The 144179-nt window shown below is 37.5% G+C and overlaps 3 protein-coding genes across 3 annotated transcripts in view; 2 read left to right on the top strand and 1 right to left on the bottom strand.

Annotated features, from left to right (window-relative positions):
• The window catches only part of LOC124642267 (odorant receptor 4-like), a 5065-nt gene extending 849 nt beyond the window's left edge, over positions 1-4216 (top strand). Inside the window, exons 2-9 of the mRNA XM_047180622.1 lie at positions 1-48; positions 1258-1440; positions 2205-2403; positions 2523-2619; positions 2690-2791; positions 3059-3147; positions 3582-3648; positions 3961-4216. The exon at positions 1-48 is cut by the window's left edge and continues 105 nt beyond it. Of these exons, the coding sequence (XP_047036578.1) occupies positions 1-48; positions 1258-1440; positions 2205-2403; positions 2523-2619; positions 2690-2791; positions 3059-3147; positions 3582-3648; positions 3961-4020 (845 nt within the window). The 3' untranslated portion in view covers positions 4021-4216. The remainder of the gene's footprint in view (positions 49-1257; positions 1441-2204; positions 2404-2522; positions 2620-2689; positions 2792-3058; positions 3148-3581; positions 3649-3960) is intronic.
• An 853-nt stretch (positions 4217-5069) lies between these two features.
• LOC124636307 lies at positions 5070-7240 on the top strand. The gene is made up of 4 exons (XM_047172349.1): positions 5070-5094; positions 5532-5699; positions 6288-6548; positions 6981-7240. The coding sequence occupies exons 1-4, from the start codon at positions 5070-5072 to the stop codon at positions 7238-7240; spliced, it is 714 nt and encodes a 237-aa protein (XP_047028305.1).
• Positions 7241-82453: 75213 nt separating this feature from the next.
• Positions 82454-139448, bottom strand: LOC124638540 (mucin-5AC). Its single transcript, XM_047175538.1, has 10 exons — positions 139119-139448; positions 104109-104345; positions 85876-88792; positions 85550-85788; positions 85343-85419; positions 84871-85246; positions 84669-84799; positions 84427-84576; positions 84175-84332; positions 82454-83827 (listed from the first exon to the last, which is right to left on the bottom strand). Exons 2-10 carry the CDS (start codon positions 104182-104184, stop codon positions 83704-83706), a joined length of 4248 nt encoding a protein of 1415 aa, XP_047031494.1. The 5' UTR covers positions 104185-104345; positions 139119-139448; the 3' UTR covers positions 82454-83703.
• Positions 139449-144179: the final 4731 nt, after the last annotated feature.

Below are 144179 nucleotides of genomic sequence, written 5' to 3'. Positions count from 1 at the left end.
TGGAGGTAAAACGGAACAGCCTGTCAGCACTGAAGCACAGGCAGTTTAGTGAGTACTATTTGTAGCTTTTATTATTTATAATGTATTAGTCCATAAAAATGTAGGTACCAGGATCAATGTGTAAAAGATCATCGCCTACTTCTTCATTAATTTTGAATTTCCTCAAATCTGCCTGTTGGTTTTTGTGGAATTATAACAACGACTGCACTGAGACGCATACGATCATCGCCTGAAAAATCTTCAGACAAAATGATTCAAAATAACAATTGATGTTGCATGTTGCTAACAGGTATAAAATAACCGTTTTTCGGGATGAATTTATATTCAAATTAACTGGTAAACTTTTGTGGAGAAAATGCAAATCGGCCGGCGCTCAGCGTAATGCTGGGGCAATTCGCTGAAGTACGGCTGAAGCTGGTTTACGGCGACAGTCGTACTCACAATGGCTAACGAACGACCGTGGCGCGGTTGTTACGAATGTACCTGACTATAACTTGCACTGTATGGTCACAATTCCGAATTTTTACTTGTTAAAAATTATATTTTTAAACGTGGGGCCCCTCTGAAATCCTACCTATGGCAAAGCATATCTTTATACTTTGGTAGATAATGATCATCATCTCGGCGTTCGCTGGTGAAGCCGCTATGGCTAATTTATTGATTGTCAAAATCTCCAGTTACGATTTTAGTAAGTCGATGCAATCCACACCTACTATACATCTAGAAGAAAGTATTACAGCAATAGTTAATGGGCCCCACGTTTTTATTTTAGTCTAATATGACCGGGACCGCCTACGTAGGTTGATAGGTAAATAACTATTTTTTTTATTTTCTAGTTTTCAGTGCACATTAGATAAAACCGTTTAAGTTAAAAGTTTTTTTTACCGATTTTGTTCAAATGTTTGTTTTGCTTAACAGTTATCGAAATATAGGTACATTTTTATAGGTAACTGAAATCACCAACCCGCATTGAGCAAGCGTGATGATTAATGCTCACTCCTTCTCCGTGTAAGAGGAGGCCTGTGCCCAGCAGTGGGACGATAAAGAGGCTGTAACTGTAACGCAACGTTATAGGTATCCATTGTCTCAACTTTCGGTTTTTGTGACTCGGAAGCAAAGTATCATATCTACCCCAGAAATCACTGTAAATCTTTTACATTTTTACCTTAACTAAAGCTCGTCTTCACATAACCAGAGGCGCTTCTTTAAAAAGATTTCTTTACAACAGTGAAAGTTAAGTTTTAATGATGTTTTCAGTGTACGCCTTTTGGAATATCTTGGGCGTGTGGTTGTATAACTTGACGCCACTGGCTCTGCTAGCGTACCGTAAGATACGCGGCGTACCAATGGAGCTCGGCTACGTGTGGCAGATGTCGTATCCTTTCGACAAAACGCAGCCCGTCGTCCACATCTTCGTATACATTTTTGAAACGTGCGCTGGTTTGTATTTTGATATATTTTTTTAAAAATTTAGAAGTAGGTACATAGAGTACACTATCTGCTAGGCAGCTACATAGTTATTTCCTTTCGTCTCATTCCATTCCATCCAAAGGTAGTCAGAGATCGATTTTAGTGATGAGACCGCCCATTGTGTTACGTAAACTTATTTTTTTAAATAATTTTGTCTTTTTGGAAATTTAGATTGGTGTACATAATAAAGAATACGCATCTATCTTTGATATGCTCGTCTGTTGTGATATTACTATCAAGTAATTTAACAAGATCTATTCAAAAGTTGTATCGTATACAAAAGTTCTATACAAAGTCTTCAGGTTCTTCTCTCACATGAGCACGAGAAATAGAATGCCGTGGAAAAATATGTACCATTCACCGAGGTAATAGCGAGACTGAATGCTCACTTAGTCAAGCGTAGATGTGCACTTTCGGAGCAAGTGGGCTATTCTTATACACTATAATAAACTCACCTTTTCAAAACACTGGTACACTAAGTAATAATTTTATGAAACTGATGAACTTATTTGGTTAAAAGTCATAGCTAACTTACATGACTTCAATGTTGGATGGCAATTTATCGAGATAAATACATCTGCGGGCGGACAAAACCGTGGAAAATAGACAGTTATTAGGCGAATCTAGCGAAAGCTGACCATTTTCTCATTTAAGTTATTTTCATTAGATAGTTAAGTTTTGTTTTCTCTCTGTCCGTCATTCTGATAATAAACCTTATTGTTTTTTTCATTCAGGTTGCATATCAGTATGCTGTATGCTGGGCTCCGATCTGCTGTTCATGACGATGGCCAGCCATATCAGCATGCTGCTCCGGCTGCTGCAGGATCAGATACGTCACCTGGGACAAGATAATGACAATACTCATGACAATGGATATAACGACTGCTATAAGGATATTGTGGCTGTAATCAAAATACATCAGAGATTGATCAGGTTTGTTTATGTATAAAGTACAGTAGTAAGGTACTATTGAACATGCTTGCTTATACGTAAAGTTAATAGATGAAATCTAGGTTTTTACTATAGGAGATAATATGAGTTTTTTTTTTCAGATACATAAATGATTTGGAGGATGCTTTCTCAGTGGTCAATCTCATCAATGTGCTTTTGAGTTCCGTAAATATATGCTGCGTTATGTTCACCATCGTAGTGAGTAAAGTAAATAATTCTTAAAATATATTTATTCAAAATATGTAGAGTAATTCTAATCGTTCTACAGTTTCTAGATCCATGGATGGAAATGAGCAATAAATTTTATCTAGGGGCAGCTTTAACACAAATGGGTATAGTCTGCTGGTATGCGGATGATATTTACAGAGCGGTAAGAAAAAGAAAATCATTATCAAAGTTCCCACAATTGCATTAAAATAACACCATCCAATAAATATAACGTAACACAGCAAAGCAAACAGTTCCCAACAATAACAAAATTGCACGCGGTCTGATATTTAAATTGAGTTACAAAAACACACCGCGGACATTTTATACACTCTCAAAGCAAAGTTTGAACATTTCAATGTAATAGCTCACATGCAAGCTGCACCAGACGTGAGAATATTTTTAGTGTATTTTCCAATGAATCTCGCAGAGCATAGGTGTGTCAGACGCGGTGTATGAAAGCGGATGGTACAAAAGCAACACAAGATGTCGGCGCGCGATGCTCGTGGTACTCCGACGGTATGCTCTTTGAGTTTATTTTGCAAGTAGCCTTATTTACTTATTAACGTAATGACTCACGTACGTTCTGCACTGTCTCTTGACATTTTCAGCTTTTGTTTCACGTTTTAATGTCGCGCTTTGTGCTACAGTTGAAATAAACTTTAAAAGTGAATGACTATCATATATATATACGCGCAAATGTTCAAATCTTTTCAATTTTGATATTTTAACTATGCCAAGTTTCATCAAAATCCGTTAAGCCGTTAGCATGAATAGGAAACAAACATTCCTCAAACTCACACAAGCCTTTATAATATAAGTGAGATTTTTCGTTCATTTTACGTGTTTTTCCACATGTTATTCTTAACGTAGCGCAAATATCCGCTTACAGGAAACTGTGTGGTTTACTCCGCGTATAAAATTGCGAATGTTAAAGTGAGTTTTATTTGCAGGTCACAGAGGCCTTTGTACTTCACAGCACTCAAATTCCGACCTATCACTATGATTACATATAGTTCGGTGAGCATTTGCTTTGACAGTATTTTTTCGTGTACTTTTTTGAATAACTTTATGTTTTTATGGAAAACTAACAAGAACAATACACATATTTATTTTTGAATTGCGGAGTAAAGCAAGGTGTTGTTCAAAATGTATTGAACTATTCAAGCCTTTTTACTGAAGCATTTTCACGATATTTGTATTTACCTTTACGATTCAATGCGTATGTAGAGAATAACTATGGAAAATATTAATTTTCTTCGGCTATATTAATTGAATGATCATGTAGACCTATGAGATTTAAGAAATTGTGATAAAAAAATATTGTTTCAGATCCTGACGACAGCGTATTCGTACTTCACACTTCTGTATACATCATATCGTCGAGATTAATCAGTACAGCAATAAGAATTCTTTTTAATGTCGGGTTGCACAGTATTCTTAGTTAAGTAGTTTTTAATGTTAATGTCTACACTTGGAAAGTTACGTAAGCAGATTTTTTTGTAAAATAAAATCACGCCTCCTATGTCTAGTCATACATCTCAATTCTATCTGCATCGGGCGACGCCGTAGCTTCTCGCTACGCTGGCATTTTTATTATATTTATGTTTTATAAGTGTATAAAAGTTACATTTTAATATCATAAGGCCTGCCCTGAAGAAAACATGGTTCCAGCTGGATATTTTCATTTTAAGGTACATAAATTATGGGCAGCTTCATTTCCCTTTAATGACAATCCATAAAGTGTTGCCAGAAATTACAAGAACTGCAATAAACCTAAATCTCATCCAAAGTTTTTATGAACTTCTATATTTTGAACCCTGTTAAATGGGACATAACGCAAACTTTCCAAACCTTCACGATACATGTGGGCTGGGAAGTTTCTGTTATGTCACACGTTTATACATTAGTTATTACACAAAGGGACGATCCTATAACATCAACTATGAAAGCAAATAGTTGAATTGTAATGATGCGGCATATCAGTGTCGTCCCAAATCACAGTACGCCTATTAAATAAGCATCGAAAATTAGTGAGCTGGAATGGGTTGGTGGCGAGGGCGACGGGCACGACACGACGCGGCGCGGCCGCGGCTATCACTCGCCGCTAATGTCCCGGCCTCCAAAGTTAACGTCCAGCCATAAATCAGCGCGTCCTTGCCCATTGCGATCTACCCTATACGACAGAATAATTTCCTACTCTCCCAAAATAAATACCAACGCACTAACGACACGAAATCGTGTTCCAAAATTCCCATCCAAAGATAAATGTGTTATCTCCCTGACGAATTGTGAATTTAATTAAATTTTATAACGTAAATCTCTTGTACGAACATTAAAAAGTAATTCCAATAACACGGTAAGTCGAAGCCACGTGCCGACAAGCGTGACAGTACTCAATAGCCGATGTTCAAATGATCAAATACAAATGAATTTGAAAAATGATAATTTTTTGTATTTCGATGAGTGAGTATTCGAAGTCGTCACATTGTAGATACGTTGTATTAAGCTGTAATTAGATTCTGTACTTTTATTTTCCAAAGAAGATAAAAGTACTTCTTTAGTTATAAAAAATAGAATTCAAAGCTCCAGCTCAGCGCACGTTTTAATGAAAATTATATTTCCATATTTTCATGTATTCAGCTTCGCGTAATTATATAATATTATTAGCAGGTTTGTGCTCTGTGTAAATTAAATTACACTCGTTTTGTTTTTGCAAGCCTTTATTTATTTCTATTCCTTGTGAACTGATTTACTAATGTACTTATCTACACAAAAAAGTACCAGAGCACAGAAACCAACTCCCCTTTACATGAATACGACAGTTATGCTGTATTAGAAATTAGTTACGACGAAAAAGAAAATGAGAATGATTAAAGGCCTAATAGCCAAGTTACTTTCAGTGTTGATAATCTCGACATTTGGACAATATTGTGACGACATATTGTGTGCTAATGTCATCGACGAGGTTTGCGGAATGGCGTCGTTGGAGGACGGCACTCAAATTATAAAGAAATATAAAAATTTATGCTTCATGAGAAAAAAGGAGTGCGAACTGGGACCTTTTGTGGGTTTGTTTAACAATTCAGATTTTATATGATAAAGAAGTTAGTATTCAATTCGTTCGTGAATTTTATGGTGAGATTTCCATATTCTCAAATTGAAAGTGATATTCTGCGAGTTTATGGATCTCGTTAACCTTACATAGACGGTTAACTTTTTGCATTTGTAAATCGATAAATAGTGTGCGCTATTGTGTGATAAAATCTGTAGTCGGCCGCGACTACAACCCCATATTGAGAGAGTTGTGAAAATACATGTGATTCTCTAGTTAGGACCGATTTTCCTCCAACACACCTACAATCCCCATTGCAAAGTAACTTCTCTTTCATACTAACAGATTGTCGGCTCAGTTTTTCCGAGCGGATTGGACGTACAACCAGGTGTCTATCGGTTTAAGCGGCACTTGAAACTGCGCACAGGTTTTTCATCGTTGATCCAAAAGCACAGTAATGGAACGAAATCAAAATCGGTTCACCCGTTCAGAAGCGACTTACGATGCTTGAATCAATCTGATGAAAAATTTAATTCTACCGTATCAGGATAAAACCTGAAACAATATTTACGCTTTTTTAACAATAAAACATATGAACTTCTAGAAATTAATCAAGTAGAAGACGAGCTATGCAACATCAAGAAGAGTGGTAATGAAGACCACAGTTTAGGGGAGAGTCGTCGTGCAAGTGATTTTAGCATAGTGGGTTCATACCAAGCGTGCAACCACACTTGTCCGACCTACTGCACTGATATCTACGACCCGGCGTGCGCGCAGATCTGGAGGCCAAACATGCAATCGTTTTCATGCAGAATTATGATAAACCACTGTCATATTGACCTGTACTCTTGTGTTTCTGGCTTAAGTAAGTATAGTTTCTTTTTTTTTAACGACGTCAAAAATCATCAAATGACCCCTCCCGCTGTGGGTTAGCTGCGGTGAGGGAGTGTCAGACTCTTACTGATTAAAAACCGTAGTGTTCCGTCGTAGGCCTTTTATGTACCAGGGCCGCAAGTATAGTGACCACAATTTAACGGTGTACTTTGTAGTAATTAATATACTGTTTCTAGTGTGTTAATATTTTGGACAGTGAATTAATTATTTAAGTTAGGCCTTTATGCAAGCTAAGGCTAAGGCATTCGAAAGAATTACCATGTCCCTGATACTTAAATGGCTCCGAAAGGGATACACTGTGGTTTTATTCAAGCCACACTTAGGGGGCATCTGATAATTTCCCATTTCAAAAGAATAGTTTTCTTTATTTGAGTAATGCAACGCTTATTTGTTTTCGTCGCAGATGTGACTATAATAGCCCTAAGTAAATGCTACAAGAATCCGTCAGCCCTACATTTTATGCAGAACGTAGCGGCTCTGAAATCAATTCACTTAATGGATAATTCGCTAGAAGAGCATGAGCTGCGCCGGTCGGGACGCAGAACAAATTCACCACAACCTAACGAGGACATCAAAACAAAACTTAAAAAACATTTAGAAGAAGTCGTTAGAAGAATTTTTAATAAATATCGTAAAGGATCTGAACCAAAATCCTTGACATAAAAGCTATAATCTTTGAAAAGCTATTTCCTATAGTTTCTGTACCTAACAATGTCATATTTTGAATTGCGCAGACCAAACATACCTCATTTGCTCGGTTAACCAATAAGCATCTACATAATAATGTACGATGATATGAAAGATTTTTTTTCAAACCGAATTAATTGGGGATTTCTTATGTGACCTAAACAAACATAAGTACCTATTATCTATAATTTAATTAACAATAGAAAGATTATCTCTCGTAACAGCGAGTTGAATCGCGGCGATCAAATTCATATTCAAACATGATTGTGATATTTACAAGGCATATTGCAGTGAAATGGTCACAACAGTCAATCACGGTATATCCGCATAGAGCAGCAATAGTTTCTACATTGATATTCGCAATGACCGGGCGTTAAATCGTGGAGCGAGGCTTAAATCCTTGCCTCGTGATTAATGCTACCGTCCGTTTCGATTTACAGCGCGCGGTTTTCAGGGCCAAATTAGCCAACGACCTCATAAATCCCCGAAAGGTAGCCGGGATGTTTGCCCAGTTGTCCATTTAGTGCTGCCCCACAATAGTGCAGTGTTATGCCTCACGAATGTGGGGAACTGAGTACCTAAATATGCATCGATTGTATAGTGTACATAGCTCATTCAGTTACATAAGAATTCTCATGTACCTTTAATGACTTGATTTAATTAGGGATACAATTCTTAAAATTGAAAACAAAATGATTGGAAATACTTTTAAAACTTCTTTAACTTCACTTCTTGATATTAAAAGATCGATTTATCTTTAATTTTAATGGAGACCATTCTGAGAATTCGTCGTTTTCACTTGAATACACAACCCTTTTATACTTGTAATGAGTACCTATTTATATTAAAAAGTGGAAAAGGCGGAGGCTTAAACCAAGTCTGTGAAATGAGAAAAGATTTCAATAATTGCAGGACAAACTGATGACTTTAAAATAAGTTTTTTGAAAGGTCAAATAAATCGAATCTCAGTAAGAATTCCAACACCAACAAATGGTCTCTCAATTAATGTAATTGAAAAAGTCTATAGTGTAATCAATTATCTGATTTTGTTAACTGCGGTTCCCATTTCCAAAATAACCCGTTTCGCTTACCAGTTCTCAACTATGCAACATGACAGATTGCTTTTAATGCTTCCAAGAGGAATTTTTATACTACTTACTAAAAGCTTGGAATTCCAGAGAATTATATAAAACTTTGACATCACAGAGGCAAAGTAATTTAGCGGTTGAATTAATAAATTAGTTTCCAATGTGAACAAGGGATTTATTTACTTCTGTAGACAAAGCTCCGGGAAAGTTTGTCCCGATTGTTAAGAGAATAAACATGCGGGTGAATCGTTCGAAACAGCCCGTATCATACAAGTGGCACAGGTACACTCGTAAGACGCGAAACTTTTGTACAACTATCTGAGAAGCGATCTAACGCACCCTTTGAACTATGCTCTTGAGAATGTAAAGAATCAAAGGCTTGCGCGACATTGGCCTGTCACTCACGCCGTGAGTGTTCGCGCTAAACAAATGGTGTTTTGTGAATAGTACGTTGCGAAAATACTAGTAGGTACCTATATCTCTACATTAAGTATCCATAAAGAGGAAAACATTCTTCTTGAAAAAAGGGTCTCAATGCTTGCGACTAAGTGAACTAGGAGATTAGCAGATACTTTGCGTGACCAGACAGATTGCGATGTTAACGTTGTGAACTTTTTCTGCACATCAACGGACGACAGCAATGTGATTGTATACTAAACAATAAATGCTTGGTATCTTTGATGTTCTACCTTATTGCAGTATTTTTGTATAATATACAACATGTAACGTAATTAACGCACACCCTCAAACACGCCAATTAGAATATTATGTTATAACCATAATACATACACTGAATGTAAATTTAACATGTAAATGCATTGTTATTTACTAAATTAGTTATACCAATTCTTGGAGAACTTTTTGGTCATACTATACACATCAAAAGTGTCTAGGGATCAACATATATTTTTGCAATAACTTTTCTCCTGATTGATATTAATTAAAATTTTCTTTAAGGATTCATCAAATAAAGTGTTTTCGTTTGTCACAGTAACGATAAACCAAGTCACCTTTGCACTAATAAAGAAATTTGCCATTTTCCTAATAAAGGGATTTTTGACATTTGAAACACTAACACAAAAGTTCGAAAAAAAAGACTGAAATAACAGTTTTCTTTAAAAGTTTATTGGGTAACTTAAACAATTAATAATCCGTGTTTCTACCGCGAACACTAACAACACAAGAACATCGGTTTGGCATACTCAAAATGAGTTCATCCAAATCACGATGTGGAATGGCCGCCCATGTTCGTTGCAACAACAAAAAAAGGTCTTCTTGCGACTGGATACCCTCCATATTCGGCAGAGCTCTTCTCTGTAGCATATCCCATGCATGCTCAATCGGGTTCAAGTCTGGCGACTGAGCAGGCCAGGGCAGGACATTGATGTTAGCTGCCGCGAGAGTCTGTCTTACAACTCTTGCGGTGTGCGGTCGTGCATTATCATGCATTAACTGAAATAAGGGACCGATTTGCACTTGTAGAGGAACGATGACGTCTGATACAATCGTCTCAGCATAAATTTGAGCGTTGAGGTTGCTTCTGATCCAAATCAACTCAGTTCTTCCGCCGATCCAAATACCCGCCCATACCATGATGGTTCCACCACTATAAGGATGGACTTCCTGGCAGGATTTTAATCGCTGTTGGCGTCCAGGGGTTCTCCAGTGTCGTATACGTCTTGTATCCGGTCTCATACCAAAACGAGACTCATCAGAAAAGCACACGAAACGCCATTGTTCTTCTGCCCAATTTCTGTGTTCAAGAGCCCATTGATATCGAATCCTACGATTGTGCATTGCTATAGGTGGTACCCGTAGCGGTCTTCGGGAATGAAGGTTCACTTCATGCAAGCGGTTTCTGACTGTTTGGTCGCTAATTAAGTTCCCTGAAGAGTGATGAAGCCTCACGGCTAACATCATGGCGGTTATTGTTGGAGCTCTTCGAGTTAAGATTTGAATGTATCGGTCTTGTCTCCGTGTGGTGCAGCGATACCGTCCTCCATGGCGCTCAGCTACGGTACCAGTGCTTCGGTAACGTGTCCAAAGTCGACTGATAACACTCTGACTTGTATTCAGAGCTAAAGCCACAGTACGTTGCCGGGAACCAGCTTCTATCATTCCCACGGCTCTGAGCATTTCTTCCCTGCTTAAATGACGTCGCCGCTCCATAATAACGTTGGTTTTAATCAGTAGTAGGGAAACAGTAGCACTAATAATGTCTTCAATGCGTTGTATGTGTTTATAGGGAAAATATTGACAGCTGATTTTCATCTTTTACTCGAATTTGATTCACAGTTCCTGATTCAAATTATGAAATGCACCAAAAAGGATCCATATAAATTTATAAAATCATAAATTTATTACAAAGCCACATCTCAATCTCAAGAAATCCGCATAAAAATGCTTGATCCCTTACTTACTACGCACGCACATATCGCGCCGCGCGCCGCTCGACTCGACACAACATAACGAAACTACGGAAAAAGCCGACAATACACGAAGTCTTATTACTTTGAGTTACGGTCTATTTGAATTTGTTTTGACTGTACAGGGTTAATATGACAATAATTTCCGTAGTTTTAATTATTTTTGGGATAAAAAAATACTTATATTAAAAATGATATAAATCGATTCAGTAAACGATTCTGAACAAACTAATTTCCGGATGTGCGTTAATTAAGTTACATGTTGTATATTAAGTCTGTAATACTGTTACTGTTACAGCCTTTTTATAGTCCCATTGCTGGGCACAGGCCTCCTCTCACACGGAGAAGGTTTGAGCGTTAATCACCACGCTTGCTCAATGCGGGTTGGTGATTTCAGACTTTATAGTCCAGGTTTCCTCAAGATGTTTTCCTTCAAATTTTTATCAGCCATTGGCGTCAAAGATATAATTAGAAATCTGTAATCTTAGTCTGTAATAACGTAGTATAATTTCAGTCCTACCTCTATATATTAGGTAATAACCGTGGGCTAGAACATCAATTTGTAGAACAATGGTTTCTTTGAATATGGAAGTTATGCACATAAAAGCGTCCTAATACAATTTAGTGGTGGGAGGGAACAATAATTCTCTGCTCGACAGTAACTTGGGCACCCAGCGTTCACCTATATGGTTGGGAAATAGCTATTCCGCTCTTTTCCCAGTGTTAGCTTTAAAATTTTGAATTATGATATCTGTACCATAACTCAGATTTTTGTTAGGACTTTCAAATGTGATATTTTTATAGGTATGTCACGGTTTGAAAATATGCAAAGTGAAGAGAAAAAATAATACTATAATACTATAAAATAATAATAATATACAGCTTTGGCAAATAATGTAAGGTAATATAAATTATAGTTATTATGTCTTAGGTTAGGTTAAGGTTGCTGCAGTTCTTAGGTCAGGTGCAGGTCTTAGGTCTTAGGTCAGGTTAAGGTTGCTGCAGTTCTTTGGCCCTACTCCCCTGTGCAATAAACTAGATCATTATAGTTCGGCCATTCAGAGAATGCGTTCCTGACACGTCGCGATTGAACTGACGACGTAACTACATTCATTGATTATTGATATAATAATGTTGTTTTAATGCTCCTCAATTGTTAAAACGGTAAACAACCAGCAAAAATATTTTTATCGTAACTGCAACGCCATTGCAAAGTTACGTCGTCAGTTCAATCGCGACGTGTCAGGAACGCATTCTCTGAATGGCCGAACTATAGCGCTGTGCTGGCGTCATAACATTCGTAATTAACCAGTATGTTATGTTATTACGCATGCCAGACATGTCTATTAAATACCTTTGGGAATAATTTGGTGTTACTAGATATAAATACGGACGCTTGCCCGTTACCGCGGTTTTGTTCGTATTTCTCTTTATACTTTGTCCTGCTTTTCCAAATTGGTATTCAGTTTTTCAGTTTTACTATAAAAGCGCAACAAGGCTCACATTTGTTACGTACTTCTAATTTTAAATGTTTCCCCCTATACACGTGTTATGTTCTACGCGAGTAGTAGGTACAACATAATAGCAACGTAGGTACCTAAATATAATTTTGGTAACAAAATAAAACTCCCCAAGTTACCTACATCAATATACATAGAGATTTTTACGCTAATATGAGCATTTGGAGGCAATTTGCGATGTAATAATGAAATATTATTTGTTATGACGTGTTTATAAGAACATTCGCCCTCTTTCCCGCTACAGAAATTTAATTTGGTCGGAGACACCTGGTTGATATCACGGCGCGCAAACATCCTTTATATTAATCAAAGTCGGTTTGATATATCTCTTCGTTTGTACGAAAAAAAACGCTTTGAAAATTTCGACCGAGTGGTTTATTCGTGAGCACGTAATTTGTTCAAAGAACACTAATATTGAAGGCGAAGGAAAACATCGTGACGAAGTCAATGTAATCATCGTAAAAAGCCGACGTGTGGGGTGTCATAAAAACCTTAGGTAGCAACCTGTCACGACGGGAATGAATCATACGAGTGACGTGAAACATGAAGTGTCAAGGTTTCCATCCCTGAGTGATAAATCGATAAGTCAATAAAGTGTAAAGATAAATAGCAAAAACATCATGATCTTAAAATAAGACAGGTTGGTAAATAAATAAGTACAAAATCTAAACACCTATCTAATGCTATAAATAATTTACAAAATAAAAGTGATTCAAAATATTATTAAAGAGAAACCCTCTTTAATAATATTCCATTTAAAGTGTAAATTCTTAATAGCTTACGCGTACCGCTTTTATAGCTGACTACAAATCTTCTTAATCACAAGAATAATGAATAAACTATCCAAACAGATTAAGCGAGAGGCACCTAGGTGCCCGGTATTTGATGTGCAACTTAGGTACAATAAGCCTGCAAATTGTGCTCATAGTTCAGTTTTAGTTTCAAAGGATAGTCGGCTGCAGCAAAATACATAGTTGGGTGTCCACCTGGCTTGCCACGCCGGACTTGCAATATTGTTAATATTCCTCGGTAATATTGTTACAGTTTGCAGCGAGGGAGCACGGAATGACCTCCTCAGTTGGTGGGTTTGTTACTAACTAAAACATATCTGTGTTCTACATAAACACAATGAAAATACACCTACATTGTTCCAACATATTTTTTATTTCATGTTAGCCGGCTTGTAACAGTTTTTGTGTACGCTGCGTATGCATATCTCTTGATTGCAGAAGTGATTGTTTGTAGCCAATATCATATTACATTTTAATACTACGCATATGTAATAATATAACAGCTGCAAAAATAAATAGCCAAAAATAGCTTACAGCGAGATTAGCTAGTAAAAGCATAAGACCGACCAAGTTGAACTTCGTCAGTTACGACGGAACCACTTCTTATAGTCGAGGCTCTTAGGGACTTCTGAATGGAGTTTGTTCAAGATTTTTACGTCGATTAATGTTAGTTGATGAGCTAGTTCGTGCCTTGTTTTAATTATCTACACCGAAGGATCCTAGGAAGTTCTGCAACATTGCTCGTAATATAAATTTACATTTTAACGGGCAGTTACTGTGCAGTCGGGCGGAGCGGCCGCTTGAGATATAACCTTATAGTGCCCGACATGCATTTAAACTGCCTTATGAACACTTTTAAATTATTATCATATCCACATATTGAATACGTGAACATTTTTAGTTTTCTATGCGGGCAGGTACCTACTTTCGGAGAATAAGTGGCGTGCTTCACGATGAAATAAGGATAACGACTTCAAAGAATTTAGTTTCCTAGCCCGACATATCTATTGCAATTTAAATTGCATCTCTTTGATATAAGTAATATAACTTTTCTTAAAGGACAGATCAGAAGGGGTAGACAAACATTAAAAACACATAATTCAAAGACATACAACCGTGCAAGTTTTATTGCTTACAAACATTACTTTTATAAATGATTTAACGATATCAAAACGAAGTTATTAAAAATACAGCATTGAAGATAATTTGGAAATCATGTCAATTCTGAAGGTCTGTCATCGCAGTCGACGTCTTAACTTCTTCTTCTTGCCAGCCTGCTCGGTGCAGGATGGGCGCAAGGAGGATTGACATCTAAAACGGCCGTTCCTGACGGCGTGGCGTCCTCGACCGCATCTTCATCCCCGTCGTTGACTGCACCTTCATCCACGCTTTCGGATGCATCATCATTCGCGTCATTAGCCTCAGGTCTATCTTCCCCAAGGGAACCAGCATGAGGTTGCTCGTATTCTGAAACATATGTGGGAAACATATCAATATTCTGCCCGGCGTCGTGAATAAGACTGAAGCATACATCTTGAAGAAAATAAAATAAAACTTCTTTTTTACTTTTATTTGTTACTCGTACGTACCATGGGCGCATGTGTGCACTTCAAGCGCCCACAGGCAAAAATGTATAAAAAATAGCTTCAGACTTATCACGAATGGAAAAATATGATTCAGTGCATAGTGAATGACAGAATCCGGATTTCCATCACTCCCCATACACCGCCGGGTGACAGAGGCTCCCAGTTTGCATGTCATTTTACGCCTTCATAGCATAGGCGCGCAATTAAGCCATTTAGGTTGCATACTATGACGACGTGAAACAGAGACAGAGGCTCCCAGTTTGCATGTCATTACACACGCTCATAGCATAGGCGCGCAATTAAGCCATTTAGGTTGCATACTATGACGACGTGAAAGAGAGACCCATGCCGTCGCATGTTCTCTCAGCGGCCTCCAGAATAACACCGCCACGGTAACAGAGACCCATACCGTCGTATGTTCTCTCAGCGGCCTCCAAAATAACACCGCCACGGTAACAGAGACCCATACCGTCGTATGTTCTCTCAGCGGCCTCCAAAATAACACCGCCACGGTAACAGAGACCCATACCGTCGTATGTTCTCAAAGTGGTCTAGACAACTGGCACCACCAGTGTGTCAAAGTCAAAATCAAAGAAAAGACCATTTCCAAGCTAAAATTACAGTCAAGGTCAAAATCAGTCATTGAAAGTAGGTCCAATTAGATCAACACATCAATATTCATGCAACCTTTCATGGCACGCACACAGAGACTGATGTACATTCGAACGTCGTCAAAGTCCTTGTCCTTGTCAAATTGCCTTGCAGCTCTCAAAGAAAGCCAAGGAGGTCACATTTCGCTCGGCCACTGCTGACCGTTCATTTGAAGGATCTAAGTTTCCAAAGAAATAAATCCATGACTTAATTATAACTTTGACATCATCATCATCATCATTGGCCACAGAGCATCTTGGTCAGACGATTGTGGCAATGCGGTTATTAGTGCCGCAATCACTTTCTTTTATGGCTAAATAAGCCAATAGCTGCACGACACACATAACTTTGACACATAAAATCAAAATAGTAATCCAAAATATCATCATTACTCATATCAAGTGCCAACAAACATAAGTGATCAACGGTTAGAATTGACACGTATGCAGTTTTAATCATCTTTTATAAAATAATGGTAAAAGGTCATGATGGGATACATAAGAACTGGATTGATCTCACCAGGCATTATCACTCCATGCTTCTTGTAATATCTCTGCAAACAGCGCTAGGCCTTTGCGCTTTATGATAACAGCAGGGAATCACATTATGTGACACCACAGCGAGACAGGAGTAGAGGTTCCTCTCACACGAAACGCACGAGCGACCTCGCGATATGTTGATGAGCTGCTCCACTCGACAGACAGGATACATGTTCCCAGCTCACGTATTAGATACTATTCTCGCCATAAGACAAATGTACCACATGAAACATAAAAACACAATAACTGGATAACAACTTTGATATGTCACCATGGAAACCGGTGATATTTTTTGTAGCTACAAGCGGCCTTGTTATATAAGTAGAAATTATTTCCCATTATTTCTTAAAATGTATCCAAGAATAATGAAAACAACACCGATACTCTTCTTTCAACACAATTTTTAGTACAGCAAATCATGCATCGCACAGAATATTCAATTAGTTTTAACAGTTGGCAGTTTTAGGCCTTTATGTTGAAATCATTTTCTAAAAGCGTGATAAAAGGTAGCGACACGATACAGCGCTTCTTCCTTCCTTCTCAACGCTAGACATACTTGTACCTCGTACTATGATAAGTTGAAAAGTTTCAGCCCTATCTGCAAAATTCATAATCCAAAACTGTCCAAATCATAAAATATTGATCATAAATTTATTATGTGCAACTTGTAAAACTTCAACATGGCTTTTCAGGGCCACTGTCTTCGAGCTTCAGTGCTTTACACATCCTGAAAAAGAAATCCAAGAGGTTCACTCTAAAACACAAATCTGCTGCTGTAAGGAATCTTCGTAAGATCGAACTGAGGCAGTTCCAGCTGGTGGGCTATCTTCAGTATCTCCAGCATTCGATCGCTTTTTGTTTTACAAACAAGACACAGCAGCTGTCACTTTTCCTCTCGCAATTTCTAGTCAAGACTTCGACCAGTTCTTTGCCATAATGTTGATGTTGTGGCTTCCAATTTGCTGTCGGTTATATCGTGGTTGTTTCACAGCACATGAGGATCATTCATAGAATCGCAACGGTATCGGAACTATAACTAGTTCATACTTTTTCTTCAGAATACTCTCGAGTGTAAGAAATAAAACTTATTTACGGTTGAGATGTAGTTTCAATAACATAACAAATAATTACTGAATTTAGACGGCAAACGAAACGGTAAAGAACGCGTGGCTATCCCACTTCTGATCTTAAAGGACAGATCAGAAGGGGTAGACAAACATTAAAAACACATAATTCAAAGACATACAACCGTGCAAGTTTTATTGCTTACAAACATTACTTTTATAAATGATTTAACGATATCAAAACGAAGTTATTAAAAATACAGCATTGAAGATAATTTGGAAATCATGTCAATTCTGAAGGTCTGTCATCGCAGTCGACGTCTTAACTTCTTCTTCTTGCCAGCCTGCTCGGTGCAGGATGGGCGCAAGGAGGATTGACATCTAAAACTTTATATAACTTAATTTGAGATAGTGTCGAGTTTCCGGAACTTATTTCAGTAGTAGTTGAAGTTTCACAGACAACTTTCATGCTTCAGGGCATTTTACAGATTCAACGCAGAAATGAAACTATGACGACATTAGTCTAGTGCTGGCATTCTTCTGTTTACACTTTCAATATCTCTACAATCATGGTGTCAACTTCAACTCTTAAAAATGGCGAAGGGAAATAGTCAGAAATACTTTGAAACTTTTTTAATCTGTGACGAAACTTTGTTTGTCAGTGAGCAGCGAGGCGCAAGGTTTTTCTGAATTGCTTTTAGGAAGTTCAATTTTTAACTTTCCGAAATGAAAAGGAACTTTTGTAGTTGGAGAACGGGTCATCTAGTTATCGCTTTAAGTATCTCACTGCAACTTGGCCAACAAAGTGTGGCACAAGTTTTGAGTGCATTTAACCTTACTTATCTAACAAAATAAAAGTGCTACCTACGTGGAAGAGCTACCCTTTACCACTTATAGTTTTCAAATAAACGAAGTTATGGCTTTTGTTGAACGTCTGTTAAGGTTAGTTCTTTTTACAACTTTATTTTGTTAGAGAAAAATGGCCAAGTTCGAGAGTTTCGAAGGGTTTTTATAAAACTTGAAAAGTCGGTTGTTTTTAAAGTGAAAATGGGATTTATTTTGTGTTAGGAGCAGTTAACAATAGAGGCGACCATGTCGGAGGCTAATTAAAACGTCCTCGGGGTGAAGCGTGTCGCGGGTAGCCGCATGCCTGTCACTGTACTGCAGCTTCCGCTCCGATAATACCGGCCTCGGAAATGCACCAGCTCTCCGACAGCGACATAACATTTTCAGAGGATTAGGCGACTGTCCGGCGCAAATGCATGTACCAAATAATAAGCGGTGACTATGAATATTACAAGTCCAATTTGTAGGATAACATCCGGCAGTGTTCAGGTTTTTTTGTGACTTTCGAATACTTAAAATTGTACTATCTGCACTTATATAAGGGTAATATTTTCGGGAAACAAGCACGACATTATCGTATTTTATCGGAAGCTGTTAAGATTAATCACACGTTACTCGAATACGCGTTATGAGCAATTGAATAGGTGCTACGTAGCTTAAAAGTGAGTTAATGTTGTCATATATCTGTAGCGGTTTTACAGCGTTCGCAATAAAACGTCATGTTACGATATGTGCTCAAGGAATTATGAGCCGAAATTAAATTTTTAATATCCTCGTAGTAATAACATCCTAAAATTGTTACGATCGTCGTACCATAGTACGTTTTTACATTACTGGAGAGCATTAATCACGAGGGCCGGGCGAGATCGACGGACGGTAAATAATTTACTGTTGATATCGAGCCTTCGCTCCATAAATCCTCGTCATGAAATAGCAACCGGATTGACAGTCACTCGATTATAATCAGCGGTGGCGCCCCTCAGCTGATATTCTATATTAGTCACGAACTATAGTCGTTGTGGCTGTCAGGATTCCTGTTAACAGCTTAGATCGCTGCGAACTGAGCAGGGATGGGTGGGCTTAACTCCATGGTCAGTTCTGAAGCATTTTGGCGGCCATTATCGTATATGTTGGTAATGGCCTGCACAAAGGATCCACTATACAAGGTCTTGTCTATGTGTGCGTGTTGTGCCTTGCAATAAGCTTGCGTCTAAAGGCTGTTAACGCGAGGCCTGCATGAAGCTCATGAATTTTGCTCATAGTAATAACACATCGTGTATTCTGCCACAATTGCAATACCAAGTTGGTAGATTGAGGCTGTTGTGTTCCTGCGATGGTCGTGTGATGCAGGTATTGTAATAATTATAGCTGAGTATCTGGAATTAGATTTTCACTTAGACGAGTTTTCAAATAAAATTCTAATTCAAATAGACTTCTTTTTTAAGTGCTTTGAAACAGGTTTATATACTTAACTTACCATGAAGGTAGCTTATATTGACGCCATTAGAAGATAATAATTCGTCCGCCAATCTAACAGGATATTGTGCTGTATATTCGAGCGCCACAGAATTACTTATATCGGATTATCCAGAATTTTATACACGTAGGAAAATCATAAATAGGAGGACCCTTTCTTCCCTGAATCATTTATCGTCCGATACGATAAATTCTTATATGTATTAGTTTTATATTCAGGCAGCAGATCAGTGATATTTCAGTGTTTCGAGATAACAAAGTACGTTTCACTGTGCCCGTCATCGCATTTTATTAAGAGCAATCTCGACTGCTATCTTGCCGCTTATATTGTTAGCTAGAAATTATAGAAGTACTTCACTTTGTTGATGAAATGCGACAAGATTGTTCTAAGAGTACGATGGTAATCGCTGCCTACAATGGACGTTGTGCGACCGTCTTCAACGTCAATTGGTATATTTTGTCCGTCAAGAGTCTTTCAAGGTACAGAATATCTGTGGATGGTCCCTGCAGCTACCTCAGCAACAAAAATATAGCGAGATTACTTCCGTTAAAATAAAGATTTATGTATTTATTTTTGGTTTTAATACTTGGATATTTCTACAATTTTATGATATCAATCCAATCATATATTGACGGTGAATATTGAGGCTAAAATAGGGAATTATTAAAATAAGGATTACAGTAATCAACAATGCCTCTAATGATATTATCTACGTCCCGTAACTAACAAAGCATGACAATATTATCGCAACGATATATGGCTATATACCTCTCGTAAGTTCTATTCATGTACGCGCGTACCCTTATGTACCTATTTATAAAGGTATTATGCTGCGGAAGGCTAAATTTACGTCAGAATTAACTGCCTCCCGGCAACTGGTTTGTAGGTCAGGCTCGTTCAAGCTTCAATTTTGCATCCCCTTTAGATATTAAGGTGTTAGGGTGTAAGTTAGCCAAGTAGACCACCTGAGCGCCATATCTTAGCCGAGTAAATAATAGCTGAGATTAAATAGTGATAGAACTGCCCTGGAGTGCGGCTTCGTACTAGGAATATTAATTCTTTGGACAATAGGCTGATGGGAAATTATGCATCGCTTGTGTATTGAGGTATGCCTCTTTTCGAGTTGGATCTATTCGTTGTGTGGCTTTGGTTTCTAACATGGAGAAAATAATATCATATGCAGAGTTTATTGCGTTGCATAAACGATCTAGAGCAGCTTTAAAGTAAGCTTCAAAGAGTACCTGTAACGTTAGATGGATAGCACGTCTGCTAAATAGTTTAGCATGCCATTTACATAGTTTAGTATATTAATGTTATTTTAATATAGGCAGTATCTAAAACCCAAAAGGCTAACCGCAACGTTTTACATGATAGCCAATGAAATTGAAAACTGCATTGTTTATTGTAAAAATATACAGCAGAATAAACGTTACAACGTAAAGAGTACAGCAGGCGAATACACGTGAATATTATTTCAATCGGAAATGCAACAAAACTGTCCAAAACAACGGAAGGCCGTTTTTCAATACGTAACAAGTTCAAATATGTTATATTCAGTAGGATTTATAGGCGAAACGCGAGGTACATGCAAATGTGAAACAAAGACTGGCGTATCGAAACAAAAAGAGCATAGCTGTGGCATAACTTGTTGGGTGAATCGTTTTAGTGATGCGTGTTGTTCCCGGAATTCGCGACGCGGGATTTTCCTGCTTACTATGGTAAAAGGGTTTAAGGATCCAAATACTTGTTTGGTGACAAATCCAAATTTATCGTTTGTATTTTTTCTGTTTCTTTTTGATCTATTCAATTTAGCTTAATTTATTTCACGAGAGTTCATTTGAATATTTTTGTCTTGATTTACAAGTTATATTAAAATATTTTTCTTTAGTTAACTTCTTAGCTCCACATTAGCTACAAATGCAGAAAACGTAGGCTAAAATACATATGCTACGACGTAGCAACTGGTACAAAAATGTGTAATAGCACTGCTATTTTCGAGAAGCAATAATCGTCAAAGTTTTCGGCTTACATGTTTGTCGAAGAAGAGGTTTATATAACATAGCTATGTATATGTATAAACCGAAATATAAATAAAACGTTGAAATAACGAACCTGAAATAACTCTAAAATTGCAATAATTCTACCAGAAAACAACGTGAAATTTGTGTGAAGCCCCGTGTCCGGATATAGTGCTAATCGCAAAAACACTAGGTGTATCGGCGTGGCGCGCTATCGGTGGCGTTTTCGCGCTCCGCTGGATATAGTGAAAAGCGTCCGTTGCAATCTCTGGCCACGCTTGAACACTTCGCTCCCACTGCGTATATATTGTTCCTCGCTATCACTTAGATGTATTATATTTTATAAACGCTACGCCGCAGTACCGTGTCCCATTTCCCCCACGAGGAAAAAACTCCGACCCATTTTAAAATGCAGCAATAATTTATTTCGGAATTTATATGGAAGTGAAAGGAAATCGAATAATGAAAAGACTGGCCGTTTGTTTTTTCTGCTCCATAAATGTCCAGCGAAGGAAACGAATTACGAGTTATGTAAGCGAGTAGGTTCAGTTTTATTTTTTATGTTTCTTCGAATGTTTGTGATTAATTTTACGAATTTGGAATCAAATATTAAGGGCGTCGTTAGTTTTTTGTGCCTATTATTGACGTGTTCTGTAGATTCCTGTTCATCATTAGTGAATATGGTTCAGATCAGCCGTAAAGTTTTAACGAGCGGTCCCGGCGGCGCTCGCACGGGTACCGTATCTTGTACGCATGTCATAGGTATGGTATTCATAGCTTTCAATAAACTAACGTTATTATCGAATTCCTCACAGTATTCCGGGGATCCTTATCTTAGGAGGATACACGGGAACTTTTATTGCGCATTCTGTTCATGTTTGCATACACGATAGTTTTAAAAGTTTTATGAAATATGAGTTATCTACAAGACCAAACGCACAAGATTTATCTACAATTATTATTTTCTGAGATCTATTCGGATTATCGTTCAATCTAGTCAAAATTAAAACTTTCAATTTCTTCTAAGCTTAAAACAATGAAATGAAATGCTTCAAGATCTAATAAGTTTGACGGAATGAGTTCTACTTATGTATTTTCTCGGACATAAAATTAAAGATACGTTTCAATACTAAATACCCAAATTACCACTTCTATTTACCTAGCAACAACCCAACTCGTATTTCTGTAATAAATTCACTACAAATGTTAATTAGTTCTGTAGCTAATTCGGAAACGCATCACTAACCAAGTGTTTGCTAATCAACAGAGAGATATCCGTTAATTCTAATTGAATCGGAGTAGAAACGTGTTCCGCTAACTAACACATAAATATGGATAACATTAACCGTTTCCCAGGTGAGCTGGATTGCCTTTCGATACATACTAATTAATCATTTATTACCCACGCGCTTTGTAGTGGTAATTTACCCTGATTATGAAAATACTAGCTTCATTATCGCTTATTTATCTTTTATAGACTGATTGCCCTTAATCTTTGTACCTCTAGATATTTAAGAAAATAGTCACAATCCCTGGATTAATTTGGGCTCTCGAATATATCGATTCTCGCGGCTATTTCTTCGCCACTAATCCCTCACACAATTCCAATAATACCTAGTCTATATCGGCCTAATTAATGATTCGAAACATTTTCGCCGAAGTCACAAGAGAGCTCATATCATAATCCCACAGCATTTGTGTTATTTATCGATTATTTGTGAAGAAATATCGGTGCAATTAAGGGCAAGACTAATTGTGGCGAGGCCGAGGGCGGGTAGGACGCCCTTCCCTCGCGGCGCATCAATCGTTCTAAATTAGATTCGGGCATCGCGACCGTATCGCAACTTATTTCCAAGAACAGAATATATTTGAAGTTTATACGTACGAGAGATAGGGACAAAATATGGGGACATTCCTGAACAGATCAAATATCCAGCAAATATGAAGCGAACATGTTCGTAACTTTATATGTATCTAACTATAGGTGTCTGTTAGGATGTAGTTGTGAGTCTTCCGCGTATAGTGGGTTACTTTGATCTGCGAGCACTGGCCGCATGCTAGTTAATTAATGTTCAACCAACTCTTTCTCATTATGAGATAGTGCCAGATATTTTTCTTTGCAGATAGACTGACATCAAAAGCTACTAGAAAAACTTCTATTTACAATATTATGATAGTGATTTTAAAATGAAAAAGAATTCAAATGAAATTACTGATCTATTCGTTCTTGTCCTTTGCGACAACTACATTGTAGAAGTCATTGTCGTTTCAAAATTCAACACAAGTAGATAAAGAACATCATCTATAAATATCTTATTTAAAAGAAATTTAACATAATTTTCTAAACAATTCACTATTGAAACCACAAACAACTATGCAAGTAAGTACTGTATTTATTCCTATAAAGCGATGTAATGTGTCAAAATAGAATTTATTATGTAGTCAATTTGTAAGAGAGTTCCAGATATATTAGAATATATCTAGGGCACACATCTTTATTCAATATTTGACGATCATATGGAGCCCTTCCCGGCTCCGTCAAGAGGTTTGGTGAAGCGAACAATAATGCCCGTTTCCAGTTGCCGCTCCAATGAATTGGGTAACGTTACGCGCCACGAATTTGTGGAACATTCTGGATTCAAATGTTACAAATATCTTAAGGAATTAGGTATGCATACTTCACTAGACATTTATAACTTATTTATTTAGGGCCTTTTATTATTTTTATGCCAAACCACTTTTAACCTTTTCATAATTTAATAAGTCTTCTGCTAAAATTAGCATCTTATTTAGCTAGGCTTCATCTGGACATCCTAATTTCAATTAAAATTCCTCTTTTGATTGAAAGGTTCAAAGGTCAACGTCTAGATTGGTTTTGAGTCCATAATTACTAAGACAAGCGAGCCGAACACTAAATTGATAATATCTTTGAATAGACGGAGGCCTTTCAAGTTGCTTGAGAGGGCAATACAACGCCAAACAATCTGAGTTAAAACTGGAACACTTCTACGATAAAATTGCTTATTTATTTGGACAATAAGTGATTAAAATCGCTTCTGGCGGTGGTGAAAGATAAACAATGGAAATAGAATGGCTAGATAAGTACCGTTGTTTACCGATACTAAAATGATGCTGTCAATTCGTTTGGGCACCGGCGCGGCAGTGCGTCGGCTCGACGCGGCGCGGCGGCGCGTCGTGTCACACAAAAGCCCGACGTGCTAGGTAATTGTTTATCAGTCGCTAACAGTTCAGTCGGAAACAATTACGGGGGGATTGCTAGGTGTCAGGCTACCGCACGCCCTGTCACACGTCAACTAGCAAAAATCTGTTAAAATTACTCCAAAGGTGATTTTGGGCACGTCAAAACGATTAGAAGTTAAAGTAGAAAGGAAGTCTTCACAAGAAGATTTACTTGTGCTTTATAGCAGCGGTTCCCGAATTCTTTTGGCTTCGGAACCCTTTTCGTTTCACCATTTTTCGGCGGAACCTTAGCTTAAGTAAGAAGTAAACTAAAGACGTAAATACACTTAGGTACGGCTCGTGGCGCGTGGTAGCGCACCAAATGATTATATGGTTAGAGACATATTCATTATACTCAGGCGTAGCATAGCTGTCTGCCACACGGGCCAGAAAACAATTTAGCCGCCCTTGACTTTGTGTATTATGTGAAGAGTTTTCAGTTTGAAGACTGACAAAGTAAACACAAAAAGAAATAGATTGGGTTTGTACAGGTTCGAGACGAGCGAGCGCGATTTTTTTAAATAAAAGAAGAAGTTCCAAGCACCCGCTAGCATTGAAAGACATGCACTGGTAGCCTGTACCGCGAGCGAAGCGAGCGCGATTTTTTTTTTTGAGTTTAAGTACCTACACAAAATAAACAAATCTATTGTAAATTAATAAGGTCTCAAAAAGTACAATATCCACACAAAAAAGCAAATGCAAATGAATAAGCAGCTGGCGAAGAAAGCGCTATTGCTTTTTCTGAACCAGAGGAATAAAAATAAACATCAAAGGAAACCTCGACGAAAAAGTGCGAAATATTTTCGGTGTTGGATACTTGAACAATTAAACGAACATAGAAGCGTCACACGTAACATGGAGTCGCGAGCGAAGCGAGCGCGAAATTTTCGGATTCGCGGAGGTGCAAAAATTGGAAATAATGTCACACTTTGATTCATGGTAAAAATAGCCACTGGAAATACTCGTGTGCCAAAAAATGCGGTGATTTTTGTCCGACTCGCTACCTACTTTTGCCGATTGCCGAAGACCTGGAGGTATCAAGTTAATCTACAATTTGTAAAAAACGGAATTCAATTATCTGCTGCCGTGGCCTTCCCCCGCCACTTGTCGCGAAAAAGTACGAGACTTACACTCCCGAGTGGTACCCACCTACATGGTGCTTACCTAATTGTAATTTTGAAATGCAATATTTAAAACAATTTAATAGAAAATGAATAATAATCTAATATTGTCAAAAGTGAAACGATTTACCATATGGAAATCTTGAATTTTGGGCCTGTCACGGAACCTCATGGTTCCGCGGAACCCCATTTGGGAACCGCTGCTTTATAGCATAATTAGTACATAAGCTACTTATCATTACTGTCAAACCGTTTTAGAAACGCTAACGCTCTATCTCTCAATATTCTAGAATAGTGCCAGTACCTACACCGATTGGTCGGGAACATCATTAAGTAAGTAGGCAGATATTAAATCTTGGACGAATAAAAGGTATGCAAGTAAACTCCTTCAATCATAATTAGGCCAAGAAAAACCTTTTATGTAAGAAGGTAATTACTTAAAAGTTTTACGTCGTAACCATTCCTTTTCGTTATAAAACCTTGTATAAAACTGAGTTTTTATTTTACGAAGCGAGAGCGAAAAGTCACTTTTCACACTTCTAAATCCTTTCTGATATTACGTTCGTGGACGAAGAGATGAAAAACATGATGTATGAAGTGTATAGTATGATAAATGCGAGGTGAATCCAACCTCGACCTCTCGGGACGCTACTCTCCCAAATTCAGGTAGCTATGCAAGTACTGAACTCATTGTAAAAATGGTTTTGTTATTTAGTCCCTCGGTCCGTGAAAACGCATTTTATCCCTTTTGCCTCACTTATGGTTGAACTTGTGATCATTCGTTGTGTGCGGTCGCGCCTTGCGTTGTAAAAGGAATGTGTTCGGCTAGGGTGGTTCAAAGCCGCATCTTCGGTATGGTCTGTTAATGTCAGATACACGGAATACTTGTTAGCTAATGATGGTGCACTTCGGTCATGCTGTAGAATAGTGTATCTGATACGCGTTGAGTTTTATTACTACGTACGTATTAGGTACTAGCTTCTGCCCGCGACTTCGTACGCGGATCCTGTCCCTTATGCCAGCGACTATGGGGTCAGCAAAATCAAAGATCTGAATAGTCGCAATAGACGTGACCATAGGGATAAAAGTAGTGATTCTAATTAGTCCGCATTTAAGTTGTGTGTGGCAAAAATATTACACGTATTATAACGTAAAAAAACATTGAATAGATGACAAAGTCGTGGAGACTTAGTGGAATTCGTGGTTTAGTGGGTAGAGAACCTCTCAAGTATGAGCGTGCGTCTTTGATTCCAGGTCTGGCAAGTGCCTGCCAATGCAACTTTTCTAAGTTCGTATGTACTTTCTACGTATATTTTGGATACCTCGTTTGGAACTGCCTCGTTGGTCTAGCTGTCGCAAGTGCGGCTGCTGAGCACGAGGTCTCGGGTTCGATTCCCGAGTCGGGCCGAAATCGCTTTGTGGGTTTTAGAAGACTTTCACATAGCAGCCCGGAGCCTGGAAGGTGGTGATTGATACACCCGTGCATCGGAGAGCACGTAAATGTCGGTCCTGCGCCTGATCTCTTTCCGGTCGTGTCGGATTGCCGTCCCATCGGGCTATGAGAGTTAAGGAATAGTGAGTGCACCTGTGTCTGCGCAAATGCTCGTGCACTATAATATGTCCTGCGCAGTTGGCTAATCTCCTTACATGAGAACAGCCGCCGTAGCCGATAATCGGCTAGGAGAACATCATCATCATTTTGGATACCAATGACCGTTATTTGGAGGGGATGTTAAACTGTAGGTTCCGACTGTCATTGAACATTCTTGGCAGTCGTTATGGGTAGTCAGAAGCCAGTAAGTCTTACCAAGGGGTGTTAGGTTGAGCGGGTAACCGGGTTGTGGAGGTCAGATAGGCAGTCGCTCCTTGTAAAAAACTGGTACTCAGTTGCATCGTGACTGGAAGTCGATCCTAACATAATTGGGACAAAGGCTCTTGAGATAATAACGACAATAATAATGAGATATAGGCACCGCAGGACATCTGAGGCTGATGACGGGGAGTAGCGACCCCGCGGGGCTATATATACTGAGTTCTCCAGGGAGTGTATACTGTCCCCCATCTCCGGCCGGTCGGAGTGACCCATGACGGGGGAAGGTCTCACGCCTCTGGCTTGGCTTGGTCGTCCAGAGTGGAGTCGCTAGAGCAGGATTAGTAGCCTTGCTGAGGGTAGGTGCCTCATGGTAAGCACAGGGAGCGCGTAATCTGCGTTTAAAGTCCGCCGAGGTATCCTCACCCTTCAGCCGCTCATGTCCCTGTTGCCCTCTTGTTGCTATTCAGTGACTGGTTCCCGGGGGCCCAGTAAGTGAGGCGGCGAGTCTCCACCTGCCGTTTTTACATGTACCTAATACATTGTCATCCACTAACATCCCATCACAATAGCCCAAGTAGTTTTCCTCCATAGTTAGCAATAGATTAGCACAGAACCGGGGATTGTCTTTTTTTTAACGACGTCCACCGGGGATTGTCCTTGGGTTCATTTCTATAGTATATAAAGGGATAATCGTCGGTTTTGTGTCACCATTTCATTTAAGTTCTCTCAAAAGGGCTTCAGCGTGTTGGCTTCGGCCCCACGTTTGCCTCCCAAAAATTCGGAACTCTGTAGTCCGGAGGTCTGGAAGAGACATACAAAATAATAATGAGATATAACACAACAAAGTCGGAGAGTGGGGGTTCGTGACGCCACGTCTAGGTATGTAAAATTTGTACTAAGCAGTGACTTAACACGAAATTCAAGCGTTGTTGTATCTTCGTTATTATTTGTTTGTGAGAGAGAGAAAAGAAAAATACGTGTCCATTATTTTAGGGTTATCTAAAAGACGGACTAATTACTTTTTTTGATTCACCATACCTATTTCATAACATTCATTTCTGTACATTTCAAGTGTAGTATTGCTCTTGAAGTTCCACATCAGGTGTTCCAGATCTTCGATGATTATACGTCAATAGAGAGTGCTTATCAGATTGAACCACTTTTGCTAAAACGTCATATCTTCATATGCTTCATATAGTCTAGCAGGGCTCCTGGAGTTCCACATCAGGTGTTTTACATCTTCAATTTTTATAAGTCAACAGAGAGTGCTTATCAGATTGAACAACTTTTGTTAAAACGTTATACCTCTATATGCTATAGTCTAGCTGGGCCCCTGGAGTTCCACATCAGGTGTTTTAGATCTTCAATTTGTATAAGTCAATAGAAAGTGCTTATCAAATTGAACAACTTTTGCTAAAACGGCATACCTGTATATGGTACAGAGAAGCTGGGCTCTTGGGGTTCCACATCAGGTATTCCAGATCTTAAAATTTATTATCTCAGCTGAAAATGCTCATCAAATGAAACAATTTTTGCCACGGCACCATATTTGTATCTCTTATAGTTTTATTGGTCTGTTGGAGTTCTGCATCAGGTCTTCAAGTTTCGAAGATAAATTATAGCCTATATGTTGACCAGGCCTAATACTGATACAACAAAGCAAAAATCATTGAAATCCGTTCAGTAGTTCGGAAGATTAGCGTGTACAAACAAACAGACATACAGACATACAGACATACAGACAGAATTTTTTTTTTGGATTTGTGCTCCATTACTGTTCCTAAACCCCACCCAATTATTATTTTTTTTATATATTCAATGTACAGACACAGTTTTTTTTACAGATTTATTATTATGTATAGATGACTGAAAAAATCTATTGCACGTTGATTAAATAACATTTTTGAAAAGAATAATAGGTACGATCTATGAACAAGTACCTAATAGATTTAGAAATAAACGGAGCAAAGATATCACATAACTAACATTAATATATTTAAGCAGTACCGATCGGGATAGGTTTCCAATTCCTATTGAACGGTCCCGCGGGGTAGTTCTGTCATCATGAATCATAATTATCCGCTAGAACCACGGCCACGTTCCCACAGATTGCTAAATATAGACGTTCTTATGTGACTGATGAATTGTTTAGTCAACCGAGTCTGTGGCCAGCCTCTGATACTTATTTATTTAGGCAGCTATGTCCGTCTCACTTGGTATTGGATTTCATGAGCTATGTGGGCGTTAATATGTCAAAAACTTTATGTAGGTAATTTAATTTCATTAGGTGCCTAAAGATTTTTTATGTAAATTACCTAGCATCGAAAACGGGAACTATAATACTTCAGTATTTAGTGATATAGTTTCCAGCCTTCTAAATGAGTGACAGATCAATAGAAAGGGTACTGTAACTAGATCATTGTGTGTACTACACCTACTGTAATTTGTTGGTATTTACCGAGTAAAACTTAATTAAGTATTCAAAACTTTTAAGTTACAAAGATAATATCTCCAAATCCAATTAAAGTTGGCGCTGTTGTTTAAAGACCAGCGTTTACAATAGTCCACAATTAACGTTCCAAATTGGTATTGTATCTTTAAATTGGATTACATTTAACATTTTCAATGCGCAGGTTCTACGTAGGATATAAACAGCAATAACGAACGAACTAACAGTATACGGAACTGAAAATTATAGAAATAGAATTTGGCGTTCTGCCAGAAACAACAGGCGCTCAGCGCATTGGTGATTGCACGCCAATATATGGACCATTCTATACGTATATTGGCGTGGCTCGATACTGTTCCCGTAAAATGTCATGAGTTTAAATGGGTAAATTGCGGATGCTTTCGTTTCTACTATTGCAGTAATGAAAATAGATTTAGCATAGCGCCTGATGCTTACGCTATATTAATATGTGAGGTAGATTAGGTTTGTTTATTGAAGAATATAAAAGTACTTAGCAGATTCGCATGTAATCAGAAATGGATCAGGAAGGAAATAATTCGAACTTGGATTTAATCATAGAATTCCGAATTTAATATACGTTTTAAAAAGCCATTGTTCAGTAAATTAGTTGCAGTTGCGGTTTCGGTGACAAACGTCGTTCTAGGCTACGTGAATTCATCTGCTATAATGACTACTTAGAGGAAGCACCCACGCCGCGGAGACGCAGTTTTCGTTTACGGTTAACAATGGAATTCTTGTACAAAGTGAAACGGACGAAACTTGAGCAATGGCGGTGCGCCGCAATGAGTTGCGCTCATGCCGCAATGCACTGTAACATAGTTGGCGAGATTTATTCCTTCAATCTCCGCTACTTTGTCGGCGCGTGGCGCGGCGCGGCAAGCTGTGGCAAGCGGTGGCGCAGTCACTCACTCTAATGGGGTAATAACTACACTTGAACGTGGCAATTTGTACTACATTTTTTCGCTAAAAACTTTTTCCTGTTAGTGAGCTTTGAGCCCGCAATATTGTGTTACTGCGACATAATCCAGGAAAAATATTATACACAAGCTTTTCCTCTCCCACTTTACCTTGCTCTGATTATAAAATATGTTAAAATGTTCCTTCAGGAGGCTCTGCTCTTCAGTAATTAAGGTTTGTTTTCTTAATGCTGCCTAATGAACATCTTTTTCGCCGAGTAGAATTACCGTCATTAGAGTAATGAAGTACTATTTTAAATTACTAATTGATAAAATTATACCTACGTCAATCGAGTTATTCTAATCTATTTACAAGATCTACAATCACAAAGCTATGTTCACCACTATCCATAATTAATGTATTCAAAACCATGTTGGTTAAACCACAAAACTGTTCATTTATTTAGTGTGGTGACCTGGTGACCAATTAAATCATATATCCGCGTGCAATATACCGGGGAATTAAAAATTTCCTTGTACATTAGCGCTGAAGGGTGCTAAGAGATATATTCTAATGAGAATGCAAATACTAAGCGCAGTACAGCGCTCTCTGTTTTGCTGAAACAGAGCTGCAGTTTAGGCAAATTGAAACTATAATCGGACTTAAAAATAAATCCGGCTTGTAAGCCCCTATTATGTACAGCGCGCGAGTACGTGTTAGTTTCTACAGTTTACCTGGCTGATCTGCGTAGTTATATGATTGGCTTTTTCGTTGATAGCTAGATAGGTGCATGGTCAGCAAACGTTGTTGTTCTTACATTCTTAACTTATTTCTGAAAGATTGCATGAAGGGAGTGAATGTCAATATCACGAGGGACAAAGAGGAATGGAACCGGAAAATAAATTGCGCGGACCTAAAATTAAATTGGAAAATTAGCAGGAAAAAGAAGAAGAAAACATTGTTTAACTAACTAACAACTTTAAACGTAATAAAAATGAAAACTTTAAATATACTTCTGCAAAGAGTTTCAAGTAAAAAATTATAAGTAAGTACATACGTAATTTATGCCACTATCAAATAAAGCACGAACAACAATGAACAAATTATAACTATGTGGATTACACATATTCTATCTATACCCACATATGTTATCGCTTATAACTGATAGCAATATTTCAATTGCATGAAATATGCATGCTGATGAATAGCATACAAAACAAAGTCATGAATAATTTAAAACAATTCCGGCGGACAGATCGTGCATGTTTAAATAAAATTTAATCCTAAACTGATTATTGTAGTGAAGCGTTAAAATATACGCTGATTAAAATTGAAATATTGAAAATTTTAGGTAATAATTTAGGCTCGCTTGTTTTGCGTATTAGAATAGGGCATAAATGACTAATTATATGAAACGGTTAAGCTATCTTATACTATATACACAGACACAGGTATACACAGATACACCGATCCATGTATTCAATGAAAAGATGATACTGTATTTCCAGCTTGAACAAATGCTCAGATGAAGCTTTCAGATAGATCATAATTGCTGTTCATCCACTTCAAATAACCGCTTAGTATTCATCGGTTAAAAGGATCCATTCATCCATTTGAAATATAAGCTAGCAACGGTAAACGATACGCGTTATCTAAGTATAAAGGAAAATTAAAATGGCGGGCGATAGATTTTTTAATCAATATGCTTAATTTAATAACACAATGTGGTGTAGCTAATATAAGATAGATATACCTACTGTATTAGGCATATGAAATTATTTCGTTTTTAACCTTAGAACTAAATTAAAGTAGGTGATAAAATGGGCGTTCTTATAGAGCCATCTCTTGACAACCTATAGATATTAGATCATTGAATCGTTGAATTCAAGTGTTAGTTTTTAAAAACCGAACTTTTTCCAACTCATGGCAATAGAACAAATGACATACGAGCTATTTCTCGTCGCTCGTCTCGTAAACTTACTGTAGTGACTTTACTAAAGTATTATTGCCATCGTCGGTCGAGTTTTTCATAGCTCGAACAAAACGCTCCACATAGTGCTGTTATGACAATACGCGAATAAATAAAACAAGTTATGACTACAACTTGCCAGTAATATTTCATCTAGTAAATACTTTATAGAGTTGGCCTAGTAATAAGACCTTACTTGTAGACACCTAAGTTGTAGATTCGTATCTAAAGTCATGTTCAAGCAATTAACGTCGAAGGAAGTAATTACAAGAAATCTGGCATGTCCAAGAGTAAAAAGTTCGAAGACTTACATACACCAATTAGTGCCGTCCCCACGTGTAAGATTACAACCCAATTACGGCCAAACTTATATTGGTGGATTAAATAGGTAGTACTTAATTTAGGAGTTCTAAATATTTAAAGCTCTTTAGTTTTAGTGTAAACGAACTGAGCTGTACTTAAGTTGTATTTCAAGTTATAAATACTTTAAGCCCTTGTCAAAATACGTATTATAATAAATGAGCTACGTGAAATAGTGCTAAAAGCTCTTGCCTCGGGATGGCAACTTAAGCTTTCACAGGTAAGATAAACGAGGTAAAAAAATAAACGTCATAAAAATGTATTTATTCTCTTCCGTAATCAAAAGGTATTAGAAACCGGCAGATACGATTGGAAAAAAACACAAAAGGAAAATTAATTCCTCATAAAAATGCAAAAAGCGAAAAATCCTTTGCTAACCAATTTACCATCTACAGGGAAAATGGAATAGAAAATTCGTCAAAACCCGAAACATCGTAATTGAAACTGCGGATAAAGGCTAGCAATGTACATGCAATAACTGGGATCGAATGAACGCAATAACAATGGGCCTTTTCCCGAAATACTTTGATCTATTATTTTTCAATTCGAGTGTTCGACTCTTTACCCATCAGGATAATATACTCATATTACATCATAGATCAGATGCAGAGTACAGACTTTTTAGTCGGCCGATATGTTGATTGGCTCATAAAACATTATAAAAAAAATGGTAGTAGGTACGCACATTGCAACGAGCAGGTACCTGGCCGGTATCAGATTGTCTAAAAACTTTGGATTTAATTCACGATTCTTAAAAAAAAATACTGGACCAACTGACAGCCCACTTTTAAGTCTGCAGGGTGCAAGTACTCTAATTGCGTTCAATCAATTACCATATCAGAGGATGTCCGACGTGGAAATTGTTCCTTGTCCAGTATATTAAGGCCGGTGTCAAAACATATCAGCGTAGAGAACGGTACAGGTGTTCTATATTATGTATGGGACACGCTTTGAAATAAAACAAACATTTTTATGGCTCACGTTGATGACAAATTGGACGGATAGTCTTTTGTTTTTGGGTAAAAGACGCGTTTTATTATGGATTTTATGTTGCCGTTGAGAAGTATTATAACCTTTTTTTACTGTGCAATTAATACATTTAATTCTATATACTATTATACTATATATCACTACATATATGTATATTTTACCCAGTAGCTAGTCAGTTGAATTGAATTTCCATGACTGAAAATAAAATAAATCTTCACTTGCTATTCTGAAAATTCTTCGGTAACGGCCTATATATTTTCCAAAATCGAAGTTACCGAAATTGAGGCCGTTAGGAATTTTAAAGGTTATCGATAGCGGAAATGATTACTGCGCCAACGCCTACCGGAAGGAAACGATTGCCTCTGAATATTTTTGAAGGTTATGGAATGGAGATTTAATATCAATGTGTACGTACCTGTATGCGTGAATAAAATGAAAGTCATTCTGGGAAATGTTGACTAAAAACTTTTTTGTATTGAAATCTATTCGATTAAAAATAAGGGGAACAATGCACGCAACCATTTTGGGTTTTTATCTAATTATTACAAATGCAGCTGAATTATAATTGAAGTACTTTCTGAGATATTTATCCCTAAATAATCACCTACCCACAAAAGCGTAATATCTTAAATTTTCGACTGAAAGAGATCATTTAATTATATTAAATTTAATTACTTTCGTAATATCTCAAGAGCAGCGCTGAGACGCCATTATTCGTCGAAGACAATATTTCACCATTAAAAGTATTGAATGGTCGGATTCGAGTCGATTCTTCGCTTGAACATTAACAACCGTTCCCAATATTCAATTTATCTTTAATTTTGCTTACCAGAAATACGAATTGACCATTAGGTACTTGTATGGGGCTTATGTCAAAGTTCCATATCCGAGCCTTTTCCCAACTATGTTAGGGTCGGTCCCAGTCTAACTGGATGCAGCTGAGTACCAGTATTTTACAAGGAGCGACTATCTGACTTCCTCAACCCAGACCGGTGCTACCCGATACCCCTTGGTAAGACTGGTCGTCAGACTTACAAGCTTCTGTCTACCCGTAACGACTGTCGAAGATGTTCACTGACAGCCAGTCAAAGTTCCATCTCTAGTAAGAAAAACAAGAGATGGATTCAATATTGGGAACAGCCTTAAGCAGAGCCCAATCGATATCGGGGAAAAACTACGGCTCGGAGTATAAAACATTAATTCCGATATTAAAAACATTGTGCGGATACATTAGCGTTTATTACGTCTGTTTACGAGTTGAGCAAAGCCGGCCGAGTTCCAATGGCCTGGATAAATGGCGCCAGCGAATTATTGTTCCATCACTATATTATCCATTGGTAACTTGCTTGTCCTTTATGTGCCTTCCAATGGATCCATTCGAAGGATTTCATTAGCGTTTAGCGCTATTAGACGCGTTTTTGGTGTACGGTGAAAATGGGAGTAGTTGGCTTAGTTGGCCCACATTATTGGTTAATGTTATAGGGCACCGATTAACTGTGAGTTATAGCGTGTTTTAACGACTTGAGCGTAATTTACCTAGAAAGAATATTTTAGAATTGTTAGTATCACAAATTGTGACTGATTTAGTATTTTAGCTTATAGGAGACTACATTGAATACAATGAATACAATGTCATCGTTTACCTATAAAAAAGTGTACTTACAATGAGTATTTTCCTATTGTCACTGGAGGTCCAGCTCCAATTTTTTTTTATTATTTCAATTTTAATTTTTTTTAGTTGTTACATAAATGAAACTCTCTATCTACACAGTGGTCAATTCAATCTCTTCTTTATATTTTTTCATCCATTTCAATAAATTCAACGAAAAAGTAATCTTTTACGACAATCAAGATTTGCCATTTCTAGACAACCTTCAAAGCTTTGATATATTTTTTCAAAACAAAAATTATGTGAAGACACGATTTGGTGTGGAATAATTTATTTATTTTCGTAAGGATAAGCCACGCGCGCAGTTTACATTATGGTGACGTATAGCCGGGCCGGAGTGACTTACTGCGCGCCTATGAGCGCATAGATCGGAGAGGTATCTGACAAGGGTCCCATTACGCAGCTTCCTCTAACTTATTATATGACATTACGCTTGTTAACCCAAGACGCAAAAAGAGGGGTGTTATAATTTTCACAACATGAATAACGTTGCGTATATTAATATAGGTATCTAGTGTTAATGTGATACAAATATATCCATGTTTTTCCACTAGGTGACTAAGATCGGAGAGCCAAATAGAAACATACTCCCAGAGTGCTTTCAAGAAAATTGTGATTAAAACTTAATATGTTTCCCAATGACGATCTCGACTTCGATTTTCGGACGTCAGAATCTATTGTATATCATAAATTATTAATTCAGTCAAATACATTTTCAGGCTCTTGATGATCGAGTTAATTTTCATTCACTGTTTAATTATTGAAATGAAGTATGTTTAGCACAGTTCAAAGGTAAAATGTTACAGCATTTTCAAAATAGGGAATTTAAAACAATATGCTTCACGGGTATACAATAGCTTTGTTTACGTTACAAATTACAATTTTGACGCGCTGTTTTAGGACACAATGGTCAAGGTTAGGTTCTGACAAATATTACGTATGAATATGAAGAGGGTCAGTGTCACATGTCGTCTTTTACGAGTAATAACAGAATTGCGAAATTATATGGAATGAAAACAGTGGTTGTCCTAGAAGTAAAGACAAATAGGAATAGCAAAGCTTTTCCTTCCGATATTCAAAATATGTTTATAGCAATAAAAGCAAGCAGTACCATTATAAAGTAACATCGTATTATAATCACAATACAGATACAAGCACAATAACTGGCCACCATATTCAGTGGTACAGGTGTTAAAACCACATAATTCTTTCAGAAAAGCGAAGGAAATTTAATTAAACCTGGCTATTTAGATAATGGAAAGTGCCATCAACGCGTCCGGCCGCGCTCAGATTATAAAATTATCATTTACCCCTTTCAGCGGTGACAATTGTTTTAAGCCAGCCCTATCAATGTAATTTATTTTTATTTCTCAGTATTGTCAGCGAATGGCACCGAAGGACCCCGGCCAACCCCACCGAGGGGGTCCCCACGTTGTCGTCGTGGTGGGGCTTGCGTGCCTCAATGATCCTGAAGCTCTGCCGGTAGAGATACTCATGCCGGAAAGGTTCAGGGGAGAGGCCAGACAAAGAGGGACCCAGGGAGGGGCCGCTCCTGACCAGTCGACGCTTGTGGACATGGCAAGGATGCGGCCATACCCGCGGAGGTGCAGGCGCACCAAAGCGGTGCTCGTTTGCTCTTCGTACAACGAAGAGCAAACCTTTCGGCGGGTTTGCTGAGCCGGGTTGGCCGGACAGCAGACGGAGGCATGAATAATGCCGCCGCCGAGGGCTTGGCTTAATCGCCCGGCCCAGAGGAAGGACACCTTATAAAAAAACCACCCAATCCCAAGTTTCGGGAGCGCGGCGAGGGGATGAATGGCCGTGGGGGACACGGTCGTTAGCGCTCCCCCCTGTTGGGGCCAGCCGCCCCCAACAGTATGTAGGCTTGCCCCGGTATGAGGCCACTGCCCGGGTGGACGTATATTTGCTCTCTACTCGTGGGAACTATATGGAAACCGTAAATGAAAAAAACCAAAACAAAGATGAAAGGGAGTGGGATGAGGACTCGGGCTCCGAGTCTGCATCCAGTGATGGAGCAGCGGGAGACCTCAGGGTCCCCCAAAGCAAGAAGGACCACCGAGTCGACGCCTTCCTAAAGAGGAAGAAGGACGACTTGGGGTCTTCCTCCTGTGGCCGCGGGGCCCCGGCCAAAAAGGCCGACCGGAGGCCGGAGAAGGGGAGGGTCGCTGAGGCGCCCAAGGACAAGGGAGGAGCAGCTCAACAGAGCTCCTCCGAGGAGGACTCGGCGGCCGTCGGCTCTGACCAGGAGCGGAGGGCCAATTTCGCCAAGACGGTGGCGGCCGCGTTCAAGGGTGTGTCCCAAAAGCGCGTCAAGGCTAATAAACAGAGGGCGATTGACTCGGCCTCCGCCACAATCATTGCGGCAGCTGAAGCAAGCTTCGGCCAGGCTCCAAAGAGTGATCTGGCCAAGCTGCAAGAGGAAGTGGCTCGTCTCACGGCCGCCCTGAACTCGCTCCTGGAGGAGAACAGGAGTCTCCGGGCGGACCTTAGAAAGATGAGAGAGCAGGAGGCCGAACGCAGCGGGACCACTTCACAGCGGCCGCAGTCCTCCCCGGTGGAGAGCCAGGTCCTAGCCCTGGTTCGGCAGGAGATGGCGGCCTTCCAGGCCCGTTTCTCCGTCCTGGAGGGCAGGGTCCTACGGCCTCCCCTCGCGGCGCCGAAGCCCCCAGCGGCCCAAAGGGCCTCTTATGCGGCTGCGGCTGCAGCGGCACCCCCGCCCAGAAGGGGACCGCCGAACAAGCCACCTGTGGCGGCGCCGAGCGGGCCGCCCAGGAAGGCGGCTGCCCAGCCAAAGCCCAAGGCCGCAACAGCGGTCCAGGCGCAAAGGACCCCGGTGCCAACACCAGCACCGGTTCCGTCGTCGGCACCAGTGGCGAAACGCCCTCCGAAGCCGACTCCATCTGCGGCCCCTACCTCTCCTGCCACTCAGTCCGAGTGGCAGGTGGTGGGGGAAAAGAAAGAGAGACGGAGGGCGGCCAAGGCGGCCAGAAAGAAGGCCCAAAGGCAGCGTCGCAAGGAGCGAGCCGCCGCGGCGCAGCTCCGCGCCCCCAAGACCGCGGCTGTAGTAGTTACACTACAGCCGGACGCGGTCAAGAGGGGCGTGTCGTACCGCGACGTACTCGCCCAAGCTAAAGTGGCGGTGAACCTGCAGGAGCTAGGTATCACCTCCGGCCTCCGGCTCAGGGTGACCGCAACGGGCGCCCGAATGCTGGAGGTCCCAGGAGCGGCCAGTGGGCCCGCCGCAGACGCTCTAGCCGAGAGGCTCAGGGCGTCCATAAGTGCGGACGATGCCCGAGTCTCCAGGCCCCACAAGTGCGCGGATCTGCGCATCATGGGCCTGGACGACTCAGTTACTGCAGAGGAGGTGGTGGCCGCCGTCGCTAGGACGGGTGGGTGCTCCGCCGACGAAGTGAAGGCGGGCACCATACGTCCCGACTTCAGGGGCACGTGCACCATCACGGTGAGCTGCCCCGTGACGGCGGCCAAGAACATCGTCGACGGCCGAAGATTGCTGGTTGGCTGGGTGTCGGCGCAGGTCAAGCTGCTAGACCCCAGACCGCTGAGGTGCTTCCGATGCCACGTCGGGCATCATGTGGGTGTTCGTTGCACCTCGGAGGTCGACCGCAGCGCCCTCTGCTTCCGCTGCGGTCAGCCCGGACACAAGGCCGTGGCTTGTAGCGCCGCGCCGCACTGCACTGTGTGCGCGGCAGCTGGCAAGCCGGCCGAACACCGGGCAGGGAGCAAGTCCTGTGCCCCACCCGCCAAGACCAAGAGTAAGGGCAAGGGCCGGCCGTCCGTCGCCGCCACCGCCGTCTGCAGTGGCCACCACCGCAGCTCCTGCGGCCGCCGCCGCCTCCAACGCTGCCGCCGCCTCCAACGCTGCCGCCGCTGTCAACGCCGTCGCCACTGTTGCTGTCGCAGCGCCCGTGTCGGCGTCTCAAGAGGAGGAAGACGTGATGGAGTGCTAGTCTGGCTCCATTACGCTTCCTCCAGGCGAACATCAACCACTGCGCCCGTGCCCAGGATCTGTTGCTCCAAAGCATGGCGCAGTGGTCGATCAACATCGCCGTGGTCGCTGAGCCGTACTTTGTCCTTCCCAGGGATGACTGGGTTAAGGACCTTAGCGGCTCAGTGACCATCATATCGTCGGCCGCCGCTGGTACCCCTTCCCTCGAAGGGGTGAAGAGTGGAAGGGGTTGCGTCGCAGCACGGTTCGGGGAGATAGTCGTCGTGGGGGTGTACTTCTCCCCGAGCCGAACTCTCGCCGAGTTCCACAACTCCCTCCTGGAGTTGTCCGTCGTCGTCGGAAGTTATTCCCTCCCCGTGATAGTGTTAGGGGACTTCAACGCCAAGAACTTGGCCTGGGGTTCCCGACGCACAGATGCACGGGGTAGGATGGTGGAGGACTGGGCGCTGGAAGCAGGCCTGGTCGTCCTCAATCGGGGTTCTGTCCCCACGTGTGTACGGATGCGGGGCGAGTCAGTAGTGGACATCTCGTTCGCCAGCCCCGCTCTGCTGCCGCGTGTCTTTGACTGGCGCGTGGAGGAGAGGGTGGAGACCTACTCCGATCACCGGTACATCCGGTTTGACGTCTCCGCCCAGAACCCTAGCGCGCCGGTCCTGCAGACCCCGAGTGGTCCACGTTGGGCGCTGAGTCACCTTGACCGGGAGCTTCTCCTGGAAGCCTCAGTCGTGCAGGCCTGGGTGTCATCACCGGACAGGCCCGCCGACATCAACGACGAGGCGGAGTGGTTCCGGGAGACCATGTCCGATATTTGTGACGTGGCCATGCCCCGAGCCCCGCCAGGACGCGCCCGACGCCAGGTGTACTGGTGGTCTTGCGAGATCGCCGCCCTTCGAGAGGCGTGCGTCGCTGCGAGGCACCTGTACACCAGACACCGCAGGCTGCGCATCCGCCCTCCGGATGCAGAAGCCAGGGAAGCAGAGCTGTACGAGGGATACAGAGCTGCGAAGACCGCCCTCCAATTGGCCATCATCCAGGCCAAGGAGGTGGCCAATGCCGAGTTGCTGGGGTCTCTGGACAGGGACCCGTGGGGGCGCCCGTACAAAATGGTGCGGGGCAAGCTCCGCCCATGGGCCCCCCCGCTGACACAGAGCCTTCGGCCTCAGCTGGTGGAGGAGGTGGTGAGCGCTCTGTTCCCTTCGCGCGGGGAACACTCTCCCCCGCCCATGTCTCTGCAACCCGCGGTGTCAAGCACGGACCACACTTCCGACGACGACGATGTCCCCGAGGTGACTGGGGTGGACCTGAGAGTGGCGGTGGCTAGGCTGAAAGCCAAAAACACCGCCCCAGGGCCTGATGGCCTGCCTGGCAAGGCCTGGGTCCTGGCCCTTGAGGCTCTCGGGCCTCGACTTAGGGGGCTTCTCAGCGCATGTTTGGAGAGGGGCCAGTTCCCACTTCGTTGGAAGACAGGGAAACTGGTCCTCATACGGAAGCCGGGGCGCCCTGCGGACTCTCCGTCCGCATACCGGCCTATCGTGTTGCTCGACGAGGTGGGCAAGCTCTTTGAGCGAGTTGTCGCACACCGCCTCGTCGCGCACCTTGGGGGGATAGGGCCGGACCTTGCGGACCACCAGTTCGGATTCCGCAAGGGGCGCTCAACGGTGGACGCCATCATGCGCGTGAGAGCTCTCACGACGGGGGATGCTGTGTCCCGGGGGGGGGTCGTCTTGGCGGTGTCTCTTGACATCGCCAACGCCTTCAACACCCTTCCCTGGAGTTGCATTAGGGAGGCACTCCGGTATCACCGGGTGCCGACCTACCTTCGTCGCGTGGTCGAGGCCTATCTGTCGGATAGGTCCATCATTTACCCTGATCACAACGGGGAATGGAACCGGCGAGAAATGTCGTGCGGTGTTCCTCAGGGGTCGGTACTGGGGCCGCTCTTGTGGAACATCGGCTACGACTGGGTGCTGCGCGCCGACCTCCCTAGCGGCGTCAGCGTGGTCTGCTACGCTGACGACACGCTGGTTCTGGCACAAGGGAGGTCGCACCAGGAGGCGGCCGACATAATGACGCGCGGGGTTGCGACAGTCATCGAGAGGATCCAGCTGCTGGGCCTGGAGGTGGCCTTGCACAAATCCGAGGCCATGTGCTTTCATGGGCTTCGGAACGCGCCACCTTCAGGCTCCCAAGTCACGGTGGGGGGGGTTACCATCGGCGTCGGGAGGGCGATGAGGTACCTGGGACTCGTCCTCGACGGCCGGTGGAACTTCGTCGAGCATTTCCGACGTTTGGGCCCCAAACTGGAGAAGGCAGGTGCTGCATTCAAGCGGCTCCTGCCCAACCTGGGCGGCCCAAACGCCCCCTGCCGCAGACTCTACGCGGGGGTCATGCGGTCCATGGCCCTTTACGGGGCCCCGGTATGGGCACGTTCGGTACGGCCGCGGGCTTTACACTACCTGAACGTGCCCCAAAGGGTGATAGCCATTAGGCTAATCCGGGGGTACCGCACGATTTCCCGCGAAGCAGCTGGCCTACTTGCTGGACTGCCACCGTGGGATCTGGAGGCGAGGGTCTTCTTGCGCCTGTACGACTGGCGCGAGGAGGCTCAGCGCCGGGGAGAAACCCCGTTGCCGCGGCAAGTTGTCGCGCAGCGGGCGGAGCTCCGGCGCGATCTCATGGTGGCCTGGAGGGAGCGACTGTCGCAACCCAGTGCAGGGCACGCCACCATCGTGGCGGTAAGTCCCCTCTTTGAGGAGTGGCTCGGGAGGAGTCACGGCGCCCTCACGTACCGCATGACGCAGGTCCTCACCGGACACGGTTGTTTCGGGAGGTACCTGCACCGCATCGGTCGTGAGGAGGCGCCCGGGTGTCACCATTGTGCGGACAGCCCCGAGGACACGGTGGACCACACAGTCCAGGTGTGCCCCGCATGGGAAGGGCACCGCCGGGTCCTCGTCGAGGCTTTGGGCGGCGGCGACCTCTCGCGTCCGGCCCTGGTTCAGGCCATGGTCCGGGGCGAGAGGGAATGGGATGCCGTCGCCTCCTTCTGCGAAGCGGTCATGCTCGAGAAGGAGGAGGCGGAACGCCAGAGAGTTCGCACCTCTCATCCCGGCCGCCGCGCTGGACCAGGTAGACACCATGGGCGCCGGGTGTCGCGAGATGACTCCCGGCCACCGTAGGCGTGGGTCTGTGGGCGGTGAGTTCGGGTGGCTCATCGTCCCTCTGTCTTTCTAGACGACAGACCCGTGTCGACGGCGCGCGTTGTTCCACGCGCTCCTCAAAGAGATGTCAGCAACCCCAGCGGGGCCCAGCAGGGCCAAGGCCTGCCGGGGCTGCGGGTTGTTCGAAAGAGATACCGCGGCCCTGGTACATAAAAGGCCTATGACGGAACACGACGATTTTAGTCAGTAAGAGTCTGACACTCCCTCACCGCTGCTAACCCACAGCGGGAGGGGTCATTTGATGATTTTACGTCGATAAAAAAAAAAAAAAAAAAAGGACCCCGGCCAAACCGTTCAGCGATTTCACAACGACCTGGTAACAAAACGGATAAAACTCAAATTAATTTTATTTATAGGTAGACGTGAATGAAAAACATTTTTCAATTATTATCGTAATTGTAATATATAGAATAGAATAATAAAATTGTTGGAATATTCATTTGAAATCCGTTACTAAATATGTACCTAGTTTGTAAATTGATGTATGGTGATTAATTTCCAATGGATAATTAAGCTTTACATTATGTTATTCTCTAAAATAGTTTGAATTAAATGAACCACATTAAATCGGGAACAATGTTATTGTTATTACTGAAATTCAAAACTGACCGATTTCAAAATAATAGCCTCATAAAAAATGATAAGCGGACATATTTCCTATTTGAATGATTGCTTCATTTCGAACAATAGAGTAATTATAGAGCTTTTAATACACTGTTATTATTTCTCAAAACCACTCAGCCTGAATTGATGTTCAGATCTATTACCAAATAAATCGTATCAAAGGATATTTCATTTAAGGATAATTTGATTTTGTATGTAATTAAGATCTTAGCGCTCGAATGTAGTTCAATTTCTTACAAAAATACCTAGAACTTATTAAGAAAATCCAGAGATGTACCTGATAAGAAATAAACATTGTATTCCTTGTTTTTGCTCTGTAGTGGGAAAATGGCTTGTCAGGGACACCTGGACTTTAATTAAATATGTAATATGAATGCTTTTGCACGCCGTTAGAAACTTTAGCTTTGAATTATGACTACTGTGAACGATTCTGCCCATTAAACATGTATCAAAGGACTTTAGACTGTTTTGAATAAATGCTTGTAATAACGTTACCTAGTCAGTGACGAAGTAGGTTAGTAAAAGGCAAGCGATTATAACGTACTTTAGTGTATTCAGGACAAAGCAATCTCTATGAATATTTTTTTTTATGCATTCCATTGATTATGTATAGACAAGTTATAAGTGGAGCACGGCATATATTTTATACCTCTATGTAACTTTTTTTCCTTTGAGAAATTATAATGGTCTCACAGCGAAGCAACATCAACCTAACCACTAAGTAATATCACCGTCAGATAAAACGTAGTCGACAATTACATCAAAATCAAACCGTCGTGAAGTGCTTTGATTACACAAAAGTGAACAATCTCGGTTGTCACATTTGTCAGGCCGTCGCAGCAGCGGTGGTGTCTTAATAAGAGAGCGAGGCAAGTCAGAAGCTAATGTATGTAGATGAGGCCGGTTAGCCTCGCATCGGCTGGCGGCGTGACAGGTGTCATGCGGTTTCACCGGGTGGCGGCCGCGATACGGCTCCGGCGCGCCGCTCGTCGCCGCCGACAATTTGTCAGTGTCGCTTCACGAGATGTTACTAGCCGAAAATCTACACGTCACGCCCAACAGACACAGGACACGATTATAACAGATTTGTGGACAAACACTTCCGTTGGTAGGTATAGGAGATGCTACGACGCGACGTATCGGAAAGCACGGGTTGTGAAAAAAAAAAAATGGAATATAGAGTAGAAATAATTAAATTTAATCATCCACAGTCATCATCCAGTAATTGTGAGCACATTGTGAAGTTACTTTTAGTAATAAACTTTATATTTACCTGGTTACATACTTAATTTATTAAGTGGACTTATTGCAAAACAATGCTCAAATTGAAAAGAATTGTTATTGTTCAATTTATTATTTGTGTTGATCTTCGACGGGAGTGAAAAATTACCCCAGGACGTGACTGGTAAGTATTTATTTATCTTTTCGTGCTTGCAAAAATATAGAGCAAGGTGGAAGCAATTTATCCAAAATAAAATCCTCGCTGAGAAAAGCCATATAGCTGCCGTTTTCCAATGTGACCTCGATCTCATAAATAAGAATGAGGAACGGCGAACGAACAAAACGCCGGCGAGCGGTGCTCAAAGACGATTTTAAAATCTTATCTTAGTCTGAGGCGTGATTGACAAAAGTCGGGCGGAATTCGATACGACTGTAGATGTTTGTCGAAGGCTTTTTTGTGGGCGCGGCTTCCGACGCTTTCCGCGACGGAAGCGCACAAAGAGATGCGGCTTTTGGGCCGATCGTAAAATTCGTCGTAACCATGCGTAAAAGTAGCTGGGCTTCTGCGCCGAAACATTCAAACTGAAAGTTGTTTTCAAAATTAAATTAGGATTATATGTTTGTTTTCAACTTTGATGCATGAACTTTCGTCGTGATAAGCCATTTTAATATACAGGCTCAGATATCGTGATGAGAAAGTTTGTTATTTAATAACGGTGATATAGCTACTTGAAGATGCTCGAATTATATAAAAAAATAATGATAACCGAAGAAAAACGGAAACGATTTTTCTGAAATCAATAGATAGTCTAAAATCAAAACGATTAAATCGACACCAGAGTAATGGAAAAAATATATTCGCAGCATTAAACTTATTTCACGATTTCATCGAGAAGATAATGTCATCGAAAAAAGTCGGTAGCGCAGTCATCAATCAGACGGACGCTCGAGAGCTCGAGCCGAGTGTGTTTTTGTTTGTCCAATAGTCGCGGCTCTCGCTACGGTAAAGCTACAGGCTACTAAAATATATTGTATTCACTCACTAAACAAATTGTTTTAAAGCGGAAGGACGCTTCAGTGCCAGTAGCTCGTTTAAGTGTAGCACTTACAATTAATCTTAAATGAATTGGGAAAAAGATTAATAAGATGGGGACCCTTAGCGTAGTGAATAAAGTGATAGTTTAATTTTGCCTTTTTAAAAATCTTCCGTTTAAACGCTTTTAGAGAAAATGCAAGTTTAGGATGTCAAGAAAAGTATGTTAGCATTGTTAGCAACAAAATTGTTAGCTAGGCAAGCGAGATTAGTTGGAAGCGTACAGGTTAATGACAATATTTCCCTATTTATAGGTATTCGCCGAAATAATAGCAGTCTGTTTTGATATAACCTGTCAAAAACACTTCTCAAGCTTCAATCATACACGTTAATGAGTTACGAATTTGAACACAGACCCGAAGCAATTATCATAACATTACATACACATCAAGAATGTTTCTTCCGAAAATACATATTAGGTACTCCCATTATTTGTGACGCCCACACTCCACCCATGTAACATTTTCGGCGATGTACTCCACCAATGTAGCATCTAAGCGAGATGCTCATAAGCGTACTACGCAGGCCTGAATAGGACTGTATTTAATAAAAATGCTTCAGCAAGATTGTAAAAATATTGTAATCTGTCAGACTATTTTGACGGAGAAAAATTAATAAAATATAAAATAAAACACGCACACAAAAAGTTCCGACTATAAAGGTTTTAGTCCGCCACACATATTATAATAGGAGATGAGTCTATTCAGTACTGGGGAAGCAATTACCATTTTATAGAGTGATTCTATTTATAGTATCAGTACAATAACCTCCAGAAATTATCTGCTTAGCCTTTTTCCCAATGTTGGGGTCGGCTTCCAGGCTAACTGGTTGCAGCTGAGTACCAGTGTTATACAATTAGCGACTGCCTATCTTCCTAAACCCAGCTACACGGGCAATACAATAGGTACCTACTCTCGGTAAGATTGGTTGTCAGACTTAGTTACTGGCTTAATTACAGTAACCTGCATCCAAACTACAAAAAAAAAAAAACTATTGTTTCGAATATTCTTCATGTCTGAAAGTCTTGTAAAGTCCTTGGCGAGTGAAATGTAAAGACAATAAGTGAGCATATGCTTAAACTTGTCTTCAGAGATTCAGTTCTGAAGTGCACGTGATTTGAATATGCACGTTACATACAGTTTTATTTGCATTCTTTACTTAATTTGCTGCTCTCTACAAATTTCATAAATATAAGGACAATATACTTACTTAATATTTTAAGTCACGTTAGTAAATAAGTACTAGTATTACAAGTTCAGATGTAGAAATAAAGACATTATGGCGGTAAATTTTATAAGTTCCGTTTATTAGCGTCCAAAGCACAATTATAAAGTAGCGTCAATAGTATTATAATATGGATTGGACTTATATAATAGAAATGTGGTTAAAATACAAAATAAGTGTTGTGGTAGTATATAAATAATAAGTATATGTAATTATCTTCGGAATCAGTTCGGTTCGGTTTACAACTTTTAAAATTTTCTTTTTCCACAATATGAAATATCTATTTCCAGTCCAGCAAAATGTGCTGTAAGAACTAGTATTGTGGTGTCAAACGCATCCAGCGCGCGTGCAAATATCTTGTTCGCCAAGTGAATACTCCGCTCTGGTAGTGTCGTGTCACGTGCAGTCTACTTCGCCAGGGTTTGTTGTCTAACCAACCGGCTCACTTCCACCACTTTACTGAAATACTTTAAAAGTAATTTTGTAACGAAATGTATAGATGTATTAAATAGATATAAAAATATTTCGACAGATTTATATAGACTCTGTTTTATCAGAAATTCTTATTCTGCTTTCACGAGAAATAGAATACTTACATATCAAAAATAAGTTCGTCATCATTTCTTTTCTTACGAATGAAATATACAGAAACATCTTCAAAAGAAATTGTAAATACTTGTCCCAACATAGAAGGCCGGATATCGTTATTTTGAAAGCTTAAAGCTTTCTGAGAACTGCGGCAGGTGGCGCCACCTGTCACAAGATATCAAAGAAACAAGAGCTTGCTTCAACGAGAAAGGAATCTTTACATCAAATACCATTCATAGTGTCGCTCAGCTGACACCCCATTATACCAAAAGAGTTACGTGATGATATCTTTTTTATCACCAATAAAGCGAATTTACTGTTTACTATCCCATGTTTATTTAGTTGCAATCCCATTCCAAATATTACCATGAGGGATAAAACCGGAAGACATGTCCCACTCTATTGTTTCTCGTTTATGCGAGCATGTATACATAAGAGCAACATTTTACCGGTACTTATGAATACTGAGCGAGGCATGGAACTTTCAAAGAGTGAGATGTCATAGCTATCAGTAGGGAAGGCACAGCGCGATATTCATGGGTCGGCAATTGTCGTAAATCTCTCTCTAAGTGAGCTCATGTTGCGCACACGAACAGGATTAGACTAAGCTCTGAGAACTGTTTTTCTCTCCGCGATTCATTCGAGAGAAAGTGTGCCGGAAATAAATAAAGCGGAGCGGGAATGCGAGACAAGAATACTGCCTCAGTATCAACGAATTTTCCCAAAATGCCCTTAAGCTCAATAATAATACGAAAAGTATCGGACCGCCTTCAAAAGTAACACACGAGTTTTCAATCATCTTAATATAAGTTAGAGGGTACTTCACAGAAAATGTTGAATTACACATCGACAAAGGAACGTGCTTAGACAAGCGAAGTTTTGACGAAAAATTACTTTTCGAATGTAAAGGAATATTTTCTCCTTTCTTTTATCAACGTTGAGTTGTTTCGCTCTTGAAGCTGAGATAAGTCATCAAATTATGCGAACGCTATGTTGTTTACAAATTGTTTCTGAAACGAGTCACGTTTCCATTTGGAGGTAGGCGCAAAAATTGGCCCAATTTAAATAATGTTCTGTTCGTTTCGCCTCCCGTCTCCTCCAGATACTCTGTTTGTTAGGATTAGGTGACAAGATGACACTCACGCAATTATCCTAATACACTTACATAAATTGACTCTGATTTGTATTTTTCCCGCGAACGTGGAAATATTCTGTGACATTTTCATGGATTTATTTCAGTGTGTCGAACAAATGGAATTTGGAATTGTAATACGTCGATAATTCTTGTTTAAGGTCGGTCCTCAGTGACGTACACTGTGTTCATAAATCATTCAGGTTCCGACGTGCTTTCAGGCCTCCACGTAAAATCTGAATCTATCAGCATTTAATTTCGCGCGCTGCACACTGTTCAATAATAAACACGTATTTGCATAATGACAGATTTATTATATCATTCATTGGCAAGAAACTCGATGGTGGCGAATGAATTTCATTCATAAATAAATCAAATTTGGTCGTTCAAAAGGTTATTCATCACAGCATGCGCGCTCTGCGTAATTGTATTTATTATTGATAATATTTGTATGGGCTAGGACAATCGGCCATATTATCGGAATATTTACACAAAAATTTAATTTTATAACATTTATGTTTCATTAAATATAAGAAAGTAGATATAATTTCTAATTTAGAAGCCAATGTAGGTATAAATATAATTTCAATATATAAAGAGCGATCAGCCATTGCATTAAATATTTTCAGTTATTAACTACTCAAAGATCAATAAAATTAAAAATTCTAGCTACACCATCTCAGCTCATAAAGACAACATCTAATCAAAATCTTGAATGACAAAGCTTTCACAAATTGTGATCAGTTATGCGTGCTTTAAATCAACCTCCACTTTAATTAACGACTTTCTTTTGATTCTTTTTCCTCAACTTCCATCTTAACCCTCCCCTTCCTTTACTTTCCTAGTCATTTACTTGCACCAATGACTAATGAAATGGACTCGCAAACAAAGACTTGTCTTTTAAAGGCTTCTGTCTTTCATCAAAGCATGAATTAAAGCGACCGCAATGTACTTCGCAAAGAATAAACACCAAAATATTATATTCATCAGTAAAGATGAACGAAAATAATCTTAAAAGTCGGATGAAAAATGTCTTAAAATTTAATTACAAGCGAACACTTAAGTTTACACGACCGACTTCATATCCTTTGTTTTATAGACAAAGAGGGGTGTCTCACGACTGCTTTTACATTAAACTCCCCGCTTAAGTTCCGTCGCAAACGGCCACGGCTAATGTATGGGAACGTACGAACTACGAACTGATATTGACTTGGCTCCCGCATTGTGATTCATTTCTCTGATTGTATTCATTGAAATATGGGACTCAGTTTCAGATAATAAGGAATGTATGACTAGCAAAGTCATTGTGAATTCATCGATTTTTTAAGTAGTTCGCTTCTTCAGAACTGTGTGGATAATAATTGGATAAGATATGCATGACTATCCATCCATGGAGGCGATGTATTTCTAGAGGTACAAGACAGCTGCTTTATTTTGATTTTTCACATTAGGTGGTAATGTCAACTCTGTATTTAATAGACACTGGCCATAATAAAGGCAAATAAACCGAATTTATAAAAAAAAAAAACATCGTCTACAAATAGAATTTTTCCATTATACCATTTCCTAGCGGACGATAAAATGAAATTTAGTTAAAATTAAAAAAAAACTAAAAAACACGCTTTTTATAGAAAACCGAACTAAAAAATAGCAAATAAATTTTAATGAATTTAAATTAAGAAAATAGTGTTCAAAATTTCAATGAATATAAATTAATAATAGTGTGAATACAAAAAAAAAATATTTAAAAAAGCGTGGGGTGCTTTTTAAGGTCATATCGAAATGAAAATCACTCTACTCATATCTGTCAATAAAATATTTATAACTATTGACACCATGCACCCCACGCTTTTTTAAATATTTTTTTTTGTATTCACACTATTATTAATTTATATTCATTGAAATTTTGAACACTATTTTCTTAATTTAAATTCATTAAAATTTATTTGCTATTTTTTAGTTCGGTTTTCTATAAAAAGCGTGTTTTTTAGTTTTTTTTAAACTATTATTTATTTTCTACTTTTTAATTTGGATTATTTATAATAGCTTTTTAATTTTAAACTATTGCGCGACTGCGAGTGCTTTACGATCGAAAAAAATTTTTCGCCTTATTTTGGCAACTATTTTTAGTATTATAGCCTTGTTAGTTAAAGGAATCAAGATATTTTGCATTTTCTGTTTTTTAGTTTGTTTTTTTTTAAAAGTAGATTTAGTTTTTTTTTAAACTATTATTTGTTTTGTAGAATTAAAATTCTCTTTAGTATACAAAAATTTGTCAATATTAGAGAAAACGGCTAAAGATAATTATTGGAAATAAAAATTAACAACGAGTCCTGCCTTATCGACTGTTGTTTCCTAGCTAAGCTACTAGGTGATCTGCTGACCTACTAGTACACAAGATGGGGTGATGATAAATAAAACCTCCTCTGTGCACTGTTCTAAGCTGGTATATTAAAGTCTTACAAAAAAAACATTTTGTCTTAGAGTATCGCTTGTAACGAAACCATAGCGCGCATTTAAACGCGACAACGCCATCTATCGAGCGAGTAGGAAGCATTCAAATGTTAGTCGCAAACATACCGCCCACCAAGGACGTTATCGTCCTTGGTGGGCGAAAATGAACTAAGGATGAACTATACTTAAAAACATCTAGCTAATCCATTTGGGAAAACCTCCACGAACAGAAATCTGACTATATGAGAGAGTGTATTTCATAAACGTAATATAATGTGGTTACATTATTATCTTTGTGTTATTTGTTTATGGTTATAAAGAGAAGCTACTGTAACTTATATGTGGGATAATATTTCTGTTATGATTTCGTGGAAAAAGTAAGGGCCTGTCTGACACGGTGCCAGTCATCGCCAGCCATATTACAATACATGACAGGAGGAAAATGTAAACATTATTTAAAGTACGGAGATATCATGTTCTCCGCGTATATATGGCGTTTACTTTACATTTCAGTTGCACATGTAAATACTATTTGTATTCATTTTAAGGTATCGGAAGATTTTTTAACTTTAGTTGTAGCTACTAGATAAATAATTTTGTCAAATCTGCGCTTGCTGAAGGTACAGGCAGCATTGGCTTAGATGACCCAAACTAATACCTACTGCCTTTAAGAGGGTGTTTAAGAAATAATACAACCTTATGCATTTTGCAATTAGATTTACTTTCATCAAAAGAAACTGGACTTTGTCTTTCCTGAAAAGTGCTTTGAATATCTCTGTTTTATTTATAAAAATCTATCTTTCATTTCTTAGGGTGCGTCCACATCTGGCGAATGCGCCGCGAATGCGCAGCACGCGAGCCGATCGCGAGCTGTCCGCGAGCTGCGCGCGTGCAGTCACTGCAATAGTTCGGTGCGCCTCTTTAGCGCAACTCACGCAAGGCTCGTATAGAGCGCGCGAGCGGCGCGCGATCTGCGCGCAATCAGTTCTCGCCCTTACAGTTCCGTATATTGGCTCAGTACTATCGAAGATGGCAGACGTCGCGCGCCGCCTGCGCGCCGCTCGCGTGCGGCGCTTAGGTCGCGCGCGAGCTGCGCGCGGGCGGCGCAGAAGCGGCGCACGAACAAAAATGCACGCGCGCAGCTCGCGGACAGCTCGCGATCGGCTCGCGTGCTGCGCATTCGCGGCGCATTCGCCAGATGTGGACGCACCCTTACGTGACTTCACTAATGTGTCTTTTGTTTCATTAAACTTTTGTTTATTCTTTCTAAATATCAATCTATCTCTTTCATTTCGTGCGTGACGTCACTGACGTGCCTTTTGTTTTATGAAACATTTGTTTACTCTTTCTAAATATCTGTCTATCTCTTTCATTTCGTGCATGACGTCACTGACGTGTCTTTTGTTTTATGAAACATTTGTTTACTCTTTCTAAATATCAGTCTATCTCTTTCATATCTTACGTGACGTCATTGACGTGTCTTTTGTTTTATAAAAATTTGTTTACTCTTTCTAAATATCAATCTATCTCTTTCATTTCGTGCGTGACGTCAATGGCGTGTGTTTTGTTTTGATTTTTTATTTGAATAAATTTTAAAAATCGAAGATTGGTCGTATGTTTTAGTATTCTAAATGTTCAATATGGGGTCAATAACATGTCTTGTGTTTAAAAAGAGTTCGATTTTTTTTTTTTTTGGTATGGCATCTCGCAGTTCAGCCTAGGAGGCCATGTACTGCTTAACCGGACTTTTCCCTGTGGATGCCTAGAATTTAGAATTTAAGGCCTCCAGCCAGGGGCGTAAACAACTTATAAACTAAGCGACTGCGCTAAGGGTACCCCCTTTGGGGTAGTTCGAATATTATAGGTTTACCGTTTATATCGGGTGTGTCGTTCATAATCACATTAAATGAAATGCGTTAATATACTGGTTGATATATGTCGATTAAAACAAAGAAAAAAGAAAAATACGTGAAAATAAAAAAATGCATTTTTCAAACAAAGTAAATAGAATAAAAATGTGCGAAAATTAGAACACCATATAGAAGTCAGTCATTACAAACAGCTGAAATTCTCCCTTGAAAACTGACAGCTGTCAACTGATCAAAACATTCGATACTCCTAACTTTATCTCTGCTTTACAAATGATGTTGTAAATTATGAAAACGAAAAATGAGTCCTGTGGCTAAACCACTGAATGGATTATGTTATTTTTTTTACAATTCGCTATAGAATATCATGAAGTACATGTGATAGAATTTAATGTGATTATGAACGACACACCCGATATATGTTTACATTGTTATATCTAAGTATAATGACAATTGTAAACGTACCTAGGTTATTTTACTTGAAAGAGATTAACCTTTTGACTTGTAGTTCTTCTTATTCTTTGTAGAGTTCTTCGCTTTGTTTCTTGTAAAGCTTTTATTTTTTATGTCAAAATATAAAGAAGACGTCAGTCAAATCTCTGCCCCATTGCGTTGTAACCTATTATTCTTGTATGATGACTCTCGAGGGAGTCAAGACTTTCAAACCGAATATTTTTCAACGGAAACGTATCTCTAGTCATTTATCCTTGCATTTATCATGCCAGGCTCGCCTTTTAACTTTTAGGGTTGCCATCGCTTATTTTATAGACAGGACTTACAAAAATAAATTCGGCTGATAAAATATTTTGTACATTTTTATATGTTTACAATATGATTAATTTACATAAAAAATTAAAACATTAAAGTATGATTTTATTCAAATATTTACATAATATTTACATTAATTTTAAAAATTAAAAATAAACTTATATATACAACTTAAAACTAATACATAGCATCAAAAAATTGCTCCTCATCGCTGTCACCGGGTAATGTACCCAGAAGGCTGGCAGCATTGCCACGTTGGATGGCAATGCTCAACCTCTGTGCGAAATAAAAGCCAGCCCTTGGGTCACGAGAAGTGTCAACAAGGCGCTTAGAAATTTCCTTTGCAAGCGCGTGAGCACTCGGACCCCACGGCCCGAGAGTTTCAACCCCAAACGGCTCAAACATGTAATTCCCGATAAGGCTACTATATTTGCGCCGTTTGAGGTCTTCTGCTTGTGAAGCGGCGGAGCCGACACAACACGCAGTTCTAGGAAGATGGGATGGCGCAAGAGTGTCGACGCAGGTCGCGTCCCACACTAAAGTCCTACCCATCTTCCACGGAAATAGCGACATGCCGTCTGGTCTCTTGCCATCGTCGCGTGCCAAACCATTTGGTTCAAGTACGGCTGGCACGCCGACGGCAACAAGAGCCCGACGGATCACGTCGTTGATATTCGCATGTCGTGGTATGCGGCCCGCACTCCGGCTGCACGACAGGCCGTGGTGACCGAGGCTGTTGACAGCTTCCCCGCAGTGGCAGCGGTGAGGAGTGCAGCATGAAGCACCCAGACGCAGGCAGACAGCGAGTCTGAAAGTGGTGTCGTCAAACATGGTGCCTATGTTTGCCGACGGAAATGCGTGAAGCCAAAGACCTGACTCCCATTCACCCACAGCCAGTAGGCGTGCTCGCTCCGCAGAAGTAATTGACGTATCAATGAGATTTTTCCGTATTACTCTACCAACTAATTTACGATATAAACAAAAAGGTTTGACTTTGAATATTTGTATGCGGTCAAGATGAGCGCGATGTTCAAATGTTCTGTAGTGGCTGTTATGCGGGTGGAATGACTGTTTGAAGTGTACAAAACAATTTTATACTTAGCATTTCGATTGGTTGCTTTTAGAATTTATTACTCAAACTGATTGTTTTTTTTTTTTCAGTAATCAAAAGTATTTATAGATAAGTGGCAGCGCGTCAAGTCAGAATATACCTATTACAAAAAAGTTATTTTTTATTATATTTGGGTATTTTCTAATCTGCGATAGGATATAAAATAAACTGACCTAAATAATATAAAAAATATATATTGGCTTTATTCAAAAAAGCTTTTAAAGTAAACAAAATTAATAACCTTCGTGAGCTGTTTAACATCAGTATTCAATACATTTTCATTAGGTAGGCTAATTTTATTTAGAAAAAAAAATATCTATCAATGTCGTCGAACGCAGGTTACATCTTTTGCGAATATTAAATAAAATCTTAGGCGAATATTTAAATTCTTTTCGCGTTTGGATGACGTATGGTTGATGTATTTTTAGGCTCTGATCTGAGAAAAATACAACTGTAACAGGTGTTATTTTCGAACTGTGAAGAATCATAACAGAACGTGGACTGATATCACCAGTTCGAACCATTGAATTCTTGATTTGAAATGAAAAGAAAATATTTTGAGGTATTTGTCCATAATAATGGTTTCTTAGAATTTACACCTGGTGCTTCTTTGTAAATGTCAAAGCTATTTTCAAAGCTACGATTGACTGTTACAAACATTATTTTATTATTACAAGTATTGGACGCCGACACCTTGTCATAAACTTTCTTTTTGTTATCTCATGAATACTGAAAGTTATTAAAGTTCAGGGCTGACAGGTTCCAACTTTTACAATAATCTTCCCTCTTCATTAAGAAGCAGAACAAAAACGCGAGGCTCATTGGCGCCCAACAGGGCCACTCAAACTGCCCTATAGAGATTAACCAACTTCGACAAAACAACGTAATTAAGTTTAGTGTTGGGCCGCACTGATGTTTATTGGATCGCCACCTTACTTATTGATTTTCCAGCCCTGAGCAACCCAATATTGGAACTAAAAATAACTTGAGTCACATTTTTCCGTCGTTAACAACGTACAATTAAGTCTATTGTTGTTTATTATTATCTACATTTCGCCACAAACAGGTTCTCAGAAAATTATTTCAGCGGCGATACTTGTTAATGAGTTTAACTGGAGCAGTAAACTTCTTTGTCGAGCAATTATTTCAGTTAAAAGCAATATTTAGAGTTATTTTGAATAGGTGCTACTACCACCTTGAGGAAGTTGGGCGTTGTTTTCAGCTAGTTAACTTGAAGCCTTTGTGCTTAAGCAAAAGAGCACGTTTCTTGTTACTAATTTCTTTGTAACTGGATTAGCTTTCCCAGTTGATGTTCCATTGAAACTATTTGTCGTTGGGAGGTAAAACGTGTCTTTGTGTGACGTCAGTGTCCTTTGTACAAACTTTCCTTGTCGTCCGGTGAAACGTGATTGAATAACAAACAAACGAATACAACTATAGGTGAGGATCTCGAGCCCAAATACGTTGAGGGAATGTCCATTCTTTGTTAGATCTGCAAATTATATAGTATATAATAGGTTTACGAAACAAAGACTTTAAAATGACTACATCGTTTAACAACAACCAGAGATATTCTGTTGTTCCCTTACGCTGGGGTCACGGAAAAATAAGCCTCACATATCTTGCATTTATAGGTATTTACCTGCCAAGATATGTAATATCATAGCGAAACATATTACACCTTTATATCTAAAAGAGCCGCGATTCAATTGTTTACGGTACATAAAGCAGGATTTATACCTTTAGATATGAACCTTTGCATATAAAAACACAATTACGCCTATGGCTCTCTGTAAACCTCTTGGAGAGCCCAGGATTTGTTTATGTAATAGTTTTTGTGTTTTTGCGAAACGGTAATGTTTGTACCGAATATTGTTTACGAGATAATTTCTAGAAAAAAAAAAACCAGTTTGTCCAGATGCCAGCATAACATTATATAATAGTTACCCCGTGTTTTGATGGGAACTTAACACGTTCACTATGCGAAGTCGGTTCGAGGTTTCTGCCACGAATTTCTAGAGAACCTTTTCTGTGATTTTGGAAGTTGGTTTGTTTTTTATTAAAAGTGTTTTTATTGTACATTTATTTTGACCTCAATATAGGTAACATACGTTCGCCACATTTTATAGAACTATAAAGTAAAATAAACCTGAATGCAGTACCTAACTACCGTTGATGAACGCTTAACGAGTTACACGTACATTGTCTGTGTTAGGCAAAATGCAAATTGGCCGATTTACATTTTGCCTAAATCAGACCGTTTTAGCCCCAAATCATACAGAACGGACATGAGTGCTGTCTTTTCATACCTAACTAATAATAAAATTATGATTTTGGTTGCTGGCAATATTTGGTAGGTATTATGGCTATTTACACTTCGTAAGAGTTGTGGTGGTTGCAGTCTCATGAATGCACTGAAAAATAACATACATATTGAGCACAAAAGCTGATCACGTGTTGGTCAGTCGGACTCCAATCATGACCCAGTAGATAGTGCCCCCTAAGGAAATGCTTTGCCTCGACAAGAATTCGTAATTTTTTCAACGCCCGGAATGATTTCCCCACTGCATTCATGGATGAGAGGCCAACCAGAAAACACAAGGAATCCTGGGTAAATCTCCTGTAGATTTAAATAATTTACATTCAACTTTAAATATTTATTTACCGGTGGAGCCGCATTGTGGCTGTTTCTTCATAAAATATGTATGCGTGGCTCATTGGAATGTAAGGTGTGCAAATAACCTGACTTGTAAAGTAAGCAAATGTAGGCTTCTCTGTACCTAGAAAAGAAAATCACATCAACGTCTAGATGAAAAGTAAAGTAGGTAGTAAAGCAAGTACTCCCGAGTCTAACCAAGGAGAACGTACGTGTAAACACAATTAACTTTGAACTAACGACTTCCCGACGTACGTAGGTAAGTACATAAACACATTGTTTGCCAACTTTGATACATTATGTTAGTCCTGTTTCCCCTGAAGGCTTAGGTGGGGTTAACGTACCTATGGTACACTGACATTTTGCCAGTCCCACTTAATAAGGTGAGCTCAATACTATATTTGGCAACAAGTTAATGTTCGGTCTACCACAGATCTTTTACACGGAAAGTTGTACTCCAAAATTAGAACCAGTTAACATTAAGGTACGATTAATTATACGAATTGATTAGTTTAACAGATCATTGCGTACTTTATTACTTTCTAAAGTGTATGTATTAATCTTGTTCAGCACTTTCATTTGCCACCAATCTTTTCAGCGGCCGCAAAGAAACGAAAGCGGTGTGTATGACATTTGTCAATTCATATAAAAGATACGTTGCTATCTCGTAAATAAAAGACCTTTCGGGGATACGAATTATATTTCGATATGGGTCGTTATTCACGGATATCTTTTATCTTTATATGCTATATGAAATCTGTCAAATGTGGAGATTCTATCGCCGTTATATTTCCAATAGATGTTACCGATGTCGGTTCGTAAGTATATTGCAACATTTTATCGAAATAGTTATTTCTATATTGCAAAGGTAGACATTCATTTTTTCGTTCGTTATGTCAGCATCAAATGCTGGTTTATTTGCACACAAAAAATATGTATATTTCATAAATTGGGATGAGCAAGCATCCAATTTGTGTCATTGGAATCCTGTATAGAAATAATGATATACAGAAATATAAAATGCTTTGGTAAAATGAAATGCATAGTGTGCCTTAGCGCTTTAAGTTATTTCATATAGATCTACCTATGTATTTCTTAGAAACAGAGGCAAGCACTTGTTTGTACGCTTAATTTAATATCACGTGCGGTCTACCTTTATCAATTCATGGAATTTGTTCTTGTACATGAAGAATATCCGTTTCCGTTCCGTAATCCGTTTTGTTTGACTTTGATTACGCTTTAATTGAACATATTCGTTCCAAACTACTTACTTACTTAGTCATCTACACAAAGAACTGGGATGTATCAATGTAACTTTCCGATTTATTGGCCATAAATTGTCTACTTTGTATCCTCGGGGAACTAATCGATGCAAGCGAGAGTAGGGTCTTAATGAAATTGCTAGCTCTAATGTCAAATTTTACCTAGTATACATATCTTTTCTTTGAATTGTATAAATTATTTTTCTAGTAAAAATTGCACTAAAATTATTTTGTATAATTTATTAGTAAATTTTTAGCTCAATTTGTATTGTATAACATTCTCAGGACTAGATAGAAAACTGTATGTTTGTAATTATTTTTATTTCTTTTAAAAAGAGTGTCCATGGAGTTTCTTGCCGGTTCTTCTCCATGAGACCAACTCTTTGGAACCGTGCACCTAACTTTGACGTTTCGAAAGAGCTTTAATAGGCCTTTTTGAAATAAAAAAAATTGAGTTTGAGTTTGAGTTTGAGTTTGAGTTTGAGTTCATACCTATTCTCTCTAAAAGCTGGTCCAGGTAAGTAGACACATAAATATTTGGTGATGAAGATGTATCCATGTCGGTTATCTATCGAATCCCTTATCATTTTGAGACTGAAATGTTATTCGATTGCTAACATAAATTTATTATTGATTCATGACAATTGATTCTTGAGACGGTCCGATGTAATGGAGGCATGGTTCCCAGGCTTCCATTATCTTCAAGCACACTCAAAGCGTGTCACTTATAGCATCCACTAAAACCGCAGCTGTTGTTATTATTTCTGCAGCAGTCGATTCGAATAATGGCTATGCTTATACCAAGGATTTATATATATCTATACAAGGGCAAACGAATTTCGGGTCCCGGCAAAACAATCTCGACTTGACAAATCCCGGCTAATAATCGACGCTCGTTATCCGCACACGTCCGGCCCGTCCGGATAGATTCCGACGTATTTGTTACCGGAATTTAATATCGCTAATGTTTTATTGACAATCTTTAAGGCTATACATCCATTTTCTTTTACTAGCAATCTCGCAAAGTGTTAAGGAAAATATTTCGCTTAAAGTGACAGGCGATTTTAGTACATTATCCGAACACAACACTTACCAAATTCATGAAACTTATAACAGTAAGTATACGTAGAAACCACAGAACGTGAGTCCAATGTCTACTTGCCCAAGTTTATTTACGTAAGTGAAGCTAAAGCTTTTGTTTGTGCCAATTAAGTTTATTGTGGACGCAGTAAAAGATACGTAGAACAAGTGAGACAAGTTCTGCGGGTCACGACCTACATGATAACTACTTGCGTGCTGTTTTTCTCTTGCCTAGTGCCTTTCTTAATCTTTATTTGATTGGGTTACTGGAATTTGATTAGTATGGGTGATCTAATTTAGAAATATTCTGTGACTTAGTCGATTTTTTTGTAGGTCCATTAGGTGTCTTCTCGTAATTACTTATTGAGTTGGTAGTAGATTTTACCTATCGTTCCTATACTTGCCTACATTGCAAACAAAAAAAAAACCTCTCCCTTCGCAAAGGCTTTTATTACATCAACTTCTTACGTATATTTTTGTACATCGGGATGTCCCGAATACAATGCGTGTCGACAATTGAAAGATTCGCTATCAGGTCAAAGTGACACATTTCTCTTTGGCGACTATCTTTTCAGGCGGTTTACGTAAGTTCAGAGAACGCCTCATTCAATACGGGAACATGTGTGTTGACATCTGATTAATGGTCGTTTCGAGCTTTCCCCCGTTTGGCTTCCAAGATTAAAAAGAAAAACACGAGGGAATGTTTTTCGCGCGTCCCGTTTGTTGGGGCAATTGTTGTTTGATGTCCATCACGAGATATCTTTTGTTGGGCTGCATATCTATTTAGTAGCTGTTCTTTGTACGGAGATATGTATTCTATATACTACGGAATAAGGGTAATATATTTTCTAACAATGAGACAGTTCTGCAAAGTTCCGGGTACTGACAATCGGATATTACACGTGCAGCGAGAGTGGAATTTAATATTCTTTTATACAATCGGGATAACTGCGTTCATTTGTCCGTGTCGAAAATGTTAAACGTTGACGAGTATCATTGATATTACGACACCAACGTGAATAGTGTTGTGTCGCTATGACGTTACTCAGATTTATGTTGTCAATTTATCGATGAACAAAACAAGCTGTATTTCAACTTGTGTTATTTTGGTTAAATATTGAAATGTTGGCGTATTTTCTTTGTTATATTGCTCACTTGACTGGTATTGTCCAACCGCACTATCCGCATTGTTTTAATTCATTCGAATTGTGTCAAGAAATAAAAAAAACATATTCACTATTGTTGATTGTATCATAAAAATAAAGAAGTTATAATGTTATGACCTTTATGTAGAAGTCTTATAAAGAAAAATATTATATTTTTCATTTATTCTAATAGGTATCAGCTCTAAAAGCAATTACTGACAGCAGTGAGTTTACCTGTCAAAATAAAATAAGATGAAAAGTAATTATTCAAAAATTTCAATGAAAAACAAAACATTTTGATTAATTATCTTTAAAGTAAGTTAAAAAGAGAATAATTACGACGATGGCTTTATTGTTACCAAAATGTGTTTTTAAAAAGCTTTATATACTTGGAAATTAAAAACGAATTTGGCTTTATTGCCTACAACAATAATTACAATTTAATAGTAGCCAGTTTTATTTTCTTTTGAAAATACATCGTGTATAAGTCCGATGAAATATTTTGGTTTATTTATGTTGTTTTCAGTAGAAGGTTCTTTAGTCTGTTATTTATGACATGGCACTCGCCAGTGTTGCAAACACAAGCAGAATAGCTAAATTTGTATTTGAATATTCTGGTTTATGTAACTGGCTGTCCACTTCACCATCGAAGTGAAATTCCATTTAATTTCCACTCAATATTAATGCGTAATAGCGACTAAGGAATGAAGTCTATTAAAGGGTGATTTAGTATTTTTTACTAATAGTTAATGATAAACTCAGATAATATTATAATGTTTAAAAATTAATAAAAATAATTGCAAAACAAAGTTGTATTTGCAACCAATAGACTCAAAAATTAACTTTGTTTATCATTTTCTCGGTATATTACAGAGGCAATTAGCATTGTAATGTTAATAAAGACGTTTTTCATATTTTCAACATCTTCTCATAACATTTTCGCAACTTCTGAATATTTGAGATCAAAACAAAATTGACTGAAAAGTTAATAAACAAAAAAGTCAAAATGATGAGCGCGACATGAGTTTGAGTAACTTTAGACGACTGACTTATTGTGATCGTCTTCAATATCAAGAATCAGAGAACTCAGATTTCTTATAAAAGAATTCTTGTTTGTATGAGCTATTTGATATCTTTGTAACTTTTTGTTATCCAAAAATTTGTTGACTCAGCTCATTTTTAACTTTTTTAAAAATTATCATTTCATGTTGTGCCTACATTTATTTGTATTGATGACCCGAATATTGAAGTAGAGATGGGATTTTTAACGGAAAGCTCTCGAAATTGGAACGATATCGAAACATTTTTCAGATACCAAATTGGGTATCTCCGCTTCATAGCCATTGGTATGTAAATACAAAAATTTATATCGTTCAGAAATGTCCGTCGCGACATAAAAAAACTTTTCTTTTCTTACAATTGATGTTGATCTCTTTCATATTTCTCCAATACAAATTGAGTTCTTTTTTAAGAATAAAAGTGAGGGGTTCTTTTGAGAGTATAGATAGGCACTTGAGCCTTATGTAACTAGATAAAATATTCATTGCTTTCGTGAAAGGTTAATTACGTACGTTTGAAATGTGAAGCTTTGAAGCGAACACAGAGGTATAGTAATATTGTTTAGCGTTGTTTATGGTTATTTCGATCTCTTTTTTTATTAAGAAATAATTATGTTTACCTAAGTAATTGTTTACCTAAGTAAGCATAATGTTACTAACCGTTCATATAAAGTAAATCTAATATTACTGAGACGATCAACATGATATTTTTATGAAGCTTTTACAAACATTAATAAATATTTATTAGTTCGTAGATATTATACTTTTCTTGGAATAACTAATATTGGATCTTGAGACGCTGGCCCGGTCTAGTATGTAAATAATAAACCGGCCAAGTGCGAGTCGGACTCGCGCACCGAGGGTTCCGTACAAATGCTGTATAGATAAAAAGTGAGTTTCGCGCCAACCGTTCAGTTTAGAACAATCATAGTTATGGTAATTTCGTGAGAGTCAAAATAGTTAATATTTTTTATTTTATAATATAACTAAAATAGTAGGCCAGTACCTTGTAAAAGTTATTTTATTGAAGTTATTTATATACAACATTTTATAGTCATCATTCAGAAATCTGATTGAAAATAACTAATTATGTCTTAAAGGTCATGAGGCATATCTGACCCGCTTTGTAAAAAGTGGCGGACATGAATCAAAGTAGTTTTAAATCGTGGAGAATGGTATGACGTTTCTTTGAATATAAATATTTTATTAAAATTCCATGGAGACGAATGTCCAGGATCGTTTGAAAAATATAAAAGACAAGCAGTTTCAGAGGATTGTACAGGTTGCAATGCTAGTTTTTATTATTAAAGACATTTCATAAAGAAGGAAGGTGCCAATCCGGATGACCAGGATCTGATGAGGATCTGGAAACCCTGAGAAATCGAGGGCAACTCTTGAATATTGTAGGCACGCATCGAGTCATAACCAGACATGTGAGTGTATTTTTGAGGGTACTGGTAAACAGTGAAGGTTTGGAGCTGATTTGATTATGGAGACTACAGAGAGTCAAGGGAATTCCCGAACGGTATGTTGCAACTACCACGTGTTTGGGCTTATTTTATTCGTATTGGCGAAGACTTTCCACAAAGATAGGTTTGACTGCCATTGTGGGATCGACAGCTAAGATCAGATATAGTTATGGGAACTCCTTTACAATTTATAACGTAACCTTGTGTTGGAGCTTATTTTATTTTAGGTGATGAGAATTCACTACTAACTTGGGTTAAAGCAGCCATTGCAGGAATGGGATCTTTTATTTTTGAGGGATTAATCACCTAAAGAGCCCCAGTTTCAGGTTTTTTTCGAAACCGCCTGACGACTTGTAGCTGTCGAATTGTAACAACGACTTCTAGAGAGTAGGATTCGGGGCTGCTGGCTTTACGTTTCTAGAGCCTTGACAAAAGTGTAATTCTGTCCCTTTCTTTGTTTTATAAAGTCGGCATTATTTTATTTTGTAGCATTTTACAAACAAATCCAACTTCAAACATATAAAAAAGCAACAAGAAAACAAAAGCAAGAAAGAAATTAAAAAGATGTTAGGTGCATCGGTCTAGAAGTCGGTGTCTAGAGGATGCATCTATATTTATTTAACCACCGAGATCTAGACCGATGCATATAAACAGTTTTCTTGTTTTTTTAGAAGTTGTTTTTTTTTTGTAAAAAGTTTTTATTTTTAACTTTTGTGAAAAGTTCTCGTCAATACGAATAATATAAGCCCAAACACGACGTAACTAAAACATACCGAGTTCTCTCGACTTTCTCACGTCTCCATCATCAGATAAGCTCTAAACCTTCACTGTTTGATAGTATCACCAGACATACATCTGAGAATCAAGTTTTAATCCTATGCATGCCTACAATTTCTGATAGTTGCCCTCGATTTCTCAGGATTTCCATCATCAGATCCTGACCTAATGACAATGGAAATAAACGGCGAGTATACTCTTTCACTACAAAGAAATGATTTCTCAAGTCCGTCAAACTTGGTCGTTTAAATTCCCCATTGAAATGAGGAAAATATTTGATGTTTACACCTGTTTTTCTCTAGATTCCCATGGTTCACATTGATGCGACTAATGCCATAGTAAATCAGAGCCTTTATCATTATACTGTGCTATATTTCGTTCGTATCCGCCGTGGGTATGGTTTTCATACTAAGGTGGTATGTAAGAGGCTATTTAAGAAGTGTTTGATATGAATTTCACTTTTTATTCAAAACTTTAATATCTTTACGCGTTCATGTGAAAAAGGGTAGGTAGTAAGTTTATAATTACCTATTAAAAAAATATTTTATGTCATGTACCTAAGCAAAAATAATATTTTAATATTTTATGTAACTTCAAATTTATCATTTTCGCAATTTTTCCTTTATCTGTACTATATAACGTTGCTTCGTGCCGAATTTTAAGATTCTGAGTTCACTGGAAGTACCTTGTAGGTTTTGATTCCCTAGCGTGTGACGGAAATTCGTCTAAGGTGTCGGTAAAACTGCTGTATCTTTTGATCGCCTTAACTTAGAAGTTTGATTTTTTCATTGCTTAAAGGGACAATAGACCTAGGTATTTGGTATAAATTTCAATTTGGTACCTTTATTCGTTCGTGAGAAATAAGGTAGTAAGTTTCATTTTATTAAAATATTTTTTTTATATTATATAACAAAAAAAATGAGATTTTCGCAATTTTTCCTATATTTGCATTATATAACAATGCTTCATGCCAAATTTCAAGATTCTGAGTTTACGGGAAGTACCCTGTAGGTTTTGATTCCTTTGCGAGTGTCGAGAATTCGTTGAAAATATCGACATAATCGGTTGTATCTTTTGATTGGCTTGGCTTAGAAGCTTGATATTTTCACAGCCTAAAGGGGCAATAGACCCGAGTATTTCATGTGAATTTCAGCTTGATACGTCCACGCGTTCTTAAGATAAAGGGTCTTGACAGACAGACAGACAGACAGACAGACAGACAGACAGACAGACAGACGGACAACAAAGTGATCCTATAAGGGTTCCGTTTTTTCCTTTCGAGGTACGGAACCCTAAAAATAACATATTTATAAGCTAAATATTTCATCATAATTAGTTTTTCGAATCAAGTAAATGACTGAGTTGATATTGAGAATTTATTTTATTACTTAACTTCAAATTAACGATTTAATAAATGTAGGCAATCGAGTTCTTACTTCACACAAATTAAGAGACCGCAAGCGAGGTACTTAATGCCTGTTTCGCAGTACTACATTGTTGAACAGTGACTAGATACGAATAGACAGACCTCGAATTCAAAAACATGTGTGGTATGAACAAAATATCCTCACTAGTTGAGGACCAGACTTATTTTTTTTCACCTGCGAATCCTATTTCATAAAAGGTATATTTTTAGTTCGTAGAGCACATGAGCTCTTTTTCGAAATCAATCTTTTATCCTTTTTTTACCTTTAACATGGCAGCCTTTATTCGGTTTTATCCTAGTTCAATTTTACAGCTCGCCGCTACGATTTTTCAACTCTAACCTGTGTCAGTAACTTTTACATTCAATTAATAAAAGTTTTAACCATAGTACTCTGTCGCTTAACTTTGTTATTTTTCCTTTAGTGCTCTGGAAAACTGAACTAAGTATCATTAAAACGTCAAAAGGGTTTCAATTACCAATAAAGTGTGCTGCATTTTTAAATAAAAATATAGTTGGAAACATCATTTGCTTATTATATCTATCTTCAAATTTTTTTTTATTAATTCTCAAAAAATGATTTTGATGATAAAAATTATCTTAAAGCAAAAATCAATATTACAAGTTTGTAACGATGACACGTACAAGTTAATAGCAGTCGTTTCGTTTATCGGTTACATAGAACAGTTTCTAATTTTATTGCTCCCTGGAATGTAATTTTGACAACAGACACAAATCCTAACAACCTTAATATTAATTTACAAATATACGGTGTCATTATAGTGAGACACTTTGGTAAAACCGCAATAACTCACGACTAACTTCTTAAGCTTGTTCTAAATACTCATTGTTGAATGTCTTCATTAAACATGCTACATAGTTGAACACAGACATTCATTTACTTCTTCTTACGTATGTATGTGTGGGGGAGCCAGTGTATGTGTGTGTTCATGAAACCGCCAGACTTGAGATAGTTGTTTTCCAGTATTATATCACACCGCCCACTCATTGACAATTTTCGTTGTCAAACAAGATAAAAGATTTAATAGCGTCCTTAGCAACCGTATCACCACCATTGTTGCGAAACAATTTCCACGCTTTAATCGCTCCCCTGAACAATTTACCGCTCGACTGTCGCCTGCACGCGGTTACTTATTGTTTTGTACTGAAAACAGCCTTTTTGTTCCCTTTGTAGCACTACCAAGCTTTATGAATAATAACAGTTCTACTACAATCATGTTTGTCGTCATAATTGGCCAAATAACTTGTTTGAGAAACAAGTGAAGCCTTTTATGTTGAGCTGAGCATAGTTTTGTATTCGCAACAAAGAGTGAAGTATGTTTTGACAAATCTGCGGTGTGTTTGGTTTACCATGTCACGGTTGTAACAATTTTCTCAGAAGTGACTGCAATGTTTGCCTATTTCAGTTTTTTCAGAGATTTTGTTTACCTCAACCAGCTATTTAAAACGTTCGACTGAATATATTTTTTATTTTCTATCTAGTAAGAGGTTTCTTGATCTGGTAGATAAATAATTATGAGTGGCTAATGCGGCTGAAGATCGAGGAAAATTATAGGGAAAAAGCCAAAATATAGTTTTTTTTTTCAACCTAGTTAACCTATCTTACCTACCACCTAATTGGTGGAAAGACATACTTTTCGAGCTATCTTCAATTCCCGTAAACTACTTTTGAATATAGTCGCGTCACTTTGAGTTGGTGGTATTTAAGCCTGCTGCGCTTGTCTTGTGAAGTTTCGTATTAATTAAGCGTCATAATAGTTATCGTTTGTCAACGCTGTGGTTAATTAGGGCCCCAGTGAGGGCAAATAGCTGTTTTGAAGTGAAATATTGTAACACATATATGTTTAAATTACATAATTGTGTTTGTCACTAATGGTAATCTTAAATTAGTGTTTAATTATAAAAAAACGATTATTTCTCTATAGTTACTAATTTATTTCAACACACGAAAGTATTCAATTTTAAAGGTTTTATTGATTACAAGTAGTTACCGTACGTCATACACACAAAATGGTAATAACAAATGCTTTCTTACGACACATATTAATAGAGTTTGTAGTTGGATACTCGAAAACTTCTATAGAAAATAAAGTGAGAGTAAATAAATAATTTTATGTATTGTTGAATACTGTCTTATAATTTCCCCTGGGATTTTTCTTGGTTTAACTAAACTGAAATCTGAAATTAGTGAATACTTCGACTTCTTTCATATGATTTCATATAATTTTTACTTAATTATTATAAATACCCAGACTTGCAAAAATACATTGTATTGTAACGACAAGTACTGACTAGGGCATGCAATTTCGGTAAAATAAAAATTACCGGTAAAAAATCGGTAATTAAAATATTTTTACCGGTAAACCGGTAAAACGGTAATTTTTGTATTTTTTAAAAATGTGATATTATATCAATAAGATTGGGTAGTAAAACAGCAAAAAATAATTAAAAATACAAGGTATAAGGTGGTAAACATTTTTTGTGACGTGGGCCGTAACAAACAGACATGTCAGTACCATCCGTACGCGATGTCGTCGACAAAATGCAAGAGAAACGGCTGCGTTGGTTCGGCCATGTGAAAAGGAGACCACCTGAATACATCGCCAATGTTGTGTACTCAATCTCAATATACCCGGTCAAAGGCGCAGAGGCAGGCCGAAACGGTGGTGGTCGAGTGTCGTAATGAATGACTTGAAAATCTACGAACTCGAAGAGGAAGATGTCCTGGATAGATTGAAGTGGAAGAAGAAGATACGGAAAGCGGACTCCGTCACAAGACGGGATAAACGCTAAGAATTACCGTGAAGTAAAAGCCCTCTTTTATGGTAAATCGTAGGCATTTTATGGACCAGGGTCGCGGTAACTCTTTCGAACAATCCCGCAGCCCCGGCAGGCCTTGGCCCTGCGCGTGGAACAACTCGGGCCGCCGTCACGGGTCTGTTGTCTATGCAGACGGAGGAACGACGAGCCACCCGAACTCGCCGTCCACAGACCGACGCCTGCAGTGGCCGGGAGTCGTCTCTCGACACTCGGTGCCCGTGGTGTCTTCCTGGTCCACTACAGCGGCTGGGATGAGAGGTGCGAACTCGCAGGCGCTCCACCGACTCCTTCTCGAGCATGACTGCTTCGCAGAAGGAGGCGACGGCTTCCCATTCCCTCTCGCTCCGGACCATGGCTTGAACCAGGGTCGGACGCGAGAGGTCGCCGCTGCCTATTGGCTCGACGACGATACGGCGATACCCTTCTCAGGCAGTGCACACCTAGCTCCACCGTGTCCTCAGTGCTATCCGCATGGTAGTGAAGTAAAAGCACTTGCTCAATAAGGTCATAGAGTAAGTAAAATAAGCATAATCTATATTTTAACTTATATGAGCTGACAGCTATGAGGAAAATCAGAATAACCGAGTGAATAAAATTTGTTTAGATATTATAAATTAAGACGAGAAAGAAGATTTGTATCTAACCTATAGTTAAGGAGCCACATAAGTTTACTTTCCTAAAAAACAGCAACTTTAACACTCTTACAATAATGTAATGTATTCAAAATTACATTATGTTCAGGCTACATAATGAAGATTTGACGTTAAATGAACAATTGCTATATATTATCACAAAAATGTAAAAACCGGTAATTTACCGGTTACACATTATTTTTACCGGTAAATTAAAGATCGCGAAAATGGGCGGTTTTACCGGTAAAACCGAAACCGGTAAACCGGTATTGCATGCCCTAGTACTGACGATATAACCTACTCACAAATTACTCCGGCAATGTTCAACCATGAGCCACATTTTCTGTAGCTAATATAACAACAGTTGGAAAACAAAACTTTTTTTCATTAAATACACATCTATGAAGGAACACGTGTGTTGAGAGGCAAAACAATCGCACACAAAGAGTTTAGAGCGCGTTCAATTGTTCATTTAGACCCGGTCCCGGGGGCGTTCTCCGGGCAAATCCCTCTGATGGAAAATGTATGTTGCGGCTGGATGCCCGTTACTCTACAATTAATTTCACCTAAATCTGACGCCTCGGTGATATATTCACACAGTCTTGGTAAAAGTGTAGATATAGCGCTATGAATATTGTGATAAACGATGTATGAAAGCAGTATCCACAAATAAGAAGCGATATTATATACGAGTATTGTAAATAACATCAGATACGATAATTTTTATGAAGATATTTTATTTTTATTTCTGCCATAAAATGTACGTAACCACCGTAAGTCTGCATGAAGTATGAGTTTACCGCTTATCCTGGTAAAACCTTTCTCGGAGTTCAGTAGTTACATAAATAAATAGATTGGTATGCATATTATGTGTGAAAAATAACTTTTCGGAAAAGGTGTACCTGCGTTGAACGATTCAATTAATATTTTATTCCCGTAATTAAAATTTACGTGTCCCGTAATAATTGAAAAACACGTCCGCATTTTATTTGTGTTAATTAAGATCGATTGATAATATATGAGGTTCCAATGTAATGTAATAATTTTGTTGGAGTCACTCACTATGTTTTATTAAGCGTTTAATGAAAGCAAAATTCTTTTAATCTTAATTCTGCCTTCAAGCTAGAAAAGGGTTTCTTGTATTGTTGTTGTGCTTGTATTTCTTATACTTTGAAGTTAAAGAACTAATATTAAACCGGGTTGTACTAAAAACATCTGTTTTTATGACGACGTTATATTATTGGGTAAAATAAGGGTACGATATTAAAGGAGAAATGGCGATAGCATTTAATCCACTGTAGATTTTTGTCGACCTCATAATCTTTTCCCACGGGTGACAAGACTACTTAGGGACCATAATAAGGAGAGAGGCTGTAGATTACGATTTACGACCCTCGCTGACTCCAAAAATGAGCCCGCATTTTGGAAAATATCATTAAGATTTGAATACGCAACTCAACCCCAACTCAAAATTTTCAATTCATTAAAGTTTAATTTAAGTTTTGCGACATTCGTTAACAACTAATAAGTAACTTTATATGAACTTTATGAGTTACTCAAGTTAATTAATGTTACTTAAAATATTTCAATTCCACATACCAAGAGGACTAATGAACTCCCTTATAAGTTGGTACGGTACCTACGGCTAATACTAAGTAAGTAAGAACGATGTCGCACGGACAAGGTATGGGTAGAAATGATTTAGGAGACAATCATTCCTAATGAAGATTCATTTGCGAGTATTCAAGAGCTTCGGAATTAAACTGTATTCAGGGAAAATGAGCGAATACACACGTGTAACACAAATCTTTGTGATTCTAGATGGCATGCGAAAATGTATTTTAAACTGGATTATGAATTAAATGACGAATCTGAAGATATTCAGATATAAATTGCGTCTTATTTAGTTACGTAACTTATTTGACATTACGACTTAACATTTTGAGTTAATGGAGGAGAAAATACCACTACATAATCTTTCATTCTTTAAGATGTGTTCCAGTCCCTATGGTACACATGGCGAGTGAGTGTAATTACCATCCTGGAGTGCCTACCTGCTGACCTTGGAGTTCGAGGTAAGTCTGCATTAAACTGATGGTTGGTTATAACAATAGGTATATCGCAATTTGCAAACCTGAAAGAAAAGTCCGATTGTCACCCACATTGTTCAACATTTCTCAATGTAGGTACATATTTGTTGAATGGCTATGCACTTGTGATATGCCGTCTCCACCGTACACAACAGTGCGCGAGTATTAGAACACAAGTCACGCTCCGGAACGAGTATTATTATTCCATTATAGGATCCCGGGTAGTGTGGATAGCTTAACAGTAATTATGGCGACGTACGTGCCGCCAGGAATTTCTCATATAAGTTTGAATTGGCACACTCTAATTAGGCACGAGAGGAACTCGCAACTTTATTAGTAGGTACTCGGTTGTCAGTTAGCAAAAATATACCAAATGTACCTTTTTTTAAGGTTTCTGAAACTTACTTGACTTACCTCCCCACTCAGAGACATTTAATGGTTACTTAAGCCATGCCTTAGTGAAGGATTTGTATGACATTCCGTCACTAAGGAGTGACTTAAGTAATCATTAACCGTCTTACCACAAAAACTTTTTAACGTCAGTTTAAGACTTGTCTAAAAAAATGTCAAATTATGACGTTGACATATGGTTCATTTTGGAGCCACATTTTTTTTAGACAAGTGTAAAACAGTGGTTAAAGTTTTGTAGTAAGGCCATAAATGTCTCTGAGTGGGAAGGTTATACTTTTATCGAGAATTCCTATATCTCAGTACCTATAACGAAGAAAAAGTTATCTATGTTAACATGTGTACCATCATAAAAACGTGTATGTAAAACGAAGGCGACCAAGTCTGGAAAATACTGGATTCGTTAATTCTCTACTACCTGCGAGAAATAAATTCATTACACCGCTGCATTATTACTTCGCCGCTAAGTTATTATTAGAAGTTATTGGTTCTAAAGATTTTGAGTAGGGGTTAAAATTGATTTTGCTAAATATATTGAAATTTCTATATTCCACGTAATAATGTTTACCACAGTGTTCAATCTCCTTTTATACAGGGCTTACTTATTCAATTATTATAAATCATTTATCCATTTAGAATTTTGGAAATATTGAACCCTGGAAAATCCTTCACCCATAAACATTTACGGGGCAAATAATCGCTATTTCACTATAAGTAGAAACGGCCGGGATTCTCTCAAAGGGTTTAAAATTAATTATAACGAAACTCATTGGATGGCCACCTTTGGACACAAAGGCTACAAAATCCAGTGACGCTAACAAAATGGCTACAGTTTCAATATAACTGGGGTCTACCGACGCCCACGGTAGGGCTTGCTAAAGGCTTCTTTAATCCGAGGGAAGTTTTAAAATGATAAACTTTTTCATGTTTACCTACGTTCCTATATTTTGGAGATTGAAATAACAACCACATGAGTCAGATCGGCTACATCTATCACATTAGGTATCACATAGATTTCCCACCGTATGGACAGCTGACCATTCGAACTGGATCAAACGTTTTTACGAAAGATGGTGTGGTTTAAAGAACAGTGAAAGCATATCAAACTAAAATACTTAATATGTATATGTTACGGGTAATGCTAGAAGATGGAGTAAACCTAGGTTTACCCGCGTTGACTTAGTATTACCTTCTTGGGTAAAGTCCGAATAATGAGTAAAATAAATTTGAATTCGGGGTTTACCCATGCTCACCTAGGTCTACCCAACTCTGACTGGGTAATGTTAAACATTTTATAGATGTACAATAACTATAGTTAGGTGCGTACATCTATAAAATGTTTGCCTACAACTCCGAACAACATAATTGAGAACATATTTACCTAATAGGGAAAGTTGTAACGTTTATAATAAGTACCTAGTTATTATAGCTTTGTTGTACACAAAGGGCCTTTATGGGTATTTTTAATAGGTTTCACATGTATTGTGTATCCTTTTGTAGACGTAGTCATAAAGGACAATTCAAAGTCAAAGTACATAGGTACGTTACAGCAATAGTTGTTGTTACTAAAGCTAGTACACAATTGAGCTGGCTTCAGTACGTATATAAGTATCTATAGAGGTAAATAGTTGACAGGTAACTATGTATATCAGAAAAATAACCCTTTGTGTGTCTTCCAAAACTCTATCAATATAAAATTAATAGCATCTAATATAATTCTTTACGTTGAAATGTTCAATTTATTGGCGTTTGCTTTGTTCCGATGTATCAAAGCCAACATGCGAGTTATTATTTTTCTTTGTTGTTCAGGGAATTGGAGGAAAATACTGGATTTTTCGTTTAATCTTTATTACCCGTTCGTACGCTCAAGTAACAAGCTGAGGTACAATAAATGGCAATCTAAGCATAATATACTTTTCATCACTAAAAAGTAACTTCATAGATGTTGCTGGTACGAGTGTGAAGAGATTGGGTTTCAAGGCGAATATTGTTACTACATTAGAGGGAAGAATACGGAATAGAGAGTGCACCTATATTGCCGCAAATCCTTGTGGATATGTAAGATCTCCTTAGAGGGAACAGCCACCGTGGCCAACAATCGATCCACTATTATTACTAAGTTATCATTTTCCTTAATGAACTAATTAACCCGTTTATCATCCTGAAGCCTTTATTTGAGGTCAGATTACAAGTTTCTTAAAACAAATAAAAGAATTAACAATTTTTTCTCCTGAAACCCTCTTGCTCTACGTTTAATACCTACCTACAGCTACTAATGTACCTACCTCTGTAAGTTCTACAAAAGTTTATTTTTCTCAGTTCCACAGTGTAAAACAGCGTTTTTTTATAAGAGAAATAGTAAACGTTAATAGCCTTAAGCTGACTGGAGACAGCGCTTAAGGTTTATTTTTTATTCGTTGCTTGTTTGGACTTCGAAGCGCCTGTCTAGTTAATCTTGCTTTTTGCTCTGAAGCACCGGCAGGCGTTCCAACTAACTACTGCTGAACTTAGGCACAACATGATTACTCTTTGAATTTAGAACTTTCATTTATGCTTCGGATCATCGTAGAATAAAAATCTTAATTGATTCACTAATAGTATTTTAGTAATCGAAGTAGTAAAACTGTGTCTTGAATTATTATATGAGTGTCAAATTATGGCCTGCCAGATCGGTTGAGCTTGATTGGGAAATTACTTTGATATAAAATATGTATATGAGTACAATGGCAAATACAGAGTAACAAGCGTAACAAATGATGTTTAATTAAACCAAATACAGACTGGGTTAATTTAGGGCCGTCTCGATAGTTCCAAAGTTTCTCTACAATAATATATCTGAGTACATGAGGACGCGCCTAACAGTTACAAAACATGATTAAGTGATACAAAACTGCAATGTTCCGGCTGTGTAAACTTCGCATTCACTAGAATGGTAACTTCAGTTACTTTGCGATGCCATTTATTCATGGGAGAAGGAAAGAGGAGCGGAGATGCCATAAGGCAAGTAGTAGGCATGATCAAAATGACCGAACAAACTTATGAACTAACGAGGCCTCCGTATTTCTTGAGACATCTGTCAAAGATTATAACTTTGAATTTAAAAAAAACGGTGTACTTACCTTTCTCCTTAAAATCCAATCATCTTCCCCCACAAGATACGATGGTTCTTAGAGCTCATTCTTGCTCACTCGTACAATCCTCCTCACGATGTGACTGTCCCCAACTCAAAAGATGTGAGTCTGTCAAGTATCTCGGAGTATATGTTGATAGTTCTTTGAGTTGGAAACCCCACCTGACTAATTTAATATCCCGAGTTCGCAAGTGTATATTTATATTTAAAAACCTTAGACACTCTGCCGACAGTGTTACGATCAAAACTGTTTCTTATGCCTTGTGTCAAAGCATAATAAACTATTGCATCACAGTTTGGGGCGGGGCACCCAAGACAACACTTCTACCCTTGGAACGAGCACAAAGAGCTGTTCTCAAGGTTATGACCTCGAAACCTTTTAGATTTCCCACGGCGGATCTCTACTCTGAATGTCAGGTTCTGACTGTGAGACAACTCTTTATCCTGGGAACTATACTGCGCAAACATCCTTCTGTGGTATACGATCCAAATCTACCCTCTAAAAAGCGCAGACATTTCCAAGTATGCTCTACTCGAGGATGTAAAACGGCCCTGGCTCAGCGTCATTTTGCTATACTCTCAAACCATTTATATAATAAAATAAATAAAATCTGCTGTATTGTCCCTATGTGTTCATATAGATGCAAATCCTGGGTTACGAAGTGGCTCCGGACATTATCATATAATGATACTGAAGACTTAATTAAAATATCCAACGCTAATTACCTAATAATAGTAATAATTACCTAATAAATTACCTAATAATAGTAATAAGTCTATAATCTGCTTTGATTTAAATGTACATAACCACTAGTTTTTATGTAATATACATACAAAGATACACACTTACCCCACTCACACACACACACACACACACACACACACACACACACACACACACACACACACACACACACACACACACACACACACACACACACACACACACACACACACACACACACCCTCACACACACACTCACACACGCACACGCATTCATAAGTACAAGTAAATGGGCCACACCATTGATGCATCAGCTGACATGAAATCTTTAATTATTGTTATTTTGTACGTCTTACAACTACTGTCACATGTTCAAACTGAACGGAGATCGCTGGCACCCTAAACACAAGTTAAATCTTACATGGGGTGCCAGAGCTCATCGATAATACGTAACACTAATAGTTGTAATCTGTATCTTGTGTTATCTGTGTACAATTAATTGTGTGAATAAAACAGTTTTTTTTTTTTTTTTTAGATTGGTCTTGATTTATTGATTAGTGATTTGGTTTCAAAAAAAAAATTGGGCGGGCTCCCAAGGGCCCGCAGCCAGCAACGTTCCTCATCACCCGAACATCCGTATTTTGTCAAGGCTACTTTCTTAGCAGATTTTGACATTAGGTATGACACCTCCGCTCGTCATTTTATTCTCCATGCATTCACCCTTATTGTGCTCGGATACGCCGCGGGCTCCAGAATATTCCACATGCGAGAAGCACATTAGACTAGAGTGGCCGACGAAAGTAAGATCTTAAGCAACATTCGTTTACGTAGTTCTAGCTCATGATTGACCGTTGAGGGTCATAAAAGCGCTGCACTGTTTTCTTGATGCAAGCACAAATAATCCTTTTTTTCTTTGCTCTTTGTTGGTAAGGGCTTTGAGCGTGCATAGCATAAAAAGTTATAGACTGAATGGGCTTAGGTTTATACTAACCTTTTATGCCAATCGCCAATAATAGTTGCTCAAAACATTGAGCTAATAGGTGGGCGAGGAATATGTATGCAATGGATCGCATATACCTCTCGCTCTCAGAAATTATTATCTTTTATTTAGAGGTATTGCTATGTAGGTATTGGTGCATGTACATCAGTATATTTTCTTGTATTTTGTTGGATAAATTGTATCATTATTTATTGCGACGTCTTTGATTAATACTTTTCATTGCTTATCGTAGCAACCACTTTGCCTTCAGGGAACATATGTTAGGTATACCTACTCATATAGGTATTCGCCTTTCGTTCCGAAAACATTTTCAGAAGAAAAGTTGTATCTTTAAAGGATTTCCAGCCGTATACTAAAGTTTTATCTTTGGGGCAGACTTTCCTTACCTTACAATATTTTATCGGCTAACAATAAATCTTAGCCCGCATGATCTCGGAATGAACTGAAATGGAATGTGTCAGCAGGCTCGTGATTTAAGAGAATTGCTGTTTATACAATCGTTGACAGTATATTTTACCCATTGTATGGTGTGGGGGTTCCCAGGTTATCAGTTCGTTACAGTTCACCCCATGATTACGAACCCTCCGGCTACGGGTCCCACTATAGTTTTGTCACCCTTTATCGGCTTAACGGTTTGTTATCAACTGAGGTTTATTTGGACAGCTAAAGGGGAAGTTTTATGTTATTGCTATGGCTAATGCGATCACGGTAAAATGGGTATAGATTGGTAGTAATTTTACCCATAGAAGTAAAATTAAACAACTTTCATCCCTTAATCCGACTTCGGCAGTAAATAAGTCAGCTTTCAGATTGCGAGGAAATGGCATTATGAGTGTGTGTTTTATTCAGGTTGCTAATTGGCCTGCCCACTAGTGCCCACTGCTCTTTCGAAGCGCTGTAAAAGCGTCACAAATTGGACTTTAATCCTTCGTTGGGTGTTCGTTATACGGAACACCGTTACGGATATGTCAGCAGCTATTTGCGTTCGCTCTGAACCTACCTTTAATCCAATATGTATCCACTAGTGGTCGCAACCTCTGCTAGGATTGCGAGGACACGAGGCCGAAACGAGAATAGTAAACTTCGTTATTTTTGTGAGCATTGCGTTTTAGACGATTCACACACGTCACTGTAAGCGGATTCCGTAGCGGTAAAAGTTGGGAGATTTACGCAGACGTTAGGTTTTACGTTTCATTCTTTATCTGTGTACCTAAGTGCCTACGGTAAAATGACAAAATAAAATGCGGATAAAATCTGGTTAATTTAAAGTACACTTGCAAAGTCAAAAGCGTGTGAGTCAGTGAAAAACAGCAACACTTATCTTGATTAAGTTAATTCCTAGCGCATGCGGTGTAGGCATTTCAATTTTCAATGGGCACTTGACTCCAACTTCTAAACCTCTACGTAGCCATGACTAATGAGCACTTTAGTCACTTTTACTGCACTTTCCGAAGTAATAATGGCACTTGATGAAGTTTTCCGTGTAAAAACAGCTAGGGATGGCTACATCGACGGAGCGCTGACTGGCGGCTCACTGTTGCTCATTCCGAATAGGCCATTACGTTGACACTAGCTTTTTCATTCGAGTTCAACTGTTTCAGTGAGGATAACTTTTCTCGTCCAAATATTGTCCTGTGGATGTTAATCGAAGTAAGAAGATTTGTATGCGTTCTCTCTGGTAAGGTTTTCTGGTTGATATGTAAGTTAAGTTAGTATTATTTTACTGATTTTAAAATTACGAATATTTTATGTAACAGACATTAAACATTTCCGTTCTTGTTTATCGAATAATTAACAACTTCAACACGTCATAAAAACCTAAGTATTGTTCTCAAATTATCCAATATTAAGCGAACATTAATATATTATTCAATAGTGGACAACCTTAACGATGCACTGGAATGTTATTCATTGGCAAAAACAAGCGAATGATTTTAATATTACATATTTTATGTCTGGCCGTCGTCGGTAAAATATGTACATATCCGAACGTGGTGCCTTTTAAAGTGTACATAAATAATTTGGAATGTATTCGCTTTGTTGTTTCGGAACCGTCACGCCTACATGCACAGAAAGGGTAGATATAAGTGTCACACAAAAATAATTCGCCTTTGTTAGGCACTAGGCGATCAAGCTATTAATTTTACCTGACTGGGTACTACTATGCAGCTAAGTAATGATAATTTATTTGTTAGAGATGTGGTTAAATAGAGTTAAAAGCACACCAATACCTACCTCAAACTTCACCAACGAAGAACAAATAAGAATAAAATTAACGTTGTCAAAAAAAAATATATATAAATAAAAAAAAAAATTATGTTCTTACGGTGAATTGAACTATTTAACTATTATAACCAAACAATAACTGACGCCTTTCAGTCAAATCGGCGATTTGAAAACTGAATATGTTTCGGTTTTCCTTACCGTTAAATATTGCAACAAACCCTTACATTTATTGAGAGAATCATTCAATATGTTTTACAGATATGCCTAAGATTGACCCAAGAGTACCTATTACAAAGGACAAAATATCTTATAATATAAGGCCTATAATTTTGTTAGGCCAAAAGCAAACAAAGAACTTTATGAAACATATGGCGCACGTGTTACTGCATACCAATTTGTTTGCCGTAGCTTATGGCAACGCTTATGTTGTATTAAATTTATATTACCAAGATTAATAATTGCTATATTATTGGTTGAATGGTCTTATTAAATGAACATTTAATTATAATTATTTGCTGATATGATTTCGTGAGCGTGAAGTAATCACATTGTAATCAAAGCAGTACCTAAAATTAATGAAGAAGAGATTCAATTTACATCGATATAAGCTAGAGCATTCTTTTGACTGTAATAAAAAAGTTATGAACAATAGACTGAAATATAAAAAAATAATCTTTTATACATTTTTATGCGTTCATAGGATTCTATTCCAAAAAATGTAAAATATGATCAGCCTTTTCTTACTAAAACGTAAAAAACGTAGTACAGATATAGGTAAGCAAAAGATAAGCCCTCTAGTTACGTCGTTGGTAAGAATAAATGTGATATTGATACAGTCCCTTTTCCTAAACAAACAGTTCGACTAGTTTTTTATTTCCATGGTAATGCGCATAATTCCGGGTCGTCGGTACATGTCTCCATAACACGAGGCTTACCGTATACAAATCGAAACGGAGGAATTAATATTAATGCGGGTTGGGGAGCCAACGAGCTAAGGTTTTATAAGAGATGAGTTCTAAGTTCGAGTGTTCCAAAATTTCAAGTTTTTGCTCCAGTCTTTGTTCAGTGTGCCATTCGAAGAATTCTTAATGTCAAAGTTTGATTGTTCGTGTAGGCGTTCGAGAGTTTATTACTTACAGTCTTTTTGTGATATGATAAGTATAAAAGAGTAGACATGGCCTTTTCGTATTTAGAAAAAAATCCAGCAGTTTTATAAAGAATTTATCTCCATAGCACGAAATAACGTAAAGAGAATAAACAAAACTGATTTACTGTTAATTGATATGATGGACATCCATAAATAAAAAAATACCAGTGGATTACTTTTTCACATTGCATAAAAATCAAACCTAACAAAAATAAAATTTTGTGGAATATTCTTCAACAGAAAATATATCAGAATTCATTCGGATTTTTCCGAGGTCTGGTCGCGAGGAAATAGTGTTTTTGAACGGGAAATAGTGTTGGAATTTTTAAAAAACTGTTTGAAGTATTCGATTAAATTGGTACCCTTAAAAAAGGCAATTCCAAATGTAGAGGGGTATTTCATATTACTCTGTACCTACGTTTACTATTTTGGTTTATTTGGTATGTATGATGATGCTCCGTCAAAAAGTGGAATAAGAACGGAATCAGTTGTTTTGCAGTAATGGTTAAATAGTTGGTTTTCATAGTTTTTTTCAGGTTTAATGGATACTTGTACTTGATCAGGTTCATAGTCACTAGTCGTGTAGGTACATGTAGGCTTAACCTTTTGTCCACTCTCAAGAACGATAAAGGTTACCAATTATCTTCAAGAAACGATTCAAATTAGCCTACCCCATCTGTATTACTAAACGCATTAATTAATATGCAATACGTTTGTTATTTCGCAAGGGTTGTTCTGAACCCTCGTAATAATATAATACGCACCCGCTTAATATCCACAGAAGACGGGTGCGTGAGATTTACACACCCTTCTCCCTTGGTTAATAAAGATTATGCGGAGTTCGGACTTAGGAAGCGAACACGATTGCAGCTTTCATACAACGTTTTAATATTCATGGAATTTTAAATATATAATCCGTGTACATACGCCTACCTAACGGTCTATCTACAGATTTCAATCGTTCAATGCGCGTACGTACATATTCAAGAGAAACTCAGAGATTATATCGAATAGGTATGTTAACGAAAAAACTGACCATATGTTTTGAAGTAATCTCAGCTTAAATACCTTTCTTAATTCTGCTTCGATTTTGAGTCTTGAAGAAATAAGTGTGTTTTCAGTAAGGAAAATGCTCTACGATTTCTGAGTAATACTGAAATCACAGTAGCTTACTCGAGGTTTTCATATGAATAAATAGCTATATACGCATACTCGTATGTATTCTGGCTTAACCACTTCACTGTCCACGATGCAGATGTACAATAGTTTAACAATCGGTGTGTATCACATATGACTCATGGGACAGGGCAGTTATTAATATTGTCAGTTTGTCTTTTAAGATGTTACTAAAAGTCCCTTTAAAGTAAACGTCCTCTGGGAATTAAAAAGTGGATCTCTTTGTCATTGGACCTAAATGTTATCGAGTAGTTCATAAAGTCTTGGCTCTGGGGAAAAACCTTACGAAGCTGTGACATTAAACCATTGTCAACATTTTTCTTACGAAGAGCCAGAAGTGTAAAGTTGACTTTGCACGAAGTGCTTATGTTGGTATTTCAATTATCCTACATCTTGCCCTGTTCCCAAGTTTATTTGGGGTCTTCGCAGCATATCTTCTGCTTCCATTCTTCCCTATCACTCGTCATACTGACACTTACTCCCTTTATGAATGAATCTATCAGGTAATCTGTCCATCTTTTCTTAGGTCTTCCTCTCCCTCTCCATCCATCTACATTCATATTTAGCACACACTTTGTTGCGTGCGTATCATCCCTCCTCACTACATGTCCATACCATACCATGTCAACCTCTTACCACTTTTACACTACTTCAGTTATCCAAAACAAAATAAGATCGGACACTGAATCGATCTCATTTAAAATTTTATTAATATCGAGTTTATATTCAACTTGATTAATTATTCACCACGTATTTACCAATAACTCAATTTGATAACATAATGGATTGATTGCCTTTTGATATCAATATCCACGGCATTATTTTAAAATTAATAATTTAATGAACACATTACAATACATTAATCAAATCAGTGTAGTTATACACTTGATTATTATTTCCCGGAAAGGGTTATTCGTAATAATTGACTTTATACTTCCATTTAATGCCGTTAAAGTTTACATGTTAGCAAAATTTACAATGTGCCCTACACAGAGAATGAAATATATTTTTTTTAATATGAATGTCGTGATTTTGTAAGTAATATACAATGCTTAAAAATTGGTGTAGGAGTGGTTCGATTATATTCTTGCTTATAAATAGTAAATGAAACAACAGTGTACATTATATATTTATCTATATTCAGGATCTTAATGGTTTACTTTGTCACTAACTAATCAATAATTAAATTAAAATCTACATGTACAAAAATTGTTTTATATACACGAATTCATGCAATTACTATACTTAGTCTAGTTGGTAGGTACATAATGACCGTGACGCTCGTTACTCGAGGAATTTACAAATACAATTAATATAATATATCTGACGAAATTCATCATTTTGACACATTAATGTAAATCCAAGTTTTTAAAACTTCCACACTAATTAGGGCTGTTATTTATTTTAAATAGCTAATCGCTAATTATATTTAAATTACAATTTAACGTCTTTGTGAACCTGTTTGACGATTTTGCGAATAATTAAAAATTGACGATCATCAATTACATTCTTAAGATAATAATTTCATACATGAAGATCGTTATCCTAATGCTTTTCCAATGACTCTGAGTATGAGTATAAATTATCGAATAAATATGATTTATTCAGAAAATGGGAACACTCAACATTCCACGTAAATAGTTGGCAACCAAGCACTCGCGGCGCGGTAATGGAGGGCCTGTGCAATGGTGGTCCGATATCTATCTATACCCACTAAACGTTAATGTCTCTATACGAAAGGAATATTATGTTATATTTACACGCACACACAGACGCACGAACATTTGGCACAAAGAGGCGTTTCACGCTCACACACGGGCCACGGCACGGTCCACTACAGGTTCTGAGCAAATATAGGTATGCGGAGAGATATCTACACAAGTACTTCGTAGCCTCACCTATTAGTCTCCACTTATAATATTGGTGAGTTCTTAATCTACTTATTTACATCTCACAATCAGTCGTAAATAGTTAATATTTTGGCAGATAATTTCCATTTAATAACTATTTTTAATTACAGAAATATTGTTGTTACAAAATAAATATCAAACGCGACATAACCATCTGGGTTGGCACTGTTAAGTCCTAAATAGGCCGGACTAAAAGCTGCTAAAAATATCATGCAAAATGTAAAGTCGTATCGTATAAATTCAGAAATACGAGTCTAATTTCGATCTAATAATGTTCGGTTTCATAATGATAAAATTATTTCACAACCTGTTACAGTATGTTTGGAAGTTAATGACTAATCTACACAGAATGGATGAAACGTTCTATTCGAGTATTATAAATTAGTGTTCGAGATTAAAAAGGAGATATTGTCAAGATTGTGTCAAGTCTCAGTAGGCGAGTATTTATCTAGAGGGGTCTAGAAGTTGCTGTCGTAGTCGGAGCGGCGTCGCGAGTAGTGCGAGCGCGGGTACTCCCCAGTGTAGCCGTACACCTGCGAGCCGCCGCCAGTCTGCCCATACAGCTGCGACCCGCCGCCGTATCTGTCGACACAACATATATTCATTAATATACATCATTACGTCCCTACATTCACAACTTGTCCAGCAGTCAAAGATTTTGCAAAAGAACAGCAGTAAAGATTTCCATGAAATGTGCATATGTATAATACTTTTACGGAAAAACTTTGTAGCAAGAGTAAGCCGTCGTCTCTAGCGTATTTTATGGAAACTTGAAGGAACGATACAAAATTTTACAGTTCAGGACGTTATACGTTAAACTCGGCTCGCACCTGCCAAGTGTTTGATGCGAGTTTCGAAAATTACTTAGTTTCACCGCTTTCCGTGAAACATGTAAGACGAGCTTCTTAGTTGTAAATAAAAGTTCGTACCCATATGCATTTCCGACGGGCCCGTAAATCTGAGAGCCTCGTCCGGAGTCGGGCGTGTAATGCTGCATGTATTTCTGGAGCTGCGGTGTCCACTCAGACCGCCACGAGTCACCAGGGTTAGGGTAAGCCAATTGCTCGATGAAGGCAGTTGACATACGCTACACAAAAAACAAGTTAATAGAGAAATAAACAGAAATAAATTAAGGAAGGGAAAAAAATAAAGAAAAATATAAAACATTTGAGACAACGTACCTTTCCCGAAGGAAGATATGGTAATTCGCGTTCCTTCAGTTGATGCACGTCATCGAAGCCTCCCATGTGACTTTTATCCAAATCCCGAAGCATCTCCTCGCTAAGAGGTATTGGCTGTTTCGCTTTAGCACTCTTCTGTCGATTGACCAACTGAAAAATAGAAATGATTTTGTTACTGCCTGTTGAATCCCAAGAACAGATAATGTAGTTATTACACAATAGTTATTTGTTGAAGTACTTACTACTGTAACTCCAAATATAACAACGAACAGAAGAGAAGCCAACGCGATTACAATGACAGCGATGCCCCACTGAGGCAGGAACGATTCTTCGTCGGGAACCACAACGGTTGGTGCCTCACGCTTGGGTAGAACTATGAAAAAAACATCATTAAGTAAATGTTCAAACTAATACATACAGAATAATATGAAAGTGATAAATTACCTATGAATTCGGTGTAAGCAGGATCCATTACAAACTTTCCGATTTCCAACTTCCCAGCTGACTTGTCAATTGTCTTCGTCATTTTCTCGTTACTCTTTTTCATCCTTTCCTCATCAGGTTGATCACCCAGCATAACATCAGGATCAAAATCTTGATCTTTGGGTTCCTCTGTAATAGTTTCAACTACGGAACCAGGCTTTGCATCGTGTAGAGATTTATGGAACATTTTCTTTAGATCCAGTGTGTCGACTCTTTCTTCTACCTCTTTAAGTTCAATAAAGTAGTCAACGAGAACGGAGCCTTCGCTAAAACCATCGATTCTAATACCTTTGTACCATTTTTGTAGATAGTCCGATTTAGAATAGACGGAATTCAACTGTAAAATAAAACATATATCAAAATAAAATATACAGTTCAACAAAAAATCATTGAGAGTAGGTAGACTATGAATAGGTTGAGAATCTTAACAAACCTCTTCTTTCACATCTTTGGCTAGTCGTTTCCATTCTTCTGTATTGTGATCTAATAATTCGGGTATCCACTTAACTCCTGAAAAAAAAAATAGGATCAGTTAAAATCAAATTATCGCGCAGACCATTATTTTGAAATGCAACACACTAACACTACACAACTCGTAGTTTTGAAAGTAATTTTGAATACTTTTGTTATTTGCACTTACCTGAAACAATCTTTATAGTAGCAGCAATATCACACTCTTTCCTACATAAGCCAGGAGTGGTCGACGGTGGCGGTACTGGCGTGGTCGTTGTCGTGGTCGTGCTTCGTCGAGTCGTTGCTTCAGTACTAAAGTCTGGCATCGGGCTGGTAGCGGTAGCGTTCCTCTGAGCTTCTAGAAGTTTCTCTATCGAAAATGGTGTTGTGGATGGTGACGGCCAACCAGTGAATTCAGTTGAAGCCCTAGAAACAGTAAACAGTTAGTTACAACTTAAATCGCGAGATGATAAGGTTCAGGTTAAAAGAATAGCAATTGGCAACAGGACATACCTTGTAGGCCAACCCTTTTGTATTTTTGGTGTAACTGGAACAGGACCCAATGGCTTAGGAGTTGTTGTCTTCCTATTGACCTTACCACCTGGTCTTGATGGGAATACAAGTTTTATAGGACCTTTAGTGGTACTACTTGGTGGTGGCGGCTCTTCAACGGTTTCGTTCAAATTAAATCCAGGTGGCAATAAACTTGAAATGTCAGCCACTTTGATGTTCAGTAGAGGGCTTTCCCCAGATTCCTTTTCTGTTTCATTTAATTTAAATCCTGGTGGTAATAACGCTGAGACATCTACTGGTATAGCGTTGGCTGGTAACTTCACATCTACTTTTGGTTTTTCTGTCGCTGTTGTGTTCAATTTGAAATCTTTTGGCAATAACGCTGAAATATCAAGTTCATGCACTTTATCTAATACGCCAGTTTTTGACGTTGTTTTTACCTCAGTGGACTCTGTACTCGGGGGTTTATAGTTCGCAGGCAACAGTTTACTTAGATCGTCTTTTTGTAGTTTTTTAACCAGATCTTCTTGGGGTTTATTTTCTCTAGGCTTATATTCTTTTGGCAGTAATGATTTAAAATCTAAAACAATAACTTTATTCTTGGTGCTAATACCAGATGATCGTCCTTGTGTTCCATTAATGATAGGAATCTCACTAGACGGTTCCGGAGCACTAGTAGTTGTGGTGGTAGTGGTCGTAGTGCTAGTTCGTTTGTCTTTGAATGAAAGTCTTGGTTTATAACCAGAAGGCAATAGTCCGGCTACGTCATCCATTACAGTTACCAAAGAAGGCTTCTTCCTCGGCTTGGGTGTCGTAGATGTAGTGACACGATGAGCGAACTTTTTAATATTTACTGGTAATGGATCTGGAGATGACCGTTCTGTGACTGAAGCAGCCGTTGTGCTCTTCAATGTAAATACTTTAATCGGACCCGGAGTTGTCGTCGTAGTTGTTGTAGTAGTCGTAGTTGTTGTTGATGTGGTCGTACTCTCAGTAGTAGATTCCGTTATTAGTTCTATATTTTTGTTTTCATTATTTAACGATCCAGATAACACAGCACTCGATAACTCAGATTGAATGCTATCTAGTTTATCGTTAATGTTTTCTGTCGATGATGATGGTGTACTAATTAGGCCATTCGTTTCTTGTCTTGGGTCTTTCGTCACCGTCTCCTCGTCTTGTTCTTCAGTGTCATCCGCTAAAACTTGTTTCTTTTCTTCTTGTTCTACTGTTGGGAAGGGTAAAAATCGAGCGCCTGATACACTTCTACTGGTTTGAACGGAAGCAACCACAATCCAATTCTCAGTTGTGACTGGCACAGATGCATCGCTAATTGGGCTGCTAGTCGATGAAGCACTTTGAGGAGGTGAACTGAGTTTGGTAGTACTTGGTGCAAAAGTTACGTCAGGAATTGATATTGTACCATTAACTACGCTCTTCGTGGTAACCACAGAAACAACTTCTTGTCCCAAAATTGACGGTGTTTCTATTGACGTTACATCATCTTCATCTGATTCAGGAGCACTATTGTCTGAAGCAGATGATTCTGTCTCCTGTTGATGATGTTCTTTGTCTTCATTATTTTTATGTTCAGTTTGATCTATAATAGTGGTGTCCACAAAATGTTTGAAATTGTCATCTTTAACCATCGTCTTTTCTGGTGTCATTACTAGTACATCGAAAGATTCAGTACTATTCGTTTTAGCAAGTTCCGTGTGTCTTTCAGGTTCTTCTGTTGAATCGTATTCCTCATCGTAAATATCCGTAACATGTTCCGTAGAGTGAGGTTCTTGAGTAGTATGTTTCACTTCAGAGCTTTCAGCGTCATCATAATATTCCACATATTCTCCTTCATCCTCGCTTTCATCTTTTTCATGGTCTTCATCGGAGTGAATACTACGTTCGGTAGTCGTTGTGGAAGTTGTAGTACTACTACTAGTTGTTACTGCTGATTGACGTTTTGGATAATTATCAGCATTCATGGAACTTGCATCAGGTTTGCTATCATCAGCTGATTCCGTTTGATTAGATTTTATGACTTGCACATCATACGAACCCTGAGTATTTTTCATCAGCTCTCTGAATGAACTAATGTCGCTTATGTCATCTTCAAGTAGAGGTTCTATATCTAGGAGACCCTTATATTCAGTGGAAGAACTGTGGTATAAGTTAGCTTTTGATTTGGGAGTATTGAATTGATTGGTTCTACTAAATGCAGGGTTATTTGGTGTATTTTGTGAATTTGTATTTTCATCCAATGAGGGTGAGTCTAACTGTGTGAATCTTGGAGTATTAGGCTTAACATTCAGTCTTTGTTTGATTGCGAGCTTATGAGGATTGTAAGTGGTCACCTTGTGATGATCAAATAAGTCTTGATTATCATTTTCAATATCTTCATCATGTGGTATGTGACCGCTTTGTCCGTTGCTCTTTAAGCTGTTACCATCGAATGGAATATTTTTAAATCTGTTATTTTGCAAGTAGTCAATATCAGGGTTATTTAAAGTTATTTGGCCTAAGAATGTTTCTGGTTTTGAAGGATCGTTTTGGTAAGCTACAGAATGTATTTGTGACACGTCAGGCCTTTTAGTAGACGCTGGATGAACCAATTGGAAATTGTAAGGCAGTGCTGGCCTAAACCTTTGTCGTTGTGGCATAAATTCGGGTTGGTTTACATAATATTGTGCTCCAGCTTGACTTCTTCCAGTCGGTAATTGAAAAGGTGATGGATTTTGATTGTAGTTAGGGCTAGGAAACCTGGCTTGACCGTCGTTATAGAGTGGTTGCTGAGCAGTCGGCGCTACTCTGTAGTTGTCCCCATGTTCAAAAAATGAAGATGGGCGAGTGTTCGGAAATAAAGGCGGTTGAACTTGAGCAAAACTTTTTTCTACCGGAGAAAAGTAAAAGTGGTTTTCATCTGAAACAAAGAAAAAAGATAAATTAATAAAATATAGTTGTCAGTTTCACAGTAGATATGTAACTATTTGGTACTTCGTGCACTCTTTATGTTGATTGGTCATGTTAGCAAGTTCTGTCATGATCAACTGTGCGAGGCAGAATGAATATAAAAATATCTCGTGAAGCGAAATTTTGCATTTCCAGTAATCGTTAAACAATGTGAAGAATGTATCGGGTATTTCCGCGGAATGCAGATGTGGTGATGGGTGGTAGAGAGAATGCAAATCACCGGCATAATATTTTATATTGCTTTGTTTGGTATTTCAAATGCAGCATACATTTAGGACCATGTACCTGATAAAATACGGATACTTTTACTATCCTCAAGCATGACTAAAGTCGGACTATCTGGATATTATTCTCAAGAGCTTAAACTACTTCAAAAATATTCCCACATTTTTTACAAAAATCACATTCAGGCCTTGATATATGGTGTATTTTTTAGACATCAAAAACACTAACTCATTGTAACATAATGCAACACTTTAAATGAAGAGTTAGTTGTGACGCAAAATATATGCGCGAATATTTCACACGTTACGCGAATCGTGAACGTTACATGCGTACGTAATTTACGAACGGTACTGGCTTTGATGTACGGCTCAATTTTATGGAAATTAACAGCATTTTGTTAAAAGCCACTCCATTCTGCTTTGTATGCATTATGTGGTGGGTCATATTACAATTAAAAAAAGAGTTTCCTATTTAGCGTCTTTTTCTATTTGAAAACTAGGTCTAAGAACTTCATCATCATCATCTTCCGAGCCTTTTTCCCAACTATGTTGGGGTCGGCTTCCAGTATGACCTTATGTAACTGAGTACCAGCGCTTTACAAGGAGCGACCATAATATGTTTAAAAATACGTCTTAGTTAATTACTGACAAAGTCTGTCTAGGTTACCTTGACTCATGTTCTATCAGATTGTATTGAATGATACATCCCAAACCACAGGGGAAGATAATAAACAACATTATTAATAAAAGTGAGTGAAAAGTAATCCTATTATTCGTCCAGAAAGCAAGTTAGTGTGCAAAACAACTCTTCACTTGTGGGGAACTGGGAAAAACAATATCGTAATGGCTTCGGGAATTTGTTTTGCATGAATTTTTATTCTAGTCCGGTTTAATACAATTTTGTTACCGAATACTATTCCTTTACAGCTAGGTAATGCAGATTGAAACGTATTTGGTGCATCAACCACAATTTTCCAAGGTTAGTTATTCATTTCTTTACATTTATCTAAGTAGGTTTCGTAGGACCACATTCCACAAAAAATATATTGAACATAATGCAAAAGAAGAACTAAGATGATACAGAGGGTGAGGGTGAAACGACTATCATTCATCATCATCTCCTTTGGGTTATTACTAAGCTTCTAATGAACGGTCTTATCGTAATGGTACCCCTGCATCAGCTGTATGTAGGAGCTTGTGTATTTTTATACCCATGCCAATTCAACGTTTTGAAATACATCTTTATTATACTATACTTAGATTCAAATATGAATTTGATTCGCAATTAAGTATACAGAAATTGGGATTTATTTACTTAATTTTGATTCTGTGTATTAGATTGAATAAGGCAAAAATTTTAATATCTGATAATGTGCATAGAAGTTATAACTATGTAGACTTCCAGGTGAGGTAATAAATCTCTCAACCAAATCTAATATATTCCACAAACATGGTGACAGCGGTCACATTGTTTTGCGGTCCTATGTGTCGCCATGTGTGCCAACTATAAAGTAATATTTAACATAGTTTACAACCAGCTATAATAAGGACGAAGGTACGATCGCGATTTATAGCTAAAACGTGCGAGACTACCAAGCGATTAATATAGTGATAAATGGGCATTCTCTATCGTAGAATAATGTTACCTTCGGTTTGGTATACGAGCATGTAGGACGCGCATATTTCAGGACTTTCCTGCCAGTTTCGTTTGACCTTGTGATAAATAATTCAACTTTTGCTACGTTAGAACATCTGATTTTCGTACCGGGCATCAATTACTTGGTCAAAGTACTTTACTACAGTTGTATTTTTAATATTTTTAATTTGTGTGTTTTTAATTTTGAAGGTTAATTTATAAATTACATATTTCAAAAGCAAAATGTAAGGGAGTTATTACATTAAAATATAAATAGCTGATATAGCAGAATGTACCAAAAGTAACCAAGAGCAGGAAAAAAATATTTATTTATTAAATACGGGACGTATTTATGTAACCACAGGCCAAAAGGGTCTTCGATATGCGTGCGGTAGAAAGAACCCATGTCGATACAGAGGGCGCACAGTCTAATCACATTTTATGAGTCTTCCAGTTTATTATTACATTCTTGGTTCTTGGTTTCGGCCTGTATATCGTTCGGAAAGATAATCTCCAGGAAATTACTTTCTTGCGGATCATATCCCTAATTAAGAATGGCGTCCGTGTTCATCAGGTCCCAAGTGGCAGTATCGTCGGGTAATAGGAAATCGATCAGCCGAATAACTCATAAACTACAAGGAGCCTTCTCCTATGGAAACTTTCAGGCCTGCTTACGTAATAGATCCACTTACAACAGTATAGAACCACGACTTTCCAAAGCAATTACTGCTACAAAAGTAACTTTATTTTTCTCCCCAAAATGTATTTTGAATAACGAAAATGTATGCCGAGAGAAGTTCAAGGTTGCCTAATTAACTTTTTTCATATTATGTTAAGTAATTTGGTCTACTTGCTTACACCGCGACTGTGAAATGCATAACATAAATAAATTACGAACCACTTTAAAACATGCATAATGTCCACCGCAATTAATCTGCATTTTTTATTTTAAAGATCCATCGTTTTCAAGCCGGAGGAAAATTCAAAGCAAATTAAGAAGATTTATGTTTCGATTACAGTTTGGGGGACGCCTCTAAGCTCAGCGTTTTTAAATTTAATATTATAGGAGGCAAGAGTGCCATTGAAGCGAGGTAATTATATGAGTAAAAGAGCATTTTCATGTCCGATTTAAAGTGGTGATGTTATAATACTCAAAGTTGAAATCGTACAAAACATTTCAATTTTAAACATTGGAGTCTGTTGTTTCGTGTGTATGAAAACACATGCTTGCTTTAACATACGTTGAATGTACAATGTTCATACCATAAGTATATTTGACGACGGTTTGCAAAGATTGCTGAATTAATTGTTCCACAAAAAAGAATTCCTATTGTGTTCGAAATGTATTATGCTTTGAAGTCAACGGAGTGTTATTACTGCATTCCCTTTATACGAAAATTTGGCAATGGGGCGGATTATAATAACTGATTGCCGCCTGACCTCGCGGAACCCGGAAAATTTCCTTATTTTTATCAGAACAAATTACCAACCCTAAATATACTCCGAGGCGAACCGATGGATTAGAATAAATTTTGATTAATTGTATTCACGCTTTTCTTTTGTACAGCTACGGCTGTCAGAACTTTGAGTAAATACTTATAAGGCTCAATATTATAACAACTTTGTTTGGATTCGCATGATAAATTGTATTTTCCAAGTAATTTCTTAGTTTTTTTATCTAACTTATCTGACAAGTTCCATCGGCTTCAGACCGAAAAATAACTTTAAAAACTCGAAAGTGAAAAGACCGCTAACATAAATCATACACTTATCTGAAGTTCGATCTCTAAACCAATTTCAACTTAATTTCATCCTTTTCAAACATCAGCCCTTGCTCAAAAGGTACAAAAGTTTTACCTGATGAAAGAAATACCGTTACATTCACAGTGCCTTCAATATATTTTCTGATTAACTCTAAGGTCTCAAGAAAACTGGAATTTCCCCCGAGACTGGCCGAGTTTCGTGGCTTTATCGCTCTTGTCAATGTTTGTACTTCGCGGTTGATTATGAGAGGTGAATTGCAATACCTACCGAGTAGGCGTGTGTGGTCTCTTCAAACTTCCCTTTATGAATACAGGATGAAACGAATCGCTTATTGGAGTTGTACGGGAGAGGTTCGCGTTAATAAATTACTTTGTCTTCCCTGAATGTTTCAGGTAAAACGAAATCTCTATGTAGTTCAGGTTCGTTTATGGCCAACCTTTTCTGATTTATTTCTATTCCGTTTTCTTTTTATGTATTTTACTGTTTTAAGTGATTGGTAGCGTCTAGTGATAGGGGTAGGAAAAAGTCGATAATTCGTTCTCCGACCCTAAAATCAATATAATCCATGATACCCTTAGAAAAAAAGGATCACGTCGAGTATTGGAAGAGGGTTAAACGAATTTTTGCTTTTAAGATTTTGAAATGAGCTGGCACAATACATTGTAGCCGTTTGTAACTCAAAATCGTTTTTATTTTAAAATGTAAAAAAATAAATAAATGGCCTCCGCTGGTAACAAAGTTGCTGTTTCACGGCGGGGCTTTCTGTAAAACAAACACACGTCAAGCACACGCGTCGTCATGGCTACGCAACCCCTTCCCCCTCCTCCCACGCTCGCCGCGGTTCACTCGCGTCTCAAATTTTGATCAAGTGATTGATACCTATGTGTATTAGATAACAAATGATCGTGACAGATTAGACTACCACGGGAGTTTGGCTTCAAAAGCTACTATTAAGATTTAAGATTTTTCAGGGTTAAATTCCCGAGTTGGGAAAAGTGTTGTAGATGTAACGTGGTTCTTATAAAAGTAACATTCCTAAATACAATTATCACAAACAATGAATGATTTCATAATTATCATTTCGTGTTTTTTACATTAGTCTTAATATATTAGTAATTGCTAATACAATACCTACCTATATGGAGCTCGCTACCTTCTCACTAATGAGACTAAATTGTCTAACCAAAACTGATTAGCTCATGTTCTGTCTAAGACCAAAATGTGGATCAAAAGAAGTCTATATTTAGATTTAGTGTATGGCAACTCAATCTGCCTTTTAATGGTGATCCACGTTGGTTATGTTTCTAAAGCAAAAATGTTTGGCAGACACATAGCCATGAAAAATTAACTCGTCTGTATGAAAACGGTCAGGATTTACGAGCCTTTTGGGACTGAATGTGTTATGTTATGGTCCCACTAATCTCACTTATCCTTTTACTCAAAATCTATGTTGGTATAGGATCTTTTTGTTTATGTTTCACACAAAATTGGCCTATTATTTTGAGTTAATTTTGCACTGAACTCATCATCAGCCTATCGCAGTCCACTGCTGGACATAGGCCTCTCCAAGTGCACGCCACTGAGATCGATTTTCGGCTTCTCGCATCCCAGCACTGAACTCAAAGTAACAATAACGTAAATGCAAACGTGTAAGGAACATTTATCTACTATTGTAGATACATATTTACTCTACAGAACAAAGGGGCTATATAGAATAACATACTACCGAAAATAGGTTGCGGCTTTTTGTGATCATTTTGAACTTTCATTAGAAAATCTTTGGCTCAAAAACAACATCCATTAGAACAATAAGTTGTAATTAATATTAGGGGCGGAGTACACGCAGTAAATCGCAGGTAATTAGGCAGGCACACGCGCCGGGTAAGGCAAGGTCTGCACGTGACGTGTGCGGAAAAGGCTTAAAAGCTCTTTGTAATGCCGGCGCGGTGGCCCGATGTGTACCTCGCTTAAAGGTAAACATTTCACTTTTTTATTTCCACCGTAAAATGTTTGCATGGAATTTTTTACGACATCAAATAAAAACAGGTATTCTATATTTTGTATTTTAACAAAACACAATCGAATCTTCTAGTTTATGTCAAGAGTATCTATGTAGGTATAGGTGATAATGTTAAATGAACGCAATAAAAATGTTAATATTCCCGTAAAGGTTACTAATTTTATAAGGGTTCATGTTTACTTAAATGATTCTGTAGGGCCAACAACATAATATAAAATTTGTAATGATAATATTACCGTAATATTACCGAAACCCCAACGTTGTAGACGATTATCCTTAACATTAGTTTCAAAAAGTGCGCTCGGAATGAAGTCGTAACGTGGAAACAGGATTAGTCCCTCCTCGGAGCTGGTGCCCGAGGCTTAGGAACTGGATCACAGTCTGACGAACTGTAATCCTTGGAGCACACAGCCCGCGCTACACGATCACAAATTTATCACTAGCGATGTTTAATATCATTTAACATTACAAGACTTCCAAGAAAATCTTCGAGCAATTTGTAAAAGTCTGCAGCCACCTATTTGTACCTTTTAGAGCTTCATTATGGGGAAATTTATCCAATTTGCTTACGTCACTGAGGCTTAAACATACTTCCCTATCAAATTCGCAGAGGACGCTCGTCTAAATAAATTGTTAAAAAATGTGCGTGTCTTAGAGTGAATTTTGCTTAATTAAATGACCAATTCAAGACATTGTGTTTAGTAAGAGACAAATACATTAAGGTATTTAAATTATCCTTCCAAACTAATTAGCATTTCAATGATGGCTAGATTAAATCTGCACGGAATTGTATGACCTCAACCTAAAATAACTTAAGCGGATATGCACCTATTCTTCTTAGGCTGTAATTATGAATGTTTCACACTAACAGATATTCACTATGCGGTCCCAGACGAGGCAATTACTATGCAAACTGAGCAATCTGCGCGGAACACAACGTACCGTTATTAGTTCTTGCAAATAGACCGTATGCATCTCGCGTTTTTATTATAAACTAGCGGCTCCAAGTACCACGTCCTACTTTAAAACCATAAAAATTCTGCAGATGATTTCAGTTTCTTGAACCGACAAGTTTAATGGAAATCTCGTAATTATTTTAATTTTATTCTAGAAGTTATGTGTAAGTGACGTGTGAATACTTCCTACGTGTCGAAGATCAAAATTACTATTCCGAGTTTGCTCAGCCTGAAGTAATTTGGCTGAGATAAGATCCCAAGCATAACGCCGACTCTGCCTAATATTTGCTCAAAACATCTTTTTACGACGCAACCTTGTTAAAAACTCGCCTATCCTCATTGTATTAAAGATAATGTAAGTAAGAAACAAAAAGGAAGCGCATCAAGTTTTATAGGATAGATAAAAGTTTCTCGTGAGCGAGGCAGCGGCGAAAACTTAGTGCAATATTTAGAAGGTACACCTGCGTTGCAGCGCGTTGCGTAGTTTTAATGTTCCGTTATATTAATGTAAGTTATCCGCCTGAATTACCGGGCATGGGTTTAATGGCGCTCTAATGAAGGAAAAAGAGTATCTTATACGGAAAGGTTTAATTGCTCGGGGCCGTTCGTCTATGGAATCTTCAAAAAGTAACTATCATTAGCAAGAACTCGAGATGGGAGGGCAGTATAATTAGTGACATTAAATGCGAGCGCTCCGCTTTTCTATTTCCCGTTGCTTTCTTTTATGTGGAAAGATTTGTTTATGTCTAGAGTAAATTATATGGCGTGCGAAGGGGGAATGGTTATGGCCAATTCCTTCGTAAATTACATATAAAAGAACAAAGGGAATAAGTTTCAGAAGTGCACTAAAAACCTAAAAACATATCGAGTTAACTTTGAAACTTCGATAAAGGCACCTACTGCACAAAATAACTTTACAATTGATAAGAAAGAGTACTATTACAGTCTAGACTGAGCAATACCTAGAACTGTGTTCTACCAATAAAGTTCGACTTCAACTATTTACTATACGAGTGTAGGTATAACTAGGGAAAGTTTATGAGTTTGTTTGTTCGTTACAATGTTGGGAAATATTGAACTGATTTGAATTTGCTTCAACTTTGAATGAAACTATCCAAACTTCATTTATTGAGAAAATGAAAAACACTGTTTTGGGATCATTTTATTTTTAACACAAAGGTTTTAGGATGTGTTCTAATGAAATCCTTAACTCTGTGGCTTGATTTTCATTTAAAGTTTTATTTAAAGTTATAATAAGTAATTAGAAGTCGGTGAAGTTATTTAGATTACCATACAAGCCTCCATTTATATGTGCCTACTTCAGAACTTACGTAAAGCAAAGAATAAATCAAAAACAATTTAGAAATAATGCGAGAATAAACAAACTTGTAACAAAGTTTCCCAAATGACTGTTTCATTACATTCACACTAGCGATCACCCCCGACCGGGCTCGAACAAATATTTCGCTTTATATTTTCCGAGCCCTTTCGGAACATGACAGGTAACAGAGTGCAAAGCACAAGTAATAAGCTTGTCAAAAAATTGATATAGGTTCAATCGAGTGAAATTAGCTCGGACAGGTACACAGAACAGCGCAAATATGAATCAGAATATTTTACGAGAGTACATCGATCTTCGTAAAGACGCTATTTGCCCAAGCCTTTGATATAAAATATGCTTTCATTTTATACGAGCACACAGACATCAATATTAGATGTATTGCGCCAAAGTAAATACCATCAAATTAATATTCCGTGCGCGAGGCAATTTTAGATATATGAGCAACATACGCAAAATATTTTGTTGAACATAGTATGTGTAGTATATGGCGAGGCTCCGCATTGAGCCACTTGATCCCTAATTAAGTAGGGCCCTCACGTACGCACCTCTCCAAACCTTTGAATAAGAGATGCTGGAAGCCACCATCATAGTTTTATACACCGGTGTCACATAAATAGCTATAGAAACATCAATTGCTTATTGATTAAATATAATATAGAAAACAGGTATGTCATTAGGAAATTGAAAAGAAAATTAATGTCTAGCATAATTGGGGACCTTAATACATTCGATCAAGGATTGAATAGGCTTTTATTAAAATATGTGCTTACATTTTGTGACGTTCCTAATTTTAGACGAAAAGCCAACATACCTTTTCAGGTTCAAAATTAATTTTAACTGTTTGACAGTGAAAAAGGAGATTCGAAGTTTTTGTTTATTTATTAAGTCGTACTTGATGATGAAGTACCAAACTTAAATAGTTTCCATCACCAGATGTTACAATTTAAAAAAAATACGAGTTTGAATTAAATTAATAATAAGTTTAGCATTATAAACCAACATATTGAAAAATATTCAATTATGTCAGTTTCTCAAAATGGATGTAAGAAGGGGTCCCGTGCTACTAAGGAGCTGCTCCTCACTGATATGGTCATCAGCCAACAGGTTCGACGATCCCGAAAGAATTTGTCGACATGTTGGATAGACTATAAGAAGGCCTACGACTCGGTCCCCCATGCATGGCTTAGGAGGGTACTGGAGTTGTATAAAATAAATACAACTCTACGCGCCTTTCTTGCGTCATGTATGGAGCAATGGAGAACGGTTCTTCACTATCCAGGATGTAGACAAATTGAAGGGACCGGCGATCCTATTAAGATCGAGCGGGGAATATTCCAGGGTGACAGTTTGAGTCCACTTTGGTTTTGCCTGGCCTTGAACCCTTTGAGCACATTGCTAGAGGGTTCGGGGCTGGGCTATCCTTTGCGGAGAGGGGGTCAGGTTATATCCCATTTGCTTTATATGGATGATCTGAAACTGTTTGCCACTACAGAAGTGCAGCTGATGAAGCTACTGAAGATCACTGAAAATTTCAGTAGTTGCATCAGGATGGAGTTCGGTGTGGACAAATGTGCAGTCATGCATGTAAAGCGAGGGGGAATTGTGGAATCTGAGGGAGAACAACTCTCAGATTCCATAAACCTGAGATCACTCTCCGCAAACGATACATATAAATACTTGGGTATGGCGGAGGGGTTAGGCATCAATGTGGCTGTCATGAAACAGTCATTACGGGAGCGTTTCTTTGGCCGCCTGAATAAGGTCCTAAAAAGTTCCTTATCAGGCGGCAACAAGGTTCGCGCCTATAATGGTTGGGTCATGCCAGTCCTGATGTACTCCTTCGGCATACTCAAATGGACTCAAACTGAATTGGATGCCTTGGATAGGAGAGTCCGCACACTGCTGACCGCAGAACGAATGCATCACCCACGATCGTCGGTGATGAGACTGTACATCCCACGGAAATGTGGAGGCCGAGGCTTTTTAAATGCAAAGACGCTCCACAACCGTGAGGTGTGCAGTCTCAGAGAATATCTTCTCAAAAGCGACGTGGGTATGCATCGTGATATGGTAGCAGTGGACAAAGGACTCACCCCGCTATCGTTGGCAAATGAGAACTGGCGCAGACCTGTGGTACTAACTACCCATGATCGCAAGGAGGTATGGCAGAGCAAACAGCTACACGGACGCTTCTTCGGGGCTCTTCATGGCCCCGATGTAGACTTCAATGCGTCCGTATCTTGGCTACGCTTCGGTGACTTGTTTGGAGAAACCGAAGGGTTTGTATGTGCAATTATGGACGAAGTTATCCTTACGAATAACTACCGGAGATATATCGTGAAAGACGGGACGGTTGACATATGTCGGGCATGTCACCATCCGGGTGAGTCTATCAGACATATTATATCTGGTTGTTCTCGTTTGGCTAATGGTGAATATTTGCACAGACATAACCAAGTGGCCAAGATTATCCACCAGCAGCTTGCTCTGCAATACAACCTTGTAGACCTTGAGGTACCGTACTACAGGTATGCGCCCGACCCAGTTCTCGAAAAGGACCATATCACGTTGTACTGGGATCGATCTATCATCACTGACAGGACTATTGTAGCCAATAAGCCTGATATTGTGGTGATAGATCGATCAGCGCGCCGCGCGATGATAGTCGATGTCGCCGTTCCGCATGACGAGAACCTTGTGAAAGCTGATAAAGAGAAACAAATAAAGTATCTCGACTTAGCGCACGAGGTTGTCGCCATGTGGAGTGTCGACACGGCTGTTGTTGTGCCGATTGTCGTTACGGCCAATGGTTTAATAGCCAAGAGCCTCGACGAACACCTCAGGAGGCTCTCGTTGGGCGGCTGGATCAAGGGACTGATTCAGAAGGCAGTACTCCTTGATACGGCACGTATTGTGAGGAGGTTTCTGTCTCTGGGACCCTAACCACCGGTACCTTGGACCCTGTGCCCGATATCGGTGGCAACCTATTTTTTTTATATTTTTAAATGTTTTTTATTTTTATATTTAATATTTAAAAATGTAAATTATATGCTTGAAAATAAATAAATACTGTCAGTTTACAATAGTAAAAAACATTCCATTTAATCGAAAACGTGTCTGCTTCCAATATAATTTATATCTACAAATAGCAGTCCTCTAAGAAAAGGTAGATTATAATAATAGTGAGCTCATTTAAAAATTTAATCAAAAGCTCGAACGAGTCTGGTTTCTATGTAATATAACAATATAACGAATTACAACAAAGTAGGTGGTTGTAAAGCCTCGTCCATGTTTTATGGTACATTTAAGCGCGCTGACTGAAGACTGAAAAGTCGGCAGACTGTCGGGCCGGAAGGAAAAAAAATTTTTTTTAGAAAATCGTGATTTTGAAATGATCGACACAAAGTTTTTAGTCGGTCTGATACCGAAAAAATACGTAGAGGAACTGCAGCATATTTGGAATACTGCAGGTAACTTGGAATACTTCGATATCTAAATATATATAAACGCCAACTGAGTTTTTATGCCGTAAACATAACGTCAAACGATACACAAACCCATACAGCATTAAAAACAGGACGCTATCTTGACATTTCGGCTACCAGCCCCCAGCGAACGAGAAGCCTGATTTGAAAACTTTTTCGGTAAGAATGCAATCAGTGGTAATCATTTGCTGTAATACTCTAAATCTTTATTGTAATTATTTTAATTGCGGAGTGACCTTGTTAGTTTAAGACATTACTATGATTTTGTGAATATTTCTAGAATTAAAAATTTGACATGCAACTTTAAGTTAAGTTGGCGTGTTGTTAATTTGGAATACCGTGTTTTTTTTGCTTTTCAGTTTTTTGGGAGTCGGTTTTATTTTTTTGTAAAAGTTTCTTTTTTTGTAAAGAGCCAATGACTATAAAACATTTAGAATTCTATTAGTTTCTAAGAAAAAGTGTTAGCAATTTTCAAAGAAAAAAAAATGAATATAATTTGGAATACTATATTCCAAATTATCTGCACCCTAAGTCAAATCACGTTTTTGGAGTATTTTTAGTTTGATAGGCATTTTGATAATATATCTGGTATTTTTTATATTTGATTGTTCTCATTATTAAAGTTTAATATTTTGACAATAATTTAATGTATTTTTTATTGAGCTATCCCGTTTCTCCTTCAATTTATTTTCAAAAAACAAACTGGTATTCCAAATATGCTTCACTTCCTCTAATCGTTGTTACGAGTGTATCTTCATTCTGATCTATGAGCTCAAATCGACTATCGGCTGACTAAAAGTTTGCAGTCTGCGCGCTCTGACAAAGGTACATTTTTCCCTCAGGGTATTTAATTTACGTTATGGCTAGTAACTTCAAATGAACTAGGAAATTCGTTTCATTGTCTCTGTCGTATTTTTGTATGGTCGACTCCATCACGTTTTATTGTGAATTGTTATTAGTATTACGGAGAGTATTATTTTTTCTACGTTCTGTTTCAATTTAGTAACATTACCGTTTAAATTATATAATATTTCATACGAAATGTAGGTGTACAGTATATATATATATATCCTCCGAGCCTTTTTCCCAATCATGTTGGGGTCGGCTTCCAGTCTAACCGGATTCAGCTGAGTACCAGTGCTTTACAAGAAGCGACTGCCTATCTGACCGGGTGTACAGTATGCCAGAATAATAGATAAAGTGTTAATTGTTTCCAGCATTGAATAGAAAAACAAATCAGTGAAGAAAATCAATAGATTTCTCCACTTTGATATTTAATATTTTCTCAAATAAGAAAAGTCAATCACGTCATCAATTTGTTTAGAAATATTTCTGAAACAAAACAGAATCATAGTTTTTCACTAAGCAAGAGCAATCGTGTATTTGTATCAAATATAGCCGATAACAGTAATAGCCCTCATACGGTACGGGCTGTCGCAATTTATCGCAAACTATTCCAATACACGGCGATCAATCGAAATTGTTTAATAGAAAAATCCAATTACACTAGGAAATCCGATATAGAATCTATTACTAGGAACCGAGTTATTATTTCCTATTATTACCTAAATCCGCTAGCAGTAATGTGTAAGGGTTATAGAAATAGACCTTGGTACATTTTTGTGTGTTTACTTGGAACCTGATTGCTATAGTTGTAATATTTAAAGGTACCTTTACTTGTGTATGTTCATTGCTATTTATGCTGCACGTAACCCGATAAAATATAGCTTAAAATATCGGGAATGGTGTGTTACTTAAGAGTGATATAATTTTTCAAATCTGTTCAATAGTTTTGGAGACTCTAGGGTACAAAATAACATTAATATGATACCTTTTTATATTTTTTACAAAATCTAGCAGAGTTAAGTATGTACTTGAGTAAATCGTAATAAGCCGCAAAAGATAAATAAACTATGTGGTATATAACCAAGTTTTCGTAGCAAAAGAGACAGTTTTGTAGTAGAATAATAACGAAGCTAGTATAATTAGAGTAATTATATAGTAGTAATTAGAGGATATAATTTAGTAGATAAATGGATTAAGTAGGTTTAACAAACAGTCTTATCTCAAACAAGCATTTCTTCCAGTCCGGTTAACCGACAAAAAACATTAAAAACAGACAATGGTGTACTAAGTTGGCGATAGTAAGTTTAGATCTAAAGCAAGAATTATATAAACGTTGAGACACAAGGTAATTGTATTAAGAAATTAGGGTCTTTATAATGGAGTTACGAAAAAAAATACTTTACATTCTAAGTAAGAAAGTTAAATAAGTAACCCCTTAAGTTTATACATTATATTTTAAACTACTTAGGATTTTGATTGATTGATTGAAAAAATATAAGATATTGTTTAACTTTATAACATTTTCTCTATCTTTCTTTTTTCGTCACAGCGCTTTATCTGACCACAATAATCTGCAGTACAAAGGGAATTCACGGCAAAAGCACAAACTAATTAATATTCAATCAAACGTATTATTCGTAATTCTGCCATCAGACTGTCAGAAGTGTCCAACTTTGGTCGCTTGTCCGGAGCCGGTCTTATCGCGAGATCTCCGGCTTAAACATCAATTTCGAGAGGTTTTAACAAAACTGGGGAAACAATGGTACACGGTACCCCTTTTGTCTTAATACTCTCGTTCTAAGTGCATACATTTCTGTACACTTCCGAAAACATCCTTGAATATTCTTGCCAAGGTTTCTCAGACCTTACCTATTTTCATTCAACGGAAACATTAAAATAATTAACCTACATTTTAATATTTATCGAGTTCCGATTAAATTTTGCTATCGAATGATTCCGTTTCATGCAAATACATGTCAATTTTAAAACGTAATTGTGTACATGCACAATTTGTTTAATTAATTGAACACGCATGCAATTAATTTCCACATTGTTAATTAAAATAGCCTAAATGTCAATAGAATCGTGGTAGGCTATTGCTAAATTATTTGTGTTTTAATACAAACTCTGGGTAAAACTAATTATTTCAATCAACTGGCAGCTGGTAACAACAATACCTACATATAGTTTAACAAACTATTTTGCTATTGATGATACAACTCAAAAGTACCCAACATGGGAACATCACACACATCTCACTGCACACTGTTCAGTATACTATTCATGGACGGTTTAAATTTAATGTTTTTCTGGGCAGTATTCTGTGACAAATCTATTTGAACTTGAAATTAACTTGAAGTGGATCGGCGACTGGTATTCGCGTCTCGACTATTGAATAATAAATATATAGAGCAGTTACTAGGCGCACGTGGGCGCGCGACATGCATTGTCCGCCTACGCGCTGCACAGCTTGCAAACCCACTTTTATATCATTTTGCGCCAGTTCTGACTTTATTGTCTCCTTGTTTATCTAGGTTATAAAGCCAGTATTGAGTCCGTACCTTTTCTGTGCACATACCGTGCAGCAAATGACCTTATTCTGCTCATGTTTCTTATAGATATATTTTTCTTTGCTATATCTGCGCGGAGGTTTTGATATCTGATTTTATCTTAGGAAATATACCTACTTGATTGAAAATTGAGTGTTGAGGCTGATATTATATTCACATTTTATACATAGGATCAACTTCAAATTAATTTCTTGAATGAGATTAATGCCGGAAAATGTATTTTGTGATAACCCCGGGGTATAAAATGTATTATGTATTACCCGACATGTGTGAAGGATTACCCTACATACAACATTATTGACAATGAATAGGGAATGAGCCAACTTTAATCATGCTACGTGTGTATGAGATGAGAGCTGCGTCTACCGATGTTACTTAATCTCGAACACGAGAGTTGTTTGCGCCGAAGCGATTAGTTCTTACCTTGACACTGCGTGTCTTTTATAACTAACAGCAAGAACGCCGTGATTGTAACAAATCTCCAACGTCGCCTCCCCATTGTTGTGATTAATTTTCACCGAGTCATTGATACAAACACACACACCACTAGAATGTCCACTTTAGAGTTCATCGGGAGTCTCTCGAAGTTTGGAGAAAGCCATGTTCGGCAGTGGAGAAATTGCAAGTCTTCGCTACGCCATGCCGGTAGCTCTGTCACATCTGAAACAAAGAAATTGAGTGTGACGTTATTGTTCTAACAACCTTAATGTACTTTTATTGTATCTTAATTGCAAATTTCTATTTGGAAAATAGGATGTTTTATCAGCCGATCGTTAAAGAAAGTTAACATAATCAGTCATGGCACACAGTGCTCAAGTAGGTTAACAGCTTTATAAAAAGACTGTTACGCCGTACATCGTTTCAAATTCAATAGAGTTGCTGGATGTGCCTTTCATAACTTGTTTATAAACTATTTATAAACTACAAGCACATTATTTCGTCGAAATAACAACAATTATCCATTTAACTAAAATATTCGTAAATAGATAATGGGTATAAGTTATCCTACCTAAAACTAAGCCCGTGTAATGGACAAACCCTGAAATTATTGAGTGGTATCCAATCAGTGAACCCGAGACGAGGTGTCAGGTAGCGAGCAAACTTCACAAAGAGGTCCATCGAGCGCCATTGAACTGCGATACTGTTAAAGATTATTAGAACATTGTCCAAGCCCAGCGCTGTCACGCTACTACAAAGTTTATGTGACAGCCTTCGAAACTTGAGCGGGACCGAACGTGACCACAAAGATGGTGGATATCAGCTGTCATTGCGCCGCCTTTGATGTTTTGATTTGCTTCACTTTGGTATGTTGATTCAATAGACCCTTCGAGGGGACTTGTTTGAGATGGCTTTGAACAGCGCCGCTTCTAAGACCCGCCTAAATGTTTGGATTTACGTCATAATCAAGAAGAGGCAGTGAGTTAGTAAATTTAACGTCATTTACTGGTACCTACTGAGTAAGAAATTGTATCGACATTTCTACTAAATAAGGCGGCCTGTTTAAGCCTCATTAATGCGTTGTTTTCGTGTTGCCTTGAGTGAAACTGGTTGAAGTATAAAGGTGACAAATCGAATAAGGAGTGACAGGACGGAAAACATTCCAGCCGAGTACTCGCCTTAACGATCTGCTACCAACATTAAGAACCGGAAAATATCTATTTCCGTGTCACAGGAGAGCGAGTGACATTGTAAATATTGTTTTTAATAAATTTTATTTATAGACCACCTCTATTCTAGATGCGTCTTTGTGGAAACTTCCTCTGGGGAAGTATTTACTATTGTTATATTTCCAGGTTTTCCGAACCCAATGGAAAGATGTAAACTTAAAAGGTTCTGTTACTATCCAATATTTCATATCATTTATGCATTTACAGCCTGCTTTATGCAAATAGATATTGAATACAAGTTTTAAGCTTTATCATCCAATTATAACTAGATAGTTATCATGATATAATTTCCTAACTGTCGAACCAATGGCCGAACCGAACTATCTGCATCTGACAATGATTGTACGAGTATTATCTGGCTCACAATCTTAATGAACTATTTTAGCTATTCAATTTTAATGGCTTGGGTATTGGTGCCTTTGTTAAGAGATATTTTGTAAGTGTTCGTGTAAAACTACTATTCGGATTTTTTATGGAGACCTTACAAGACAAACTTACAACATCAGGTGCTCAATACTCAATCAGTTCAATTAACCTACGTGACTTAAAGCTTAACTTAACTTGTCGGACATGTAATGGCGGGGTGATTAGCATCACTTCTGGTGGTTCAACATCTAGGCCCCTATTATCGGAGGTAGTGAAACGTGTAGTGACGTCACCGCGCGTCACGTATACACGCCGTACGCGGACCGACTCGTGAAAGCGGCGCGTTCCGGCTCGACGGACAGTTTCTCGCGAACACATAGACGCGCCGATGCACGGTGATGCGTTAATGTCTCGAATACTTCACGTAATAAAAATAGAAAAATAACAATAGAAAGTCGATAGCTGAGTTATTCCGCGGATTTGTGTCAAAGCATGTAATTAGAGAAGTTTTAAGTTTGAATGATTTTTGGTTTGAAGTTGAGCGTCTGAGACTTCATAGCCTTTGATTCATAAGTATTTGTATGACTAATTTCGTATATTAAAGAATATTTATGAATGAAAACAACTTAAATCTCTTGAAGCGAATAGCAAATAAATATTGCCTAATAGAGTCTATAAGACTCAGAAATTCGAAGGCCTTTAATGCTAGAACGGTTTAAGCCTTTTGAAATTTCGACAAGTCTTCAAGTCTCAACAGTCAAGGTAAAGTTGAAATGTTATAAACCTAATGGATTTGTAGATTGTAGGCACACCTAACTTGAAGAGGCAACTTCAATACAATGAAGTTCTAATTGCGTTTTAGGAACCTCGTTAGATCAAATTTTAATATAGGTGTTAAAAATTAGAACAGGAATTATAATATCGAACTTCTTTGAAAACAATTTGAAATTAATTAAAATTTTATATTCTCTCTCACACATTGCACCTATACTCAGACATATTTATTGATCACTAAGGTATTTTTTAGATTAAAAATCTTGTCACAGTTACAGTACCACATTTTAATATTCGTCAAATTGTTACAATAACATTCGTCATTTTCTACAAGTTCAATTAGTCGTATAACAAACTAAATACACTTCAACAGCTCATTGCCAAATGCCAAAACAAATCTATGTCAGGGTCAAATTAATTACGCATCTATCAGCTCCCTTTAAACAACGTTACTCAAACTTCTAATTCTCTGGATAATTCGGTTCCCAAATAAATTATACAAATAACAAATTCATATTTTGTTACTCGCTCAATATTCATGAATATCTTTCTGTTTCATGAATTACGAAATAATGCCGATCTGTTATGCTAATGGCTATAATAAGAAAATGATAACTTTCGTCTATGCCTACCGTGCTACAGAATCGGCCTAAGAGATCACTTTAATTGGGAAGTTAGAAATTCTGTTAGCATTAAGTTTTCTTTAGCGCTAAGTTTTTAATGAAATTATTAAGCTCGATCGACAATGACCTGACTTTTTCGTTTTTTTTTTTAATATTACATTGGTGACAGTACTAACTAATTCCTGTTTTTAACCTACGTGAAGTTGAAATAGGACCATCTTCATCATCGACGATTTTCTTTTTATAAAAAACTGTTTATATATCTATTCGTAATTTGAATTAATTTAAATGTAAATGAGAATGTCGTCACAAGCGTAACGCTGGTTTCAATAAACGAACTTCGTGACGTCACTGTATCAATTTTATTGTTTGACATCATCTCCAAATTCCGTGGGCGTTATATTTAGCCATTTGTAATTATTATGCCGGATCTGTCTGCTTCGACGGAACATTTCGATGAGCCATCAGACTTTATCAAGGTCGCTCAGGAATTAAATTCTTTGTTTGGTCGCTCGAATTTGCATTTGCATAAAACCTTTTTAGCGTCAAACTTGGCGAGGTAAATTACTTTGTAACCATAAGATCTTATTTAAAAAAAAAAGTTTTTTAAATATAAACTTTTTACATTCCACCTTAATTATTTAAAATGAAAAGTGCTTACACCAAGAAGTTGTTGGAACTGGTTCGTTATAGCAATTTAACCTACGTAATTGCCTTCCTCAAAAGGTAAAAGAAAATTTTTAAATTGCACTCGCGACCTTTTAGCGTACGATATTAAATGTTGTTGTATAAATCCACGTTGATATATTTTTAGCTTGTTCCCATCAGCTCCACAAAATCGTTCCCAACGGGCCCAAAGTGAAAATTGGTTCATATGCGTTCTATATTGCTGACGATACATAAAAAAATTTCGAGCCATGTGGAAGGAATTTGAAGCTATATTTTTATTTTTTTACATAGTTTTGGACCCAAGTGGTCTTCCACTTGTGTGAAAACTTTGCTAACAGAAAACAATGGGGTTTGGAGTAAGTGAGAACAAGCCGGTGTTTCATTGACAGTTTGCTTAACTCTCGATAAAGTAACAAAATATTGGGACGTGTTATACGTAAGTTAATTGCAGGCGTTGTTGTAAAGCGCTCTCGCATGCAAATGGTGAGTCCGAGCGTGTCTGAGGCAGGCTTAAATTGCCCCTATTGTGTAGTACTGTGCGTTTGCATTACGACACATTCTCACGGCCGCGCGACCCGCGACGCGACGCATTGCTGGCGCGTATGTTAAGCGCTTAGAACATACATATTTGGCTCTTAGCTAATGGGTGAATAAAATGTCGTGTTGCTAAATAGCAACACGACATTTTGACAAACATGACAAAAATTTATTTTTTAATAAAATCTGATGTTAAATGCATGCTGAGGTCATTTGTAACGATAAATATGATTTTAATTTTGTTTTAAATGAAAAAAAAAGTTGTTTCAAAATATAGCGACTTAAGTATGAAAACAACATTTTAGTAAACCTCCTTGGAAAAAAAATGATAACTTGGTTAAAATTAAACTAGTCTAGACATAGCTTCATAATTATATTTGCACCGAGAACGTTTATAGTTCACAAAGTTCCAAGTAAACATTTCATACCATGCACGTTTTCATCAACATAATTCTTACAGCGAGAACCCCACATACTTCTCAATGGAACCGTTACATAATACATAACCATATCGAACTAACTCCGCGGTCACAAAGGACGCTTGAGGTCAACCCAGCACAGCTACAAGGTGCAATTCGGTGCTAACAGCTCCCTGAAGGTCTATTTGACACTTAATACACATATACTCGTAAATAAATCACGATTGTCCCATAAAATTGGTATATATTATACACCCGAAGTGATAAATGTTTAACGCCAGTAGCCTCTGTACTTTATTGGTGATAAAAACAGTATATTTCAATTATATTTTTTAAGGTTCTGTTATTTTTGTACGTCAAGGCGTACAAAAATCGTTATTTGCTAAGTATCATTCAGGTTTCATTTAACGCTTTATCTTAAGTAAGAACTCATGACTCTTAATTTTATATAATAACCTTTACCTTAACACTTTCAATTTTACATTGGGTTTTACATTGAGTGGCCTATTTCGTGAAACTTGTCTGAATCTTCAAATGTCAATAGCCCGCCTTTGCTTGTATTCGGACAAAACTTTTTCGTAACAAACATCAAAAGATTTGACCCCGATGATTACTTAATCAGAATGTTTGTTATAGGTATATAAGTTCTTATTTAAGTTTCTTTAATATTTACTATCTACTCGAAATTATGAAGACACCTTTTTGGTCGATAAAAACGACTGTTTTAATACTTTTAAAATCTAAATATGTAATGTATCTATTTTCATTATTATATAAGGCATATGCTAAATCGCAGTCTAATCACGGATGCTGCATAATTAATAAACTGCGAAAAATTATAAAAGCAGTGTCTATTATTGATTATGCGCTAATTTCTATGCTAATGAAAGATATACTAACGCTTCAGTAGTTTGTATTCTCATTTAAATTACAAGTAAATTGGGAGCGTTCAGCTCAAGGAAATAGACTCTTAAATGGTTTTCAAAGTAAACTGGCCTCAAAGACAGTTTTGAGCGTCAAGCGAGCGAAAAGCTTACGTGCATTAGGCAAATTCTCTGAAAGGAATTTGAGTACTTAAATGCTCTCTCGGCTCTATTACATTGTATAAACGAGAGCTCATAACAGTCTCTTATAAAAACAGCAGTAATGTGCTGAGACGAGAATGTTGTGACGAATGTGAATTAAGTATGAATCAGATTAATCCCGGCGAGTTCGTTACATCGCGGACGACCCCCCCTCCTAGTAAATTAGTATTCTTTCATCGTAGCGCAGAACACCACTAATTCAAGCCCCTATCCACACAGCCATGGAAATTCAATAATCCTTACTAATATCACAAATAGGGAAAATAGATCTCTCTGCATCTGTTTGTTTCACGCCAAAATTACGAAATGGAGTTGAAGTTAAATTTGCAATGATGTAGAGTGGCTAGACCCTAAAAAAGGACATCTCTACTTACTACAACTAGGGAGGTACTTTTTATACGCGGCTAGAACCCGGGGGAACAGCTAGTATAACTATAAACTAATATTTTCGTAATATTATTCTCTCGTCTAGACATCTCCTAGTTTTAATAGCCCGCGCATATGCTACCAGTCTGTTTAAGAAAAGGATCAAATTCAACCTTTGCCAGGTCATCGCAACTGGCTGTAATGAAAACTGTGATTAATGGCTTGAAAAAATACACTTATCTCTGGACGTCAGGCTGAAGCCCGGGCTCGCGTCGGCTTCAGATAAACCCTTGTTGATAGCATGAACTGTTAGCTTTTACTCTTTATTTAATTATCAAGTTTCTACGAGAAGTTTCCGAGGTGTCTGCAGCCGTTTACTTGATATTTCTCTCACAGATCAACTTTATTACTGTTTTATCGTTCATCATTTTTACATCTGACTGCACTTGTTTCTTCGTAGCATAATATTTCAATAATCTCCCGTATCGCAGCGCCGCGGAATATTTTACACATGACTGGTTTTATCCGTCGAAGAATGAAATGCTGCCCCAATTTTATAATTTTTCTCAATATTAAATTACAATATTTCATAACTGTGGCAAAGTATCGCAACGTGGCACGTTTCAAAGCACACGGACACACATAACTGGAGCGTAATAAATTCTCGCTTTTGAAGTAACGCCAATCATATTATTTCACAGGCGAGCACCACAGTAACTGGTGCGGCCCGATAATGTTCGTTACTCAATGGGATTACTTTCTGTGATCGGACTGATTGAGCGCGATCACCTCAGCCGCGAATCAATCACGTTTTACACTTTAACCCTTTTGTAATTAAGTCCAAAATAAATTGGCAGTGTACAAAAATTGGCCAGTTCATTTGGCAAGCGCATGCTTTCAAATTCGAGTATTGACGTGAACGCCTGCCAAGTTTGGAGTGGTCAAGTATCTGACCGAGTTTTATTAACGTGTACTGAATTTGCTCGCAGTATTTTGCTAGAATTACTTCATGTGTGCATTGCAATAACTGGATATTCGTCGATATGAACATTCATTCCCAAAAATGTACCTAAATAAACTCATATCGACTCGAAATCAATCAAATATTTTCTAGACCAAGATTTTGCGGTATGTCTTTGACAAAACAGAGGAAGACTTTCTAAGATGCCATTCACCAATCATGTCAAAGCATTGAAGACTAAACGCTAACACTATTTTGACAAACCCAGAAACCGTGATCACGTAACGAGAAGAGCTCGAAACTGCTTATGTAATTACATCTTAAATGCAATCATAATCGCTGATTATACACGAGAAGCGCCACGAAATAACATGTAATTTGGATGCAAAACTATTAACCTTGTTCTAAGTTATCTGACTAGGAACCTGGGTGTCTCAACATTACAATGGCACCATACATCACCGAATCATTAAGGCAGCTAACGCAACGCTTATTACTTATTACTCAATGTGTTGTTTGGCATGTCTGGAGCCGGTGCAGCCGGTTCGCAACCTTGTGCCCCCTCACTCCCTCCCTCCTCTCTGCCGACCCCCTCCTTCCACCGCCCTCGATTCACTTTCACTAGCTCGGCTACTCGGGCCAATGATTCGGCCTCCCTCGGCCTTCCTCGGCTGTCTTCGGTATTTCTGTGTACGTAGAATTTGAATAACAAAAATCTTTCCTTGTGGCGGCTTCGTGGTTTCGCAAGAATTTGTTTGTATGGATCCACGTTTTCAATGACGCGAAATGCGGACTCTTTTGTCGCGAGGTCGCTTCTCAAACGGATAGGTTTTAGAAAAGATTTAGGAGATAGATAGTTTTGTCCATATTGTTGCCAAAAGAAACCATGTGAAGTACGTGAAAGCTGGTTGAGAGCTATAATTTGACTTTCATTAGGAGGTTTTGCTATCATCAATCATCTGCTATTGCGTATACAAATGGCTATCATTATAAATTCTAAATAACAAATTCGATTGAAGATTCCTCACTTCCTATGACAATTCAAAATTCAAAACCCAACTATGCATTACTAAACCAATCAGCTAAACGTTTCAACTTTACCTTTTTAACCAAGCAGGAAGAATACGAAAACACCAATTCATTTAACGAACCTATCTATATCCCACATAAAAAACAATTTTGCCATTTTTGACATGAGTTTAAAAAAAGAACGGCCTTAGTGCGGATGTGACGTCACATAAACTGCGTAAAGATTAATCTAGTAATCGTCCTAGCTATATTAATACAACATATAAAGAAAAAGAAGGTAATTGAAACGCAATGATTGTAAGCAATACTTCATGTACGCGTATTAAATGTTCTGATGACTAACGCGTTGATGTCTTTTGAATGACTTGATGTTACGACATTATCTTCGAGATTATGTGCACTTCATGTGAATAATTTTTACGCAATTCTATTTCTATTTTACTCTCTGCACCATGGTTTCTTGTGACAGAATTATTTAATTTGATTACCAGTCCGTCAAACAAGCCTGGGGTAATGTGTTCAATAAAAAAAAATTGAGACTGTTGATATTTTTAATAAACATTAAACTAAAATCATCCTAAACAGTCCTAATAGTGAGAAAGACTCACAACAGTACGCGTACAAAACTAGGCACAATAATTAATGAGTACTAATTAATTCACAAACAGATACCAACGATACGTAAATTTTGAACTTTTGTTACATTACATATAATTATAATAGAAAATTATTTAACAGACTGTCATTTCTATTTAGAGTACATCCGCACACTGCCGACTTTTAGTCGGACGATAGTTTTTGGGCTCATAAATCAGTATGAAGTTCAATGATCAATAATTACAAATAAATAATTAAAAAGATCAGGTATTAAGCAGTTATCAGACCAACTGAATTTTTTTATTGGATCCAGATTTTCTTAAAAAAAAATTGTTGCCAGTAATCGGATCAACTGTCGGCCGACTGTTTAGTCTGCAGTGTGCGGGTATTCTTAATATCAATCATCATCTCCCGAGCCTTTTCCCAACTAAAGGTTTTGTGGTCGGCTACCAGTCTAATCAGATGCAGTTGAGTATCAGTGTTTTACAAGGAGCGACTGCCTATCTGACCTCCTCAACCCAGTTGCCCGGACAACCCAATAGCCCTTGGTAAGACAGGTTATCAGACTAACTGGCTTCGGACTACTCGTAACGACTGCCCATCGTTACCATTAAACATCAATATCATTTAAAATTTAATGTACCTTTTTTTTAGCAAATGAGCTGCAAATTGTAACAAAAAACCCAAGATGGCTGCAAGGACCGGTTTATGCAAATATGAGGTGAACACCATCGAGGTGCGGAAGGCAGAATGAATGTCACTTGATCACCTTCAGACAAACCTACTTTATAGGACGTCATATGAACATGCTCATGTATATTTATGTACTCACATGTATGTGTGTATGTGCCTAGGAACATGACATTTAGCAACATGTTGTTTGGACGTGATAGTTATTAATTTATCTTTGAGTTAAAATTACAAAATCCATCTTCGATCATATCGTCGCTGACCATTATGTGAGATAATGGTCAAACGCGAGTCTTGGACAATAAAAAAAACTCTTCGGGGTTTTTCACGTATCAACGGTGTAACCTAGGCTTAGAGGTCTCAGTTCAATCATTCGTGAATCGGATCAAGATAAAGCCCCCACGTACTAACGTGGGAATAAGTAACATGTTACTAAAATGTTCCCTAAAAACCATATTTTTTTCCACTACTTGGCGTATAAAGGATTTATACAAAACATAATTAAAAATAAACATATACTATATCGGGTGTGTCGTTCATAATCACATTAAATGATATGCATTAATATACTGGTTAATATATGTCCATTAACACAAAGAAAAAAGAAAAATACGTAAAAATAAAAAAATGAATTTTTCAAATAAAGTAAATAGAATAAAAATGTGCGAAAATTAGAACACCATATAAAAGTCAGTCATTACAAACAACTGTAATTCTTCCTTGAAAACTGACAGCTGTCAATTGATCAAAACATTCGATACTCCTAACTTTATCTCTGCTTTACACATGATGTTGTAAATTATAAAAACGAAAAATGACTCCTGTGGCTAAACCACTGAATGGATTAGGTTATTTTTTTTACAATTCGTCATAGAATATCATAAAGTATATGCGACAGAATTTAATGTGATTGTGAACGACACACCCGATATAATTTATGGAAAAGTCAATAAGCCAACGTAAGTAATCTGCCAACATTCCGCTAACATCACAATATAAACAAAAATATCATATACATATTGATATATAAGATCTAACATCAATACAGGAACTGTTCTAAAAGAATGACGCTATATACGGAATATTTTCACGCGGCCATACAATGAAATGGGAATTGGGCGGTGACGTCACGCGGCCGGTTCTGCAACGTCCTTGCGAGGCGAACCCTCGCGAAAACCGATACAACAAGAGCAAAATAACCGCGTCTTCGGTTATAAATGCTCTTTTTTGAGATGATAATATTGCCTTGCGGATATATCGGTTTAACTTTGCCATTTATGAAAACTAAATTATAATATTACACTTGCTGTTCCGTGTCCCGAGGAATAATCCATGAGTAATCTAGCTTCTCAACATAATATAAATATTTATATTATATAAATATATATAAATATTTTTTTAGATCGGTTCGGAGCCCTTGGGCACAATCAAAAACCTGTCTAGTATAGAAATATAGATGTAAATAGCCAGTGAACATGTCCGACTTTGGCATTTATGAAAACTATATTACGTCGCCTAAAGCTGTTGTTAATATGTGTAACAATGTCAGATACCGGCAACCTTTCTCATCCAGTGGCGCCAGTCAAACTTTAAAGACTCCATCTAAACTAAATTGTATCATAGTCTGCAAACGACAGCTACTCAATTAACTCGGCAACCAAGTTTATTCGACCATCGGCTTAGGGACTAATATTTGCAAATTGTGTATAACGTCAAAAGGCAAATTTTATCATTATCCAATACACAACAGGGATCGCTACAACATACATGCCACTTTCGTCCTTATAGACCAAATAATAAATACTATAATAGCGCAGGCATTGAAGTGGTAGCTACAAGAGTTGGCAGCTGTACGGGATTTCGGCGAACCTCGTTTGTTTAACGAAATCACGTCGCGATAACAGCGAATATCGACATCGAGCTGTTATTACCACAAATTATGTAAATGTACGCAGAGTTATCAAATTAACGGTTCCCTCCTCCAATTAGTGGAATAACCTCAGCAATACTGGAATCCATTCATTGAATTCACTTCAATATGAAAGGTGGCGCCCATTCAGTGTTGCCACGCTCTGTTCTCCAGGCTTTTAATCGAGCTAACTCACGTAACGATTTTGATTCATCTTTTAACAACGAACCAATTAATTTTAAGAATACAAAATACTGTTAATAGGCTTTACGGAATATTATTTATGCATGGGATTAAGATGAATATAAAAACTACTGAAATAAATCAGTATATTTCTTGCATAATGAACACAAAAATGACTAAATACGTTGCAAAAACAGTTACAGTTAATTAATAAGTCAAATAATCAATAGGAGCTGTAATTAAAAAAGTATAGTGATCAAAGTCGGAGCCGTAAGTAATAAATTAGGGACAGAGTCATAACATTAAAAGGGAATGCATTTAATGTTACAACTTAGCATTATTCTTGATGAGTTTCGCTGAATCTATTACGATTTCAGAGCCTTCTTGATCCCTCTAATGAAATCTGCAAAGAACATTATCTCAGCAATTTATTACGACTTGAATATTAGCTAAGTTTTAGAGTTATAGCACCGCATAAGAAACTTTTATATCCGCCTCGGCAACTCGCTGTCGGCGACGAAAATCGTTATAAATCTTTTACCATTTCTCCGACAGCGGCGAAAATATTTCTTGCTAAATTCGTCGGGTAGCTTGCGCGAAAAACGTTTAACTTGCGTACTTTAAATATAGAATAGGTAACCGTCGCTTACTAACCACCAAATGATATTACAGCGCTTTCAATTGTTACGAAGTCAGCAGCTTTGTAAATCGATTATCTTGTAGGTTCATTACTTAACATTTAAATGTAACGCCTACCTGTATCTGATTCTGATTTGAAAGTTTTATGCGATTTCCTCATTATACAATAAAACCAACACAATTGTTTTGTTATAACTAATGAAAAGGCAAGTGTAGTGAATTTCATAATGGCAGTAGGCTCGATTAAAACCTGCACTGACGATGTAACTCCACGCTTTCGCTACGTTATTTGCTTCGATAAATATTTGGGAAAACAATAAGAGATAAAAACAGCGGCTCGAATTTATGGTGCAAACATTTTTGTGAGAAAAACTTTTATCTGGGTACCATTCTATATTTTGACAAACAGCTTGTTACGTATTGAAAATCTTGTTTATTTGTTGCTTTTTATAAATAGTCTGTAAGTAGAGAAAAACATCAATATGCTAAAATTATAGGAAGGAAGGATTAACAGCCTTCAGCTATATAAACAATTAGATTCATATATTTGCTAACTAAAACTTGTTCCTCATTGTTTTTTAATCTAGCTATTATATAGCGATTAGATGCAAATGTTCTGTGTCAATAAAATCAGAATGTTATAAAAAAGGTAAGGTCATGCCTAGATATCACGGCGCGAGCGACCTTGTTGTGTCGAAGCAGGAATTTCTATAACAAAGAATAAGTGTATCACCTATCACTACTCCAGCTTAAATAAGGACAAAGAGACTGATAAAAAAAAACAGGTTTTATTTTTACTTATGTTTGCATAGGTTACTGGGCCATAATAGTAAAAAAATAATGGTACATATATCCACTTGTAACTCATCGAGATATAAAAGTTCAATATTGTCTTTCCACCGTTAATAAAAGTTTATGTATGGTGAAGAAAGGTTCATAAACCCAAGCATTTCTGAAAAAGGTTCTTAGTTCTTGAAAATTCACTTCAACACAAATGTGTTTGTTCAGAATTTTATGACCGAAATGTGCGAAATAACTCAAGGGTCGCCGAGTCTTAAAATGTTGCGTATTTATGTAACCGTCCTCGGTTTGAAGGGCCTATGAAGGGAGTACGCTTTTTCCCTCTTGATCTGCATGAACCCATCAACGAGAACAACAAACAAATACAGAGAGGCTTCGTAAAAGCCGTCACATAAATACCTCGCTTGTGTTTTACATTCCTTCGCTTCCCGGATGCAATCGATCTTGTACGCGCGTGAATGCCGTTTTATTCTTAGCTATTTTTTTAGTTGGTGAAATTGTTAAGGCCAATACACTTAACGAATGTTGCGCTTTTATATACTTCAAATTTTTTTCATAGAGTTTAATTCGAAGTAATTTTTGAATCATTCGCACTTCAAGTTAAGAATTTAATGTATATCGCCGTGGTGTGATATTTAATTAGCATGTATATAAGTAAATGATCTCCAAAGAATCTAAACACAGGAAGGTAACTATGCAATAGACATCTTATCCATGTGACTGTGTATAACCCAGTTATAAAATATTGACACGAAAAATGAAAAAAAAAGAAAACTGTGACAATGATAAAACACTCAGAGTGGGTCGCAATCCCGAACCTTGAGGCGTCCATTTATAAGAAAATATCTACAACATTTCTGTTATTTTTACAAGTAAATCCTGCCAATAAAGCCCAGTTTTTATACAAGTTTGGTGTTCAAATGACCCTTTACTCAATTTATGTTTCGATAGAAGTATTTGTAGAATGTAAAAGGTTTTATAAAGTATTTTTCTGCTCGCAACTGTCCGTAAAACTTCGCCTAGAACTTTCGATTATTTTGTAAATATTTGAGTCACTTTGCGGCCGACCCGCCCCAGGCTTCGGCGGCTCAAACCTTTTTAGTAATTCTGAATACAACACAGGCATTTTGACGGAGTGTGTACCTACCTGACAACGGCCCGCGTAAATGTGACGAGACATTACGAATAAAAATCTCTACCTGCGTATTGAAAGGTATACTTTTCTGTATATTTTTGAGATGGTAAAGAAAATTATTGTTTCGAATTTGCTGACGTGTTAGACAAACAAATCTGTGTCCTTACGTGCAGTTTGCCTCTATCTAGTATTTTATTCGATGAAACGTTATCTAGAACGTTACGCAAGAATAGATCTCGACGAAAAACTAAACCAATCAAATGATTTCAAATCTAAGCCTGCGACAACATTTTTAGGTTCGAGTATAGATCTACAATATCTCTCTGTTGTTCTGCTGTCAAATTGTAACAGTTTCTATATGAGAGGAAATTAGGTACCTCATTTTCTAAAATTTTCACCATTACTTTCAGAGTATCTGGTCACAAACTAAGTAGTTTAGTACTTTTACTATATAATTATATATTAAACGTAATGCAACTGGTACAGCGGGTGAAATACCCCTTGAAGCAAAACGCTTTCTATTTAAACACCGTGATACTGATAAACACATATTTTCTAGAAAAAAACAAGACACTAGCTAGAACAACTTGTAGTGTGTCCGTTTAGTTCATTTGACTACATAGAAAAGGCAGAAGGTTTGCTTAATATTTAAATTAGTAACATTGTGAGCCAGTGTGAGGTGTGCCCCAATTAAGGTTATAATATAACCTTACTCACCTTCCGATTAGATCTTAATGATAAGCAAACAATGTTATGTCGAGCGAAGGATAGGAGAATAATTACTTATTAAAATGAAATTGATGCCAAAATTAGGCGTAACCACTTGACAGTAAAATTACAGAACATTGGCTTTGGATGTTATTCTAAAGTCAGCTCAGAATTATGATTAGGCACTAATTTTCTTAGACACTTCAAACTTAGAACCTTTTTGGTCTATATTAATGGAAATAGAATGTAAGTATTTTAGGTGTCATAACTTGACTATCACACAGATTATTACAGAAATTTTGTCTTTTTAAAGACATTCACACAATGTGTAATGAATTTTACCTTCTCTGGTATGTTGGTTTGCCTATTTAGTTCCTGAGGCTACTAGTGGTCGCACTTTCAGTTGCGAGCACTCGGCGGCCTCGGCCCACCACGCCTTGTCGCCGTTCACATGCCATACCTGCGCGTGATTCGTGATCTAAACTTGTTTATCAACACCGCTCTGAGCATTCGCGTCGATTATGCTTTGGCAATATTAGAAACTTGTACGACTCGTTTTGGCATTCATTTTGCATATTAATTTGTTTGAGACTAGCTTCGATACTAACGACCTAAGAACTGAATTTTATACAAGTCAATATTTTTAAGTTTTAACATATTAATAAAACCATGTCTGTTATATCATCGGTGCCATCGAAAAAGTTAATTAAATCAGCCTCTTTAAATAAATTAGTTTTATCTATGTTTATGCAAAAATAAACTCAAATATGCATGTAGAAAATTATACAATATCCTTAAAATAACAAAATGGTCATAAATACCCAATTTCTATACTCAGCGTGAGAGAAGCTTTACAATAACGTTACCAAAGTCTCCATGGAAGAACAAACACGAAATGTTTCATTTCTCGGGAATTCATCACATGGATAGGCTTTGCGAATGGTCAATATGTCGTACCATCGCCTCCATTTATTTCAGCTGCGAGACTTGATTGTTCCTGGCAAAAATAGAACACGGGGACCGGTAAAAACTAAAACGATTTTTTCTTCAATGGCTACCGTTTAATTCAAGTGTCAGTCCATTGCTGCTACGATGTCATAAAAGCTAACGCAAAAAAGACACATCAATCCTTAATTAAATTTCGCAAAAAAATCAACCAGCAATGCAATTTTTTGTAAGCAGACAATAATTTATTTACCCACGGAAATGTTTGAAGCGTTACACCAAATTAAAAGCACCGAAAAATCGTACAGTCACCCGGTCGATTTCCAATGTCATTAACAGAAGTGAAGAGTGTCTAGCGGGCTGAGGGCGCTCGGCCGGCGGACTTGGCTCTTTGTGAATTTCTCGATTCGTCATGGGGACGGTACACCATTAATGGGAAACGCTTGACAATGAACGAGGAAATTCCGGTGTGCACCGACTGTGTCCTATCCAATTATTTTCGCGAGTCACAGCGTGGTCGCCGCTGCAGAATTTTGTTAATTTGATGCGACCAAATAAACTCCCAATTCACATGACATTTTTTTTAACAGATGAAGCAGGATATACTTTGATTGCAAATATGATTATTTTATTTTGTTAAGCATTGTGTTACCCTGAGATCATCGGCACATTGTGCGTTGAAGGTGCGGTGGTTACGTCATCTAAATTTAAATGTGTACTAGTATTGCCAATTCGCTGCTTGACACTGAGTCACTGGGACCTACAGCGTAACTCTTTTATGTACAAAGATAAAATATCTCAAGCTATATACGACTAGACAAGTAAACGTTTTTATCGTATGTTCCAATAAAGGGTTATCAAATTAAGGTATCGGTGGTAAAGTTTTCATGTCGTGAGAAACTAAACTTTTCACACGAATGTTCTTATTGTCATGTTATCTTTTAAATCTCAGCATTTACCTAATTTCTATGCAAGCCGTATTTGGAATAAAAAATAAATTAATAGCACAGTGCATAGCTTTTGGCTACATAATAATGTTACGTACTGGGGTTATCTCATCTTTATGAGGTGGTTCCGCAGTAGATCAAACTTGTTATTTCAAAACTCAATTAGGTACACAATAGCAATCTAAGTCAGAGCTTAGGAAGTCACTTAGTTGAGACTGTAGCTTCCAAGTTTAATTGGCTTTTGAACAGAATTACCTGGTTTCAAGACTTGAAAATAACTTGTTCAAAAATTAACTGACGACGTACTTATAACGTCGACGTTGCAACAACTTTAAAGAGCAATGTCGTAAATTACATTATAAGGTGTTGTGGTTATAAGGTGAGTTATGAAAGTTCTTAGTTTCATGACATGACGACGACGTATCTATTTCATAAGGGAAATACATCCCAACCTGGGATTAGACTAACAATCAAAAACCGTGTACAATAGTGGTGATTGTAATGAACGACGTAAAAAGATAAGCGGAATCAACACTATAAACATTTTTGAAAGAATTTTCTTTGAATGTTTAGAGCGAAACAAATAATTATACTATAAAAATGGAACTAATGTTTCTAACTGCAGGGCACTTAAATACAAACACATACGACTAAAGGTACACAAACAAACCCAGGAAATCCTCTATCAAGTGCACGATAAAATTAAAGTGATTTCACTTAAGTATACGTAGGAACAATCGGAATAAATCTATCAATTGAAGTTACTTCAAGGACTGCTTACTTCACTTCAAGTTCTACAAACAAAATAATACAACGTTGACCTCGGACTACAATTCGTGCACAGCCATGAGAAGCACTTTTATATCATTTTGTAATATTATTCGGAACAAATTATTTCGACGTACTTAGATAATTTAATTTGTGGAACTAATTTTCTTGTCTGACCGCAATGCTAATTATATTCATGTATGATTGGAGTAGCTATTTGAAATTTTAATCAAATGCACCTAATACCTACTTACACTCTATACATAAATAAATATTAAGTTGCAAAAATAATATTTTTCAAACTCAAACTCAAATTTTTTTATTTCAAATAGGCCTATTAAAGCTCTTTCGAAACGTCAAAGTTAGGTGCACGGTTCCAAAGAGTTGGTCTCATGGAGAAGAACCGGCAAGAAACTCCATGGACACTCTTTTTAAGAGAAATAAAAATAATTACAAACATACAGTTTTCTATCTAGTCCTGAGAATGTTATACAATACAAATTGAGCTAAAAATTTACTAATAAATTATACAAAATAATTTTAGTGCAATTTTTACTAGAAAAATAATTTATACAATTCAAAGAAAAGATATGTATACTAGGTAAACAAGTTTTCAAACAGATACTTCAATTAGTGGTCCTTTTGGCTGGTCAGGGCGGCGGCAGTCCCGTGCCCGTGGTCGCCGGGGAAGCCACATGTGCAGAGAAAAAGAAAAAACAATATTAATTTAACGCCAGGCATCACTGTCATTAATGTAATCCTGGATTTTATAATACGCCTTTTTAATCAAAATGTTTTTAACTACATTCTTAAACTTTTTATCAGTGAGATCAAGGATACATTTAGGTAGCTTGTTATAAAAACGTACACAATTCCCTAAGAACGACTTATTTGTTTTTGTTAGCCTAAACTTGGGAGCCACTAATTTATGTTTGTTACGTGTATTTATCTGGTGAATGTCGCTTTTAACTGTGAAATTATGGAGGTTTTTACGAACAAACATAATATTTTCAAAAATATACAAGGAAGGTAATGTGAGAATATTAATTTCCTTAAAGAATTCTCTTAGAGATTCGCGAGAGCCCATGCCGTAGATCGCTCGGATCGCCCTTTTTTGCAGAACAAAAATTGATTGGACATCAGCCGCTGCCCCCCATAGCAATATGCCATATGACATCACGCAATGGAAATAGGCGAAGTATACAAGCCTGGCCGTAGCTATATCGGTCAGTTGTCTTATTTTTCTGACTGCAAAGGCAGCAGAACCAAGTCGCCCTGATAGGGAGGATATATGGGGACCCCATTGCAATTTACTGTCAATGGTAATGCCCAGAAATACTGTACTGTTAATTAAGTCTAATTTGCTCTTTTCGAGCATTATATTAGTTTCAACCGCGGTGACGTTAGGCAAACAGAACTTAAGACATTTAGTCTTGGAAGCGTTTAATAATAAATTGTTGGCTGCGAACCATTTGGAGAGAATTTCTAGGCTTTCATTAATGTGACTAACATTGGGGTTCTTACGCTTAACTTTAAAAACAAGGGAAGTGTCATCCGCAAACAAAATAACATCCGAAATATCAGACAACACAAATGGAAGGTCATTTATATAAGCTAGGAACAGAAATGGACCCAGTATAGAGCCTTGAGGCACGCCCATTTTTACAACTGTCCCCGAAGATGTTGAGCCGCAGACATCCACTTTTTGCTGTCTGTTGGATAAATAAGACCGGACAAGTTCAAGAGATTTTCCACGAATACCGTAGTGTCTCAGCTTAGAAATGAGTGTATCGTGGTGCACACAATCAAACGCCTTGGAGAGATCACAGAATATACCGACGGCATCCTGCGAACTCTCCCAGGCTTCCAAAATTTGAGTAACTAACCGCGCACTTGCGTCCGTAGTGGACCTACCCTTTGTAAAGCCGAATTGACGGTCGTGCAGTATATCATTTAAGTTGAAATGGTTTAACATCTGATCAAGCATGATCCTTTCGAATATTTTACTTAGAGCCGGGAGAATAGAAATGGGTCTGTAGTTTGACGGATTTTTCTTACAACCTGACTTAAATATTGGAATGACCTTACTGTGTTTCATCAAATCAGGAAAGGTGCCTTCATCTATACATGAGTTAAAGATTTGACTGAGTATTGGTGCAATATTGTCAATCACGGAGCTCAGGGCTTTAACAGAGATGCCCCATAAGTCTTCCGTTTTTTTTAAATTTAGGTTTTTGAAAGCTTTTTTTACTGTATTAAAAGTTATGTGTTGGAATCCGAAATCCGGTACTTCTTTAGTAAAATTTTGTTTTAGTAATGACTCTGCAAGTGTAGAGGACGAGTTAAGTGATTTAGTAACCTCTACTGGTACATTAGAAAAAAAATTGTCAAACGCGTTAGCAACCTGCACATTATCCGACACAGTTGTGTCATTAATCGTTAACGATAGTTCAGTATCCCGGACTTTAATTTGACCCGTTTCCGCATTTATTATTTTCCAAACGGTTTTTATTTTATTCTCCGATTTAGTTATTCTGTTACTGATTGATTTAGACTTTGCAAGAATACATACACTTTTGAATATCTTAGAGTAGTTCCGTACATGCTCATGAAAAGATTTATCAGATGTCATTGATTTTTCTCGATATAGATTATACAATACATCTCTGCTTATCCTAATCCCTTTTGTACACCATTCGTTGAATTTTAATTTATTGTCGATTTTAAGTTTCTTAATAGGACACGATTTATTAAATTCTAGGCAAAGTGTGTTAAATAACTTATTAAATTTAGTATTCGGGTCCTCTGATTTAAAACTACTGCATAATTTATTGACGACATTATTTTTAAAGGTCTCTAAGGTTCTGTCTGTTAATTGTCTGTATTTAATAACTACGTTTGACGGAGTGTTTTTATTAGCAGGAAAGCTAACAAGCTGCCCCAAGTGATCCGAAGTGATCCGAATATAAATTGAATATCTATAATTTTGCGAACACTATTGCAATTTTCAAAAATATAGAACCCACATATATCTTTGGTGGAAAACCTGCATATAAATTAAATTTAGTAAGAAGAGCAGTTTTAATATCGCGCGCGGTGCAGCTGTCGACGACGAAAATTGCCTTACTTACCTACACAGCATATTTAATTAAGAAGTCGCTTAAAAACCGTTTTTGTGTTGGAACTTCACTAAGTTTATTTAGCCCTGTTAATAGTTTTAAGATTCTGTTTAGTCTCGCTTTGAAAGGATTCCAAGCTCTTAACACTTTACACTACGGCTAGTAAATACGAAGAGAATTTTATATCTCGACATTTTAGCACCTTTAGAAAACTGACAAAGACTAAGGATTTCTTTATAGGAACAAAAAGCTTTTGCCTGTCAAGTCTGTCAAACAAGAAGAAAAGGCGCTTTCTTTTCTTAAGTTGCTAAGCTATTTCAATTTCGTATGCCTTGCAGGCTTGTAGACAACAATTTTACATAGTCAAACACTTTGAGCCGGAACAACCATAGAGATACTTATACGCACGCCTGTTAGGGTCACGAAACTCAAACTAGATTTGAAAGTTCATAAGAAAAAGCTAAAAAGTACCTACCTATCATAAGATTTAATGACTTTTAAAATAAACAATTTAGATTTTTTTTTAATTTTTAAGACAATGTTAGTTGACAAAAATCATTAAAATTAAATGATACATTCTTATAAATACAAAGGCATATTTTTTCAAAAATTTGTCGAATTCCATAACGAAAAACGGTGTATTTTATCAGACCGAAAAAGAACATTTGTAAAAACTAAAATGAAAATATAAACAAACAAAAAAAAAACTCATAGATAAACATCGTATCAGGAAATCTTAATGCGTCAGCATAGTTTGATGTTATGATCATTCATAACGAATGTCGTCTTTTATTAAACCTGTTAAGTTTGTAATCTGATAGAAAGGGAGAAAGTTTATGTTTTCAAATATTTGGCAAAATTCTTCAACATAATTTAGACAAACCATTTATGTGTGTAATGTACCTATTTGTTGTGTTACGCTATATATTTATTTAGGTATGCGAAAATATTACAAATTAATTTTGATTAGTAGGTACGTAAGTGAATCGCGATAAGATTATAATTTATTAAAACAATGCGAGCTACTAATCGCAAATCACTTTATGAGCTTACATTTAGATTAGGTAAAGGAATATGTATAATTTATAAAAATATTCTCATTAAACAAATGTTTATGACTTAATTTACATCCTACTTTCGCAGATGTTTTATGCAATATAAAATAATAACTTAATTAACCTCAAATTGTTTTAATAGAAACAGTAATCCTGTAATTTTACGCAAGTGTATTATTTCATTTGTATGGCCTTTCCGACATACTCATCTTCCTATTGATTCAGTTTAAATTTACAATACAGCATGTTCCCAATATTTATCGATAGAGCGGCCGAGGGAATTTCAATATTGTCTCGGGTCGGGCCCCTTCGCTGGCGTGGATTGACGCAAAAAGTACCTACGAGTAAGATATTCTCATATATACGAAGAAGGCGGAGGAAGTAATATGTAGCTGAAAATGTTGGCTCCATTTTTCTTGCCAGTTCTTAAAAGTTATATTACTTTGGTTTTATAAATTTTGCAATAAGGCGCATGATGGTGCGGTTTTAAGTGCCAAGGTTCTTTTCGGCCATAGGTACGTACAGAAATTTTAAATGTTTTCGTCAAAATTATGTGTAACACGTTTTTCGCACTATAAAAAACAAATTATCCTACTTCCCGCTCACATTTACATAATATACTGTAAACCTAGAAGTTCTAGGCTAATTTATTTTTTACATTCTTACAAAATCGAGATCACGTAATAAGCTAGTTGTTTCACACCTCATAAACTGCTAGGCACCGATAGATAAGATTTATAACTAGTGTTCCTACTTAAACACTAGATTTAATTAACGAGTCCCGTTGTACATGCAATAATCAGCTATCTGGTATATTTGTGAATACCTGGTACTTATCTAATCATGTTGAAATTCAAACTGTCAAGAAATCAAGCGTGAACAGTATGGAATCTAGCACAAACAGACTACTTAGTACAAGTTCTGTGAGTTTTTGTAAGGAAACGTGTGGCCGTTGTAATAAAAACAAACTGGCCACTATGATATACTGTTTGTTTCATAAATAGTGTTATGGCAGCATTCGCCTTCGTATTTGGCAATTGTAACATTTAGTCAATTTCACGTCTAAGTTACTTCAACTTAGGTTTTCTTACAAGACAAGCTCCAGTGAGAGAAAAACATATAATGTGTTTACCATAAATGTCATATTCATATTTTTAGACCGATCTTTACTTTGATTTACAGTCCCATCCATCTCCAACGCTAGTACAAACGCACAATCGTATGTCAAAAGAAAATCGTATACGAACAACAAAAGGAGAAAAAACCATTTTAATCCGTGGATGCGTGAATGATTCATGGGTTTTGCCGTGTGCAGTGAGTTGGCATTGCGTGGGTCGCAGTATTTCTGCCTACCCCGGCGGTGCCGCCGTGAAGGTTTCGTTGCGGTCACATTCCTCACGCGCCGATGTCGCTTGCTCGCGTATAGGGCTGCCAGCACCAAACAAAATGCTAATCTTGACAGCCTGAGTGCGACGTCGTGACATTACTGAGGTCGTATATGGGCTGGAATTATCGCGGTTTAGTAAGTGTACATTATTTGGTGCAGCTTCGTAAGAGTATATTTTTGATAATAAACTACATTTCCTCTTTATTAACGGAGAGTAAGTACATTAATGTCAGAAAAAAATTATGTCACAAAATAACTTCATCAATAATTTTTTCCCTCACACTTTGTAGTGCGACTTTGTAGTCTAGTAACCCTGTCACCGGCCGCGGGCGGTTTGTGAAAAAAATCAATGTACATGAGTTTAATTGCTTCATTCTGCTATTTACATAATTGTTATTACTTGTGATGCCGACGCGGAATGCGCAATCAGAATGTGTTTACACGTTTATGAAAACCGTATTTTTTCAAAATATGACTTTCATAACATTGCTTCAGCTTTTTGCGAAAATATTTATGTTGGCATAAAGATGATCTAGAAATGTTTTATTTACAATGCTGTCGTATAATTAGACCAAATAAATGAACTATCTAGGTATAAAAAAAAAATATATTTTCATCTACAGACTCATCAATTCGAACATTGTAAGAATTTATTTTGTAATGCTTTTGTACGAATCACCTGAATTGCGTCACCTTTGTCAGACGCACCATTATTTATTTCACAGTCTATCTGCGACGAGTATAAAGGTCAAAAATAAGAAAGACTAAATTGACTGACTAGATTGTGTTAATTATTATTACAACATTTGTAAATCAATAAAAACCTGAAGCAGCCTTCGGAAGATCCATTTTAATGAGAACAGGGGGGTATTGTTCCAGAATTTGAACGCATACTAGAGCTGTACTCGGTTATGCATGACGGCTTATTGCAAAACAACATTAATTAACACATGCCAAATATTTTAGGGCTCCCGATTCCATAATTAGCGGTGAAAGTAAACAGACGGGTTAGAAAGTATTTGTTCGCCAACTATTGATATTTGCATTAGAAATCTGTGAAACACAAGCGTCACTTTCTCATGCGGAGATTCAACGCATCACTAGTAGAGGACTTTTTGCTAAACCAGCGTTTTTCTGCAATTTTATGAATAGGCAGTCATATTTTACTATAGTGAAGGTCAGAGCTCTCGTGCGAATATTTTTCGACATCCAACATAATACAGGCCCCTCTCAATTTCTTTTTATTATTACCCAAGAGTCGCAGTAACACCTTACAATAGAAAAACGTGAACGGCACTGTATAAATTCAGACATCAGTGGGTTTCTATCGATATTATGAATGGCTATTAGGCAATTCGGCCGGCTGTTGGGACATACGCAAAATACCAAAAATAGCTTTGAAGAGGTTCTTTAAGAAGGAAGACTTTTCATTATTGAGCACAAGACTCTTCAGTATGTATGCCGTTATTCCGAAAGAAAATTTAGTTAATGTTTAGAGTGAGCCAAGTTTTATCCCGAACACGACGGATTGATGTCCTCGGGGGAGCCGGCGACGTCGCAAACAAAACAAAAAGATTCAAGACGCTGTCAGGGGAGGAAGTGTTCTTACACATGACGCGGCGCCTGAACCCTCAACTTATTATAAATAATGGAAATTCTTGATTTGCGTACAGTCTTCCTGCTAATTTATTGCGAAATATTTCTCAGAAAATATTTACTGTCAACTCCGTTTTGACACTCGGTCCTTAATTGCCTACTTGAGAAAAACTCTTTGAGAGAGATAAGGAAAAACAAAGGCAGCCGATTTTCACAAAGCGTGAAGTGTGAAGATTTCTTCAGTGACAGATGCTTTACGTGGCTACGCGAGCATAAAAAAAAATTAAAACGTTTTTGTTGTTTAAATAAAAAAAAACTTACCTTGAGTGCACAGCTTAATTTAATTTAAAAAAAGCTTTACATTTACCATGACGCACCATAATAGAGGACCAGAAAATGAAATAAAAACTGAAAAAATCCTTTTAAAAAATATTTGTGAACATTAATAAATGACCTGAAAATAATAGAATATGTTTTTCATAATTAGTACAAAGATATATATCATCAACATTAAAATAAGAAGCATCGCAGCGTCACCCCAATTTAAAGAACTCCTCTTTGGAACTAGCCTCAATTATCCCCGAAATACGGCTTAAAAATAATTGAGTGGCCCAAAATCCTCTGCGGGGAAATTAAAAAGGAGTCCACTGCAGTGTCTTCCGCGAATAAATGAGCTTTGCTTTCAAGTGGCGTTTATTGCCTTATCTCAAGGAGAATGATAGCATTATACCCCAGACCAAAAATACTTGTACCATGTCTTTGAACCTTGGCCAGACATCTTGGATCCAAGCCAATGTCATTGCGTGAGCCCAGCTACTCTAAAAAGGCAAAAAACATAAAATTAATGCGAACATTTTTTTGGAGTTTAGTTTAATTAACGGGTTGAACTTACACAGACACTAGGCACAACATTAATAACATTTACTTTAGGCTTCTTGGTTTTAGTAATTGTTGTTTAACAACTGGAAAATATTATGTGTTATTATAATAAAAATAAACGTTACGCCTGAAATCTAGATTCACGTTATGTGTTATCTGACAGATATGTTATATAAACGTCAAAAAACTATCAAGATTTTTTTAATTGCCTAACTTTATTACACTTTATGTTCTCGCTTTCATTCTTGGTATAATTAAAAATCTTATTGAAATAATATTGGTGCTCTATGAATGGTTAAATAGAACAATATTAATAAGAAACCAAATTAAGATAAAATTTCATTAACTTAATAGTGTGCCAATGATCTTAGAGGATAATTCGCACTACAAATATCACTTTGATGTTCTTAGCTATCCAAAAGGTCCATAGGGGTCTCAAAAGCATGTTACATTGCCTCAGACTATCTCGCAGTCAGATTAGACAGATTGAATAAGCGCCTCAAAGACGGGAAAAGAGAACACAGCTACGTACTTAAGAACGTAGGGATACTTTACTAAAAGGACTAGGTTTATTCGATTTCCTTTGGTCAAAGTGTGATATTCTCCTTTGTCACCAAAGAGGTTGGGAGTGTATACAAATATGATGCAGGCCAGCTATACATATAGAGTAGTTTAAAAAAAGAACGAATCGTTCTAAATTGAAAAAATTGGCGAACGTGACATTTAAAATGTTTGTCAGTTTAGCCAGGAGGTACCTACGAATTTTGAATTAAATTATATTCGGTATAAAGTCAATAGCATCGTAAAAATACGAATATAAATGAACGTCTACATAATATCCTGATTGTGCTGATAATTGCACATAGTTTGTTCAGTCACAACCAAATATATCACATGTCATAATTTGAGTGTTCACATGACAATGTGTTTGAAACATAGTCTATGGGCGCGTGAACATTCACCAGTAACAGTTTTATGCCTAAAGCCTCTATATCTAAACCTTTTTCGAAAAAAAAATGGCAAATAGTAAACTCGCAAAATCCATATCTTTTTACAAAAAGGCTAGGCTTTGAGTTTTAGCTTGACAAAAAATAGTAAAAAAATCCCTTTTTCCCGAATGGCAAACACATGAATTGGTCGATTGGTTCTAAAAAGTAATCCTACTACAGACTGAAACTTGTCGTGTAAATAACGGCTGTTATTTTCACTATCATTTCGAAAACGAATAGAGGGCTTCCTTATGTTGATTCTCATTTGTCTTAGTGACCAAAATAATAAAGGCCGCGGTACAATTTCACACAAATTAACGTAACTTGAATTACTTACTGGAACGTGTTATACACATTTTTACATTACCTTTCGTATAAATTACGCACTCTAATAAATATTTGGGCAACTATTCGTATAAATTTGAATAAGTAATAAGTTATTTTGAAATAAACCTTTGTTATTGTTGTTTGCATTAGGGCCCGTATGTTCATTAATTAAATACTATTTGAATGTTTCATTATTATTCATTTTTGTCTGGAAAATAGAAAATAATGATACCGAAAACTCCAACGCTGATTAAGTCAGTATATCAAGTTCAAAAGCTTGAAAACAAAAAAAAACTAATTAGACTCATTACTTAGTAAGTATACCATTGGCAGAGTAGCCTAACCGTGTACCTTTTCAGTCTCAAATAATTCGACACAACAAACTATGTAGGACGATCTATGTGAACAACATAAAGTTCAGTGTACAGAAGTAGGTACACGTACACTTTAAGTGCATCACATAATTTGTACACTTCACCCTACACCGAGAAAGAGCAATCGATAGCTGGGTCACTTTAATTTACGACCACCACTAAAGTGTACCGCGGTCGCGTCCCATATACACAGACGTTGAGAAACGCGCCTATAAAACTGCTCCAATCAAACCATTCACAGTTAATATTTATGCGTAAGTCATTATTAATCATATTCAACTCACATCCCGGTCCTTTGGTTCTATTCACTGACTGAAAGTGGCTCACGTAACAAAGGAACGGTAACCTAATACGTGACAAGAAATATGATGTATTAGCCGCGACGTATTATTCTATTGTGGAAGACCTATTTACCGACTAATTGGTTCCGACTGTTCCAGAGTTATTCGTGACTTTCCCAGTGTCGCATGTCGCGTGCGTAGTGAAATCGCGGATCCGCTCAGTTAACGCCAGACACCCAAGTTTCCACAGTCAAGAGAAGTCGCTTAAATTGAGCGCGGATTTTACTGCAATTTGCTTAGACTGTACCTACATTATGTGACAGATAGCGTCGCTACGCTATAGTTAAAATATTCCTTCAACAATTTTAGAATGCAATAGTAGTATCTCCGAAATGGAAAATACTTTGTCGGATCTTTCGTAGAATAAAACCTAGTGTGCAAGCATAAACAAATCTATCCATGGAAAAAAATCTTCTTTAACGGCAACAGTTAAGCAAACTTCGATTTTCAATTCGAAACAAAACACAATCACGTAAAATAACTGTTGAACTAACGGACTGTGGAATTTAAAAGAGCTTTACAATAAAGGGAAACCGTGAATCATCATTAACGTTTAGTTTTTTGCTCAATCTAAACAAAAAAGGTGATTTGAGGATGCCCCTACGCTGAATCCAAACATATAGTGTTGCGGGAAAAATAAATACATATGTTCGTATTAAGCGATTTCACAATAAGCGACATTTGAAGTAGAGCCAATAGAAATATATCCCTAGATACTAAACATAATGTACTTAGGTACCTACCTACCACTACGGAATATGTCACTCAGAGAGAACTTACAAAAACTTACTTTACTTAAACTTAGATGAGTGACTTATTCTCTACTTTTCTTACTAACCCTGAGAAATATAGAACCACGCAAAGAATTTGAACTCCAAAAAATACCACGAAGGTTCTTTAACTTCAGCACTGACACTTCTGATTCACTCTCGACCTGTTTAAGTGACACACACCCAAAGGAATTTAAAACCTTCTTACTGGCAGGTTGTGTCACTGAACGTCCTTATGCAATCATGTCGCAGGCTCGAAGGCAGTTGCGTCATATCATTGTGGCATATCTCCTCCAAGGGAATAAGTGTCTATTACATACTAATTACATTCGACAAGGTCGCCTGTTCATCTTGTCTTCTTGTCGTTTATTTACTTATGAGATGTTTTTCTAAAGGCGGCGCACCACTGAAATGTTCGCGCTCGTTTGTTTGCGAATAATAAATGTGTACGCGTAAGTCATCCGCTAGCAAGATCAGAAGAAACATTTGTCCCGTAATAAGTGCGCTGTTCGTCACAGTACAGCACACCGATGGAATCTCGCCTTAACGGATTATGATATAGTATTATTACCTTTTAATATTAATTCGATAATAATGAACTATGAATACTACATGATATTTGTATTTCATCTAAATACATATTTATGTACCTAGTCTTTTGACCCAGGCCGCTAACGCCCACTCTTGGATTAAGATTTTCACAAAAGCGAAAACCTGAAGTGACTACTTCGTGTATTCCCAGAAATAAATTTCTATATTTTTTATAAAAGACTTTCAAGTAGTAAGATATAGTAGTTGTATGACAGAAAACTTACAATTCAATACTATTGGTATTCCAAACGAAACCCAATACTTCAAACGTACGAGTATATTTTATTTGTTCGTAAGAGAGGCAAACTCTTAACATTATTTGTCGCTTGTGGTAAGCTGTAAATACTGACTACACTATAGAATAAAAGCTATATCTGTTTACCCACAAGTTGGAGCCCCGCGGGCACAAACATGTGGAACTTTTATGCGCAGTGTTCTGTACAATGTACACCCAACTTTAGGGAACAAATAAAAAATACACGGCCTTGTAACACTACGGTTAGTTTTTATTGCTAATTATTTCGTTTTTGTAAGCCGTACAATGTACATACGTTTAACAAATTGCCTTTTGTAATCCTTGATTAGAATCTTTTTGCACCATTGAAACATACATGGATATTCACATTTTGGAAATAACAGTTATAATCAAGTTGCATACTGTTGACATTAACAGATATGGCGAATTTAGCTGCAATCATTGTATTGCTTAAGTTTAACATGCAATCTATGTTCGACAAATAGCTTTATAACAACAAGACGAAATGTTACAGAAGGTCAAAGTTATGAACATAATGTTCCAAATTATATGGCTTTGTGTAACAGTGACACACTTAATTTGTATTTCGAAGGTCGCGCCTAGCAGGGCTCCCACTAGTTTGAGAATCAACGCGAAAATTGCAAGTTTTATGTTATCCGAGTAAAGTTATCCCGCCGAGGGAGCTATTCGCGTCAACTCGGAAATTAGCTTTAATTCCACTAAATAGAAGAGAATTGATGTTAGTTCCTCAACTAATTTGCAATTAAGAGCTGAAACAACCGTTATTGGAATACCTCGCTCTGTATTCTGATTACAAACGTAACGCTGCGTAGTGACGTGACTTCACTGGAATTAGAATAAATACTAAATTAAATTAATTTCGTATAAAATAGTAGTAGTTCGTTAATCCATTAAGTTTTGATATCTTATCAATAGAATATGGGTAAATTAATGTTTACTCCCACATTCAACCCAAAAACATTCAGCTGAGTATCAATCTTAGCTTTAAATATTCTTGAGAGATACCAAAACCACCTTTCACATTAGATAAGGTACCTTACCATTAAATATATAGAGAAGTGATTCGCAAAACTCAGCACGTATGTGTAGTCACCACATTTTATCCGCACTTTTTTCGAAGGCTGTAGTTTTTGCCCGTGATGTTTTTACGCGATTAGTACGTTATGTGAAGGTACCTTAGTTGTGTAATGAAATATTTGTAGTGCGGTAAAGCGGATGCGAACCGGCCTCGACTAAGTTTCAAGTCGGATGACTCATTCGAATAAAGAAGATCCTAATTCTGCCCACACTAACTTCAATGTCAAACAGTTATACCAGCTGTCGTCTCGATGTTCATATACATAGCCTTATGTGCGGTCTGACATTCGAACTTCTTTCAAAGTTAAGAAGTAAAATGATAAAAGTGCCTAAACGCTTTGTTTTTGGTAAAAATAGTACCTACTTTACCAAGCCGTGGGCGCGTAATTGACGTTTCTTTTTCGAAATGACCTTTGAAGTTTTGGAATAAAAACATGCTTGATCTTTTTCATTTTATACGAGAGGTAAAATAAAAACTTGTCTTGCAAATATAGTGTCTACTTAAATATAGTTAATGTCTATTCATTTACATGTTATATGTATTAAGATAAACACCCACTTTAAATAATTGGCTGAACAAACGTAATCGCCTGAACAAAGGGATATTCTGATAAGTCATGTCACGCCATTGTGCCCCAGAACTAAAGCTAACATATCTGACTGAATAATAGTGTGTATAATACGTATCAATTGTCGTATAGATACGTCAGCAGCGGATTACTCAGGAATACACCTATCTACATACACACAGACAGGGTCGTGACGTTTATAAAGAAGCAATGCCGTGTAAGCTTATAAAGTTAGCCTTTAAAGGTTAGGTATGAAGTGGGTTTAAAAAAAAAGAAGAACAAAATACATAGACCACAAAAACATCTAAGGATAAGTAAGATTAATTTAAAGCTCAAACGGTCTTGTAGGGAGAAACAAAAAATATCACAAGACCTTCAACCGCAAAAAAACTAATTTGGACGTTATTTGGAGCATTCAAACAAGAGAAAAACAGCACAGCGACTAACGTAATCAAGTATAATGTTAGAGAATGAACGGATTAAGTGAACAAGATTGAATTGAGAAGTGGCCAGTAACCACTTCAGGGGAATAAAGATAGTTAAGAAAAGAATGCGTTTCTGTACAGTTGAGGAACAGAAATGTGCGAAGTTCTCCTCTAGCTAGTAGAAAACAACTAAGTGACCAACAAAGCCTTGACTTAGCTTTTGCAGCTGAACTCGGCGTCTGAGACGTTTCACTGAATAATGCGGCTAAGTCAACTGATAAAATAACTTGTAGAAAGAATGGGGATGGAATGTAATACTTTAGAAACTTCTTTGTTTAGGTATTCAATTTAAATTATGAAATCGCTCCCTGTATTTTACCACCTAATGATTGATTTGACCGTGATGATGATGATTAGCATCATCATTATCATTAAAATATGGATTTAAATTAGTCGGAATTGTACGATATCAAAATCTTTTCAAATTCAATACATATCTGCCTATATTTTTTTACTCACACGGAAATATAAGCTACATAAACGCCCTGCTTATTAAACCATATCTTGAAGAATAAAACCACGTACATAAGCAAAAACTTGGCTTCCCTTGAAGCCTTCACCGACCAGCATCAAGTTGACAATGACAAATCAAAGTGTAATTTTCAACCGGATCTAGTTAGCGCGCGTTACTATATAACTCTCTAGTTACGTATCGTATCATTAAACACAAAATATCTATGTGATTGCGTTGTGAAACCTTAAGCGAGTGATTGGTATCGTTATAAAAAGAAAACATGCTGGTTAGTAACTTATTTGTTATTTCTTTTGTTCATTATTGTTTTTATATTATTGATTATATAAATGGGACATTTTTATCGATGAATGTCACTCTGTCGATTTTTTAATTGTTGCAATACGTAAGAAATGTATTCGAAAACACTCTTTGTTTTATTTATTGTTTACTTACATAGTTCGATTTTAAAAATATGTACACAATGGTGGCACTTTATTGTATAAATATTTTATGAATTCTAAATAATAAACAAAACTTTAGATTGAATTATTGTTATCATAAAGCGAACATTCATACAGATCGAGCGAACTATTCAAAATATGTTCTAAGTAACATAAACAAGCAAATGAAAAATCTATTTACTTAGCTAAAAGCGTAGATCATTTTGAATGAAAAGTTGCTATTTATTTTATCCTAAATTAAAACTTTTTCATCGCGAAAGAGAACACAAAAAGAATCTGTAGGGGTATAATCCTGTAACAAATGAAAATTATTCGAGCAAAAATAAACAAAACCTTTTTCATTGTAGTATTGAATTGTTTAAATAAATGGAACGGTATTACAGCTGAACAATAAAATTTAAATCTCTCTAAAGGATTAATTATAAATGCTGTTTACTTTACGTTAATTATAAGTTAACAGTCATTATTTTTGTTCAAGCGATTAATAAATACAGCTGTACAATACATAGGTGTATATCATCGATGTTTTGACAAAAGAAATGTTATTGATATTTGATATACAGGGATTTCGGAATGATCCTTGTATTTCGAGTGTGTAGGCGTATCATCAACACAAATATAAACTTTGATGCGAAATCTTTTACGTCTTTAGCCGTATAAATAGATTTAAAAGGTTAAAGGTAACTAATGTGATGCAAATATCATCGCATGATACATGGAAGACATTTAGAGGTGTTTGCAGATTGCAGTTTTAGAAGTTTAGGTACATTATTTGGTAATCTGAATATCGTTAGTTATAAATAAATTTTAGAGAAAAGAGACAAGCTATTTTTTTAAAGGCCAAGACTGTATCGCTTCGTCGAAACAGTAAAAGACTAATTTTCCGCAGCCGTAGGCAAATCCTTAACGACCGGTATTTTACCTAAAATACTACTTATGCTAAATTATTGCGACACAGCGACTTTAAGAGACCCGAATATTTTTGCCACGAAATGAAGTTAAACAAGAGTTCAGCCCCGCCCACTCTTCCGAAAATCAAAAGCCAGTCCCTAATTTCCCAAAGGTTACACCTACGTATTCTTTAAACGGTTATTTTTGATGTTAGGAATGTCAATTTGTTGCTTCAGATTATATCTATTTATCAAATCAAAAAAGGTCGTTAGAATGGTCAAACAAAAGCTTACCTAGTAGGTATCTTGTATGCTATACCGAACACACGAAACACAAAACTGCATTTTAAAATGTTTGAAGTGGGACATCTGAATTACAATTAAATTTCTCGATATTCCTAAACTCTTAAAACCCATTTTCTAATAAAAATACCCAAGATTTTGTGATGTACTCCACGTCAAATAAATAGCCACCCCTTTATCTGTCAAGTCAGCTTCAATAGATTAACACCACCACCCTTGTGGTTCTGCTGTCAAATACAGTTTGATCGAGCCATCATTCTATTTGAAGCGAATTAAAATACCCCTTCAGAGCGATGGGCATATTTCAAAACACCCAGACCATTTCCTCTTGGCGACCGACTAACATTATGACCACAATCTATTACGAAACGTGAATGTTTTTTTTCCTTCATTATAGGTATGTGAGTATGCCATTTTTTTCAATAACAAAATATTTGTACACCATTCATTGATGAAATTCATGATATGTATATTGGTATTTCTTGTTTTTTTTTTTTATTATTTGTAACAGATTTTTTTCTACCGCTCTGCAAGCTTAATAAATCATGAGATGTCGGGTTCGATTCCCATTCACGCACTCATTAAGCTTTTCCATAAAGATTTTTGTAGCAATTTGAAGCTCTATGCTCGGTTAAGCGAGGAACGGTCGCTATTATTTGGAACTTAACCAAAAACCCGCAAAGTAAGTGTAATAGAGATACCTCCGTACTCTGAAAGAAACTGCCCTAATGCCAATTTAAATATCTCAGAAAAAGGGTATCAGACGTCCCTTCAGATCGTCACCCCACAATTTTCCAGTAGACATTTTCGGGATATAAAGCTAGCGATAATATCGGAACAATTTAGAGTAGACATCCAGTGGCTGCGAACAAAGTTGCTTCATCTTTGGAGATCTTCGGATCAATACCCAAGTAATTGGGTTTTCCTGTTGGCGAATCCTCAAAAATAACTTGAGATAGATGCTGTTCCGGTTGGATGGCGTTGATCACGCCTATTGTGTCATTGCCAAACATATCTATTAAATGAACGAGAGAATGTCCCTGGCAGCATGACAGTTCCAATGCTCGAGACGTTCAAAATGTATTGATAACTGCTTATAGTTACTTATCTGGGTATGCTATAAAAAATGTATTTAATCATGTTTAAAAGGCCTGATGAATTAACTTGGTATTTGGTGGTCTCCCACAAAAAAAAAAAAACAAGCTACTCCTAGCTTTTTTGATAATAATCGAGGGTTAGTTAAACCTACCTATATGTTTTACTAACTCTCAATTATTTTTATACAAAGTATCTTAGTCTAAAACATGTATCTATATTTATAAACAATTTTATTGAAAAAATGTTCCTAGTTAATGTATAGTTATTCTAATTTGTATCAATCCCCAAAATATCAATAATCGAGTGCCATTGCCCATCGTTGGGAACACGTAACATAAACACATGTGACATAATAAGCTTTCCAAAGGCGTAAATAAAGTTTACTGTAACACGTGCATGCAGCAACTCTATTGAATACTAGTTTTATTGCCAAAAGAAATGCGAACTACATTATAAAGATGATGCAAAAAATATTTAAGATTTATTCTTGTAACACATAAAAATATAAGAATATTCAAAGCAAAAAATAATTGGACTAATAAAAAAATAAACAAAATATTACTTTTTACTTACCAACAACTCCAGTGACAATCCAAAGATACAGAAATAAATCACAACAGAAACACAGAAATGGACGATACAATGAACACCACGGGAGAGGGTTACAAAACAATATAATAAAATAAAATCACCAGGGTCAAACAGGATCGCACAATCAAACTTAACGCGGACGCACCATGCACATAGTTACGATGAGATGTCCAGGACTCGGCCTTACAGTTACAGACGTTTCATAATCAATGCGTGAGTGTTGTAATATTTACGTAATTTTTTTTTCAGCTTGTCAGAGAGTCGGCGCGATGTAGTGTGGCCGCAGCCGAATGTACCGCTCCCGGTGAACGCACGGGCCGCACTGCTTGCCCATAACGGCAAAAGGTCGTTCGTTACCCACATTCTCTTTCCGCGCAAGCCTTCTCAAGTTAGAAGGAGATGGAAAACTCACAGCTCCGCTTAACCAGCTGCCAGAGCGAGACAGAGGCAACACAGCCTCACAGGAAAACCCGAACTCGAGTCTTGATAGTTCTAACTTAAGACCGTGCTTTGCCTTTGTGAATTATTTGAAAGGTATATCTCATTGCACAAGCATTTATTATGTGTAAACGGAAATAACAAAAACGTTCTAATTGTCAAATGAATGGGCAAGCATTGCAAGGTAAATGTCTATTTCCACACAAGTTCGCACCGTGCGTGTGTTTCTCCAATTGGCATAATGTAGCGTAGTAAGTAATATGCGTACGCCGCAGGCACTCGGAAACATTTGATTATTTCAGCAGTAATATGTGTAGTTAGCCCGGGCCCTGGCAAATATTAACTGAACTTGTATCTTCTTTGTGGTAATTATACTCTGATTACGTATAAGCCCATGTTATCTTCATTTTAACAGCGCAATTTAGTCACATATTCAAATCTCCAATTTAATATTTTGGGTAAACAGAAGATCCCTATCATTAATTTCGACTAACGCAGTCCATGACGTATAATCCCTGAGCTCTAACTACGGGTTCTCGATGTGAATTTTCCTCGCTGTGATTTTATCCGCCAGCCGATAGCTAGTAGTAGATACCTCGGCCTGAATAATTACTTAAATAAGTTAGTGAAAATCGAATTCAATTTTGATTTCATTATAATAGATTTTGTCTATGATTGAGTAAACTTTAACTTTTGCGCTCTTTTGAGGGCTGGTTTGTCTGGTTGGTAGTTTCAATTCCCAAACCACAGACTTCATTTCTACTGCTATAAATTCAATTCTCGTCTCTTATATTTTATTACCTCTTTGTGATTGAAGTCGAAGGTTACTTTTTATGTATTTTCTTTTGCATAGTAAAAGAGACGTAGGTTTTCATTCAAATATGCCAAGGTGATCAAATCTCTACCCACGGAAAAACAATTTTCAATCCGGAATTTTAGTCATAACACTAGTTTTTAAATAATACTATAGTACAGACTTTTCCTTTATTTAGTTGTTTACGAGTACTCTGCCAAAGTCGAAAATATGGATCAATAAAAGGTTCACCAATTAAATCTATACTAATATTATAAAGTAGAAAACTTTGTTTGTTTGTTTGGTTGTAAAGGATAAACTCAAAAACTACTGGACCGTTTTAAATATTCTTTCACCATTAGAAAGCTATATTATTTGCGAGTAACGTAGGCATTTTATCCCGGTGCTCCCACGGGACACGGGTGAAACTGCGGGAAAACGGCTCGTATAAAATAAAATGAATTCGTTAAGATAGAGTTTAAAAAATTCTAAATAAATATTAAAATCGGTTTTGTATATGGAAAGTTTCTCTCATTTTTTCTTCACCAGGACACTCTGTAAGGTTACCTGAGAAACAAATACACTGACGTATGTTGTTATTTAAGTCATCGAGTTTTCACGTTTACACAATTTCGTGAAAAGTTGCGTACCCACATGAAATTAAAATCGAATTTATTACGAAAACAGTAGTAACGATTATCCGATTTGCATGCAACTTCCACTTTCATTGATAGATTGATATTATTATCCATTCACGATTCAGGTATTTTGATTGACCATTACACGATTGCAGTTTTTAACACAAGCCAATCTAGTCCAAAATATATTTAGGTATGAGAAAAAAATATTACATTCAAGCATTTGAATAGGTATTCATTCGCTATATGATGTAACCTATTATTATACTGAAAAGGATAAAATAGATATGTAGATCATTTCCAAAATTGTACTTACGAAAGCAATGAAATAAACAAGTAGTAGTTCACTTGATAATGAGCTGTGATCATCATAGTATCAAGCCATATGGACGGTACACTTACATTCACAGCTATGAATATGCTAGAGGCTCTGCGGGAACCAGCCCTATTACCACCAAAGCACGTTGTTTAATTAGTATTAGTGGGCCACCATAACAAAAGCCAAATTTTCTGCTTCAGCGCCTTGGTCATAAGTATCGTATGCATAAGCAGAACCGATACAAGTACCTAAATAAAAATATCTGCCGAAAAAATGAATTCAGACCTCAAAATATTGGCATTTGTCCACTTGACTTATTCGTCTCGTATCCCAGGATAACACCATTTTCAAAGTAAGATCTGAAGCGCTCAGCATCAACAATGACCATCGAGTACTTACTTGAGTCAATAGGTCAAAATCAACGTGGAGAAAAGGAAGATCAATTTATTCTTATATTATTTTATTATTTCCAACAATTATATAAAATTATGATAATTGTTTATTTACATATAAAAAACTATCCTATTTCTCAACAAACGATCTCAATAGTTTAAAGTTTTTTTGTTTCGGCAGAGAGTAACACAGGATTCACCTACATCAGACTCTTGAATGCAATTTGTAACCCCCAAATTCATGAATTTGATGATGAGACATAAATGAGTAATTGATTGATTGAAGGAAGAGAATTCAGTCCTAACCAACAGTGACGTAATCTTCGGGCCCTGTTTACAAATGATCAATAATTGTGTCGGACTAGCATTATGCATCATTGTTTATTCAGCGCAGCACTGGTTGCACCACTTCTGTTGCGACAAATAATTAATGCGGCTAGTGGATGGCTATCCTTAATTAGCGGTCATTACAATATGACGTCATTGTAATGTGTTGCCGTTTTAACTTTCGACTTTTTGGACTGTTTAACATTGTGGTTGTGACTGTTTTTGTTTACGTATTTCAAAGTTAGTTTTCCATTGTCATTTTGCAGAATTTTCCCGGAAATCTGCAGAAAATTTGATTTATGTTCATACAATTTGGGGACTTTACTAGTGATCCTAACTACGATTACGGTAGACCACTTGATCTTAACGTTTAGTATTTCTTTTGAGTATCAACAATGTAGTTGTGTCCCGGCTGTCATTGAACATCCTTGACAGTCGTTACGGGTAGTCAGAAGCCAGTAAGTCTGACACCAGTCTAACCACAGGGTATTGGGTTGCCCGGGGTAACTGGGTTGAGGAGGTCAGATAGGCAGTCGCTTCTTGTAAAGCACTGGTACTCAGCTGAATCCGGTTAGACTGGAAGCCGACCCCAACATAGTTGGGAAAAAGGCTCGGAGGATGATGATGATGATGATCAACAATGTAGTTGTGTGTTTGATGAATTACTTACCAGGCAATCAGTAGAAGATTATGTATCAAAGTCATCAGATAAAAAGAACTTATCCAATTGTTTCTTGGTACATACAAATCTAATAAGAGTGTGAACATATTAAAACTGAAAATTCTATCAACACAAGCTCATTATAAACCACTATTTAAATTTTAGTGTAGCCTTTCGCCAGGGTCAGATTTGGGCTGTCCGGCTTGAGCGCTCGCTCATTAACTAACGAATTTTGGTGCAGAGTTTCTGATGTCATGAGAAATGGTAGCCGTCTGGCCTCCTAGAACCTTTTATTATGTACTACATGATGTATTTAGTATAGTATCAATTCCTTGTCAGATAACCATGTATTAATAGATAACTGATACTTTATCGTATCAAAAACTTTAAATTATATTCGTAGGGTGATATCGTCGTAATCCCTCACCTTTTTTATCCCTAGCAACAAAATTATAATGGTATTATTTCCGGGGCACGAGCCGAGCCTCCATCAAAACTTGAGTAACACTGTTGTATTGTTTCTCGCATAAATATTATTTACATATTTGGTTTATTCGGGTACGTGGTTCTAATCTCACGTCCATTGTTTAAGTTTCACACGGCTTGTTAGTAGTAACTATGGAACACATCCTAACGCCTATCGTATGAAATCTATTTCCTTTTCGTTTTGTGTGTGTGTGTGTGCCATTTTTGAATGTTTATTTTTCATTAGCTGATATATTGCCAAATGCTTATCTTGCATAATCCGATAGGTTTTATCGATTTTGGGTTATTTTATGTTATTGTTGACTCGGTTTTTAATATTAACTGTAACCATTTCAATTTTTTTTTTTTAATTGAATAAATTATACATTTTGTAATAAGATTTATTTCTAGTTCAGTTTCAGGTTTAAATAACGTAAGCAGGTGCCTATATACATAGGTGTGCCGGAAATAAGAGATTCAAAAATCGTAAAACCGTTTATTGATCTACATAGAAAACCGATAAAGCGTTGAAATACCGTTAAACCTAAGGCGATCAAAATGCAGCTCAGTTTACGTCTTAAAAGCTATTCTGTGAACATAAAAAGGCCACGTACTTGTACCCCAATGTCAGAGTGGACGCGGAACCGCCGCCGAATGCTAACACAACCTTGCAGCCTGCAGCTCAGAGTATAAGAACACTCGCAGACTGGAAACTTTTAGTCGCCCGATAGCATGGAGAAATAACTGGCGGCGATGCCACAACGGAAAATCGACAAAAAAATAGCGCGTCAAAATGCGGGTGAGCGGGGAACGAGAAACGTTACTGTCTTCGCCTTTACTCACCTACTTTGAACCCGATTTTTTTTCGTAATACTAAAATTCGTTGACTCTCAGAGAACCCAAACGTCTCGTTAGTTCACTTGTAACTGATCATGGTCATGACTATCATACGAATTTAACCTAAAAGAAGGCGCATGACCTATGGTAAATGGAACTGCGCAAATTATAGA

This window comes from Helicoverpa zea, chromosome 2 (assembly GCF_022581195.2).
Source record: "Helicoverpa zea isolate HzStark_Cry1AcR chromosome 2, ilHelZeax1.1, whole genome shotgun sequence".
Classification (NCBI taxonomy): domain Eukaryota; kingdom Metazoa; phylum Arthropoda; class Insecta; order Lepidoptera; family Noctuidae; genus Helicoverpa; species Helicoverpa zea.
Note: the sequence above shows the minus strand (reverse complement) of the source record. Positions and strands in the feature narration are given on the sequence as shown.

Bases quoted from the DNA above. Each gene is read 5' to 3' on its own strand.
- LOC124636307 (XM_047172349.1), top strand. From the start codon at position 5,070: ATGATAATTTTTTGTATTTCGATGA. The intron at 5,700-6,287 runs GTTTGTTTAACA...ATGAACTTCTAG, and splicing joins CGAACTGGGACCTTTTGTGG to AAATTAATCAAGTAGAAGAC. The intron at 6,549-6,980 runs GTAAGTATAGTT...TTTTCGTCGCAG, and splicing joins CTCTTGTGTTTCTGGCTTAA to ATGTGACTATAATAGCCCTA.
- LOC124638540 (XM_047175538.1), bottom strand. From the start codon at position 104,184: ATGGGGAGGCGACGTTGGAGATTTGTTACAATCACGGCGTTCTTGCTG. The intron at 85,247-85,342 runs GTTTGTTAAGAT...TTTATTTTACAG, and splicing joins CCAAAGATGTGAAAGAAGAG to TTGAATTCCGTCTATTCTAA. The intron at 84,800-84,870 runs GTAATTTATCAC...TTTTTTTCATAG, and splicing joins TGCTTACACCGAATTCATAG to TTCTACCCAAGCGTGAGGCA.